Source organism: Limanda limanda, chromosome 23 (genome assembly GCF_963576545.1).
Source record: "Limanda limanda chromosome 23, fLimLim1.1, whole genome shotgun sequence".
Classification (NCBI taxonomy): Eukaryota; Metazoa; Chordata; class Actinopteri; order Pleuronectiformes; family Pleuronectidae; genus Limanda; species Limanda limanda.
In genome coordinates, this window is record NC_083658.1 from 5,772,237 (window position 1) to 5,913,134 (window position 140,898).

Sequence of the window (140,898 nt, forward strand, 5' to 3'; positions counted from 1 at the left end):
GGTCTGCAGCTCCAAAGAGAAGCAGAGAGGACATGGAAATACACATAACAGCAGTTTTTACGACTTTAATCCACTGATGTATCATCTTAGGGAACCAATACCTCAAATTAAATCCCAGAAAGGTGCAAAATATGGGGCCTTTAACTTAAACAGCTTTTCACAAACTTATTTATCTGGCATTGAGGAGCGTTGATTGATTTTTGATCAATTCTTTGCACCTGGATCTGCTCCATTTACCTTGTCTTCCTTTGATACATTTCTACAAGTTTAATTCATGTCAGAAAATCTTAAAATAAGACAGTTAAGAGTTAAAAGAGCGCACACACACACACACTCAATCTGCATTCCAATCCTTTTATTTGCTGCGAATGTGGTACAGTAGCATCAGTGTGGAAAAGAAAGTGTCTGCTCTCAGAGGACAGACGACGTGACGATTTGCTTGACCGTGCTTTTTTAATTGTTTGAGCCGTAAAACTGAAAAAAAAATAAAAAAAAATAAGGAAGAGCTCAAGCCTGGTGTACAGCTGGTTGCTCTACTACGCGTTATATTCTAATGTCATATAAATACTGTCACAACTTTTAAACATCCAAAAATAGCTGGTATTGTGTTTATTTTTCACCCAAAAGAAAGAACAAGGATTTTTTTTTTTTTTTATGCCACATGGGAAAAACAGGAAAATGGCACTTTACACGTTCAAAATTGTTAGTCACCCTACACCCCTACTGCCTTTATTTCAGTTTGAAATTTACTAATAAGCGTCCCAATTAAAAGACATATTTATTTATTCCTCATGATAATGCACATCAAATATTGATTAGGAAATAAATTGGAAATTTTACTTTACTTTTATAGAAAATGAAAAACGGCACAGTAGCGTTTTAATCCTTGCTGATTTAGCTTTTTTTTCTTCTCCTTTAACAATATGAGAATTTTTCACAGTTACAGATCGACTCTGCGGCAAAAGGTTCGCAGCTCGAAACTTCACACGTGCTGGCAAAACTGAAATAGTCTATCCGCTCACTATGGCAACCAATCAGCTATGAATAAACAAGATTCTTGGACAGCGTAACTCAAACGTAGTGAGTTAAGAGGTTCACTGCTTAATCGAAAACAAATATGTTCCACCCAGAGCATATTTTCATCCACGTGATTAAGCTCCCCCTGGAAAGATACAGGAAAGAAATAAAAACAAGACATAAATAGAAGAGAAAACACACCAAACCAAAAAGGCACCTCTGAAACTTCTCGCCCGTTTAACTCAAACACCAACATCTGATCCGAGAACACAGAGAAAACTTAAATCTTTACAGCTCCTCTCCTCCACACAGCAAAGTGCCTCCTCCATGTTCATGCCCACAATGACACTTGTGCAAACCATTAACTGTACATGACAAGAAACGGAGCTATATATTTATATATAAAAAAAATGCCATCAAGCAGTGTGATCAGCTCAAGATTAAGAAAAACAAAAACACAAACAGTTCACCAGAATCATCATATTATTTTTTCTTTATCATACAGAAAGTGCTACCAGCCACCAGCGAAGAGAACCAGTGATCAAAATGATTGAAGCTTGCTGTACCGAAAGCAGACCAACATCACGGCTCTTATTTCAGAAGAGTCTTCAAATGAGCCTTATGATTTTTTCATCTGCGAGCTTTGGCCGACGGCGACTGAAAGCAACCGCCTGCGAACGCCTGGATTCTCAGTTGTGTAAAATCGATTAGATCGGCACAGGCGAATGCTTCTGAGGCCGGGAGAGAATAATGTTTGACTGAAAAGACACGTTTAACAGCCAATTTAATGTTAAACTCAGATCGAGTCTCGTAAACTGCTAATTGTGACCATTTAGAGGCAAATTTCACTCGTGCAAAATATTTTGCACGCAAGCATCAAGGCTTGGTGACCTCGGGAAGCACGTTTCTCAACTTTAAACTTTTGGAAGACTTTTTTTAATTCCATGGTTGTATTCATGTCGGACAAAGCTTTATAGTCTCAGAAAGAAACATTTATTTAGGCAATTGTTGGATTTGGCAGAGCAATAACAAAGAGGTGTTCAGCTAGCAGAAGGTAACGGGCATTCATGTCAAAATCTTTAGCTCATAAAGCTTTTAGGGGTTAAAGAGAATGTGTTTCACTCTGGGGAATCCTGACCAGAAACGTTGACCCAGCTAGAAAGAAAATAAGAAAAGTAGAAAGTCTTCATTATCCTTCTGATTTGCAACTACTTCATTTGAACAGTAGGGAACGGAGCTCGGCTGCAGCGACAGGTGATTCAAAGAAAAGAAATAAACGGTCACGCCTGCTTGTTCGGAAGCCGCTCGAGCGTTCTGTCCAAAGCCTTATTTTTAAATCGCTGGTTCTCCCAACATGCGAATCAGCTGCCTCCGACACCACAAGCTGTGGCACTACATGCTACAGATGACAAAAAAAAAAAGATTTAAAGTAAAAATAAAAAATCAGTGATTGAGAACTACTCTTGCACACGTTTTTTAATGAACCAACAAAGAGAAAAAAGACAAATAACGTCTTGAAGATTTTTTTCTTTTTAAATAAAATAATGATTATTGTTAATGTGTTTTTTTTCTAAGTCTTCCTATGGATAAAAAGTCGGGGGGGGGTAATTCTCTAGGAGGCCGCCTTCTTCAGATCCCTGATCTGTTTGATTATGTACGTCTTCTCGTTGTTGAACAGCTCGTCGTCGGAGCGGTCCTTCTGGAAGTTGCTCAGGAAGTCGATGAGCTTGGTCTGGTTCTTGAGCAGGATGTCGATGATGGGCTGCGTCTTGTTGGGATTGGCTACGAAAACCTGAGGGAAAAAACAAACACGTTTCAAGAACTCCTGTCGTAAAGCTCACGCCTAAATTTATTATATTCATATGTGTATTTCGGTGCATTCAGGCCTGGACGCAGGGAGGAAAACTGGATTTGCCACCATGACATTTAAGACACATTTTCAGTCCAGCAGAATGTTGTTACTGTCAAATAGAAATGTGAGGTTCCTACCTTAAACACGTGGAAGGCCTCAAACTGGATGTTGGAACTCTTGTCTCTGAGCAGATTCATCATCAGCTTGAGATTCTCCGGTTTGCTGATGTAGCGCGTCATCACCGTGAAGTTTTTCCTGTCCAGCAACAGCTCGCCCAGAAGCTGCAGGAGAGATTATTTAGAAAAATGTGACCAGGAAAAATGGGATTGTTTCTTGGGTAAAAGTGTCATTTGGTTTGGATGGTGGTGCCAGGAGTTAAACTGAGGGGAAAACAGACAGTAACAGTGGTTGAGAGGAAAAAAGTTGGCTTAAGAGTCAAAGCTGGGAGATATATGAGTCCAAACCTTTAGTGACTGCCTCTTGGTGACGTAGTTCTCAGAGATCAGCAGCTTCTCATAATTTACAAACACCTGCAATCACAAAAAGAACACACCTTTTTAAACATGAACAACATGAAATCAGACACCTTTCAGCCTCTAGTTTAGAATTTCAAATCTCGCATCATAGAAAAAATGCTGTTTTTAAACTTGAATGCGGACGTTCAGAAAAAAAAAACACATTAAGTATAACGATGAGGAAATTCAGGGAAGTCTCCCTCTTCTTCCACTTCCTCAAAATACTCACAAAACAGACACCAGGCTTTTCTACTTTTTAAATTAAACTAAAACATACATTTTTTGTCAGAACTTTACCACTAATATTATTAGCTTGTTTTTATCTCTGAAGCTCTGACTAACTTGTGCAGCTCGACATGTACACGGGCAGAACATCAAAATCCAATAAGGAACCCATTTTGTCAATGGCTCGACTTTCCCGACCCCGGGCCACCGTCTCCTGACAGGCAGTGACATCTGTCAGCACACGACGTCCAGGTAGAAAAGGGCACTTCTGTGCAGGGTTACTTCAGGCCGAGTCCCCCACGGGGGCCCCTGCCTATGAAAGGGACCCCTCTACCTGGGGGAGGCTGACAACATAGAGCCGAGCTTTGTATCTGGAGGCGTGTGGACACCGACAGGGGCCGTGCAGGGAAGTTTGAAGTTGTCAGAACTTGTGTTCTGGAGTCCAAGACCACGACTCGTTCAATGACACAAACCTTTAATGGAGAGATGACTGGGCCATTGAGCACTGGAGGGACTGATGCCTGATCTGATCACATACAGGCTGTGTCCTGGTCAGGTGCTCATTTAAAGCCTTGTTCGTGTTTATGTGTCCTCTGTGGCTGATGTTGCGTGACCAAAGAGGGATGTGTGTGTGAGCGTGTTGCATGGATGTGGTTACTGATGTTGGGAAGGCGTGTGTGTGTTTGTGCGTGTGCGTGTGTGACTCACAGCATCGTAGTTCTGTTCGAGGAACTCGGCCACAAGCACTTTGTGTCTTGTCAGGAGATCCTGCAAATAAAGCAGGAAAAACATGTCAACATAAGAAACTTATTAGTGTTAAACTTTTAGACATCTGAAAGCAGCTTAAAACAGAAGCCCCAGTGTTACCTTGAAGGTGGCGAAGGCGTCGGAGGCGATGTCGAAGGGGGACATCTCCACGTAGGTGAAGAAACTGTGGAAATCCTCCGAGTGGAGGATGATCTTGGCGAGCGGCTCATGGCGGATGCACTCCCGCAGCATGATCCCACAGTTCAGCGCTACCTGGGATGTATCGTACCTTTGAGCAGACAGAGAGTGTTGACTCTTTGGGAAGCCAGAAGAGGACGTGAAGTGTGCGTGTGGGGAACGTTCTGTAAGTCTCACCCTCTCAGCAGTGTGAAGAGGACCTCTTGGTGGGAGCAGAGGTATTCGACTGTGGGGCTCCTCGTCCCGATCTGCCTCCTCAGGATGTTGTTGAAGATCTGACACACGTCCTTCTTCCTCTGGAAGCAGACGCATAAACCTCTCGAGTCAAATTGCGAAATCGAGAACGTTTATTTATATTTTCCCTGTTATGTTTCTATGGCAGTTTAATCACGAGAGCAGGAGCACTCGTGATGTGTGGCAGGCGGAGGCTTGTTGTGTTTAAGGAGCCGCGCACAAAGACCCTTCTCTCCTCACCTCAAAGTCGATGACCTGCAGGTTCTCCACCAGCGATATCAGCAGGCCACTGTTGTACAGCTCCTGGGCGAGCTGGGCCACGGTCTCAGTGTGAGGCTCCTTGTCGTTGATCCCGCACAGGATCTCCTTCATGGACACCAAGCACTTGTTCACCTCCTCCGACGCCTGCAGGACAGAGTGGGTTAGATAGAGTTAATATGGTTCTTTCATAGAAACGTAAGTGGAGCAACGCAAATGCAAATAACGACCAAAAACAAACATTACAGATTGAGAGTCATTTTTTTTATGGAGGAAGGTAAATGCTGCTACTGACTTCAGCACGAGTTTGGCTAATTTTATCTGTCTGTGTCAGTGTCTGTGCATCTGTCTGAGAGAGAGAGAGAGAGAGAGAGAGTAAATCGTCTTGACAGTGAAGTGTCAGGAGATGACAGGGCCAGACTGTTCTCTGCTCTCATTTCACAAACGGCTGTCACCCCTGGACCCCTGGACACCCAGGCATCTGTACACACTACACACACTCACTCTCCCTCTCATACACACACGCACTCACTGTCTCTCACGCACGCACACAGTTTTGGGTGTTTTCTTTCTAATATAGCAAAAGCTGTAAATCTTTTTTATTGATCCATCTCGTTTACACCCAGGGCATGTGTCGTCAAGCAGTAAACGGCTGTATGTCAATGGAGCAACACACACAAGCTTGTCCTTCTCTACCTTGTCTGTCTTTCCTTTCTGTTTGATCAGGGTGGCCAGGTTTTCCTTCAAGATCCTGACGATGTCCGCCGGACTCTTGTGGGATTTACCGAACAGCGGCATGACGCAATCAAACTCGCCTTAGGACCTGGGAAACACACACAAGCAAACACAGGGAAATACGAAAGAGCAGTTAATGACAAGCTGGATGCAATAAATTATGATCAGGATTAGTTTGATGTGAGAAGGATGAGAAACTGCTTCCTAAGAAATAATACTGAATATAGAATGGCAATATTTTAAAATGTCTAAAAATCAGCCAAATTGATTTTGCAAAGCATTTCAAAAACTTCAGGATGACTCGAAACAAACACGATGCGTCCTGAAAAAACATCTTACAGTTGAAAACGAAAAAAAATAAACGAGTTAATAAAATCTCAAAAATATCCGCCCATCCCAGACAACCCTCCCCACCCTTGAACGAGACTCGCAGTAATTGACTTATCGTGAAGAATTCCTGGAATGGATGGATTTTAAAACCTCTGCTCTCGTATGACGACTCAACAAAAAGGCAGCACAGAGGGAGAACGAGAGAAAAGAAGTACGAATATGACGCTTGTTTGCGCTTCAGGATTCCTCTTGCACCTTGGAGACACATTCCAAAGTCATCTCTCGTCTACGTGAGCGACAGCGGCCGCCCCTCGGCCACCGGGCCTCAGATAATCAAAGTCATGGTCAAGACATTAGATTGTTACATAACTAATGTAACTGAAATCTACTTAGGAATGGACTTGTTCTCTCGACAGCTTTTTAAATTCTACAAATTAAATATTACCAAATAGTCATATGGAGTCCATTAGTTGTGTTAATTGAGTTTTTGGTTTATTACATGATAAAGCTTGCTAAATACAACCAAGCTCTTTTGCCCGGGTGATGTGTAACGAATGCCATGGACTGTTTGGGCAACACAAATCAGGAAGGCGCCAGAAGACATCGGTTACTACAGGACTCTGTTGCAGTCACATTATGGTTTAACTGGCACATAACATCCGGACCATCCGAGTGCCAAACAGGACTGTCAGCATTGCAGCGGGAGTGTCACAAATCAGGAGGTCAGGTTTGCAGGAAAACTAGAATATATAAAGTAAAAGAAAACCTAACGCGTGCACGCCGTGCACATGGACGTGACCGAGTGTGAGCATTCGAAAGTGTTCTGGCCTCTGCAATCCAGGCAGAGAACTTGTGACTGCTAATCCTCATCTGGGAATGTAAAAAAAGAAAAGAAAAAGGGGCATTATACCTCCACTCCCCTCCCTTCCCTTTAACCCTACCTCCATCCACCTCTGCTCCCATCCCTCCCTCCATCCACTCTGCGCTATTGGTTGAAGCAGGGGAGGATCCAGTGTGAGTCCCCCTTGTTTTTCTGAGTGTGATACTAAATCACCGGACACACCAACCCGAAGGAGTGAATTCCCATCTGTTCTTCAAGCTGTTGCTCGTTTTCTGAAAAGTTTCTGACCTTGACTAAAACAACGCCCTCGGTTTGCCCGGCAGAGTTGTGGCACCTAAGAGCCGGCACAAGCTCTGATTTCCCCCAATGAGACTGTAACAAATTGTGTATCTCATCACTTTGGCACAAATATCATTAACTTCAGATTTCATGACGTTGTCGTGGAGGAGCCATCATAACAAGACACCTTGACATAAGGAAAATAATGAAGAAAACAAGTGTGTCATTGTTTTCCCCAGAAGGAAGAAATTGCAGTTTCCTAGAGCCTCTGGAAATACCTGGAAAATGTCTGAAAACAAAAGCAGGTGTGATTTTAATGGCAGAAAAACAGGGACCGGGTGAAACGGCTACGAGCTGCGTGCGTTTTGTGGATCGGGGTTAAGAATAAACACGTCACTTCCTGCGTCCATCACACGCCATCAGATGTAGAAAAAACAGTGACGATTTTATGTAAATCTAGGCTAATCTCAATTTGGCAGTAGCTGGTTCTGTCACTATCACTACAGACATTGATGTTCAGGTCAAAAACACTCTCCTTAGATCGTACAAATCTTTCACATTTGCAACACTTAAGACATCAAAGGAACCTGACACTGTTTCATTAAAGCACTGACTTTGACTGGCTGGAATACTTTGCTCTATAAATCCTTATAGTTAAGTGATCTTTTATATAAAGCCTGGAAAAGAGAAGACACGAACTGCAGAAGATGAAAGAAATGTTTCGTCATGTACGATGACTATCAGGAGCCCCAGGGAGGAAGTGGCGACAATGAAAAATGACAGACCATTGTTGACACCACTTGTTGTGCAGCGATTGACGGTGACACACAGAACATTTGACTTTAGGGAATCGCCCTATTTCATTCCCACTTGTTCAATAATGTGACTTAAATCTTCAGATCTCTATTCTGTCTTTTAGTACTCGGAGAAAAATGTTGAGGTGCGAGACGTTTAAAAAATCCTGTATTTCAACAACAAGGCTCCTTCTGTTTTCCCTTCATTATGACGTTGCAACCACGAAACCTGATCCCAGTCAATATTTGTCTAAGGATAAAAATGCAATGAGGAAGTCAAACCCTGCACTTGCACAACCTTTCCTGCTTTTTGCATCCCATCATATGTGCACAATTCAGTTTTAGGTTATAAGAAGCTACAGTTGTAATATTTGCACATCGACCGCATCGACCGGTTACTAAACTTTTCAGATTATTATTAGCAAATACTTTAACGGATTAAACGCATCTGTGATTGGTTATTTCTCTCCCAGTCAGCTCATCTAATCACTAACCACCAATCAGAGCGTCACTCCAGATGCTGACTGGGTTAAGGCTCCTATAGGCGGCTATGGTTTTTGCATAGTATTATTTTGGGTGAGGGGGGAATTCAATTGTTCACGACAAAGATCGACGCCTACGATCACAGTGACCTGAAGCAAAAACAATCTAAAACCTCCAAAAAACTGAAGTAAATCTTTTGTTTGCATGAAAAGCGATTGAAAGGCCGACCATCTAAAAACCCCACGACTCACATCACATCCTCAAAAGGTTATCATCCGCCTCGCTATCAGCACTTTCCCAGCAGATTGTCTGCAGAGCCTGGATGTCACAAAGTCTGAGGACCTATTTCAGCCGTGAGCCCGCTCCTCCTGGATCTTCTGTGACCTTTCACTGAGACATGTAAAAGCAGACACGTAAAAAGAGAATAGCCTTCACTTCCATCTGGAGCAGACCTGTGCTGAACAGGCGCCTTAAGGTCCCTCGACCAATCGTGAGTCAGTCTCAGCTGTCAATCATGACATTTGTATCGAATCTTTATTAACCCTGTCTGTCTGCCCACATTTATGAATGAGCATTAGAGGTATGTGCTACTTCATAATAACAATAAAAGCCATTGTTTATGTACAAACTGCGCAGTGGTGATCCATGACTGCAGCCGAAGAGTCAAACATAGCAAGATAGTGATGTGTCTCACCTACATGCCACCCAGCCTGCCAGTAGTACTGACTACAATCGAGGCATCTCATAGCTCGTGTTTACAGCAGGTGTCACCTTGGTCCCGCAGCTCCACTTGTCATGCACTTGACTCTGCATTAAAAATAAATGCACCTACGCAAACTCTGCAAACCGTGACTAAGACATATCCTGCATCAGGTAAAATGTCAAAAGGAGACAAAAAGATGGCTGCTTCTGATTTGAGAGCGCTTCTTCTCAGCCAGCTGGAATGCAGAGGTTCATTGTGCATGGTAACACATAGAACTGGAATTGAAGTATTTAAGGAGGAGCCAGGAGGATGTTTACCCCTCAAACACGTCCTCTGTGTCTCTGTGTAAATGATTACAGCACAACACAACATACCAGGGTTTAGAATTTCAAATCTCAGTAACCAAACTCAAAACAATCAAAGCTTTTCAAGTCCTGATCTCAGATTGGGCGTCGTGTTTCACGCTGCAGCGTCACCACCCAGTCAGAGAAACATGGAGTTTCTGAGCTGATGATTCAGCATCACAGCTCATCCCAAAACTTCACTGAGGCCCTTTCAAGGCAGACGTTCACACGCCAAGGAAATCTGAAGGGAACACTCCCTCACAAAAGGAGACTGTTGTGAAATTATTGTTGTGAAAAGTCAATTCTCCCTTCTGTGATTTTGTTTGCTGTATTCCCAGAAGCTTTATGCCCTCTGCTTAGTCTGACAGGTACGCCTTGCTTCCAGAATCCACTCCTTCTGTAAAGCACTGTGTCAGGAACAAACCCAAACCACAGCTTTTGACATAACCTTTTTGATTTGTATAACAAGTCCAGAGGACTAGATTTCTTGAAATGATCAAATGCTAAACATGAATACGGCAAAATGACACCCAGACGTCTACAAGGTAAATGTGTAAATCATTCCTACCTGTCATGTATTATAAGTGTTTGACTACTGCACGCCTCAGTAGTAAAGTCAACCGTCAGTATTTATATGTATATAATTATATATTGTCTACATGTCAAGGCATAGGAATGTACACAGAGTAACACAGGATGTACGTGGTGTGGAATTCAGAATAAAAGCAGAGCAGACTTAGGAGCTCTTCAACGCACTAGAAGCCTAAAAAAACTACAAATATAAAGCTGTAACCAACTAATACTCTAAATAATATGTTTAATGGCCTTTCTAAATTGCGGATGAAGTGAAGAAAATATAATTTCCCTTAAGAATTTCGAGGAAAACCTCTGATAAGGCTTGGACATTTAAGTTTCTAATCAAGTTGTTGAGTTTTACACCAACACATTTACAAGCAGTCATTAACGAAACATGCATGTTCAACCTATGCACTTGATATATGTTGTATATTCAATATTGATTAATTCTGTCGATTATTTATATGATAAACCAATTATTTGATGTAGAAAATGTAAGAAGATTCTGAAAGATGGCTGCTACATCTTCATAATGATGTCGACATTTAAATAGACGCCTGGCTAAAACCTAATTATTCTATTAATTGTTGATTTGCCTGGGAGTCAACTAATTACTTTTCATGCTAATTCTTATTAAAGCTGTGTTATTTGCACATTTAGGACCGGAAGTGGTGTTGTTTTCATCATGGGGGTCTGGCAGAGAAACGAGGGGAGAACAAAAACAAAAACACAACGCACACACACACTCACACACACTGTGTATGTGTGCAACTGAGGAGTTAAAGAGCCAAAATGAAGGATGGTGGTGGAGGAATGGAGGCTGGAGCTCAGACAGCGACATGAGGCCGCACACACAGCCCCAGACAGCGGGGTTTAACCCGGCTACACCCCTCTCTCGCCCCCGGGCTCAGCTCGCTGGTTGTCGGGCGGATTTCCGAAGCTAACCGCGGTTGTCTGCTTGGTTCCGGGGAGACAAACACAAACCCAAGGGGGGGAAGTTCCTGGAGGCTGTCAGGGGGCAGAGGGAGCAGTACTTACGGGGGGAGGCTGCTCGCTCGGGGGCACGTTCGTCAACCGTCTTCCACCCGCTTCCAGTCCGCAGAACAGCCGAGGCTCCCGGGGCAAACCTCGAAGGCTTCGTGTGTCAAGCCAGGGGCCGAGCAGGGAGAGGGTAAACCCGGCGTGAGTGGAGGGAAGCTGCCGCGGAGGAGCCGGGTGTTGTCGCGGAGGAAATAGTCCCAGTTCTGCCTCTAATTCCGGGCGATATTCGTCTTATTGACTCGAACGCTGTCACACGCTTGCTCCGCAGCGCACGTCGCGTCACTTCCGGCTGCGGCGCGGCACACCCACGCCAGCTTGACGCATCAGTATCTTTCCAGAGTCTCGTTCCCGTCCGCTCACAGTAAACCTTTGTCACCGCCTCTCCCCTCAGCTTTTACTCTTAAATACCATTAAAATAAGTGCAAATGTCATTAAGTGAAACAAATGTAAAACCCCTGTTCTCACAAATACATAATTCACCGTTTTTTACCAGTGAGAGGGAAAAATAAAAGGGAAAGGAGAGGTTAAAGGTAGCATAGTAAACGTATTGGAACGGAACCCAGGCTGAATCATGACGTATACAGTGGGAAAAGATCATTGGAGGTTAGATATCACGTGGATTCAACTGCACTTCCGGATCAGAACACATAAATAACATTACCAATGTAAACATGTGTTTAAGAGCCAATAAATAAGCTATTAAAACTTAATTTTTATGATCTTCTTTAACACTTTAGACTTTATTTATTTTTGACTTCTTTGTGAACCTTTTGCTAGTTTTATGTTATTATCCTAAGTCTTTGAGTTGCCTTTTATGTATAAAAGTTGCTGTACAAATAAAATGTATTATTCTTATTTTTATTAGGGCCCGAGCACTGACAGACAGTGAGGCCCCATTGAAATTGTAAGGATTATTATTATTCAGGCAAACGAATTGGCTTTTTGAGGGCGTTAACATTCTCAAATCCTTACCAAAATTTGCAGAAAATTTGAAAGTGGTATATTAACATTTAGGTTTGGTTTATCTGTTCATTCCCATGATAAACTAAGCAAATCATAATTATTGTGTGTGTCTGTGTGTTTGTGTCATTCTATGCTGCTTTTGATACACATTTCAGAGAAAGACATTGTATTTTCTATTTTAATACATATATTAGACAGCCTTACCTAAAAGTTACTTTCATATTTTTGGATTTTAGATACTGGATAATTTAACATGCTTTAAAAACCTATAACCCAGTAGTTTCCAACCTTGGCTTCTGAAGCCTTACAAAATCACAGTGTGGGACACAATTCTGAAAATTCATGCAAAACCTTGTAGTTTATATTTATTAATACAATTGGACCACTCACACTGGTGCAATTGAATGTGATACAATAAAAAGTAAAAATTATAGAGGAAACCATGTCAGACTTTATTAAAGCTGCTTTTCATTGTACATACAATTCAGACTTACATATTTACAAAATATACACAGATATGTCTCATTATAATATCTTTATATCGACACCATACTTAGTAGATATACAATAGGAAATAAGGACAGTGGTCGCTGCAATGTGCTGCATAAAAAGAAACAAAAAAATAGAATAACCCTTCGGATCTCCCCGCCCCGCTCTGCGCGAGAAGTGGGAATAATTCAATAAGATCTATTGCGTGATCACGATCAAACACTGACAAGTTTAGTGCCCGGCGTCAGCTTTCACGAGAGGGCAGAAAATAAACTCTCATCATGTACAACAGGGCCTGGTAAAAAATACTCTGATGCGAGAGGTTTGGAATTGAGGCGGATGAGGAGCATGCCACAAAAAGAGTCGACGATGACACGGAGAGACGAACGAGAAGAAACATGACCCTCTTCACGATATGCATGCTCTGGAGAGAAAAACGACATGAGGTATAGAGAGGACGACATCTGTACAAGTGTAACAACGAACCGACACATATAAAGCCACAGGTTAGCTTGCAGGTTTGCAGCACACGGTTCAAGGTCCGAGAGCTTTTCTGGAGAGGATCTTTTTTCCTTTCACAAGTCACCGACATGCATTTTCTCAAACAAAAGAAACAATATCAAGAGCTCGAAGCATTGCCAACAAAACCACAGTGGTGTTGAACTTGGCTTCGCAGAGCACAGCAGCTTAGTTCTGGGTGCGGCTGGTTTTAGTGCGACATCTTGGTGTTTTTATGTCAGACGTTCAACAGCGAGTGTGGAAAGAAGCATGTGTAGAAATCTGAGAGTATAAAACATGTTTGTGCGTTGACGGGTGTGTCACAGCAGCTGTTCGGCAGAGGTGTGCCATCAACCTGTTATCATCGCCACTACCAGGCCAAACTAACCAATCAAGCCTCGACCTTCTCACCCCCTCCCCTGCTATATAACTCACAATCAGTATTTGTTTTTGTGTTTTAATAACTCCACCAAGATAGTGACTAAGCTACATTGTGGTGTCAAGTAAACACTTATTGCTTGGTGGTGCAAACGTGTCCAGCCGGTCTGGGCCCCGGTCGGCCTGCTCGCTCGCTTGCGGAGCAGCGCCGGCTGTCACATGCCTCGGCGGGGCTGGGAGCAGAGGACGAGGACAAAGCTGCTTTTGTTGCTGCTGCAGCGCCAGAATAAAGGTTTCAATAAAGTTTGCAAACTAAATATGGACCCAGCGTTACAGCTATCAAGGAAAATCTGAAACACCTTCCTCCTGAACAGGTTGTTCAGCCTTTCTCGGGGGGGGTTGTGACACTTGCTGGATTTGCATCACACAACACACACATATGCAAGAATGCACACATACAAAGACATGTAGTCGACACACACAGGTATGCAGTCACACCTGCTTGCCCACATGACGTCTTCCTGAGAGGTAAATCCAGAGTAGCTCAGAGCTGGGTTAGATCATCCTTCTTCCACATAAAAACAAAGAATGAAGGGTAAGACATGTGACCGCCAGGTGGCGCTGTTGGTGACATTCACATGGTGATACATCAGACTGCGATGCATCGAAGTCAAAACAAAGGTTGAGGGAAGCTCTTGTTAACGTGGGTTGAATGCAGCATTCTGCAAAAACTGCTTCTACACCAGACACCACAGGGATGTAACCGCCCGTGTGCCGCCCACATACATATAAAAAGACTTACAGCTACATGTCCACAAGGTTCCACCGGCTCAGTGATGCTCCAACGTGCACCGAAAGCACTTTTCTCTCCTTCATGCTGCAGCCAGCTGACACTTTTCGAAGTATCTGATACTAAAGCCGTCGTATCGTGTGAAATTCCGCTCAGAATCTACCTGTCGAAGCTGATGCACAGGTTCATAAGCTGCTGACGCCTCGTGTTTAGTGCAGGTATTTGAATTTGTCTTTGATGCTACATAATCTTATTTTAAATAAATGTTTTAAAAAGCCACACAGAAGGTGATTGAGCTCTTGTATCTTTAACGTGAACATTTTTAAATGTCAAAGAAATAAGAAGAGTAATACTGCCGAGTGGAAATGAGCTATGGAGGTGGCTGTGAATCCTCAGAGAAACTGGGTGTAGTCAACATTCAGCATTGGAAACACGGCTAACATTCGCAGATACGATGATTGTTTTGGAGATGTTGTTTGTATCCGACAAACTGCAAGGTGTTTGTGAGCATTGAGATTCTGTCAGAGGCAGCTTCCGGTTTCTTGAAATTCCACCTGGCGATGACTTCAGGTGGAGTTCGGGGGGGAAAAGTGCAGTCGGTTCAGGGTTTGATGTCGGAGAAGCTGGTGTAGGTCTCGCTGCAGCTGGAAGAAGTGCTGATGTTGCCGGAGACGCTGCCGTCTGTTGGACAAACGCAGGTGGTGTTAGTGGGCAGGAGAGAAAGGAACAATGTTGAGGTGTGTGCACGCTGGGCATGTGGATACCTGAGCTGCTGAGCGACTGCGACGACTTGGACTCTGAGATGAGGCTGAGGAGGTTTGCCGCCGCCACCCAGCCCTCCTTGCTGCTGCGGAGGTTCCTCACAAACCTGCAGAGAGTCACACAAACCGGAATGTTACCTGGTGACATCAATATCCGTTATGTAGCAGCGAGACATGCGAGACAAAGAAGAAGACATTCACCACTGTCCGTCCTCTCCCTCTCGGATTAGCTGCACCACGTCTCCACTCTTGACAGACAGCTCCTGAGGTCCCGCCTTCTCGCAGTCTGCTACCACCGTGTACTTTCCTGTGGCCTGAAGGGGTTAAAGGTCACGGAGGTCAGCGGGGGGATTGAAAGGTGGCGAACGTCAACAACAGGCATCCCGATCATTTATCATATATATGTTTGTAAAGGTTTTGGGTTTCAGGCTCACCAGCTTCTTTCCTCCGTCATCCTCGGGGTCCGAGTTAATGGGGTCCTCGCCGCTGGAGTAGCCGTCGTTCTCTTCCGATGCGTCCACCGAGAGAGACGTCTTGCTCCAGCCTGAAGAAAAGGAGGGAGAGGGAGAGAAATGAGTCGGGTGGGGAGGAAGTACATGGCATCAGGTGAATCTGGATTTACACACAATCCCACTCTCTTTCCACGTGGCGTTAAAATGCTTCCTCACACGTTTTTCAGCAAAAATAGCTCTACAGGAAGTGGGTGCTTCTCAAGTGGATATTTTGGGATGTTTGTTGTTGCGAAATTAGTAAAACTTAATGGTATTATGCTCTTATTTAGGTTTACAATTTTTACCAGGAGCAAACAGAACACAACTTGGAAAGAGAGTCCCAGCCCCACATACACATCCATCTCCCCGTGTGGAGCACAAGTCAAACCAAAGGCACTTCAAAGCCGAAACCCTCCTCAATCACACAGGAGATCAACAGAGTGAGATCCTGGTGAATCACATCGATAAAAAAGTAAAATAATGTATGATCATAGGAAAAAGGTTTGATTAATATCTTCGCTGCCAGTCTGAAAAATAACTTGGTGAGCACCGTGCACGTTTTGCCTAAATCTCCTTATCCTCCACGCCACCATAACACCCAATGGTAGAAGAAGACTGAGTGATTGATTGGAGGTAGAGAAAACGTCATTGAGCTGGAGTTGAGATTTCAAATCTTTTGTTTGTGATTTTAAAGTTAGATTAGACAATAAACCTCAAAACAGCAGCCATTTAAATGACTGAGTGGACATTTCGCTGCACTTTACCTCTCCTTAAAAATCAATCACAACACCACAGCAAACCTCCACCGTGGCCCGGCCCCTCACAGCGGCTCTGTACCTTGCCGCTTGCTCTGTAACAGACTAGAGGTGCTCATCCATTTGACTCTGCTCAGAGTGACATGGGCGGCCGGCACTGGACGGAGGGGAAGAGACAGCCGGGATAAATCGGTGAGTAAGAGCAGGGAGTTGTACGGTAAAGACGTTTGTTTTTTAAAAAGCAGGAGAAAAACTACAGGTGAGATCAGACGCTAAGGATTCCTCTCTCTGACGGGGAGATAAGGTTAGTAAAACACAATCAGACCAGCTGGTCAGTTAGTACATCAACCACGAGGAAGATGATGATTGTGACCTGTGGATGAAGATGAAAATGTCATCATGCAAATGATAACTGCACAGTTCAGAGAGAAAATTTAAACGACAGAGGATTTGCATGTTTCATATAAACTTGCACAACAGGATTGTTGAATAATACAAATGTAATGGCCTGAAGGATATTTAAAAACCATTGAAAACAACTCTGTGCAACTTCTACTGAGCAACAGCGCCCTCTGCAGCCACAGGCCTCTTTTATTATTGTCCAATCATGCATGCATTAATGGAAATGCATCTTTCACTAGTGCATGGTAAACAAAATACTGCAAAACAGTACATAACAAGACAAATAACAAATAAAAACTATTCAGAATAAAATACTATATAGAAATTAAGTAAAAGTTGACCTGTGGCAATTAAAACTACAAACAATGTGTGCTGTGTGCCTGTTCAGCTCAATGAGTCCCCCTTTGTTTTTGATGGAGCTGCAAATTGTAGTGGGAATAAAACGTGCAGATGCTCTGTATGAACATTATTTTCTCTCCACACAAACAAGTGATGGTGAATTTAAGATGATCGATGGAGGAAAAGCTTGTATTGGTGTTGGACGCCATAGAATCCAGTGACATGTGAAATCTATATTATTATAGTGCTGAAGTCCATTCTCCCAACGTGGAGCAATGAGGGATGGGAGGATGAATGAACGATGGCCCTCTAGAATGGGACATCCTCTGCCGTGGGACAGAAATATACCTTTGAACCCAAACGGCGTGGGGTCGCTCTTGACCAGGTGGCGTTTGGTGCCGTGTTCGGGGCTCAGGGCCGAGCCTGGCCACACGGGAAGAAAGAAAGTGAAGGGGGGGAACAAGAGGAAGAGAAAAAGTGAGGAAGAAGAAGAAGGAGAAGATTTTGACAGAATTCTCTATAGATGTTTTCTCCTAATACTACATTGTTCCTTCACTAATATGACCCTAATAGTCGTAATAAATAACTTTGTGATCCTAATTTCAATTAAATCAGTTAAATTAAGTCTTGTGTCCCTGTTTCAAAGACCTCCAGTGCTGCCTCTGTTACCTTTTGGACTCTTGAGATTGCTGAAGCCCTGTAAAGTAAAACGCTTTTTAGCCGTAGAGGACCTGTCAGTTGTCGGACTGGTCACCGGTTCATCTGGAAGCGATGGTTTTGAAATGGGGGGAGAGAGGAGAGCGTGGCAATCAAGAAAAGATAAATAGTGGCCCCCAAGAGAGACAGAGAGGAAGACCGTGAAGATGATGGCGATGAAGAAAAGAGGAGTACAGGTTAGTGTAGCTAAGATAAAACTGTCTGAGAACTTCAGCCTTAGCTGACGCAGAGGTTTTTTTGTGTGTCTGTTCATGAGGATTAAGCATTGATTAAAACACTCACCTTTGTGTTTGGGTGAGGAAGAGAAGTTTGCATCGGAGGTCGGGCTCGGCTCGGCTTTCTTCTCATCCTGCTTCTTCTGGTTCTTCTGACCACTGCTACGGAACGGGCTGGAGAAGACAAGAACAAAATGTTATCCTGATCAATAAAGGAATGTGTTTGTGTGTGTGAAGTGACACCAACCTGAGTGAGATGGAGCTGCTGCTGCTGGTGGGACTCATAGAAACAGCGTCGAAGTTCTTCGGTTGTCTGGCGTCTGAAACATACAACAGTTTACTGCAGTTTCCAAAGGGCGTGCTGTGCATAGCAAAAGCAAACACAGCTGTATTTGCGGTTGTATGTGTGTGTGTGTGTGTGTGTGTGTGTGTGTGTGTGTGTGTGTGTGTGTGTGTGTGTATGTGTGTGTGTGTGTGTGTGGTTGTGTGTGAGTGTGTGTGTACCTCTGCATGCTTTGAGTTGCTGGGTCAGAACTTTACGGATCTCGTTCACCCACGAAGTTTTAATCTCTGGCGTTGCAGCCTGGATAAGACAAGGAATGAAAATGACAAGGTTTCCTCTTTACATCGGCCAAGGTCTTGTTTTCACCCCGTTTGTTTGTGTGAAGGATTACGCAAATCTACCCGATGGATTTCCAAGAAACATATACTGCAAGAAAGGATGTTTTTTGACATCTACAATGTCATTAATTTGGTAATATTTCATAATGGAAAGACAGTGTGCCATTTGGTCCAGATCCAAATAGAAGCGACCTCTCACCTGCACAATAAAAACCTCGTCTCTGGAGTTGCACCAAACTTCAAACTTCTTGTTATCTCCTTTAGCGCTCTCTGTTATTCCCACGGCACTCATCTGAGAGGGGAAAGGACGGAGAGACGTTTAGCAAAGAATATTTCACTGCAAATATTAACCCCTTCAAATCTGAGCAGAGCGAGCGTACGCTGAGCGAGTGTTTGAAGCTGTAGGACGGCGCCTTCTCGTAGCCCTCGCCGTTCTCCTCCCTCCGCTTGCAGAAGAGCAGGGCCTTCTCGTGCAGGAACAGGTGCCGCTGCATGGGCTTGAAGCGGGCCAGGTCCTTGACCTTGGCGTGACCTTTCTTGTGCTCTGTCCACACGCTGAAGGAGCCTTGCATGCTCAGGCGGCCTAGCTCCGAGAGGTTACCCTGAGAGAGGGAAAACACGGACAGGGATTTAGGTGGTGTTAATTCTCAAGCTGGAGTTTTCAACCAAAAAATCCAAATGAAGAAAAGAAGAGAAATCTCTCCAACCTCGTATCCTGTGATGGCGATGAGGTGCATGGAATCATTCACAGCTTTCAGGATCCCCAGAATAGAGGAGAGCGCCTCCTGTAGGTCATCACAGCCATCACAGCCTTTACTGTACTTCAACAACTCCTGCGATCACAAAGAGGAGAACAAAGCAAGTTATTTCCCTGCTTCACATTAACACAAATCCTCCACAGCACCTGATCAAGTCTCACCTTAAGTAGTAGCTGGTACTTGGTGATTCTCTGGACAGGTTTAAGGAGGTAGGAGTCCAAACCAAGTTTATGTTCCAGCTTCTTCTGGCACTCCTGATTCACAAAAAACACAAACCGATTATTTAGAGTTAATTGTTGTCATGGAGCCGCAGCAAAGATGAGAGGCAGGGGGGGGGGCCGACCTGGAAGAAGGCACAGTCGGAGCACTGTCTCCACAAGCTCTCGGAGCGAGGCTTGTTCTGGCAGTAGGCCTCATAGATCTGCAGGTCCTTCATCTGTGCACAGAGAGGAAAACAGCCATCAACAATAAGCTCTGTGCAAGGTCTGTTATCTGGGGATTTAAGAATGATATATAAGGATTTGTATTAATTGGTAGTTTATCTCACCCGTTCTAAAAAGCAGCGGCCCACCAGCTCGGGAAAGTCAGTGTACGCTTCCAGTTCCTTTAGAAAAGTCCTGGGGAAATTAAGAAATAGATATTACGTTAAGATCAAGACTTTTTAAGGCCATAATGAATAAAATTAAAGCCCTATGGCAAGATTAACAGTTACTTCTGCATAATTTAAGATATAATATTTGTCCTTGCTAACCTCTTGTGGAACTGGTAGATTTCAGACATGTTCCCAAACAGGACGTCCTTCTTGCTGAGCAGCGTCCCGGGGATGAGGGGAGCCATGGCGGGGTTGTCCATCTCTGCTGCGTAGCCCTGCAGTTTTAACATCACATACATGTGTCACGTCGGCAAATCCACAAAACCTTCAGTAGTAGTGTGCACAGGAACACGAGGGACTGACTGACCTCCAGGACACACAGCAGCTCCTCCACGTACGCTCTCTCCGTCTCCAGCAGCTCGTTCATCACGTGACTGGAACACACACGCAAAACCATCAGCATCAATGCAACTACATATTTTACACCTTTAAAGTTGTACTGCAAAAATGTAACAGCATCTCTGTCCTTTAACTGTTTCCTTACCGCCGAAGCACTGCCAGGTTTTCTTCTTCCTCTGAGAGAGAAGCGTGTCTGGTGCAATTAAGAAGAGGAGACTCCACCTGGAGTTATAGAGACAGATCACACACATTCAGGCATATAAACATCTTTTTATATTTTATAATCTTTTAAGATATATTCAGACAATATGAGCAAATGATTGATTGTTCTTCGTACCTTTTTGCAGATGGCATTATCTGCAGAGTATCTCCTCTCTTTTCTCTGTTGATCTGCAAGGAGAAAAAAGAAAGTGTTATTCATCCCCGTACATCCCTGATATTTGTTGCACTCTTTCTTTCAGTTTATCCATTCATCAATCCAGGCTTACTGGGCGAGGGGTGCGGCGACTTGACTTCGGGTCTCGGTGCCACTGGCTGGACTGGTCGGGGCTGTTTGGCGGCAAGTTTCTTCAAGCTGATGCGTCTCTTCTCGAACATCTCCTGCACAGAGCCCTGCTTCTGGAAAACTCTCTCTACCTGGTCCTGAAGGAGATCGAACACAAGCGGAGATGAACGTCAGGTGAACTTGAACCTCAGCAGGAAACACCATGATGGTTAAAGAAAGCCGCTTTCAACTGACCCTGAGCTGAGTGGTGAGCACCGGTTCATACTGGAGGCAGATGGCGCTGCGGTCGGCGAGGGTGTGCAGCGGCAACGTTTCCAGGTACCGCTCCAGTTCTTGCAGAGCCGCTTCGGCGCCGTCCTGAGACTGACAGCGGTCAACGGGCTGGTTGGCCAATAGGAAGATGCCCTCCTCACACCACTGTGACGCCTGATGGGAACAGCGTTGTTGGAAGTGGTGAATTTTAACCCTTGCATGGTGCTGAGGATAAACTCCTTGTTCCACACCCCTACCTTCTCCAGAGCGTGGTGCATCTCCATCGCCCTGAGCAGCAGGTTCTTCTTGCACCTCAGGGTGGCGCTGATCTCGTCACACACCCCCCTCAGCTCGCTGCACTTCGGCCTGATGGAGTCCTCGGCGTAGTGCGAGTTCTCTATCAGCCTGGCACCTTCGCAGGCCAGGGACAGGGCGCGGTCCAGGACGTCCTGATGAATCACACATTGGAGATGTCAGAGTATAATTCCAAACATACAGAATATTGGTTCAGCAGCAGTGGAGGCAACACCGCCCTCTTGTGGATTGTTTATGAGGTGATGCAGGATATAGTGGGACAAGGATGCAATAAAGATGAAAGTGTTGAGCATGTGTTTTCTCTTCCACGTGAGCTGCACCATTAATCAGGATTGTGTGTGTTTGTGTGTTTTTCTTACACAGGCCTTTTCCTCGTGCCCGCTGAGCTCTCGGAGGACGTGCTCGCCGTGGGCGGGGCTGACGCTGACCTCGGAGAAACCCGACAGCCTTTCTGAGGTCACATCAAGCTGAGCGCGCACCTAGAAACACACACACACACACATACTCCGTTAACCTTGTGAATGATCGGTTGTCGGTGCAGCAACAACATTTCCCATAAACTCACTTCACGGAAGTGCTGTTCAAAATGGCGCAGCTGCAAACACTGTTCCAGCTTCGTGCGGTGATGCTCCCAGAAATCGTCGAACGCCGTCTCCGTCTCGTCCAGCTGACCCAGGAGTCTGAGAGGGAGGAAGGAGGGATGAAGAGAGGGGAGGAAAGGAAGAGGGGAGGAGATTCATTAATTTGTTCAAGTTATTAATCCATTTTTGCTTCTTTTCATCCCTTCCTCTACCTCTGCACAGTCTCCAAATTCTCCAGCTCATCATGGGTCATGCTGTATTCGGGGTCTGTCTGTAGAGGCTCGTTGATGCAGTCCAACAGGCGTCCTCCTTGAGACAGCGCCACCTGCAGGTCCTCCTGGAATTTGAACAAAACATTTTTCTTTAATTGTGACAAGAATTAGAAAAACCTAGAGTTTAGGCTTAAAAAGACAGAAAAGCATCTCCGACCTTCATTGTGTCCTTCTTCAGTGTGTGTGTGTGCAGCAGGTTGGTTGTAGCCTCGGCGTCGTTTGGTAATTCTGTCTCCGCGAGCTCAGTGCCGAACGCCTGCAGAGTCTGAGCCGTGGTCTTCACCATGAGGGCGAACGCCTCGATTGCCTACGGAGGATTTGAAAATGTACACAGAGCTCTCGCTTGCAATTTGAGGGCCTAAAATGTGGGAATACATGTGAGTGCATGTGTGTGTGTGTTTTGTGAACGTACAGTGCGGTGAGAGATCCAGCTCTCGTGGTGGTACTCCTGCGTTCCTCCCAGCTCTGTGGTGAGTTGTCCTGGGTCGATATAAGCATGGAGCTCAGTCACCGAACTCAGCATCACCACCTGATAAATACATATACTCAATATATACACATTGAAAAAGTACACGTAAAATACAAAAAGATAAGAAAATCATACAAGTTCTTTACAGAAATGTGTTTCTAGTTTGTTGTCGTTCTGGGCTATTCAGGATCCTGCAGCTCCACAGGGAGCTACAGTGACCTAGATAATGCATCCAGTGAGTCACAGAAATACACTCATTATGTAGGATGAGATTTAGCTCGAGACACATGCAAATGTGAGGAAACGTGTGAAAAAGAAGGTTAGGGCCGGCACCTTCATTTTGAACTCGTCCCTGCTGAACTTGAACAGGAAGTCTGACAGAGTCCGCTGCAACAAAGTAGTGGGACGCAACACCAGAACCAAGTGTGAGTTCCCTGGAAATGAGCCCTGAGAGAGAAAAGAGCAGCTGTTAGATTTCAGGTTTGGAGGAAATAAAATGTAGAGGATGATGATCAGTGTCATCTGTATCAATTTGTATTTTGATATTTTACACCTCAGCTCATTTGCTACAGTGCATTTGCAGCCGTTTTTAATGAATTGAATGAAAATAAGATGTATAAACTGTATGTACAAAGCTGCACTGAGCTCATCTGTGCAGCCACCATCCCTCTGCAGCCACCCTGCATCGGCCATGACGGGATTCTTCCAGGATTTAATATCCACTAAATCTCCAACGTTCCATCAGACTCCCCCGTCACACCTTCCATCTCGTGATGTTATTAGTCCCGGGACTTTTGGAGCAGCCACAGCGTTTGCTCTTACACCACTAACAGGTTAAAGCGCGGAATTGCCTTTACACAGACAACAGCCACAGGAGGCCACTCAGCTGAAAGCCATACTGGTTATGGCTTTCCTCTAAAACCCTGGGTGAATTGCTCCACGCTATTAGGCATCATAAATCAATGGAGGGTGACACATACATGCGTTCATATGGGCCCTTGCACACACAGGGCCCGAGGCGAGCTCAGGAAAACGTCAGCAGTGCCGTAAATAAAGTCTGACTAGAGTTGTGAAAGGAAAACTGTGAAAATATTCAGGAAATATGAGGTTGGTAGAAAAATCTACACAGTGAGGTTTTATTTTGAATCCCGTTGCTTTGAGCATGTTGTTCAATCAATTATTCAAGCTGCTTTCTTATGTTCATATGCATTTTACCTGGATGTTCTGCAGAGTTGTGCTTACTGCTGCTGCCAGTGCAAACACCCAATCGACTGGCAGTGACACTAAAGTTATTCTGAGGAACATTTGAATGCATCTAGAAATTGAATCTGTGGGAGCAACGTTCAAACTGGGGTCTGCGATATCAAAATGGCGTCCACCCAGTGACGTCCTCCGTCATCTCAAAGTGGACGTTCATCACAACCGCAAATTACATCCCATAAAAATCAGACACGGCCAAGTGTGCCGTGATAAAGTGATGCGCGCGGCTCTAATTCAGTCTACAAAGAGACCTGCAAACACACATGCACACACTTACAAAAACACACACATTCATCATAGTCATGAAATGCTTGCTGGTGGTTGCCACGGAAACCATTTCTCCTTGGGAATCGCATGGAGAGAGATGGAGCGAGAGAGAGAGAGAGAGTGCATGATTGAATAGTGGGGAGAGGCAATGCGGAGAGAGACTGGTGTGTGTGTGTGTGAGAGAGAGAGAGAGAGAGAAAAAGAATGACAGTCGCTTATGTCTGTTTGTGTGGAGGAGTCTTGTAAAAAGCGTCAGTGGTGCCCCAGCTCCACTTTGCTCTTTCTGTTATGTATTTTTGTCACACACACACACACACACGCACGCACGCACGCACGCACGCACGCACACACGCACGCACGCACGCACACACGCACGCACGCACGCACACACGCACACATGCACACACAGCCTGCTGTGATGAAACCCTCATGGTTCCGCTCCAGTTTCCACCCAGTATTTTTTTAAATAACTCTATAGTACTTGCTTCTTTTATTGACTATACAAAACCCAGCATACAATATATGTGTAACTGGAATCAAATTTAATTCAATAAACCCTTTGAGGTCTCGGCTTAATTTGTAAATCTGCATTAACATGACAATGCACACGCACCGCTCAGTGCACCCCCCCAACAGATGATTACAGACATGCTACTGTGCTGGGAACTCACTTCTACCTCAAATTGATGCTCACGTGCACACACTCCCTCCCCGAAGATAAAAAAGCATGCATTAATACATGATAAGGATTTAGAATCTCATTTTCTGTTGACCAGGCTGATTTATGTGTGTTTGGCGAGGAGGCAGGGAGGGGAAGGCTCTCCACTCGTGTCCTCTAATGACATCCACCCCGGCCCCGTGGGAGTTGGGTACAGCCCCGGTGTTAAACCACCTCCCTCCGCATGTACAAACCCCCATTTCTATTGAAAGTATGGCAACGGCCCCAAATTATAACAAAGAGATTACTTTTGAATCTGTGCTGCACTGCAACAGCTTTTTATGGATGTTAAAACGTATTTGTCTCGTTTGCCCCGGCTGATAGAACCGTCTGCACCCCCCCCCCCTCTGCAGCAAACCCCCTGTATTATGCCTGAGTGACTGCATATTTATTACCCTCAGTCACACAAGATGAGCTGCTGCAGATATGGAGGCGTCCACATCATCATTTCACTGCAATGAATGTGGTTTATGCTAATTAATTTCTGGTATAGAGGTGGATCAACAGTAAGATTTTTAACTGTTGATTTAATTCTTCACATCACTGATAAAGGTCATCCATTACTACAATAGCCATTCATAGTAATTGTAATTTATAGTAAGTGTGGAAATGTTGTAAACAAATATATAGGGACCACCCACTTGAGGTCAAAGGTCAACATTGCCGTCATTTACCACCACTGTACAGGCGACCAAAACCTACAACCAACAGATTTACAAAACAATAACTGTCTGCCCATCTTTTATATTTTTATTATTTCTCCTATCGGGCCAGAGAACAAGCGAACGGCAGCGGTCGACCTTGAAATTGCCGCGGACATCTCACGGGAAAGACTGACGACCTTCACTTTCCAGCAAGACGGCGCGTCATTGGCTGGTGGACAAAGCAGCGCACAAAGACATGCAGGAGGACAGCCACAGGGGGATTGAAGTGAGGGGGACCGAGGAGGAGAAACGCTCCTCTCGCCATCTGCTCTCCATGCCTTCAGGTGAAGTTATAATTCACAAACGCCCACTTGGATTTAAGAGGCTTTCCTCACCTGAAGCTGCGGATTTAGATTTTTTTTTTATGTTGTCTGTCAGTAATATGTCTGCCTCTAACTGGTCAGCAGGTTGGTATCTAATGTGCTGATTTGCTTTACAGCCTGAAATAAGAAGCTGCAGACTTATTTTCGAACCCTATCAACAGTCAGGGACACAAAAGAAGAACAGATGAGTGAAGAGAGGGATGGAAGATGAAGAAGAAGAGTGGAGGTGGAGAGAGGTGATCAGCAGGAGATGTGCAGGGAGAAGATGAGATCCTGCAGATTGGCTTCTGCTACCACGCTGATAACCTCCCCTCTAACTGCCTCTATGAATCACGGGTATGATAGAGTGTGAGACTCTTTTAATCTTTTCTTCATCACCTTTTTTCATTCTTCTCTTTGCCTTTGTAACAACACGATGTGTCAGAGAAGCTTTATAGGTTTTCTATCAAACATGTATCACAGGGATAGACACAGACAAAAAACGAAGTTTCTGCAACTTTCCCTCGAAATAAATATGGGAGAACATCCGGACTTTGGTTTGGTGTATGTTGAGGTGTTTTGAATAAGTATTAGTTTGCCCTTTGGAACCCTTATTTTACTTTAATCTGTGCAAAATGTGTGTTTTCATATATCTTGGTTTGTGTTCAATTCAAACATTTGCTTTCACACTAATTAACGGCAGAGAGGCAACAACTGCTGGTCCCTGATTGGTCTGTGATGCCTGGTAGGGCCGTGTCTTGAGTGTGCAGATGTTGTGCAGGTGAAATTATTGTCACAGTGCCGAGTTTCTTAGAAAACACCACGGTAAAGCCATTAGGCTTCTTTGTAATCAGTGTCCAATTACCATATATTAGCATATATCTGCACACACGCTAAAACAGTGTAGTACATGAGGAGCGTCCTAACAACAGATGTGGCAAGGAGTCATCCACGTGTCGGCAGAGCTGGTTAATCATGAATCACAGCTGGAGCACGAGGAAGAAAATGTCATAATAAAGGGCTTCGTATGAGAGAAACACACATATCGACCACATATTGTGTATATTTGTGCCCTGTCTCTTGCCCATTGTCTGCTGGGATTGGCACCAGCTCACCACTGCAGCAACCAAGGATATATGGTATAGAATAGATGATGGATGAATGGTAGGATGCATGGATGGACAGAATGATGGATGAATGGATGGATAGAATGATGGATAGATGGAGGGATAGATCAAGCACAGAAGGTTTCTTAGCCTTCATGTTATTCCTTTTCTAATCTTTGGATGTTGTTAACAAGTTTGACTTGTAGAATTTAAAATACATCACGCAACTGTGACACAGCTGTCAAGACAGTGTTAGTTTCTGGAAACCTCCCCTAGACTTTTTCATATCATTATATATTATTTTATATCAAATGTAACACTTCTTCATTAAAATGCCTAAAAAGGACTAGACCTGTGTTATATGTTGTTGACTTGTGTGCTTACGTTATCCAAAAAAATGTTCAAATCCACAGAAATCTGCAATTTTATTAAAATAGTATTCAAGGTAAAGGGACGTTTCATTTTGGTCGCCTTTTATTTGCGTCACATCCGCTTTGACAAAGGAAAAACAAACTGCAAACCAGTTAACCAATCCAATGTTTTATCATTGGATTTTAGATAATGAGTATTCCTAATCTGTGAACATGATTTGTGTCTGAGTTGTCAACTCCCAAGATCCACGCTGCTTCACAACGTCATCAAAATAGGTCTTTTGCTATTGCTTGGATTGAGAAGGAACATATTGTACGTTTAAGGGCCTCAACTTCTCCGGTCTCCTTTTTTTTAGGCTGAGAATAAAAAAAGGAAAACACACAAAGCTTGGACTTTCTATTTCTGCATCTCACTGCACCCACCAGCCACTCCACTATAAGATGCTATTTATATAACCTCCATCCGGCGTCGTTCCAACACCCAGTAAGAAAACATACTTTTGCCTAATTGCCAGTACATGAAACACACACATAATGTTTAGTTTGTGCAAGCCAGCAAACACACACCAAAGACAACATCCATTACTCTAAGTGGTGACAAACCAAATTATACACACACACGTCCAGCTGACACCAGCAACTTCACCCGCACAACCACGGCCCAAACATACATTAACACATGTAAAGTAATGCACACTCGACACAACTGCTGTTTTTAGGCATCATGAGCAAATGATGCAGCATCCAGTGCTCGGCTATAAGGAGAGTTGCTCTGGGACAAACACACTTACAGCGATGCGGAGCAGGGTAGCCCTGACGGCGGCCCATCGGTCCAGTCGTCTGTCGATGACCAGGATGAAACCCACTCCCGATGCGGCAACGCTGCAGGAGAGACACACACACGCTGTTGTCAGAAGCAAAATCACTTTTTCTGGGTGTCTGAAAGTGTGTATTCAGGTTATGGAGCAGTAATTTCCCACTGCAGGGAACAGCTTGCATAACTGTCTGCAGGTTGGATCAATACACACATATATATAACACTATATGAAAAATATTAAATATTCCAGGATTACAAACTGATGCTGGGAAAGGTGAAAGCCTGTTTATCTCTAATCATCATTTGTCATCAGCGATGATGATGAGAGGCCCTTGAGATTACCATGGCAACCTTGCCACTGCAGTAATGTGTGTGTCGCTACATGTTCCACAGGCGGTGCAATGTGTAGCAACCTCATTAAGCTAATGTGTGCGTGTGTGTGTCAGTGCGTGCATGTGTGTGCATGTGAGGATGCAGCAATGCCAAAGAATTGACATGCACCCTGACAACACACACAGGCAGAAAGGGATGGAGGTTGAAGCACAACACACAAACACAAAAATCCCACACACACACACAAATACTGCTGACTTGGTCCATCTGGTTGTCCCTGTTTGCCAATTTTCATCATCACCCATACACATATAGAGCAAATGAACGCACTACGCTACCCAGTGAACGCTGCAACAGCAAATCCTCAGTCCATCTCTATACAGGGAAAAAAAATTCAAATCCCATGAATCAAGACGGTTGACTCCCTATTCCACCATGAAAAAAATATAAAAAATCCTCAATATTCCATTGTTATCATCCACCAATAATCCAATCCTCCTTAATGTGTCTGTGTTCCGCTGCTGTCAATGTTCAGTTCCTGTATCCATCCTCTGTGTGCAGCCTGCAGATGGAGAGCGGGGACCGTTCACATCCTTAAAGAGCATCTCCCTCCTCCTTGTCCTTCTCTCTCGGCTCCTCCGCCACCCTCCTCCACCACCCTCTTCCCCACCGTCGGCCAATTAAAGCCCAGCTCTGCATCTTGCTGTTCCCATCGCGGCCAATCAGAGCTCAGGGTGCAGCCGATTGGCAGCTCGGTGCACATAGCTCGTGGGGGAGAACGGGAGGGGGATTCAGGGAGAGGGGTATGAAAGGTGATGAGCCACAGAAAAATATATATAGAAAGAGAAGCCGCCATGACACACATATACAGGTACAAACCTGTATGTACATGTATAGATGAATCATCTCCATCCTTTCTCCTCCTTTTTTATAAACATGTATGTGCATGCAAGTGTGTGTGTGTGTGTGTGTGTGTCTGCACCATGGCAGTGCAGCATTCAGCAGTAAAGGTGCAGGAACGAGAGGAGGGGAGGGAGGTAAGAGGGAGGAGGGACAGATGGAGGGAGGCGAGAATAAAAGGCAGAGAGAGGAGGAGTAATAAAGACAAAAAGAAGAAAGGAGGTGGGATTATGATTTAATTTGAATCTGATTAGCAAAACAAACCGCACTACGTTTCACCCCAAGCCCAAACCAGCACCAGGGCTATTATGGTAGTTTATTTGGAAATATTGCTTAAAATAAATATGTAAAAGCAAATTTGATTCACTATTACATTAACATCTTCAATAAAAGAGCCTTAGGGGGATTGTGTCTCATTGTGTTAACCGTTTTATTCCCATTCTTCGTCTTTCATTCTGTAAAATGTATTATTTTATTATTTTCCTTGGCTCTTCCCTTTTGGAATTGTGCTGACATCTGCTGGCTGCATATGGTACTGCCACTCAAAGTTATTAGACCACACACATTCCATAGATGTTCTGCTGTCAAACCAAATGTTTGAGTGCGTGTGAGTGTGTGAGTGGTGCTGACCTGGGGACGCTGGTGAGGTAGCCGAGGACGCTTTGGAGCTCCTCCTCCTCCAGCTCGCTGAACTCTGGGAACTCTGGGAAGACCATGATAGGGCGGCCGTTTATCCCGCGGCCCCCTGGAGACACAGGAGGTCAGGGGGGAGAGGCAGAAAGGTCAGGGTGACATCCAGGCAGGGACGACCTCAGGTTTAAGACATGTTGGTGACTTCCTTTTGATTAATTTTACGTAATTATATGACTGCTGGATAGAAAACACAGACTAATCATATTTGTAGCTATAATTATTTAGCAGATTCGAATATTGGTTAAATTCAAATGCATCAGAAGTTCTCAAAAACGAAGGAATAAGACGAAAAGCTATGTAGACTCGTAAGAAATTATAAAACAGATTCCAAAATATGCCTGAAAAACTTATCACCTGATAAAAACAGCATTTTGAATACCACTTATTATATATGAAGAATAACTATGAAATATGGAAGTTAAAAACTTTTTCTAAACTCCATAATTTGAACAGAATTTTCATGAGGACTCCCTTTAATTTAATAATTCTCCACTAAAAGGCAAAACGATAAGAGTACGTAATTAAGGCAAACACAAAGACGGAGCAAAAACTTTATACAAAAGATGAAAATATAAAAAGGGCCTCTCACACACGCACACACACACACACAAGCTTGGCCTTCTCCCTCTCCCACTGCATGGGTCAAGTTGCAATGCAGATCGTCCCGGTGATAAATTATTCAAATGCCGTCACTGGGCAGCCGTTTTCGTCATGGTAACCCTACGCAGGTCCCCAAGTGTGAGTGTTCCTCTAAGCATACGTTTGTTGCTCTGTGTGTATTTCTATATGAGATGTGTGTGTGTGTACGTGTGTGTACATGCACCCTATCTGAGTCAACTCTTAACTTTAAAGAAAAACCTTTCGAGCTACAATCCTGAGGGAAGGGCCTTGAAATATCCCTCAATTTAAATACACAGATGACAACTTCGTGACTAATGTATTCCTCCCAAATCACATAGAAACGGTTCAGTGGTGCAGAAGAGTCTTTAAAGACGCCACTTTACAGTCTGCAGACCGAGCTGAAGTGGAGCTATTTCTGGAATCTGGGTGACAAACGTGCGTTTGCGTGAACCTGCTGTCAAAGATGCTCCTTTAATCTCACGCTTTGACAAAGGAGAAAAAACATGTGACGAGCACAGACTCCGTGAGTAGAGGGATGAAGCTGCACAAAAACAATGATTTAGCCGAGATTATCTTTAAAAATATCGACAGTGTAACAGAGATTTAGATAACAGCCTAATTCAGGGTCAAACAAAGTCACAAAAATGAACTTGGACCCTGGAGAGTTTATATTTTAGATTACCTTACTCAAATGTGTTTTTGTGTCGTCATCCCAATTCTCCGATCTAATCTGAACAATGAATGAGGTGACACAGTATAAGGAATGATTCCCACACCCCCCAGCGTGCATGTTGCTCAGGAGAGAACGACATCAAACCAACCTGGCAGGATGGCAAACTGTTTCTGGAGTTCAGATCCGATTTCTGCGGCACACAGAGGACCATCTTCCCCATGCATGATGTCATCTGGAAAGAAAGAGACAGAGAAAATTAGATATATATTTTTAAATATACTATCTTTTAATTTAATTATTCCCGAACTGTTTACTGCAAGGAAACAGCGCTAGCCACTGCACCACCGTGCCACCCATGCTAGAGAGGATGAAGGGGAGAAAGCAGAGCAGTTACAGTAACAGGGGATGAAGTAAACAGCATTTGGATTTCCTCTGGTCTCTGGTCAAGCTGGATTACAGTAATCTCATTTAGACATGTACACACACACAGGAAGACACAGATAGAGGAAGAAGCGCTCTCCTCCGTCCATGCGGTGACAATGTGGGACTCATACGTGCCACACTCGTGTAAATTGTGTACATATCATGTGTGAATCTGTGAAGGAAAACTGAGAATTCTTTAACGTCTCTGTCGAAAGCGTGTGTGCACACAGACAAAGGCTGGCACAGCGGCCGGTGTGAGCCAATACTGGCAAGGTTTCCCAGCAGTATGGTGGGACTGGCAGCGAGATGGCATTCATTACCAGTACAAACCAAACAAGCTGATTAGACTGTTTTTTAAAAGGCCTTCCACCCATATCTCTTTGGGACCAGAGCGCGCTGCACATGTCTGGCTGTGCTCCAGAGTTGTGAGCAGACTGACAGGTGGTCCACAACACACTGAAACACACACCCTGACATATGACAACACACTTGCTCTCTCACACACAGTCCCCAACGTAGATATCAAGTCAGAATGTGCACCGGGCAACTCCTCTCCTGCTCTTCCTCTGGTTTGTGGTGCAGCGGAGGCCCATTTTAGAAGACATGCTGTGTTTGGGCAAATTACAGGCTGCTTCACTTTGCTGGAAGTTTATTAAAGTGGACCCGCATTAGTGCCACGTTTAAATCTCCATAAACTGCATCCTGCTCTAAAAAGTCTACCTCCTCTCTTTTAATCCCTTCCTTTATTCTTTTCTTCTTCTTCTCAGTTTATTCCCGTGGAGACAGATAATTATGCATGTATGATATGTGGTGTTCCCTGGCACATAAGCGGAATGGTCCCTGAGTCACTGCTCGGACATCCTAATGAAATCCCCCTGATATCTGGAGCCATGCCCAGTGACTTACTGGCATTATTACTCCCCGTGCATGTGTGTGTGCCCGTGTTGTAACATCATAAACCTCCAGGATGACAGATTCCTGCCTGACCGCAGCTACACGCATGTCGTGCCACCTTTTTAAATCGCCCCCCTGCGTCCCAAACATCCTGTAACCAGCTGCCGGCGCTCTCGCTCGGGCTGCACCGCGCCGAGTGTGCACTGCACATGAGACGTGAGACGAGCAACGTGTGGTACATGAGTCACCGTCTAGCCAATGGTATGCTGACACACTGTATGTGGCATTACTGAGGTTCTAAGCTCTTAATCTGGCGGGGGTTTCTTCATCATGTGGAGCCGCTGCAGAAACATCAGGGTCCTCGCTGTCACCGATTTACAGAAATGTACAGGATTATATTTGTGATGGAGGATGATGGTTGATTGACCACCTGTAATTCAGGTCTTTGAAAGATGACCATGGGAATGACAAATGGTTCTTTAAAGGTTCCTTTTTTGAGACCTTTACATTTTCAAGGTCGTAAAAGGAAGGGCTGGGCGATGGAATAAATATCAATTATTACCGCAATATCATTTTAATGAATATCTATTCAACAAAAGTCTGTATATCATTATAGTGCTGCGTGCCCAGTGAGGAGGTATTACATAAAATCTGTAACTGATACAGGTGGCTGGCTGAAGTATAAGTCTTAATCCTTCCTAGTTCTTATCACATTAATGATCGTTCAAGTGTACATTTTTCTGTCAAGTTTGGTTTAAAGTGGTTAATAGATGGGATGAAAAGTCATGATTGACAGCTGGGACTGACTCAGGATTGGTCCAACGTATTTTTAACCATATCGTCCAGTCGTATATCGTAAGTTATACCCACATTTGTTTTAATTTGAGACAAGAAAAGAATATCCTGAAACTAAATGATGGGAATGTACATTTTCTCCTATTTTCCATATGTTTGACGGTGATTCTGTTTCAGATCAGTAGCGACTTTCACACCGGTTCTAAAGTGAGAAAATAACAACAATTTCAAACAACCTGCACAGTACACATGGCTCATGCACTTCAGTGAATGGTGCTGCAGACATATCAGACATTCAGGCGTCGGGCTGCTTTTCACTGCTGCTGGAACCCTTAAAACTCCCTGCTTTGTCCTGAGGGGAATGAATGAAATTTAACTAAGCTGCGAGCGAACCTCTTTACCCACCACACACACACACACACACACACACACTGGAAGTGGGGCAACGCAGCAACACACAAATAGTGATTATGGGGGGGCTCGAAAGAATGTCCACCCCGCCTCCTTGGACCCTTCCCCCCCAAAGCCCTGACATCCCTTCCCCAGTTCATTCATCTTTTTCTCAGGGGCTTAGCAGAGGGGCTAAATGATGCACAACTCAAAAATCGTCCCATTGAAATGAAATTTTAACAGTTAAAAAGGGTAAAGCTCAAATAAAACCATCAGGATTAATTAACTCGAGTTGATCCCATATATTCCCCTGATACAATGACTATGGCAGGGACATGTGTGACACCTCTACATGCATCACTTCAGCATTTAAACACAGCTGTGTTCCACAACACGGTTACACAGGGAACTAAACTGGACCCCTTTCACACTCCTGAGAGTCTGCAGCTGAGAGCCTGTTTGTGTGTGTGGCCCTGGAATTAGTGAAGTGAAAAGACGGTGAAGATGAGGTGAAGGAGGAGGAGGAGGGAACGCGGCGGTCAAAAAAAAAGAAACGAGCGCAGAGGTGCTCTTGTCTCAATAGGATAAAATGGAGGACAGGGTTTCTTTACACATGCCTACATATTTAATGTGTTGGCCTGGTGCGAGTTGATACTGCCGATGTGTTTTCTCCGTGGTGGGGGGGGGTCAAGAGCAGTACCACGCTCCACACAACTGTAAAATGCACACCGGCAGATTGACTTAAGCAAGATTGCAATCACCATGGCAGTTTGGGGATATGGCCATGCAAACTTATTAAATCAATCTTGCACAACAAGTTTTATTCTGTTGCTCCTTCGAATCTTGTCTACAGATATAAATCATGATAAATCTATAAACAGCTGATCAGGGCCTCGTACAAATACCAGCAAAACACAGTGTTGCTTCGGAACTTGAGGATAAGTTCATCTCATCTGCTTCGGCATCTAGCCTCTACACGGTTAACACAAATGATACTGTACAAACTGTGTATGTGTGTGTTGAGATTAGATTAGAGAAACACTCGCTGACAATGTAATTGGAAAAACTCAATTTGTCAAACAAGATGCGCTCTGGTAATGTCAGTAAGTCAGGGGTGAAAGAAAGGCAACGGCCCAGTTAAGTCCAATAAAGGTCCAGTCCATTACACATACTCAAAGCACAGACAAGGGATGGAGAGCCAGCGGACGCAGACGCACAAACACACACACACACGCGCCTCCGCCTTTGTTCTGCAGCTGTTTTACTACAGGTTTTCATCGCTAAACACACATTGTCAGTTCAAAGCCGACAGACAGCTGTTTTCTGCTGGGTAATGGCTGCCAGAGCTGGTGGCTGGTCAGTGTTCAAAGCCACAGGAAGCTGGAGAGATGTGCGACACTGCCACAACTCAGACAAACACACACACACACAGGAACCTGACCGGGAACTATGAAAACTAAAACAAGCACGCCATGCAGGGATGAGAGGTGCACCAACACACAGATAGACACGCTTTCACTAATGCACTGAAGTCCGGATGTTTTCCTGAAATCTTCCGGAGGGCCTGCACGAGAAAACTCAAATGTCTGAGTCAGTTCCCCCGGACATTTTCTGTAACTTTTCCTGCCACCCCCCGTGTCAGCTAGAGCCCATGTGAGAACACAGCAGGAAAATTCACAGCGAGCAAATGGACAGAAAACTAAAAGAATACAAACATCTCAGGAGCCATACACTTCGCCAAAGACGAGGAGATTGGAGAGCTTACCTATAAAAGGCCAATATTGGTGGATAATAATAATGAAATGGAATCAATAGAAAAAAGATAAAACATAAAACGGAGCTTCATGTCGACCCGGCACTAAAGCGTCAGTGAGACCTTCAGCTGTGGAACGAGGCAACTGGAGAGAGGACGGACTTGGAATGTAGACTTGAAGGCACTTGGATGGAGGCGTGTGTGTGAGGTGTTAAGGGGGTGATGGAGGGTTAAAAGTTGCTGCACTGGTATCGAATACCAGCAGAGAGATGGCATTTGATGTGTTTGCATGTAGAAGGGCAAGGATTTGTCTGTGTGTATGTGTGTGTACACTTGTGTGAGGGAATCTGAGCCCTATTATCTGGCTTTATAGGCAGGGTTTACTAAAGTCCCATCTGTTACTGCTGTGGGACAGCTAGCACACACACACACACACAATACAACTGGGTCACACGGCCAACAGTGGCCCGTAATGCGCGTATGATTGTGTTTGTGTTTGTGTTTGTGTGTGTGGTGTGTGTGTGTGTGTGTGTGTGCGCCCATCCCCAGTCACAGAGCAGTGGGTCAGGAGAAACAGAAACATTAAAACGTTTCTGTTGACTGATGTTGCATGAATTCAAGCTCGACTGTTCTGGTTCAGAAGCTCTGTGTGCAGTCAGAAAACACCCAGGGGTCACCTCAGATATCCCAGAGGTCACTAATACTTACATTCAATTTGATAGAAATGGTTCCAGTTCTAAAATGCATAAAGCTGACTGTTCCACTATAGGACAGGACTTCTAACGTATACAATCGTGAGGTGTCTGTGGTTGATGATCTGTGGATTTCTGGATTCCTAAGTCCCATTATTTAAGTTGCAATAAACTCCCATCCCGCATGTTTAAAAGACCAAGATGCAGCTGGAACAGTGACGCGCTCCGCCTGCGAACAATGGCCTCAGCCTCGGATCCGTCACTGGCAGCGAGCCCCGATCTACTGAATAGATGTTCACATCATCATCTCAGCAAAACAACACACTTACTGTCCCCCCCCCACCCCCCCACCCCCCTGCAGTCTGAGCTGCCGTCACAACACGCACAGACACGCAACCACGAGCGAAGCCCATGACAAGAAGTTGAGTTTCTGAGCGAGCAAATGGATTAAATACACAATTTACAGTAATAAGCAACAAAAGTGTAATGCTTTTCTGGACTGTTCAGGCTGAAGCATCTTTATTTATACAATAAAAATTTTTTTTGCTATTAAACGCATATATTTCTCACCTTCAAATTAGCTACTGGTCACAATATAATGTATTAATCGATTAAGTCTGTGTCCCAAAGTAGGGGTCAGTTAAATGTCAATTAAAATTACCAAAAGAAATGTTAAAATAACAAGTGGTGTGGTTTTAGGTGGGGTTACGAGACACTGAAATACAATCCTTAATGCACACATGGATGATCTGACCGTGCTGTGAGCATGACAGCTATTGTCTTTGAAGTGTGCTCTACTCGCAATCTTGTGGGTTTAAAATCCAGCTCCTTCCTCCCTTCCGACAATTAGTGAGGAAGAAAATCACCAGCGGTAAAAGCTCGGCTGCGAGAAGAAGCAGCACATGTAAGTGCAGCCTTTATTTAGCTGCCTCGGGCCAAAGCTACCATTCAACTACACAGAACAAAGAACATGAAAACCGAGAAGGACAGAGGGGAGAGGAAAAAAGGAAAATGACAGACATGGCTAGTAAGTCAAGAATCCAGGAGGACTGTGTTTTTACTTGCCCTTAAAAAGAAACTCGCTGCTGTAGGAAAAAACAGACATCATTCACTGGAGGCATAACTCATCTCTTGTAGTTCCTCATATTATTGTCCTTTAGTGTTAGAATAATCATGTGCATGTGGTGAATAATAGGTTTTATTGTTCATGCAGCACAAAGGTCAAGACAAAAGCACTTCCTCGTTGAAGAAAGTTGTTCAGATGCCACAACTTCTCCCAGAACTGTGATCTTGACACAGATATAATATCGCTTGGTAACCGTTGTGTTTGTTGTGAGCTGAGAAGGTCACAAACGAAAGGTCAGAAATCCTCAGCGGAAAGTGATCCCTGTTTTTCAAAAGCTAACACGCTGAAATAAAAGGGGCTGAATTACAGAACAGTTCCCCAGGGTTGTAAATAAATAAATAAAGCTCTCAATAAATGATTTAACTTGATTTCATGTAAGTAACACAAGGATTTGTTGACATATGGTGCATTAATGCATCAATTCTAAGATTGTTAAATGAGCATTGCACCGATTTTATGATTCGACTTTATTATATAGAAATTAGCTTTTGCAAGGCAGTGGGTCAGATGTAACAAAATGCATTATCGGAAGGCTAGGATCCAGTCTTCCAAGTCCACTAACGATTAATAATTTGGTTGGTCCCGCAACAGTTATCGTGTCGGACCAGCGAAGATTTCGATTTACGTTCTGACCCTGACCAATGGTCACAAGCTTCGGGTAGTGACCAAAAGAACGGGATCACAAACACGAGCAGCCAAATTGAGTTAGATCCAGAACTCGCTGGAGGGCCTTCAAATCCCATCAGGCCTGAAAACGCCTCAGGATCCCCCAGGAAGAGCTGAAGAAGGAGGCCGGGGAGAGGGACTGTCTCGAACGCCCTGCCTCTGTGACCCAATCTCGGATGAGTGGAAGAAAATGGATGGAAGGATTTTAGGTTACACCTACCAAGCTGTAAAACACAATAAGAAGTGCCTATAAAGTAGTTGTGTATTAACATAAATGTGGCTTCTTACTCATCAATATCTTTGATTTGTTTTGTTTTGTTCTTGTGTTAACTCGATCCCTCCTCAGGGATCATTAAAGATTCATCCCACCCATTTAATGTAATTTAGCCGTGTATTGACTTTGGTTGACATTGATTATGTTCTGCTGCTTACAGTGTCTCACTGTGTTGATAGAGTGTAGCAGTTATTTGTCGTGAATGACCCTAGAGGGTCAAATAAATTGACTGAAAGCTGTACCGAATATAAACAAGTAATTCTTCCTCTTCTCCTGAGAGACACTACCACACACCCATGTCCCAGATTGCCATCTGAGAGCTGAGACTTGTCAACTTGTAATCTTACTTTGGCAAAAGGAAAAACTCTGAGAGGCTGATACCTGGGTACGCAGCAACACAAAACAAAAGACACCTGAAAAAATGCAAACGGCAGCATCTCTAGGGATTATTATCAACACCAGTGCAACCCTCCCAATAAATAATGAGTCTTAATGAGAGAATCAACCAATGAACACACAGAAACAACAAGCGCGAGTGGAAATAAGGGGGAGGAGATGTTGACATTCAAACACTCAAAAGGGTTTTGTCCCAACTCTGCTCCCAACTGACAAGAGGAAACGCACTGGGTTAATGGGACAAACGTGATTAACATGCCGTCAGGGTACTGTACTGAATAGGGACGGAAGAGCGTTACAAACACACAACACACACACACACACACACATCTCACTTCAACACACAGTCAGGACCTCCGCAGAAGTAACTGATGGATGGTGATGCCTGAAGCAGGAAAAGCATCTTTGTGCAACGGAGACAAAATCAATGTGGATAACAGAGTCAGGTCATGTTTTTAGATCATTCATAAAGTGGTTATAAACTGCTCTGATTCAATTAAGTTGTTCGCTTTCAACAGGGGAGATTAGTTACCCACTGATGATGACTTCCAATACGTTTGTCCAATCTTTTCTATCGATGTTCAGGATCTCCAGAGGATGTTACATTGTTAAACAAGACCTGCACCCTGATCTTTGGAGTCTGTTTCCTTATAATCACATTTTTATCAACCAATGCAGCATTTCTAGAAGTTTAGTAAATGTTAAACTAAAAGTACCAAGGATGCTGAAGGACCACTCTTCCATTTCCTTGCTTTCAATCTATCTGTGACACGTGATCAAAGTTACCTAACACGCAGGGCAAAGCTTGCACCAAGCGAAACGCAGGTGTACTTGATAGTTCAGGACAAACACGGCTGTCAGTTTCCCCTCCAGCGCCCATGTAGTTTGAATAACAAATGAACTTCATCAGAACACCCATGGGTGTGTTGCTTTGTTGTCTCATTGCCATCTTGGGTCAGTGGAAAACCCGATTCACCATCATGATTAAGGTGTCTAATTAACGTTTTGCATATTCTGTGAATCAAGGATGAGAAACACCTTCAGTTTGTAGTAGTCTGATCTTTCCTCAGAGGAAAACAACTTTAGCAAAGTGTAGATTTAATGTATTATGTATATTCATAAAAGGTACTAAATACGTATGTTGTCTATTCTGATCTCCAGGTTTGTACTGCAGGATGTGATGAACACTGCAGCTTCTACATGAACAAATATACGACACCTACCACCTGGTCTACCTGTGATGGACAAGTCTGCGCGCACACACACACACGCACACACACACACACACAGACACACACACAGGATAGCATCTGCAGCTTTATCATCGTCCTATCTCTCTCTATATAAAAACCTAAGCACACACACTCATAATATTAAATCAACAGAGCTTGGACTCTCTCTCACTATCTCTCTCTCACACACACAAACACTAACACACACAGACACACACACTGTACCTGTCATCATCTTCAGCTGCAGCCACAGCCTGGTGATATCGTGGCAGAGTTGAGACACTCGGTTTAGAGCCATTGTGTTGTGGGGACATGTATGCCCTCTCTTGTACACACACACAGACACACAAATAAAAACGCACGCACTAAGTTACAACATGTTCACGCACAGTTACAACACACACTCACACACACACAGGCACGTATTCTGTCAGAGGACATCACGGTGGAAGTTCAGGCAGCCCATTCCGACACAGCTGAAGCCTGCAGCCGCTTACTGAGCTGTCACAGTGCGATGCAGCCCACACACACTCACATACACACACACACACACACACACTCACACACACACGCACACCCCTCCTCCTTCATTTGTGCCAGCCAGCAAGGCGGAGTTTCAGATGTTCCTCCCCCAGTTTCACATTTCACACGGTTTTTACAGATGGAGAAACACTACATGTGACACACACACGCGCACACACACACACTTCACATAAGCCCTCCCAAGATTGAGCTCATCATCGTTGTAACTGCAATTAAAAAATACTTTGCATATTAATCAAACATCATTAAATTACTGTAAGAAAAGGTATATTGTGAGCATCAGAACAAATATATTTTACACAGTCATTATACACATGTCCAATTTCCATCTACCTCATGTAAATTATTATCATAAGTCTGTAATGTTGTTCCACAGCCATTAATTGATCAGTTAAATTACTTAATTATGAATGTAATTATGAATTAGTGGGATTCGATCTAATTGAAATATGGTCAGTAGCAGCTGGCAGGTTCCGCTGTGTTCACTCTCCCGAAATTAACAAGAGCAGCAACACAGATATATTTTACCAGTCTGCCCAGCGGTTAGCTGGTTTTTCCTTTTTTTTTTAATTTTATTCAGTTGCGCTTCAGGTTGTGTGTTCAGTTGGGTTTCGCCAACACCCATATATAGGCAACACCTTGCTGAGAACACGCAGGTGTTGCCAACAAAAGTATCTGTTTCGGTCCGACATCCTGGTGCTAGTGCGACATCTAGTGGCGGCGACCGTGACGATAAAGTGAATCATAGCGATAAACCAAAAATTACAAGATGATGTCAGGTCATTGTTTATTCTCTGGGTTTGGCGACTGATTACTTGAATGCTAAGCAACGCTTAACTCAACCATGTGAACACATCTAGACAGGATAGTCAAATAGAAATTAAACTCTGAATTAGACTGATGTAAAGCAAACTCATGCTAGTGCCGGAGGGAACAGAGTTGTTTTCCTCGGCTTTTCTCACACTCTCTTAAACACACACACACACACACACACACACACACACACACACACACACACACACACACACACACACACACACACACACACACACACACACACACACACACACACACACACACACACACACACACACACACACACACACACACACACACACACACACACACACACACACACACACACACACACACACACACACACACACACAAAATGCCAGTAAAGACAGCAGGGGGACCCAGAGTCAGTGTCCCACACACAGAGGCAGGGAGAAGTTGGACTGGTGAAAATGTGAATAAACCCTCAGGAGGTTGAATCGACGCCCTGCTGAGCAAAATAAATATTTTAAACTGTCAGTCTGTTTGTCCACCACCATGTTCACGCTCTTCCACACCAACAAAGACCACAGTGACTCCTCACGTCCCTCCGGCTGACCAACAACTCATACAGATGACAGCACACGTAAGCTGCTTTCAGACAGTGTCTGTATGCGAGAACGCAAATGTCCAAGTCAGTTGCTCCGGACATTTTCTGGAACCTTATAGAGGAGTCATGAGATGTCAGCTCTGAAAGACCACAAGATCCTGGATAATCTCCTGATGTGTTCTTCATATGTGAAAGACAAACTCCGGAAAATGTTGAAAACCGTGCATTTTATGAAAATATAATAATACAAGATTACTGAAGTAGCCCTTCAATAGTGCAGTACTCACAAACCAGGTTTATTTTTGTTGCCTCTCACTTCCTCTTTACTTCCTGTCAGAACCTAGTGCACATGTGATCTGAGGCCAGGCAGCAACGCTTCATCTAGTGTCACATACACTAAAGGAGAACTAGATTCATCCACAGACCTCCTCTATGATTTCCTCCTGATGAGCACAAAGGAGATAATCCATGCTGCTCACATGCAAGAACACACAAACACACACATGCATGGAAACCCCTTCACTTAGTCTTCCTTAGTGGTCTCCACATAAAGTACACAACAGTCAGTTAATTAACTTGCACAATAGCTTTAATAGTGAAGATCTGTATCTTCCACCCCTCGAAAATTAGGTGCTCATGCATTGATGTGTCAATTCATCCAGACGTCGGTTTTAAATATAAGTCTGATTCTTTCAGTGTCTGGGGTCAAACTTTTGTTGGAGGAAATTATAGAGATTAGGCAAGAGGGGATAAACTATGGATGTGTGAGATTAAAACGTATATTAAAGCTAAACTAAAGATGAATCTCTCAGACTAGTCTGGAATCAGATTATCATGGGGGGACACAAGGGCGTTTGAGCCAATGGGATTTAAAAACATCTGAATGCAACAATGAAAGGTCCTTTTGCAATTACTTCACATGCAGATCTGATTAAAAATGCAGCTGCTACATGTGTGTGTTTGTTTATCTAATGTCAGATTTAGATGATAGAGCACTTTGGCCAAGGGACAGGAAAAGGCAGGGGGTTTACAATGGTTCATTTCCTGTCTCTGGTGATTTATGCTGATCTAAAGTTCTACCCCCGAATGCTCACATTTTTGGAAGTCAGGTTGCACCAACGTGGTCACGAATTAAATCAGCAGTGGTTCTAATTCTTTTTCAAACACTTTCACAAGGGTCCTTATGGTTTATTACAACCTGTGTCTAAAGAGCATCCCTTTGTAGTTTATTTGCGTGATTAAAATCTGTCTGATCACTGCTTGTGTTTCTTGCTCTGCCTGCCATTGTGTTCCCAAATATTATGGATAGAGATGGATAATAAACTACAAAAATATGACCCAAGCTATAATTAGTTAATTTTATATGTAACAATAATTCAACCACTGTTATTTTCCCTTTACTTTCAAAATTAAACTTTCTTCTGCGATTCTGAAAAATAATCAGTATAGTTATTTAATTAAAGAAGTTTGTACTCATGACTCCAGCCCTCCGATGACGTTTATTATGAACCGAGCTTTGAGCTTTTTACATGAGAGTCATCATGATGCAGCGGCTCTAATTAAATTTACTTCAGGCAACTTTCAGGATTGAACTCAAACTTCAGAAACTGCTGAAAAAAAATACACTTTTAAAGCATCTTTGATCAGCGCCAAGTTAAAAATATTTCATGATGTGTGCACAAGCATTTGTTTAAATGGAAGCAGAGCAGACTTCAGTGTGTGTGTGTGTGTGTGTGAGATAGGGATGTAAAGGAGACCTGCTTGTGCCTGGATGTGGGGCAGACTGCAGCTAGAACAACAGATAAATCTTTTATTTGAGACATCAACCCCCTGCCACCACCACGTCTGTGTCGGCAAAGACGAAACACTACTGACTGCTTCCGCATCAGGATCAAAAGCTATTGGCCAGCTGGAGCCTAAACAGGAAGTCACCGAATGAGAAGTCACTAACAGGAAGAGACAAGAAGAGGAAGATATAAAAAAAAGGTGTGAACAAGTGGCCAATTGGAACCAGATCTGTCAGCACTGAATTCAATTATTTCACAGAACAAGCAGGCCCTCTGAAAACAAATTAAAAAGAGAACTGTACATGCAGGAAGACAACAAGCATGAACAAATAAATTCACAAAGTATGAGCTGTCTTCTTCCAATTTGCCTCATTTAATTTTCTTTTGGGCAAAAGAAAAAACACTAAAATTGGACTCGGTCACACTCAAAATCACCGTTTATAGATGAGGAGCTACAGTAGGTTTCTATAACCGTCGTTACACATGTGACATGTTGACATTTAGTGTAACTTTGTTAAAGTCAGACTCCTGTCTCCTGTCAATCAAAACATCCATACATGTCTGGAGCAGAGACTGTATGGACAGAGCATTCAACTTCCTCCCACAATCCAGAAATGAAGCCTAAATAACCTGCACATGAACGTCGTCATCTTGCACATTTGGAGTCACCTGCCAACATACAAGTTTGACCATTCATGAGTCTGTGTCAGCTGTCAATCATGATGTTTCACCCCCTTTCCAAGCTGAGTGCTGAAGTACAGACAAGTGCATCAAATTCTGTGTCGACCACATATTATGATGACCCTTGCGGAAGCCACAGGATACCCCACGAGTGTCAAGGAGAAGTGGTCACCATGTTGTCCGAGAAGTTACAGAAAGCAAAAGTGTGACAGGGCGAGGAAATCAGGAGGAGATCATGAGATTGACCGCGAAAGAGAGAAGTTTGGCGACAGAGGGGAAAGACCGTCAGGGCTGGATCCTCGTCAGTCAGGAAAGCACAGAGGGAAGTTAGAACCGCTGACCATGAGAAAAACCATGACATTTTTGTGGTGCGGCAAAACCACTCACATATGGAAATTAATAACTGTTACAGCAATTTCTTAATCTACAGAACTTTTCTATCACACACAGCATTTACACACTGAGAGAACAGAATATTCACAAGCATTCATGAGCAGGGAATCGAACCAAACACCTCCTGGCTAGTAGACGACCCGCTCTATCTCCTCAGCCACAGCCACCCAATTTCATATAAATCCATCAAAAATTAGTTGTAATTAACAAGACATATGAAAATGTATGTATGGCCTCGAAAGAGGTGCTTTATGATTATATTTATTAAGATCTACAAACTCAAACTGCCCCACGTCACATCTTAGAATCATTATTTAAAAAGAAGGTGGTGGAAATATGAGTGGAAATTGCAAATGTGAGGCGAGAGAGGAGATCAAGCGCAGCTCTTACTAAAAATACACACATCGTCTCTAAATACGGAACAAAGCCGACAGGAAACAGACCAGAATAGACGTGAACCATCACTTGACAGGCACAAGGTGTATATTAGAAATCATCGAGCAAACACTGCACAGTTCCAACATGCGTGTGGACACCAAGCTCAACAAATAGTCAGGCACCTTTTGTTAGGACAGACACACACCTCGCCTCCTTTTCCTGACACACACACACACACACACACACACACACACACACACACACACACACACTCGCACACAAAGTCACTCTTGGGTAATTATTCCACCTTTTATTGAACCACCTTGAGTAAATAAGGATGTAGCAGTAAACTGTATCACTCATTTCCTGTATTGGCCTCTTGTGATGATTTATTAAAGGCGGAAATAATGTCATTGCGTTTCCTGTGCAGCTTCATATCGTCCACGACAGCTAAATTAATAGGTGTGCATGACTGATTGCCCCCCCGCACACCTCAAGCTCCAAGGAAAAGCTATTTAGCGTTCAAATTTTCAATGCAATTTAGCGATAATGAGATTTTGAACAGGGCAGTTATCTGACTGAATTTGCAAGCACATGAATTAGGGCAATTTATATTATTTTAACTTTGACTGTTGACTGCAAAACTATTTTATGTAACAGAGGCTTGAAAAATACAAAAATGCATGTGAGCATCATGTAACAAGCAACCACAAAAGCAGCTTTTGCAGAAAAGCGGAAATATTTGTATATTTTGTATTAAATAATAAAAATGATTCTACATTTCATGCACTGACACACCTCTCTCTCTCTCTCACAGACACACACACTCATCCCTCTGAAAACTCACTATGTAGCTGCTGACAGCTCAGGGCGTATTTGTAGTAGCTCTCCATCTCATCCAGCGAGATGCTGACAAGCCTCTCTCCTCCAAATCCCCGTTTTCCACCCTTCCTCTCGTCCCTCCGCCTGCTCTCCTCTTCCTCCCTCGCCGTCTTCATATCCTCCGTTAAAGACAAAAATCGCATCCGTCTCATCCCGCTCTCGTCCTCATTTGTGTTCCCAAACGCTCTCTCAATCTCTCCCATGCATACAAAACACACAAATACACGCCTGTCAAAGTTTGTTGAGTGGTTATACCACACCTCTTTCTTCTGCCCCTCCCGCCTTCTGTGGAAATCTGCCACACTCATGCACGTACCTCCCAAATGTACCAATAATACCATATAACACCACAGCTGGTATGCATAGGCAAAAGCAGGTGACGGCTTTTATGTGACATGATGCCATGATGTCTGCAGATAGAAAATCCTTTCAACAGCCTTCATGTGAATGTAATCAGATAGCGCAGGCTTTACTGCTTCACTAACAACTATCAAAATCTGATGCAACATCTACTCTGTATTAACGAATCATATACAGTATAATAAATATACACAAGAGCCTGAAAAGATTCTGTGTGAGAAACTTGCTCATGTGCATAAGTATTGATTAGTCTGGGCCACGTGACAGAATGTACAGAACTCAATGCCCCCTCTTTCTGAACCCTCTAAACTTGACTTAACCTGCAATGACCCCTGAAACACGAGCGTGTGCATGTTCCACGTCCTAAAGTCAAATCAGAAATCCACACGTTAAGACTACACTCACCTCCTCTGTTAGTTTGGGTGTGTTTGTGGTTCTGTTTCCTTTTTGTGGCTTGACGGCCACAGCAAATACAGGCAGACCTGACACACAGTCGACCAGCGTGCTCGTCTTTCTAAGTTTCTCTGACTTTCGAGCTTGTCTGTCTGACCCTGGAGAACAGACATGTCTGCTGCCGCTGCATTGAGACATTAGTCTAGTTACCAATTAGCCATTTACAAAAGCTATTTCATGTAATCAGTTACAAAGGTCAAACGGCGAAGAGTCCTGCGTTCAAAGAACTGTAGCGCAGAGACTCTGCCTTAAAGTCACAGCTAGTGCTGATGCCACACATCATGAATACACAACTACACTTGCTATTAGAAAACGTCTATGAGGAGATCCTCTTCTGGGGAGATTTCAGAGCCTTTTACTTGTTAATGTTACCTGAAGGACACCGTACTTTCTCCTACACATTGGGAAGAAGTTGTGAGGCCAGAGAATTCTAGGGCATCTCAATTTGCACTAGAATGGCTCATTCCTCCACCAGGGCCCAGCAGTTCCCCTATGACACCATATTTCATAAATTGTTCTCGGAGAAACTAAGGAAAATGTTACCAAACTTCCTATTTTGCAATGTTGAAGAAAATCCCCTGATCTGGATCCGCACCAAAATGTTTTGGGTTCCTCCTGACATTAGCTGACATCCTTCTACCAAGTTTCGTGATGATCCCTCGAGTGTATTTTGCGCAATCCTGCTAACTAACTAACAAATGGACAAAAACATAACCTACTGAACAATAACCTCATAGACTCACACATTTCATTTTCCTTTCCCTCAAACTCCAAGTCATCCACACAAACTTTACTGAAGCCTCAGCAGGAAACCAAAGAGAGAGAGAGAGTTTCTATTCTGTTTGATGGTGAGGGGGGAAAACACAGCGAGGGGAATCTCCCCCTGCTGATTGGAAAATCCTGTCCTGTCATCCTGTCACACGAATTTAAGCGGCACACACTAGAGAACCAGGCGCACTTTACTGTACTCGCACACACTCAGACTACACTGACCTGTTCTCCAGATCGCTCCATGGCTGCTGCCGTGGTGGGAGTGTCGGGTCAACACGCTGACAGACGCGGACAGATTGTGGACAAGTCGACCAAGAGTGTCTTGGCCCTCTTGAACAGACATGGTCCCAGAGAGTGCTTCATGCCGTCATGTCTGTGTACGATCATGGACGCTATTCGGGCCGCCCTGCCTCTCTCCTCTCTCCCTCTCCTCCCAGTCTGCTGTGTTTCCTCTCGTGAATGTGTGATGGTTTATCTCCCTTAACGTCTGATGTGTGTTTATCACAGGAAGAGAGGGGGGGAGGGCGGGTTATGACACAAGCCCCTGTTCAGTTAATTACACTAACTCATGTGTTTGTGTCTGGTCCTGAGCACAAACAACTAATTAAATGATGTAATAGAAAAAAAATAGTTTTTCAGGTTCATGTGACTAAAAATGTCTATAATCGTACAGAGATTGCACCAGTATGTGTTGTTGATGTTTGAAGATGCTTGCTGTCATTTTGGGCCAAATTCAACACAGTAGAAGCGAAGACTATTTCAAAAAGGAATAACTGCTGCTACTAATTTCTAAATTTCTCTCAAGAACGCTAGTGTATTGTTTAACTGATATATGTATATGTCATTTGTTGGAGCTCATTTAAAAGAAGCTTGTGGCATCAGCGAGGTTTGGATCTCTTTTGAGCATTAGGAAGAAGAGTTGAATTACACCGGTGCCATCACATTATCTTCACTTCACCCAAACTTATCTTCACACAATCGCACAAACCCTCCCGATTTAAACTTCACAAACAGCAAGCAAAGGCAGGTCATGCACTTTTCATTAAGTGGCATCTCCTCACTATTAGATTTAGATCAAAAACTGGTGCCCTCCTTCTCTTCAGTGGCTTCAAAACCAGTCACACTGGCGACAAATTGAGTTACTCTGTTCTTTTCTAGATAAAGCCCATTCTCTGAGAAGAGCTGGACTGTCAATCAAAATGTAGTTATATATTTTAATACTATTATTATCTGATTGTTTGATTTAAATCTCATAAGACAATGCAAATGCATTTCAGTTTTTTCAGGGAGCTGAAGGACCTGAGAGAAAGAGCAAAGGCAAACATGCAACAGGTTGCAGGTTTGAACTGAACCAAGACGCAGTGCAACCGGTGACTCAATGCTGATGGTTAATGTCTATATTTAATACAAACCCTGGTATTTATATTCATAACGCAGCCGCTCTGTGCAAATTATATCAATGCATGATGGACACATAACTCAAATTCGACTCCTGTCTGCTTTCATGTGTGCACATTTCCCCCTTAAATAACTGCTCACAGGCAGATGATGACAGTAAATTGTATAATCATTCCTGCAGATTGTCTCACTGGGTCAAATTACTCAATGGTTTGCTGGAACTCCTTTAAGGACACCTGGAGTAAAATCCCATTTTCAAAATCATGGCCCCATTAGAACTAATTTGCCACATGAAAGCTGCGACTTGATTTCAACATCTTTTCTCTCGTATTTAATGTGACACATTCAACTAACTCAGATTAAATTTGCGGCTCCTCGAGAGAGACACTTGCGATCTGCATGTGAGCAGAACCAAGCCCTGGTGGACTGAGTCAAACACCTGCAGCTAAGACATGTTAGGATCAACCACATTCAACTGGGACAATAAAATATACCATAAGCTCATATAAGCTTTACCTGGCAAAATCCAAATATTAAACTACCAGTTCTCAGACACAATGAAAATCATGTAAAGGTGGCATATCTGGATCACAGTTAAAAGCACAGACACTGCAGGGATCCCTACCGCTGGTCGTGGACAGCACCTCCAGCGATCGCTCCGGGTCGTCTGGCACCGACTGCTGCTCTCCCATCCTCGCTCCAGGACACAGATCTCAGCAGACGCTCCTCTTTGACATGAACTTCACAGATCCCTGAAACCACCACAGACCCTAAATATTACCACAAAAAAACCAGGGATTAGAGTGAATCTATGAGTAAGAGCAGCACTGAGCCGTGGACTCAGGTGAAAGGACAGACAGAGGCTGAAACTGTCCATTTAATTTGGTCAGCAGCGCGCAGAGAGGGAGGGGAGGAAGGAAGACACACACACACACACAAACACACACAGCAGAGCACTGAAGGTACTTTTGCAATTGCATAACACATGATGCCTTTGTGTACCACACACACACTGTCCTCAGTGGTGTTAACAACGTTGCTGTCGCTATATTTATCTCTCCATTAAATTGAGCTGTGCAGCACTAGTTTTTGGACGAGCTCGGTCAGCTTAGGTCCAAACCACCAATATAAAAATATAAGAACAGAGGAATAGAATAACATAAATAATATAATAGAAAATATGGAACCACCCCTGTAGATCTAATGGCTTCAAAATGTGTTCAAGGCCCAACTTGTTTATTTTAAACAAATCAGCTGTAGGTAAATTCACATTGTGCAAGAAGCTATTGTCAGGTCAGTGTTTTCTGGCTCATGAGTATGAGCATCAATATCCACAATGATCTTAGACACACTCCCACACACCTGATGATTTAAAAGTAAATTTGTCCAACTCCCCCCATCCAGTTTCCAGTTCCTACACCACAGTGGCTTCTTTCACTGCTTTGACAATAGCTGCGACGTGCCCCGGGGTCATATGGACAGAGATCTTGTGATGTGGAGATATGCCAGGCTAAATAAAGACCAAGGCAAGTTCCACATGCAACACAATGTGACAACTTCACAGACATGGCCCAGGGGGATGTCTAGAGCACTGCTACATTGAAAAGTGCACACAGGTTTTCCACAGGTGTTTTCCAAGGGAGGGCCACAAACCAATTTTTAGTTTCTGAAAAAACAAATATTGAGTCTCCCGATGAAAAAAAGGCGACCAGGCACTCCTTCACACCTCATTATTAATGTGTATTAATTAAAGGAGATGCGTGTAGTTATAGTTTGTCGATTCGTTATCTTTAAACAGCCAAATTGTAAACGAGGTTCGTCGTGCTATCGCCTCCATGGTTCTGTGACCGACAGAGCAGCGCTGCCTCCATGCGTCCTGTTAGGATATTACATTAATACAACTTTGACCCAGTCGAAAGTTGATGGTTCACTTTTATTTCGTAAAATCTAATCGTGACGTAATGATCGCCAGCTAATGTGAGGCCTTACCTGCACGTCCTCCAAAACCAAAGCAGCGTTCACCTCCGCGCAACAAAGTAGACCCAGATAGGTCCTGCTGCTTTCTCCTCCTCCTCCTCCTCCTCATCCTCCTCTTCTTCATCCTGTTGGAGGTCAGAAAGAAATCACGTTATTGTTGGAAGTTGTTCTGTATGAGTTGAAATATCTTGCCCATGACAGCATTTCCTCATCAATTATGGGCTGGATTGAAAGTTTGCGTCAATTCACATCTTAGTGGCTCCTGTGGGAAACCAGCAGAAGAGCCACAGCGACCCCTAGTGGGGAGATTAGTTAGTGCAAGCAGAAATGACCAAACTCAGAATGAGAAGCAGAGCTATTTATTCCAAATAATTATGTTGAAGTTAGGAATATAAAGACAAGGCCTGTGAGGTTGGACATTTTGTGATTAACTGAAATAAATGCATGTGGATCTCTGTGTGTGCGGTTTGTGGATTTTGTGAATGGCTTGTTTGAAAGGTGCAGTATAAATAAAGTTTTGAGTGATTGATATATGGAACATCTTCACCATCGGCTGCGTCGGAAACAAGCAAACATTAAACCAAACAATATTTAGATAAATAATAATGGAGATTTCCGATGCATGGTCTTCAGCATTAAAAAGAATAGCAGCTAAAATAATCTACTGTCAATTTTCATATATGTACACGTTTTTATGAGAATGCTTTTGCTTTTGTGTATTATTATATTTGTACTTTTCCCCATTATAGCAATACTTTTAATATTACTATGTTTGTGTTGTGACTTGTGATATTGGTGGAGTTCAAATGAGCGACAATTTTCCAAGTACTTCCGGGAGGCCTTTACTATTAAAGCCAACACCGGAAGTGGCGTCGTGTCATTTCGGCGCGCTTCACAGTGGCACCCCAAATCGCCTTATGGTTGATCGGGACTCGAACGATTCGCTCGCAGCTCCAAAAACACGGAAACACGGGATCGTCCACAGGTTGTCTTCATCGTGTGGACGTTTCGGACTCATCCGAGAACAGCCAGGCTTCCACATCCATTCCAAGAACCAGTCAGTCTCCCCCCGGTGAGTTGCCTCTCCCTAAAAACACACACACACACACACACACAGCTTCTCAACTTTGATGCAATAGCGGAAATCCTCGTGTTCGATCCCCTTCTTCTCATCTCCTGGCGACACGGCCCACCCGCTGGAGCCTCGGGACACGTCTCATTTTGCAGGTCTCTTCCCTTTTTCTTCTTCGGGGTAAAAATTGCGTTTGAATTAGCTCAACGTGTGTGGGGGGGGGGGATGTGGGTTAAAACTTCACACGTCCTAGCAGCTGTAGCTAGCTCGTCCCGTTACATAGACTACACCCACTATCTCTAAATCAGCCCTTTTCTGTGGGCCACTGTTCACTTTGGGTGGGGATGGTCGTGTAGGTGGAGGAATTCATTTTTCACACGTTTATTTTTAATTATTTAATTATTTGTTTTTTTACGACAGTGACACGTATTTGCCACCGCTTTCATTTAAATAGTTGTCAAATCGTAACGGAAGTGAACTCTCGGCGGGTAAGTGGGCGAAGCTAATTGCTGGAAGCTACAAGTGTCTCCAGCTGGTTTACCGTAATTTCTTCTTTAAAGCCTCTATAATGACTATGTTATACAATATATTCACTTAGTTTTACTCTGTGATGATTCATGGTCACTGTCTCACCTCCAGCTGCCTCTTCTGATTTTTAACAATATTTAGGTTCTCTCCAAACCAAACAACATTGGATTGCCCTTCAAAATAAAGACCTGTTCCTGTTGATGTATGCAATTTTGCAAAACTCAGGAAATATCGTATGCAGCATTAAAATTTGAAGCTTTAAATTTGTATATCATGGAAGAGCGACAGAGGCAGGCTCAAGAAAAAGGATATTTGGACCAGGTCACTAAAACGATAATAATAATTATTGAAATACAATATTCATCAATAGCTGTGTCACACAAGTAAAATATATATTGATTAATTTGCTATGAGATTGACAGTTGATCGTTTCAAACTCGTATTACTGTTCAACACAGGTCATCACCTAACTATTTCAGACTTGTGTGAATGTTTAGGAATCTCTAACTCGTAGTTTTCATTAGAATTAGGAACAGGATTAATTTGATTTTTGCTGTTAAGTTTACTTGACTTCCTCTTTTCGTCCTATATCCTATGTCCTCTCTCCTGAAACTATAGTTATTTTCAACTCTATGCATTGTATAGCCAGGGTTTAACTGATGGATCCTTTCTTAAAACTTTTCAGAAAGGAATAAACAGGAATTACTAGTAGATAATATTGTTTCACCAACGTATACTGTGTTCCTAGTGGGAAAAAATATGTCTGTTTCTCTTTCAGGCCGTGAGATACAAGTGTTCCTGTCGTCCAGTGCCAGATTCTTCCTCTCAGTCAACGGGTGTAAGGGGGCGAGGAAATAAAGATGCCGAAACCGGTAAGAAACTGAAAGCTAGATGAGAACTGGTGCTTTTATCATGCTGTGTTTTTAAAGAGAGACAGACAGGCACATGAGCTGCTCAGGGCAAGAAGTCGGGGATAAAACACCTTAGTTAGACACTTTCCAGTATAATTGATTCAGATTGTTTAGTGTAAAAAGTCTTATCAATCTTCAAGCTCCGGATGTCTGATATGAATCAGAAACATGAAAGTTGCTAGTTTGTTCCTGCTCAGTCTGCTTGTACAATCTGACTCCTCAGAACTGCTCTCTTGTCGTAACGGTGGGCGTGCACTGCCGCCCCAAGGCTACATTTGAGCGCTGGGTGAAGTGGCAGTTTCATACCCATGGCTGCTCCCACTCCTCATACTCCTCTTCCAAGTAAACAACAGCCAGAGTGTGAAGTGTACTGCCTGGCCCACAGGCCGTGCAACTGCAACACTGCTGCCATTGTTGCTTAAAGGGTGGAGAGAATGCCAGAGAGAGAGTCCTGGGATGTGAACAACGCCAATACAAGACCGATTTTAAGCAGTTGCTTCATGGTTGTCCGATTCCCACTGTTGTCATGCTGCTTTTTTCATCATGGGTCTGGGAATACTGTTTGATTCACGGTTAGTTTTCTCTTTTCAAAGTGTGGAGTTGTCCAGCGCATGTGTTACTCTGCACAAACTAAATATGATACAGCTCCTCTTCGCATTTGGCATTCTTAGTTTACCAGCTCAGGGTCAAATTGCGAAAGCTTACATCAGGACATTTCAGAGGAACTGGGAACAACAGGCTTCAGGCTTCTCCACAAATGGAGCGCATCGCCTGTCTAGTTCTATAGGTGCTGGGTGGAAGGCAATGATGTCCTCCACTTCCCCCTTTTGTCTCTTGAGTCATCAGGGGACCGTCGCGAAAAGACAGCTTGTACAGCAGAGTGCTGGCCTCTCTGCTGAGAGGGACATGTCTGTCACAGACAATAACTGATAGAGAAAGTACAGCCTGTGGCAGGGAGGCACTGACATAATAAACAGAGGAAGGACAGCAGGGCTGATCAGACGTGACCTTCTCTGGGATCAGGGCCAGACCTCAAAAACTTTTGGAATAGTCTTCTAATGCCTCAGTTGGCACAGGAAACCGTCGTGAGTTTGAGTAACAAAAGTGTTTGTTGATGTAGCAGGGAGATTACTGAATTATCAGAAACACTCACAACTGTATTGATAATGCATAGATAATTTAAAACATGCCATGTTCTTTTCTAACAATGTTCTGTAACTGAGGATAAGATGATTAGACTGACACTCATATAACACACTCTTCCATAGATAAACCGTTTCATTCAGCAGCTTAGTTCTACAGCAACTTGTAAAGAAAATGTTCCCGACACATACCATAGGGTTATTTTGTGTGGAGCCTTTCATAGTGAGAGCGGCCACTTAAAACCAATTGAACCAGTGCCCTGGAGGCGGCTTTGTTGCTGTCGCACACTGCTGACTGTGACCTTGTTGGCTTAAAGAGTCTTTGTATACGTCGGTGGGTTTATGCAACTTAAATTCAGTTATGATAACGTTTTGTTCTGACAGAAAATGGGCATAAAATACAGTTTTTCATACCAAAGCTGCAGCTGTGCCTCTCCCTGACTGACACATGACTCCTTGGATGCCATTAGTGGTTAATCCAATGGGTTAATATATCAATGGATTTTTAATCAGTGGTGATTAATTGATGATGATTTAGATATCGGTGTCCCTATTTCAGGGCGTCAACGTCAGTGTGCATAAAACGTAAACCTTCAAACAGTCGCAGCGACTGTTTATATGAACATATTTTATATTTGGAGTATTATGGAAAAATATGCTGTTTCTGTGTCTTTTGACATCATATCCCCACACCCACCTGACCCCCAACCCCTTTGTTTGGTGCAGTGTGTGGGCTGTGGAATTATGAGGTGACAGCACCCCACAGGAAGAGGGCCCACACGGGTTTCCTAGCCCGTGGCTGTTTTCCTGTTTGCAGGAGAGGAGGCCCACTGTGTGTATCGGGGCCCAGTCTGTGTCAACATCCTGCCTCTATGCAAGCACAGAAACAAGGTGAAGAGACAGGATTATCACCAGACGACCCAAGGCCTGGAAGGGAAAGGAGATGTCGGGGAAGATGAGCGTAGGGATCAGGGAAAATGGGAAGTTGACAAAGAGAAGAAAGGAAACTAGGGATTTGTTGTAGGGCTGAGGAGACACCCAGTGGTTTAGGAGGTATGAAAATAGGGACATTTAGAGGAAGGTAGGAGCAGCCGAGTTGGTGCAGAGCAACATTAAACTCTTGTTTGCCTCTTGTGTTTGACCCATCACCTCATTTACAATACAAACGCTAGGTCCATAGTCAAGTAGGGTATGTGAGACCCTCCTTTCCCCCTTTTTATTGCCCCTCGAGTGTATCTTGTAAAATCCCTGCAAGTGTTTCAAATGCTGTTTTTACAACAGTCTTCAAAACTTTACAGTTTCCTAAAAGATGAGTTTGTGTCCGTAGCTTGTGGTGATTCCTCGTCTCCTCTCACTCCCCCTTTCATCCCCCCTCCCTCAGAGGCCTGCCTCACCCTGCGGGGGGGTTAATCGGAGAGACAGACAGCTGCTCGGAGCCCAGCAGGACAGATTAGTAGCTCTACTGATTGAAGTGTGTGTGTGTGTGTCTCTCTCTTAAGGCCTCGCTCTGCAAAGCTCCTCTAAACAGCTTACAGGAACTAAACAGCTGCACATTTAACAAGGGGCCTGTCTGAGTGAGAACTCCTCTTCCCAACTGAAATGGAGAGGGGGATTTAGAAACGTGGCAAAATGACACTAAGAACGCAAAATACAGGCAATTTGAATTATCCAGCCACTGATTTTGACCCAATTTGGAGTCTCTGTCATATACATGCAAAAAGATAGTCAAAGTCAGGATAAAATGATTCAGAATTAAAAAAAATGAATGGTTACTTCTACGCTTTAATATTTGTATCCTCTTGCAATGATGTATCTGCTTCCTGATTCCCAATAAGCACTTCCTTGACACTTTTTCTGTCTTGCAACCCGTTAGACTAGTGACTGGATGAGCGCTCGGTGTTGTGCCTGCAGGAGCTCCGTTCCCAAAATAAAATGCTGCCATTCGGTTGTATTATGTGGATATCGGCAAGTTAAAGGGTGGATAAGACAGTCGATCTGAATACAAGATGATATCATACTAGTTTTATGGTTTCCTTCTTGTTTTGAGGAACTGTTGAGACACGTCATTTGAAATCATGAGTCAAACTCCTTTTGTATGGCAGAGCCGCATTAAACAGACCTAAGTTTGTGGGTAAAATGCATGCTTTGACCTGCTTAAGCAAACAAGAAACTTGTGAAATGTGTCTGCTTGTTTAACCTAATGATTTCAAAAGAGATCCTCTTAGGAGCTGTCTTGTTGCCCAGTCAGTGTGTCTCTTGTCGCCAGAGGGACTAATGTCACATAAGGACAGGCTTGCAAAAGTTGCTCCTTTGAGACTTCTCAGTTGTCAGTGTGTGATTAGCTGTCAGCGCCCCGGCATGTTGTTGTCGCTCTTCTCCTCCCCGTCTCTCTGCAGGAGAGAGGATTAACTAACCGTCTGGTCCACACAGGATTCCACCTCTCTCTGCGCTCTGGCTACGTTTTGCCAGAGACGCGTACCCGCATGCAGCACAAAGGGCCGCTTCTTTCACAGCTGATGGCCGATGGCAGGCGGGCCCCACACAAACACAGGGCAAGAGCCATTCAAGGCCGGTCACTTAGGAACCCCAGCTCCACACTCCACTCTCCATAACTGCTCCTGTCGCAGGAAGTCAGTGAGGCAGCTTCTTTTTGAAACAAACACAAAATACTAATTCATCTTCCAGTGAACCGTGGAAAGGTTATTTTGCCGATGTGGCTTTTAAGTGTAGCTAGTTGGAGATGCTCATGCAGGCTGTCTATAGTGTGGAGAAAGTGCTGCAACTTTTCATGGCTAATTAATGAGAGTTAGACAGAGGCAGATATATTGTGGTGGGAGCTGTGTGGTGCGGGAGTCCAGCTATGTGCTGTATAGACACAAGTTCCATGGATTATTCATTGCCTGGGAAACGGAGAGATGAAGGCTGGAGAGCCGGTGAAAAAAATAAGAGGCAGTGAGAGAAATGCAAAGTAAGCGTTCCTGAGGTTTTGTGTAGAACTGAAAAGGAAAGGCTCTGTCTGTGTCCCTTTTCCTTTCCCTTGATTTTTGCACAGTTGGCTCATCTACAGCAACCTCGCTGTAACTTAATCTCAAAAGGAATACACCCGAGATCCTCTCTTGCTTCCTGTTGTGCGCGCTTTTTGTTTCACTCTTGCTTTACTTTATTATTTTTGCTCTCTGCCTCTCATTTTCTCACCTTCATCTGTACCATGCACGTTTCCCTCCGTCTCTACTCGAGTTGTTCACCAGCAGCGAGGCAACATACGGCCTCTGTGTGTAGGTAGTCGTGGGAGGAAGGATGTGAGATGCTTCATAGGTCAGCACCGCTCTGCTCCGTGCCATGAGCCGCTGCAGGCGCGCCGCCAGTGCTGCTAAACAGGGCACAGCCAATGCCTGAGTTTTATCTCCCGCTCCGCCCCAGCAGAGGCCCTGCAGTTGTGGGCTGCCTTGAGAGGTGGGGTTAGTTCTCCCTGGCAGTGTTGGGTGGAAAATGAAAGGGAGAGACCAGAGTTTACAGTGGCTTCACTAAATTTGTGTTATGGTTGACACAAATTGAGAAATTGCGCAACAAGCTGTCATTAATCTCTGTAGGAATTCTGTAATTTTATGGCAGATTGTTGCTCGACCGAAAAACAGTTCATCCCATAACAGACAATCTCAGAAAGTACTCACTGTTTCTCAGTTGTAAATATAGGGTGTCTTTGTCTAGTGGTTTTTGTTTGAGAAAATACACAGAAATTTGTGACAAGTATAATTCTTTTTATATTTATGGAAAAACAAGATTTTCCGCCAAAACATGCAGTTTACCAACAGTTGTTTGGTTAGCAAATTCTATTGGGACTTTAGAAATGAGAAGATTCGCTGCTCTAATATTTTAAAATAAAATCCTTGTATTAATAATGCAAAAGGTTTAACTTCTTGCTGTGTTTATTTTCTAGATCAATGTCCGGGTCACCACCATGGATGCAGAGCTGGAGTTTGCCATCCAGCCCAACACCACAGGGAAGCAGCTCTTCGACCAGGTGTGCACGAGTAACACAACTGACTTCCTCTTTGATATCTGCAGAATTTAATCCTCTGCACATCTCACTTTACCCTCATCCTACATCCATTAACTGATATACAGTGAATCAGAAGATTTACCCAAACAGTTTACCTGATGGGCATCTAATTTTCAGCCAGTTTTAGAAACTTTCACAGCAGTAATAACTGATAAGCTGCACTGTATTGATAAGATAAATATAGTATTATATGACAACACCCTATTGAGAGAACCCCACCTCTTGGGCATGTTACCATCTTTCTATTCATCCATTTCCTGTCTGTCTACACTGAACAGCTTTACAATTATCCTTAAACAAGCTATAGCAATGACTTTCCTTTTGTTTTGATCTCAGGTGGTGAAGACCGTGGGTCTGCGGGAGGTCTGGTTCTTCGGTCTACAGTATGTGGACAGTAAAGGCTACAGCACCTGGCTCAAACTCAATAAGAAGGCGAGTGTCACATCACATTAAAATAAACAGTTTGTAGCTGTTCTCTCTTCCTTCTTCCATCTCTCTGCCTCCTTCTGTTTTCAATTCTTCGCCAGGATTCAATCTTGATCTGTTTGTCAGTGTCTGTTTGGGATTTGTCTGGAAGTTGTGCTGTGGTTTGGAGCCTCGGATGTTCTCTTTCAACAGCCCTCCTCTCTCATTCAGGCCAACATACCCTCCGGCCTAAACATCTGCTATTACAGTGTCTGTGTGTCTCCGAGTATGCGTGGCAGCAAATTCCCCTCAAACTGTTTTCGGTGTCTCTGTCTGTCTGCTTGTGTACCACTAACATATGTCAGACAATGCACATTACAGAAGTGTGTTGTGGTGAATGTGCTTGTTAATGTTACTGAATGTACTCTTGTGATGGATTTAAATCAAACAATACTATGTTTTTGAGGCAGATGCATTTCTTAAACACAAAAGATAAACATATTTAAAGCAACCGGAAAAGAGGTTATTAAACAATCTCAGCAGATACGTCATTCCAGAAGTTTGGTACCTATACTGCAAAAGCATGATAGTCTAGTCCCCAATTGGGCTCTAAAATGATTATTTACAAGCTGATGTGTTAATTCCACCTCGACATTAAGATGTGGCTGTGACACAAACATGATGTGACTGAGCGATGGATGAATAATAACACTACTGTTTGTTTTTTTAGGTGACCCAGCAGGATGTGAAGAAGGAGAACCCCCTGCAGTTTAAGTTCAGGGCCAAGTTCTTCCCTGAGGATGTGTCAGAGGAGCTCATCCAGGAGATCACACAGAGACTCTTCTTTCTTCAGGTAACAAACCACTGATCAAGTTTTCATCTAGATGTAGTGGATTTTCTAGAAAATGCGAACATGGGTCTACATCTACTACTGTTTCGTGAAGATAAACAAGTGGTGGTGCTATTTGAAAACTATTAACTATTTTACGTCCTCGCCGTTCTGACAGGTGAAGGAGGCCATCCTGAATGATGAGAACTATTGTCCCCCAGAGACGGCTGTGTTACTGGCTTCATACGCCGTCCAGACCAAGTATGGAGACTACAACAAAGATGCCCACAAGCCTGGCTACCTTACCCATGACAGACTGCTGCCTCAGAGGTGATAACATCCCACAAACCGCTCTGAACATGAGTGACCAAACTGCCACCTACTGTGGGAGGCGTACACTCAGTTCCCACAGACACACAGACACACACTACATCACACAAACCCTGGAATGCGTCTCATTCCCTGGTAGGGTCTTGTATGATTTCCTCTGGAGGAAACAATTCTGTGCCGATTGACATTCCTTCAGGCGAAAGTCATTTCATTGTGGCTCTGTGTGTGTTTGTGTGCAGAGTCCTGGAGCAACACAAGCTGACCAAGGAGCAGTGGGAGGACCGGATACAGACTTGGCATGAAGAACACAGAGGAATGCTCAGGTGTGTGTTAAATTAAGGTGGAAAAAAACGAAATCTCTGTGTGTGTACGTGTTCTAAACTTGTGTTGTCATGTTAGGACGAGTGTGTGTCGACATACCTCAGGATCTGATTGTATTTTTAAAATTTTAATTAATTTCTATTTCTATTGAAATGAAAATATTTATAAAAGCGAAACTCATCGCCTCTGTGTTTCCTCTTCATTAGGGAGGACTCGATGATGGAGTATCTTAAAATCGCCCAGGACCTGGAGATGTACGGCGTCAACTACTTTGAGATTAAAAACAAGAAGGGCACACAGCTGTGGTTGGGCGTGGATGCTCTGGGCCTCAACATCTATGAGCATGAAGACAAGTAAGGCACAAAAACACACAGATCTGTCAGGTGTTCTCACAAAATAACTGCACTATCATTCTGGAGAAAGTCTTTGTTTGATATTAACATAAACATTGGACGAGGACTTACAATTGTACAAAAGTCTAAAGGACGACATTTTTAGAAGTGAAAAATGAGGCTGAGGTGGAGAAAGGAACTGAAGAGTCTTTCCTGGTGAGATTTTGTTCCGCTTTCATAGAGGAAAGTATAGATATAATCAGAACTCTTGTAGCGTTTCCTCTCACTGTCTCTCTGCCTTGGCCTTCCTGTCTGTTATCTGGGGTCATCACAGCTGCCATCCCTTTCCCCTCGCCCAGGTGACAACAGAGAGACAAAATATAGTTTTGGTTTCCGCTCTGTCATTAGAAGCCTGCTCCTTTCTGATCAGAGAACTACAGGTATCCTGTCAAATTTTGGCAGGGGAGGATATTTAGAGTTTCCTCCACCTTCTGTTTCCTGTCATTCTTTCCAACTTCACTGATGCAGCCTGAAGAGCCAGCCTGATAATTTCATGCGAGTCAGTTTGTCCATGCTGGGCACCATCTGCTGGCCAAGTTTTATAAAGCATTTTTTGTTTGTTTTAAGGTTGACACCAAAGATCGGCTTCCCCTGGAGCGAGATTCGAAACATCTCTTTCAACGACAAGAAGTTCGTCATCAAACCTATCGACAAGAAAGCGCCTGTGAGTGTGAAATTCATCAAAACTATCCTCAGAACATTTCCTGCTTTACAGTTAAGTATATATATATCTTCTGCTTCTCTCTTTTCTTACCCATGTAGGACTTTGTGTTTTACGCCCCACGACTGCGCATCAACAAGCGAATCTTGGCGTTGTGCATGGGGAACCACGAGTTGTACATGAGGAGGAGAAAGCCCGACACCATCGAGGTGCAACAGATGAAGGCTCAGGCCCGGGAGGAGAAGCACCACAAACAAACAGAGAGGTACTGAAAACACCATTAACATATAGTAGTCTTCTTAACTATTGTAAATTAAATTGATTGAAAATCCATCAGACCAAGGTTTTAAGTGATGTACCAACTGTTTACTCCAAGTATGCTGCTTGTAAATATCAGTTATAATGCTTCTTAACCAGAGGGCTGCCTTCCTCTTTTACACGCCTGCTCTGAGTATGTGGTCATTTTATGGCATTATAAAAAGTGCTTGCTTTTACATTCATTAATAAACGTGTTGTTTTTTTTCCAGGGCCCAGCTGGAGAATGAGAAAAAGAAGCGAGAGCATGCGGAGAAAGAAAAGGAAAAGATAGAGCGTGAGAAAGATGAGCTCATGGAGCGTCTGAGACAGATTGAGGAGCAGACGATGAGAGCTCAGAAAGGTATTTGTTTTTCTTACTAATCGATCTGTTCACTTATCAATGCTGCCTCCCCCTCACCTCCCTCTGCCTATCAAATCACAGCCTATCCCTTGGTCTGCAAGATCAGTTGTGTCTGTTGAACTGAAATTCGGTTAAAGCCGTCCGTCTTTGTCTGAACTGTTTTTGTGTTTGTTCCCACAGAGCTCGAGGAGCAGACTCGCCGGGCCCTGGAGCTGGAGCACGAGAGAAGGAGAGCGAGGGAGGAGGCGGAGAGGCTGGAGAGAGAGAGGACCATGGCCGAGGAGGCGAAGGGGGAGCTGGCCAAACAGACTGCAGACCAGCTGAAGAACCAGGAGCAACTGGTGCGTGTTTGTTTGACTGATGCTGCGAGCAATTTCAGGCTGTACACATTTTTGCGCACACAAGCCTCTTTAATAGACAGTGAAGTCCATTCTTCTGCAGGCACTGACCGTTTGATGTATGTTTGATCCCAGGCTGCTGAACTGGCAGAATTCACAGCCAAGATCGCTCTCCTGGAAGACGCCAAGAGGAAGAAAGAAGATGAGGCCTCAGAATGGCAACACAAGGTAACGCACTCTTCTCCTCTCAATCCTGCAAGAGCAAACTTTGGCCTCATTGTTTAATCTTTCATCAAAATTGTAATTAACCTTTTAACCACTTGGAAATCTTCCAGTCTTATAATCTGTTTCAGTATATTTAAAGCATAACCAAACTAATGGAGTCAGGGCTGACCTCCTCCTCAGCTATTAAACCATGTAGTCCTCCTTCTCCATGCTCCCTCTTGCAGGCTCTCTCAGCCCAGGACGACTTGGAGAAGACCAAGGAGGAGCTAAAGACGGCGATGACAATTATGCCGGCACCTCCATGCAGCAATGCTGAGAGCGAGCACGACGAGCAGGACGAGAACCACGCAGAGGCCAGCGCCGAGCTGTCCAACGATGGCGTCAGCGAGATCGACCTCCGCAGCGAAGAGGCGCGCGTCACCGAGGCCCAGAAGAACGAGAGGGTGAAGCAGCAGCTGCAGGTGAGCCTGAAAATACCAGTACAAGCAGTTTTGTAGCAAAGAAGAAACACCAGTCAGGCAAAGTCGATTCATTCATTGTTTTTAATCTGTCTTCTCTTTTACCCTCCTCTTCCTCGTTAACCTTTTTATGTTCTCTCTTCTCTCCCGTCACTCAGACATTGAGTTCAGAGTTGGCCGAGGCCAGAGACGAAACCAAGAAGACACAGAACGACGTGCTACACGCCGAGAATGTGAAAGCCGGCCGAGACAAATACAAAACGCTGCGCCAGATCCGATCGGGCAACACGAAGCAGCGCATCGACGAGTTCGAGTCCATGTGAGGACGGCGCCTCCCCCCCCCCCCCCCCCGCCCGCTTTTTCCCCTCAGGGGCACCTGTTCCCGAACTTTCCCCCCCGGCGGCTGCTTGATTTTTCATGGACAACAGATGCTGCCGTCCCCTCGACGCCCTCAAGCAATATTGAGAAATGATCTTGTCAAACTTTGCCAAAGTCCTGTCCCACGTGTCCACTCTGAAAGTCTGTAAATCTCGGTAATCGTCGAGGTGCAGAGGTGTGTATCTGTAATCCTTAAGCACAGGGGAAAGGAGAAACTGCAAAACCAAAACGGAAGCGATTGGAAGTTTTCTTTTTATTTTGAGTAAACAGGGCCATAGAAAGCTCCTTTATTTTGCCTCACGACTTGTATGCAAAGCTTTAGTATGAATCCATATCTTCAGTTGTTTTTAAGTTCATGTCCTCTGCTTTTTGTTTGACTCGTTTTATCGATGGCGCCCTTTGTTTTAGTTTGTCTGTCCAACACCATGAGGAGTTTGGGAATAAATGAGGTCATTCATGTTACATCAGGTCACGTTTCACATGCTAAATATGCTAATTCACTTTTTCTCATCAGTAGGTTTCTCTGCAAAGACACTGCAGTATTTTAATAGTTTCATTTGAGGCTGAATAACTTGAAGAGTGATATTTTCCAATTTGGATCGTAAATCCTTTTCGTTAATGAAATTGAAGTGAGCGTAGCCTCACGGGGAGAATTGACGCCCGACTGGTCACATGACAGGTTCTGATGAACGAATGTAGCAAAGGTAACAAAGGGAAAGTGTTTTTTCACATGCACAGGTGATAGGACCTCATGTACCGAGCTTGTGCCACTGAGCTGTCGCCCTCAAGCTTAAAAGTGTTACGGAGATAAGCTAATTGGTAGTTGTGTAGCCGTGTGTCTGTTTGTGTGTGTGTGTGTGTGTGTGTGTGTTCCCTGTTGCATCCCAGTGTTTCATTCCCAGTCACCACAGATGGTTTTCTCTGCCTACCAGCACACAGAGGATCCCAGGGAGTTTAACAGACAGACAGAACAGACAAGACAAGTGTCGCGTCTGTGCTGCTCGTGTCTGTCCGACTGTATGATTGTTATGTGTGTGTGTCTGTGTGTATGTCTATATATGAATGTGTACAGGTGTGGAAGCTGAAGCCTGGCACTTCTCTGGCTGGGGAGCTCATGAAAACATCAGTCCTCGATCCTGGACAAATCTCTACCTCAGTAATGTTAGTAGTGGTGACTGACAGTCAAACACTGTGAATGTGTGTCTGTGTACTGTGCGGTTGTGTGTCCAACCCCCCCCCCTCTTTCCAAAACATAAGGTCATGATTTATTTCGGTTGCTGTTACATGCTTGGGCTAGTTTTGACAAAGTGTTATTTCTTACATATGAAGCTATATTTACTCGGTGGTCTCTCCCTGCTCCCTCAGATGTTTTTTATTCCTTCTCATTTTCGCCTGAGAGGAAATCCCCCAAAACAATGAGGAAGGCGAATGTAATAATGTTGCAAGCATCAGATCGGTGACGGACTGTAAACAGATTTTTCAGAGGTTATTTCACTGTCCCCTGACTGGGCCCTGTGAAGTGTGACTGGACCTGAGACCTCGAAAAGAAGGCTTTCATGTAAATTAATTAAAATGGCCTTAAGTGTCAGTTGGAACCTTTTCTCCTCTTTAACAATTCCCACTTTTAAGACCTGAAATGAATTTATTGGAGCTGAAGAGGCCTGTGTTAGTTCCTCTTAATGTGAAGGGATTTCTGCAAATCTCTCCAGAATGAAAAGGGAGAATTTGGCCAATTTCTACCCCTGAAATCTTAAAAATTCCCATCTAACCACATCGTTAGTGCTCAGGCGTTAAACTGACTTTTTGTGGGCTGGCTAATACGTCCCAGGGTGCATTTGTTTTCCATTTATTTTTATTAACAATATGAGAAATGTTTATTTGTTGCGCGATCACCTGACAGCTGGTGTAGTAGTTTGACGTTTGTTTGTTTTTAAAATGAGTTTTAAAGCACTTGTATGAAACGGGACACTGAAACCTGCCTTTTGTGTTTAACTCCAGTGTTTCGTTGTTAGCGTTGTGTTTGCCATAGCAGGTTGGGAAAAGAAACAGACAAGGTCCTGCGCTTCCAGCTTATATTTTTGTATTCCCCTAAATCTGCAGCACGCATTGCTTCATTGGAGGGGAAAACTCCTGTTGACAAGCCCACACCCCCGAACCTCCACAGTGGAGCTGCAAGGCCTCAGTTGTTGTCATCCTGCCTGTCCCCTCCAATGAAGCCAGCGTCTGATGATGCCTATTCTGCCACCAGCTGTCATGTTATGCCCCCCCACCCCCCCCTTGCTCATGTTAGTGCTCTTTAAGATAGAAGGCAAAGATGGATTGCAGTTCATTCCATTGGTTCACAAATAAAAGTTTTAAATTTTGAACATTTGACTCATTTGGATTATTTCATATCACCGATGCAATAAAGTGTGTTTTGGGTTCTTTATTCCACAAATCTGCTGTTTACTTCTAAAGTGTTTTGAGGTATATATTATAATATTTAAAAAAAAAAACTTTTAACAGCTCCTAAAAAGCATAGTTAAGTCTTATGACATTGAGAAAAAAAATAAGAAGCCTTCAAGACAGAAGATGGTTCTTAATTATTGTTTCTGATGATGGTAAGAAGTTTTGTATTTGTGATATTAAAGTACATAAGCACTAAACGACATGGATTCATACATTATATTTCCTCTGTTTTCCTGTGATAACAAGTTAATTTTATTTATCTCGTCATTATCTCGAGATAAAGACCCTTTGTTTTCCAGGGATAATGGGATAAATAACTCGTCATCGCGAGATAAGTCATTCAAAGTCTGTCATCACAGGAACTGTTTCATTCGTGGAACAGTGTCAGATGAGTAGAGTGGTCTTTGATGCCATCTTGTGGCTAGAATAAGTAAATGCAGCCAACCCATCATCTGGTGACTACTACTTCAAATATCAACACATTTATCAGATCTTCTGTGTGTTTGACTTGTCGCTGCAGATTTTTCATTGTTTAAATGTAAAAGTGGGTTTGTGCAATGCATAACAATCATATTTATATATTAGACCTAATTATTGTTATTGTTTTATTACCCAGTTCTAATTTAACCTTTATTCAATCAGTTCATTTTACTGTTTGAGCTCCCTGCTCCATCGTAACTATATATCATTTATAAGATTATATATAGTCTATAAGAAACTATGATATTATTTGGTAACAATCTAATCTTCATCTAATCTTTAATCTTTTTATTGTATCAGATTTTTATTTTGCTCAGGCACAAGTTATACTCTTTAATTCCCCCAAAAATGAACTTGTAATTTTGACAATGAATGTCTCACATATATTTTGGACAGCAGTGTCCAAAATATGTGATATTCTGACTCTTCGCATTACATTATAACATGTTAGCATACAATTGTAAGCATGAAAAATCTGTTCATTTGTTTGTAAGTTCTTTAACTTTTCACTTCAAACTCCCAGCACATAAAGATCAAACCTGCATCCTCAAGGTTTTCATGAACAAGACTTGAACTCACATCTACAGAATGAACAGACTGCTGTCGTCTGACTGAGCTCCTTGACCCAACACATACACAGATCCTCTCATGAAGCTTTCAACTGTCTCATCAGACTTAGAACATTCACTGGCTCCCACAAGAATTGAACCCACAACCTCAGATGTGCAAGACCATCCTCTGACAGACTGAGCAACTTGACCAGAGACACTTCATCCTCTGTCTCTGGGTTGTTGGCTCTTTAATGTGAAAGTGGAGGACACACACACACACACACACAGACACACATAACATACAGATAGCCTTCACATATTGAACAGGTCAACGAGCACACACACAACAACACAGACAAATTACAAGTAGAAATACTGGTTCATGTTGAAGTGAAGCTGCTCGGCGGCAGCTCATAATAAAATCAAACACTTAACTCGAGCTGGGCTTCATGACGTCTCTCTTTAGGGCTCCATGACGTCACTCTTTAGGGCTTCATGACGTCTCTCTTTAGGGCTCCATGACGTCACTCTTTAGGGCTTCATGACGTCTCTCTTTAGGGCTCCATGACGTCTCTCTTTAGGGCTTCATGACGTCTCTCTTTAGGGCTTCATGACGTCACTCTTTAGGGCTTCATGACGTCTCTCTTTAGGGCTCCATGACGTCTCTCTTTAGGGCTTCATGACGTCTCTCTCTAGGGCTTTATGACGTCTCTCTTCAGGGCTCCATGACGTCACTCTTTAGGGCTTCATGACGTCTCTCTTTAGGGCTTTATGACGTCTCTCTTCAGGGCTCCATGACGTCACTCTTTAGGGCGCAATGACGTCTCTCTTTAGGGCTCCATGACGTCTCTCTTTAGGGCTTCATGACGTCTCTCTTTAGGGCTTCATGACGTCTCTCTTTAGGTCTTCATGACGTCTCTCTTTAGGGCTTCATGACGTCTCTCTTTAGGGCTCCATGACGTCTCTCTTTAGGGCTTCATGACGTCTCCCTCTAGGGCTTCATGACGTCTCTCTTTAGGTCTTCATGACGTCTCTCTCTAGGGCTTCATGACGTCTCTCTTTAGGGCTCCTGACGTCACTCTTTAGGGCGCCATGACGTCTCTCGTCAGGGCTTCATGACGTCTCTCAAAATGTCTGCGTGAACACTCATCAAGGACAGGTGCGTGAGTGGACAGGTTGACCGTTACCATGGTTTCCAGCTGGAGGAGCTCTTCCGTAAACAGCACACGACTTCCCATATACCATGATGCATTGCATTGTTTACATATGATAATTATTCGTTTTTTAATTATTTCTAAAAAAAAAAAATTCCCAGGTAAGAATATCTTTGTAAGTAAATAAAAGCAGAACAATTCGTTTTTAAGTTTAAAAAGTATTATCTTTATACATCTGTTTATGGGATGTCTGCCTTGCTGCAGCACCGGTGTCCAGGGAAGTAACTCAGTTTGATAGAGGATAAGATAAGATGATCAGCAAGTAATAAGTAACATGCAATACTTTAAATATAAGTATTTAAAAAAACTAGGAATGAACATGTAAATCTCTTTAGTCCAACATCCTGATGAAACAGTGTAAAACTTCACGAGAGGAACTTCAGATGTGTTTGGTCAAGCAGCTGCAGTTCTGTAGATGTGATTAATGTACATAATGTATTCTCACGTGTGATCATTGAAACCAAAGGCCCTTGGTAGCAGTACTCTCTTTAATGAACAACCACAGGTACAGTTGAGAATCTTACAAACAGTTATGCTGTATTTCTACTGGCAAAATGTAGATCCAGTTTGAAACAAGGGACTCTGTATAGATCTTTAACATCTAGAGCAAACAAGTCAATTGATAATTTATTATTACTATCTATGGCAGAGTGCACTTAACAAAACAATGTCGGACAAAGCTTCCTGATCCTACAGAAAACAAGATAGCATTATGCCCTGACTTGAATATTCTGTTAAAGACGGGTGCTTCACTGAACACTAACACTTGATGAAATGAAACATTAACAAAGAAAACATTAACAACCACATTTGTGTACAAGTGAACCTAGAAGCATCTCAACAGCGAGTCTGAAGTACCACAGATGGCTCGTAAATGCAAATACACAGCTTTGTACACAAATTAAATACATGCAGAAAATCAAAACAAATCAAAACATGCTTAACAGTTAGCTGAACATAGTTCAGAGTATTGGATGTGTCATAAGCACAATGCCATGAAGAGGCATTACTTTGGGCCCACGCTCAGGTGCCACGCTGACACACGGTGTCAGGAGGCCAGAGAGGAGGCGCTTCTTCAATACACACAAAGGTTCCCTCATATCAACAGCACGTGTTGTTGTACACTCAGTCGACAGTTGTACAATGTGACACGTCGGACAGGAAAGAAACCAGAGGGCTTTACGTAGCTGGCTTGTGATGAACCGCACGACGAGCTCAGTGTCGACGTCAGTTCAGTCAGGCGGCGACTTTGGGCTCAACTCAGTGTTGCAGTGTTGCAGACACACAAAACAGCCGCCGTTAAAGATTGACTCAAATGTAAAAATTGAACTCATTACACATGTTGGGGGAATTGTCCCCTAAATTAATGAATTATAGAAATACTTTGCTACTGGGAATAAATCAGTTTGATAATGTGACTTATCCACATCGAGGCTAAAAAGAAACTTGAAATAATTCACCTTCATTCTCAAATGGGCCGTTTCGTCCCGTCAGCCAGTGAAACTAAACAAAACAAGACGTCTCGCTGGTTGAACTGGAGCTCCTGTAAAATAAAAGCCAGCTTCAAACCCAAAAAGCACAGAGAGAAGAAGAAGTCGAGACGCCCTAAACATAGTAGGCACACAACTCCTCCCGCTTCATAACATATTTGAAGTAATTGTCTCAAAGCTCAGATTAAAAGATGTTTGCAACGCACTTCATCATCACGCGATACACAGAGAGAGGTCGATAAATAGTCCGTGTACTGTGTGGAGCATCAGCGACTTAGTTCATGATACAATTTGTATCAAACAAGGTTTTTCTCTGTCTAGCACGGGTTCAGCTGGGATCTGCTACAGACAGCGGTGGGAGGTTCGCCGATAGCACAGCAGGGGGGAGGGAGGGGTTCGGTTAAATATATGTACAGTACGTGCACGTTCCGTTGACTGGTGTCGAGGTTGATCCCTGTCTGTGGCAGAAACCAGAGCGGACCCGGAATAAAAGGGGCCAGGGAGAGAGAGAGAGAGAAAGAGATAGAGATAGAGAAAGAGAAAGAGAGAGATGTCCCTTACTAAAACTAAGGTACACACGACAGGGTCACCCATCTCTACAGCTCTGACCGAAACACTGCCACCGCCTCGGACAAGACGAGTGTCTTCACCGACGTGGAAAAAAAACACACAACAGCTGCACAACACACAGGAAGAGGTTAATATAATACACAGACCTCGGTCTCAATAGTCGTTTGAAACAGATGGGATTTTGCAAAGTGAAGTTTGAATATTTACGGCTGTGAATAGAAAATCTGGTGCTACACACGTGCGAGAAAAACATTTTTCCAAACACTGCTTGACTCGGGTCTGGGAGGAAGTTTACAGTGCACATCGTGGGTCATTAATGAAATGACCCTTCATGTCAGTCGCTTTGGATGTGAAACAAACACCTTAGGATCGGGGCTGTAAAATAAAAAAAGTGCCTTAAAGCCCGGATGCAGTCCTTCATGGGGAGCTACGGAAGATAAATAAAAGAAACTGAAATGACAATCGAGCTCGCGTAGAACAATCTTCTCAAGTTGCACTTTTTGTAAAAGTCACAGATTTCCACACGAGTGGATTCAGTTGCCGCTGCACAGTGACTCCAGCTGGGGTTTGGATTATCTTCAGCAACTTCGTAAGACGAGAACATGCTCTCCTTGCATTCCAGGGTTCCACCATGCTTCCAAGAGTTTTAAAGGCAAATTCATGTTTGTCTGCTGATGCAAACCAGGTTTTTTTTATTGTCTTAGTCTCCTTCATTCCTCAGTAGCCCGTCTGAGCCTTCTCCGACAGGATGGCGGCCGCCAGCTGCTGGGGGTCCGTGACGTGGGGGCTCCGGGCCATCACCCGGCTCACCAGCTCCGAGGGAAAGATGTTGCACAGGTTGATGAACACCTTCTCCCTCACGTCCCCGTAGCAGCTGTGCGCCGGGGACTCCGAGGGGTGTGGCATGTAGGAGGGAGGGGCGTGGGAGGGCAGCGCCAGGTGAGCGCCGTGCGGAGCGTAGGGGGGGAGAGGGGTGCTGGAGGGGTGAGGCGGGTGAGGGGAGTGGGCGGGAGGTGGCGGGTGGTTGTGGTAATGTGTCGGGGACGGGTGGAGCGCCGGGTGAGAGGAGTGGTGCTGGGCGTACCCGTCCTGCGCCCAGGGAGGCGTGTGCCAGGCCGACTGGCGTGTGTCCGGGAGGCTCTGATAGGCCGACGGCTCGTACCTGGACGGCGGCAGCGGCTGCCTGTAGTACGTGTCCCAGCCGGGCAGAGCTTTGGGTCGGTGGTGGTGGTGCTCGTACAGATGCGAGTCCGACACGCTCTCTGCTCGAGTGGGGGCCAGGCAGCGGCCCAGAGGAGAGCCGGGGGGGTGGGGGTTGGGCTGCGGCAGGGAGTGGTAGTCGCCCGGGCAGCTGGAGCGTGCGGTCAGCGGCTGGTGCTGGAGATGGGGGGGTAAGGGGTAGAGAGGACGCTTCGGCAGAGCCTCTGACGGAGGTTGATCGTGAGAGCAGCTCTGGCCGCGGGTCAGGCCCAGGTGGTAACTGTGGAGGCTGGTGCTGCTCGCGTGGCCGTGTGGGAGGTTTGTGTAATCGGCCGGGTGGAGACCACAGAGTTCATGGCTGGTTGCAGCGTGGTGGGGATACAGGCGGCTGTGGGGGTTCGCGAAATGCATGTTGTCTTCCAGTAAGGTGTCGGGGGGGCAGACGGGGCACGGCCTCTCGCTGTACGAGTCGCAGCTGCTGCCGCAACTGGTGCTGCTCTCGCTGCCGCACTCGGAGCCGGCGGAGCCCGCGGAGCCGAAGGAGCCGAGCCGCAGGTCGGTGTCGTTAGGGAAGCGACAGTCCGGGCTGCGTCTGGAGGACAGGCTCAGGCCGGAGTAGGCACGGGTCACGGAGTAGTAGCTGAGGTCGGGGGACTCACAGTGAGGGTAGAGGTCGTGGCCGGGGGCTGGGAGGTGACTGTGAGGAGGGACTGCTCTGGACTGGTGGTCCTGGGGGAGGTTAAGGCTGGATGGAGGCCCCCCCGGGGCCGGGGACATGGTGACGCAGCTGCCGCTGCCACTGGAACTGCTACTGCTGCCGCCACACAAGCTGCTCTTCTGGCTCTCCAGCCTCCCTTTGGCCAGCAGCTTCTCCTCAGCGTCGCTGTAGGACAGCGCTCGGATGCTGGGGTCCGACTGCCTCTTCGTGGCCCCTTTCTTTGCCTCGATGCTGCCAGCTGGCACGCTGTGGCTCTTCACCAGCCCGGCGTCGCCCTGGTTCTTCACGGTGACGCAGGTCTTGGCGCTGGCTCGCAGCTCGTCGGCCACGGCGCGCTGGGGCTGCGCACCTCGCTCCGGGTGGTAGTACTTACACTTGTGGCCATAAGTGCACTTTTTTCCTGAAACACAGAACCAGAAAGTCTCATTTTAATAAGCATTACAGCAAACATTGCGTAACACGAGTCAATATGTGACCTGGGGAATTGTTCAAGCTCTTTGACTCATTTCCTTGTGCACTTTTAGATGCACAACATGTGTGTGTGTGTGTGTGTGTGTGTGTGTGTGTGTGTGTGTGTGTGTGTGTGTGTGTGTGTGTGTGTGTGTGTGTGTGTGTGTTTGTGTGTGTGCTCCCACCATATGGACAAGGCTGTTTCTTCTGCTCAGGCATGATGGGTCTCTTCCTCAGGAAGTTGTCTAACGAGGGGCCATGACGGCCGAGAGGGTCGTCCGGGGGCATGAACCTGAGAGACGGTACCAGAGAGGGATTTAGCATTAGGGCTCCTGTGGTAGCCTGTGGCACCGGTGTGACACGGTGCACCGGCACATACGGATCATATAACTTGCCTTCTCATGTATCAGTGGAAATGATAATGATGATATGGATAATGTTGTTTCGGTTGCTATAATTCCTTCAGTAAATAGTTTGAGGGAACAGGAAAGGAAAGAGCTGTAGACAGAATCAAATAAGATGTAATTCTGCATCTAAAACCAAGTGAGAATTGGGAATTGTTGTGGCTTTTGTTAAATCCAATCTTAGTCGCATATAAATCGCTCATATTTCATTCAGTTCCAACTCTTCCACCGAGGTCTATTATCACTTGGACAAAAGCTGTCCCTCGCTAACCCCTCCCATCCTACTTGTCGTTGACGAAGGAGTACATGAGCAGCCGCTCGTCGATGAACTTCTTCCACTCGGGCCTCTCGTTAGCCAGGTCCCGGTAGTTGTCGTTGGAGACGATGATGCCGTCTGACTCATACGCCAGCTTGACAATGAAGCGGTCGTCATAGCAGACGACGCGCCGGCCTTGGACGCGCCGCGAGGGAGTGAAGACCAGAATCTTTTCTTTCTCCAGGCGACGCAAGATATCCTGATCTGTGGAGGTGTGGGGAGGGGGGGCGTTACAGTGAGGTTACAACAATCTGCACAGACTGTGTGTGTCTGTGTGTGTGTGTGTGTGTGTGTGTGTCTGTGTGTGTGTTATTTTGCGTCACACAGCGTCTCACTCACCTGTTATGGGGGCATCGGGCCGGGACTGCTCCTTCCTCCACGCCGGCACAAACACTGTGATGTCATGATGGCCTCGCTCCAGGAACCAGTCCACCGCCAGCTGGATGCCCTGGCACGAAAACACTTCCTTGTTGCCATGACTACAAGGTGGAAAAAGGCGGAGGGTATTAGCAAATGTATGAATGTTTCGGGGGTTTTAGCTGGTGTCATTTTACAGTGACTGAACCGAACCACACGAATAAGATTGAGTCGTTATAAGTTGTTATAAAGTGAAAGTCGGTGCCTGGCGCCCGCTGACCTCATGGCGACGTTGCTCCCGTCCAGCACGACCGGCCGCAGGTTGTCCTGGTCGCACACGGAGTCCGAGAGGCAGGGCGAGTCCGACCTCTGGCTGTCCAGCAAATCGGAGCAGCCGCAGGACGACGAGGAGGATGAAGAGGACGAGGCGGAGGCCAGCGACCCGGCCGGCTGCTCGCTGTCCGACTTGGTTCCCAGTTTGACCAGCTCGCCCAGTATGTCGTTGATGAGGGTGTCCGGGCCCAGCTTGGACAGCACCAGTCGCACCGTCTCCTCAGAGTAACCCAGCTTCAGGGCAAACTCCAGCTTAGCCTGGTACTCCTTCCCGCCGGCCTCGGACGCCGGCCTGGATTCGGAGGTACCGGGCCGAGGCTCGGGGGTGTTCTTACACGGGGAGCCGGGTGGGGTCTGCGCCGACGGAGCATCAGGTTCACGCTCTGGTGAGAGTTCCGCTGGGGGCTCGGGGGGCTCGGGCGGCCCCTCGGTGCCTAAGTCCACACACTGCGTGCGACAGAGTGGCTGGTGGGCGTTCTTAGAGTGAGCGGATGCTCCCTCTCCTCCGTCCGGGTCGGCAGCGAGGGCGGAGCAGGACGAGGACGCCGGCTCGCACTCGGCGTCGGGCCCGGCACTTCCCTCCGCTGCGGCCGGCGGGGGGGACTCGGCGGTGCTGCTGCTGCTACTGGAGCCCTCCCCCTGCTCCTCCATAGCAGGCGCTCCGTCGGCGCCGCCAGCCTGCCGCTCGGCCCCGGCTACGTGGAGGTACTCCAGATCCGGCTCGGGGTCGAGCATGTGGCCTGGCCCCGCCTCCACATGGTCCTTCTGACCCATGGATCTGTCACAGACATCCAGCACACCGGAGGATGGATGCCCTCTCACGAAGCTGGAGTCATTGGCGTCTGAAGAGAGAGAGGAACGTGAGAGTGAAGTGAGGAGCGTGTTCTCTCGTCTCCTGTGACCACACGGATCTCACTTCCCGGCTCTGTATGCAAATACGCACGGACGTCATTTCTGTTTGCAAAGACCCAACGATGTTGATTCAAGCAGGTCAGGGTTAACAGACCGTGTCACTGAGAATACACAGATCTGCTGCAGAGAGAGATCTAACCCATTTGGAGAAAAAACAGAAACTCAGTATGTGGAGACCAGAAATAAATAAAAGAGCAAAAAAACTGTGGGCGGATGAATCCCAGAGATGGACAGTGACTTCAACGAGAGGATATTAGAAGTAATACTGCAACTTTTTAAGTAACGGCTAAAAAAAGGTATTTCATTGGAAGGGATAAACCTAAGTTTACTTCGGGTGCCAGGCTATTACTGATATTTACCTATATTATTGTTAACATTATTATTTATGTAAAGTGCTCTATAAATAAAGTCATATATTTGACAATTTCAATAATCGTTCGTACTGGTTCTAAAATGCAAATCTGGTAATATGAGACGGCAAATATTTGCGGTGACGACATTAAGTTTGATACAAAAGCCACCGGTCATGAAAAAACTTGTTTGCGATGTCTGAATTTGCATTCCGCTCACAGGATCACGTAAAGTCAACAGTCGGTGTCATTTTAGGGAAATCGAACTCTTCACTTTAATTTCCCTTGGTAATACCCCCCCCCCTCCCAAAAGCCATCATGGAACTCTGAGTCGTCTTTTTCACGCGGGCTCTGTCTGGGACTGAGGCAGACACAAAGAGTCTGGGGAGGGGGGCCCCCTCACCATAATTAATGGACTCCCCGCTTTTTTGTGGGGGGGGGGGGGAGTCTGGCCACAGAGGGTTGTAACTGGGGGGTGTGGGGGGGGGGGCACGCCACAGCACATTAATCTAAACGGAAACAGAGGAAGGACTGTTGACAAAAAAAAGAAGACAGCAAGCCGTTAGCGATGAGCGCGACCATCCCTCCCCCCCACCACCCCCCCGCCCCCCACCTGGTAATTAGGCATCCATATGCTTCTTCCCACCGGGGTGGCGCTCACGGCTGCGGGAGCCAATCACGGCGCTGCGTTCAGGAACTGAAGACACGGGCTAATGTGATTGGAGCCAAAGGTTCGGCTGGAGCGTGATTACAGAGCCGCTGGATTCTATTATGTTATTATTATAGATGCTGTTTAAAGTCACAGTATCTGAGGTTGTGTTCTACTGGGCTGAACTCCTCTTTGTACGTCATCACACATCCTGGTTGTGGTGGGGGGGGGGGTGGGGGTGGGGTTGGAACGAGTGTGCATTTTACGAAAAAGCCGCTTCCTAGCAACAAGGCCGGGGCCGCTGTTGCTAGGCTACAGCTGCTGAAAGCATTCTCCACTTGCGAATGCCAAGACAGAGGCGTTCAGACGGCGAGTGGTGGGGAGGAGGGAGGGAGGGTCCCCTTACTGGAGCCCCCACCCCCCCGCCCAAGACAATAGAGGTGGAATTGGACTGGGAGTGTGCACTGTGGGCGTTAATGGTGCTCGTGCACACAGGAAAACACACACACACACACACACACACACACACACACACACACACACACACACACACACACACACACACACACACACACACACACACACACACACACACACACACACACACACACACACACACACACACACACACACACACACACACACACACACACACACACACACACACACACACTCACAGTGGCTCATACTGCTGTGGAGGGACTAATTCCACCTTCTCTATTAAAACCAACACATCCAAAGTGCATTTCTATTCATATTTCTTACACGATATTACACCAATGACCAATCAATCGATATTAGTAATGAAAACTTCAGATATCTGGTCACATCTATTCTAAATATAGTCAACGAATCTTATTATGTCCTTGCACAGATTCTTCTTTCTGCACAAAACCATGTTAAACTCTTCGTCGTATGGTTTTGAAAATAAAATATTAAACTTCAAAAACTACAAATCATCACCATCATCGCAAAACTCCACAGCTTTGTCTCGCCCTGTGAGAGAAAGTGAAAAAAAAAGATAATCCCAGATCAGTTTATGGTTTCATCCTTGGGCCAAACACCCCCCCATCGTAAACTTTCATGGTAATCACCTCAGTATTTTTTAAATAATCCTTCTTACACACAGACAAAAGCCAATAAAAACATATCCTCTTGGCGGAGGTAAAATAAAAATAAGGATACAGCAAATAACTAGTGCATGATGGGAAAGATTCAGGACAGGAACAATAAAGTTTCTTCAGGGTTTCAGGTCGAACCTCGTGCACAGAGAACCCGATGCATCTCATTTAGGGCTGAATCTTAAAATGCACTGTCAATTTTAACGTTTCTGTTGTTATTTTCTTGCTTTAAATGTTCTTAACTCGTTTTGTATTTGCACGGTGGTTCAGAGAAAGAAAGTTCCCTGTGTGAACCCCCCCCCTCGCCCTCCTGGTGACCCTAAGTGTGAGAGATAATGGATGGATTTGCTCGAATTTCTCTATTGTTTATAAAGTGTTAGAAAACTATAAACAAAAGCCAGAGGCAAAGGTGACGTATTGAAAAGTCTCAGAAGATATTAACGACTAAAACTGACTAAATATTAACATACAACACAATCGATGGGACAGAATATCAATATTTAGTCATTTGGCAAGTGTTTTTTTTTCAATTTCACATTGATCTCAGTCCATTTGGTCACATTCTTTGCACATCTAATCATAATCCTGTTAAATGTGACTCTTTTCATGGTTTGAATTTGAAAAGGAGACATCGTCTGGTGTGGTCCCGGCTGCGTCTCAACGGACCAACGGCAGAGCAGTGACCTCCTCACTCCAGCTCCAGACCTGAGGGGTGAGTGGGTGCATCTTTCAAACATCAGCTGAGTGGCTCCCACACACACATACACACACATGCAGACACACACACACACACAGACACACACACACCACTGCAGGCTTTGATGGAGGCAGTAATGAATATGTAACACAGTCCTTACAGAGCTTTGTATGTGGGAGCTTTGTGTAAGTGTGTAAAACTGAAGAGAGAGAGAGAGAGAGAGTGAGAGGAGGGAGTGAGGGGTTATAGGATTGAAGGGGGGGGGGGGGTTGGGGTTGTCTGGCGGTACATCACTGCACCCCCGACACTGTGCAAAAGTTTATGTTAAAAAAAAAATAGGGGGAAGGGGGGGGCTGTCCCAGGCTGAATAATCAGCTGGGGAGGAGGGAATATTATCTGTGTGTGTCTGTGTGTGTGTGTCTGTGTGTGTGTGTGTGTGTGTGTGTGTGTGTGTGTGGCTTTCCCCGCCAGCCGCAGGCCAACAGATGTCTGCTGAGCTGTACTCGCAACTGGTGTTTCCCCCCCCCCGCACACACACACACACAAACACAACACACTGCACCCCTGCCTCCAGACGGCCAATGGAGCAGCAAGAAAGACGCAGCGGGACACAGACACACACACAGAGAGACCAACACACACACACAGAGACCAACACACACACACAGAGACCAACACACACACACACACACACACACACACACACACACACACACACACACACACACACACACACACACACACACACACACACACACACACACACACACACACACACACACACACACACACACACACACACACACACACTCAGATGTGCACAGAGAAAACTGCAAGCACACACTTTCTTCCTGAGCCAAACAACCTCTTGCATCCTTCACCCTAATTCGGCCCAGATTGAAAAGCATTTTTGTTACCCCCCGCCCCCGCCCCCTTCCCAACAACACAACACAACACAACCCCACCCCCGACCCCCTATCATCACAGATAACACTGTTTGAAATTCAAACTACCCCTGGGGCAGTGGAACAGCTGCAGGCAGGTGCAACACGACAAACTCTCCAGGTCACGTTGTGGTGAAACTGACAGTTCAGGTCTCGGCCTCAGTGTCTCACTCACTGCATCTTCTCCTCCTTGTTTTAAGTTGTATATTCAAGAGGAGTCGAGTCATTTGAGTTGCGTCAGGGATTCATGAAGCTGCAGACCCTGCCGGTTTGGAAGCAGCAACCTGTCATGCAAGTAACACTGCTGCAGCACAGACAAGGAATTTAAAGAAAATCACTCAAATGCCACAAAAAAAAAAAGGGAATTTCAGTGTCAAATTTGATTAGAAGCAAACGATCGGGACTCACCAGGTTTTAACAGATCAACAAAGAACCAAGAGAGGGATGTAAAGTCATATTTAGATCCTTAAAGCAAACGAAAAACAGTGAGAAATAAAGATAAGAAGTTGCAAACGTCCACAGCATCTAGATCCAAAGGATGATGGAGCTGCGGGTGGAGCTCAGAGCGACTCCAGCCTCCGTCCTCTAGTGGCAGTCAGAGCTCAATCCTCTCTTTCCTGGCGGAGCAGGAAAAGTTGGACAATGAGCCGCAGAACAGATGGAGCAACAATGTCTCCCATTCCCTGGTTTGGAGTGGCTGCCCCTCCGACCAATCAGAGCGCGGCGGCGGCCTCACAATGAGGCGGGTGGAGGCGGCGAGGGGGAGGAGGAGGCGGGGAGTGGCTGCTGGGGGCGAATGCCTTGCAACACCCAGTTTCCCCAAGGCACGCGTACTCAATGGGCACCACAACACACACACACACACACACAGGCTGCTCGGTCTCAAAGGGCTTCCCCTGTGTGGCCGATGAATCAACGAGGGGCGGGCGGCCGCACAATGGAGCCACACAATGGGGGGGGGCCGGGGAGGGCAGCTGCAGTGTGAGGGCTGCTGCCATTACGGCCCCGGGGGCAGCAATAGAGAACACCTGGCTGCAGAGCTCCACAGTCAGACTCCTCTCTTTGTCCCGGGCTGGGGGGGGGGGGGGTGGGGGGTGGCAGGGGGTTAACGCGGAAAAGAAAGGGCCCGGGGTCCGCCTGAAAGAGCAGAGGGGCCTTTAAGAGAGTGCAGGGGGGGGGAGAGAGGAGAGTGTGGCCCCGGCTGAAAGGGGGAGAAAAGGAGCACGGACATCAAAAAGTTTTACGTCCAGATGAGGATGAGGAGGGGAGCTGCTCCTCTTTGTTCTGGCACACTTAGGGCAGAGGAGGAGGAAGCACAGATCTGTGGCTTTCTGTCCTTTAAGGGCCCATGTGCAAATATAGAGGATTTAAATAATAATAAATCCACATCAATGTGAAATCCAATAGAGTAATGTTTGAGCTTTTGCACCGAATATGATGGAAATACACATTTGAGATTAAATATAAAAGACAGAGAACTGGCTGCAATAAGGGAATCAAGCCAATGAAGAAAAAAGGGATAGCTGTAATAATGTATACATTCTAATTTATACATATATATAGCACCTTTTAAAACACAGTTACAAAGCACTTTACTCGTCAAAATTCTGAAGATTTTATTTGATATATTCTCTTTCTTTTCTGTATATCGTTGCATTTTTTTTTTTTCTGTTTTTCTTCTTCTGTTGTTACCTTGTGTTTTGGTTTTTTTCCTGAAGTTATATTGCCCAATTCATGTCTGTCTGGACACATTGGTGTTGATACTCATGTTTACCTCCTGTCTCTGTAATGTCCATTCAGCATTGCACTTATATATATATATTGAAAATCCTTCAATAAACAGATTTTGATTTGAAAATTCTGAGCCAAAATGGGTTAAAAAGTTTGAAAAAGATGAAGGTGATTTCAGACCTAATGTCCAGAGGAAGCACAGTTTTTAAAAATGTGTCTTAAAAGCCGCTTTGAACTCCATAACATTTGGGTTTGGACATTCTACCGGAGTTTGTCTTTCACGTCTGCAGAAGGAGATTCTCCAGGTCGGACGTGTAAACTCTGCTGTGGAAACCGAACCTCCTCCATTCAACTCCAGAGGATTTGCCAGATTCTGCACAAGCATGCGATGAAGAGCTGTGTGTTTCAGTTCAGCAGGAAAACCAACGGCCTGATTCAATAAGGATGTGTCGTGAGTCAGATCAGGGCATCGAACCGCACACACACAGACACACACACACAGAGGAGCCATCTGTCGCACTAACAGGTGTGAGCAGCAGCAGCAGCAGCAGCAGCAGGATGATGATCCTCTGTCTCTCTGGACGCTGAGGACACCGAGTTCCACGGAGCTGAGAGACGAGTTCAGCTCTGCCAGACGAGCAGTGAGGATTTGTCGGGGATTCCAGCGAGAGTGAAAATAAAGCTCGGCATGTGTTGTGATTAAAGCGCCGACTTCAGCACGCAAACCGACATCTGGGAGTCAAACATTTCAATATAACGATAAATCAGCTGATCTGCACATTTGATAAAACGGCCAGGCTTCATATTTCACAGTGTAACTTTAATCTAAATGAACATTTACAATTAAATATGTAAAACAAGGAAAAAGTCCCAATTCAACCTGCGATCAGATTCAAGATAAAGTCTAGAAACGCATCCCTGCCATCTGAAGTAGTTTTCCTCGTGGTCCAGAAGAGGGCGCCGACTATAGGCTTGATGTGTTGCGTAGTTTTTATTGCTACACAATGTTAAATATATATCTAATACTATAAAAACAGACGCTAGCAAGCCAAAAAGAACATATCAGAGAGATTTCAGAAGTGTTCTACATCGCCGACGACAAAGTTACGAAGAAAGCTAAGGCAGTTCGACGTCCAATTCCAGTTCAAACTTGATAACGCACAATATTCTGTAAATAACACAAGGAAAACTTAACAAATGTTGTTGAAAGGTTCATATATCGGTTGATTTCTATCGGTCAGGCTTGAAAAATTTTCGTTTTTCTGGATCGGATTCATCAAGGAGGTTGAAACAAACGTGGAGGAAAGATTTACACGTGTTGTAACCGACCCGGGTCTGTGGGCAACAGAAGGAGACCTCCTGCCCTCGTGACCTCTGACCTCTCACTCTCTCTGACCCCTGGAGGATGAAGTGGGGACCTCATGGCAGCAATCACCAGCTCAGTCAAACCAGGAAGACTGAGGAGATGCAGAGGCTGAGGGTCTCAGGAGGGTCTACAGCGATATTTTAAAAAAAAAGGAGTAATTTGATTTATATTAACCTAAGACAACTGCAGTTTTTGCACAACCATACTCATCAGTGAAACCCAAGCGGAGTGAAAGGAGAGGACGGGATTAAGAGCCTCCTGGGCCGGGGGCAGACAGCTGCTGGGACCCCCACCTCCACCAGGAGCTGCTCCTGATCTGCTCCACAGCTGCGGGGACAGACAGAGGAGGACCCGGGGACACTGAGTCCCTCCGTGGGTCCAGCAGGGAGCAGAGGGAGCCTGTGAACGACTCAGGCCTCCTGGATGAAACCTCCTTCAAATCCTCCTCTTCCCGTGAAACAACACATGCAAATCCACGGTCGTGATGTGAGAAAACACACTAACTGTATCGGGGGGGGGGGGGGGCGCAGGGGCGTGGAAGAGCCAGCCCCGTCACGACCTCCTGCAGCTGCAGCCCGACACCAACCTGCGGCTGCTCCGGGGGAACGAGTCCGCTCCGAGGGGCTCGATGTGCGGCCACTCACCTGCTGAAGAGCCGCTGCCTGGAGCCTCCTGCACCGACAGGAGGAAGAAGAAAGGAGGAGAAGATGTGGAGGAGAAGATGAGGAGGAGAAGAACGGTCGCGTCACATCGTGGCGGCGCAAAACATCCGGCGGGATGTGCGGCGTGACCCGGCCGAGCTGCGGCAAGCTGGCGGGAGTGAGCACTTCCGTTGCGGCTCTTCACAATAAGAGCAGACGCTGTGAAGGCTACTTATTTAGATATGGACACAGAAATAAATGTGTGAAATACACATATGAACAAAAACTACAGACATGAAGGAATAACTGAATAATGTGTAAATTAATTGCTAAATGTAGAAATGCATAAATAAACAAATGAATAAATCAGTGTATAGATACAGAGATATACAAATGAATAAATGTAGAAATAGATAACTACTGGGTTATTCTCAAACAATAGGTTTTTAAAGCATGTTAAGTCATCCAGTATCTAAAATCCAAAAAATATAAAAGTAACTTTTAAGTAAGGCTGTCAAAATAAATGTAGTAAAGTAGAAAAACATCTTGTCCATCTTCTTCCTGTGCTTAGTTTCTCATGGCAATGAACAGGTAATCCAATCCTTATCGTTAATATAGGATTAGCGTAGTGGGTAGAGTGGTCATTCTCCAACAAGAAGGTTGCCGGATCAATCCCCTCTCTTCTCCATCTGCATGCTGTAGTGTCCCTGGCAAGATACTGAACCCCTAAAATTGGCAGGACTCCAACCACCTAATAATTTCATAATATCTTACATAAATTTATGTAAGATAAATTTAAAAACTAAAATAATAAATAGGTGGTTGTAGTTCTGCCAAACTTAGGAGTTCAGTATCTTGCCAAGGACACTTCGGCATGCAGTATATTAACGTTATGGATTGGATTACCTGTTCATTCCCATGAGAGTGTGTCTGTGTCATTCTATGCTGCTTTTGATTCACATTTCAGAGAAAACCTTTGTATTTTCTACTTTACTACATATATTTGACAGACTTACTTAAGGGTTACTTTTATATTTTGGATTTTAGATACTGGATGATTTAACATGCTTTAAATACCTTGTTAGAGAATAACACAGTAGTTTGCAGCCTTGGCTTCTGACGCCTTAAAAGAATCAGTGTGAGACACATTTAATTTAATATAATTCTGAAAATTCATGCAAACCTTCTAGTTTATATTCGGTGATCAAATGAATTACATATTATTCCCATCAACTAGTTATTATGTAATAAAGTGTCAGTGGTCATAGATAAAAGAAAACGTTGTCTTGTTTATATATATGGGTTTGTAAGTTTTTATATACTTTTAAATGTAGTTTTTGTACAGGGCTTCAAATGGGAGTATTTTTGCAGTTTTGATGCCTTAACCTTAAAATTTGAGATATAAATTTCCCAATTTTGGCATCGCTAGCAGTACTAAATTAGCCAACACAGTAAAGTTATGGTTCCAACATTACATTTTTTTTACGAGAACAGTTTTACAAAGCGTGACACCACACTGTAAATTACTTCTCATTTTATTCAATGGAAAAAAAGACCTTCAGGAAAATACAGTAATTCCCATAGTACACACAGAGAGGACATAAATTAGAGAGGCGTGGCAGAGAGACGTTTGAGGGGAAACATGTCACCTGGCAGGTGGAAAACATTTTCCGTCCACGCTGCCACACAGCCAGGGGCACACTGCACTAAGCAGGATGTAGAGGAATCAGTAAAATCACACTCTGGACTTGCGTAACGTGAGCAAAAGTCAATTATTCCTGTACACACACACAAAAGAAAAGGTCTAAATGATGGTACAAAAAGGGAATAATGCAAAATACAAAAACAGGGTAAAACTCCGCCCTCGAAATAAACCATAAATATTCATATCGATGCACATTGGTTTGACAAAACAATTGCTTCTGTAAACATTTCCAACATAATTGCATTAAAATTTAAAAACCACTGCAGTCGCATAATTATCTGAAGGGTTACATAATAAAAATCGCAAGAAACAAGATTAAAAACTAAGTCCAAGTTAGAAAATATGCTGCTTGGTTCTTGTTGTCTGAAGTGGTTTCGTAACACTGCTATAAGAACGTGTGATTTGTCTTCCCTTCCTCGCTTTTACAAGTGAGAGCATCTTGTTCCCGTGTTCCGCGTGAAGGCGCCCCCCCCCCCGGCCTCGGAGCAGGAGCCCAGAGTCGAGTCGACCTGAAGGAGGTGAAATTCATCCCATTTGTTTGTGTCCTACCGACGCAGGAGCCACGGGATGATGATCTGACAAATCTAACGGTGAAATGAAAGCGTCGGGTTCCAGAGGATGAGTGAGGGAGAGAAATAAAATGAAGAAGTAAAATACATTTCATGGATGGAGTGACGCTCCGGTGTAATTGGTATTTTTCCATCCAGACTGACTGAAAATGTCAAAAAACAAGAGGTCCAATAGTGAATCACATGGCTGGTTCAGACTTCCGGCACTAAAATCTACACGTCTTCGCTGTTCACGGAGGATGTTTGCGGTCTATAAATCGGCTTGAGACCGTTTCCGAGGCAACGCTCAGCTGCACTTTAATACAGAGTTGGGGAGATCGTGGACCTGGTCGCTCCTCGATGTGGAGTGTGATGTTCAAAGCTTCTTCTCAGCCCGCTTCAGTGGCACCTATGCACGCTGCCTCCGTTCCCTTAGCGCCACTGCTGCCCGCTGGCGTCCATGCTACGTTAACGGCCACCTGCTAATCCTGCATGTCTAATTCACAGTTTATCCTAGCCCTACTAATGTCATGGTGTTAAAGGAAAAATAAATCCACCCGACGACGTCACATTTCTGGGTCTGGAAAGCCCTGAAAAATACCACAGAGGACGATGAACAAGGTGGATTCTTCCTTTAAAACTCATCTACAGGTGTGTTCTTATGCTTCATGTATGTGCAGCGAGTCACATAGAAAATATACAGTGTATTAAAAACAGGGGCTAATTTAGTTAATAACACCAAAGCAACATGCCATCAGAAACAGGGCTACTTCCGTCCCGACATAACCTACAGTACGTTTGAGGCAATGTGGTAAAAGTTGAGAGTGTGTTGGTTAAACCCGGGGGAGGTCGATGTCGTTAGTATGTACACGCTGATAATCCAGTACCCTGTGTTGAATGGATACGTCGAGAAGGTCCCTTAAAAAATCTTCACTTTAAGGAGGAGAAGGCAAAAAAGTGAAGACGCAGGCAGATTTACAAGTCAAGCATCTTTTTACGGGAGTAAAATCGGTGACTGTGAACGAGTGTGTTGTCGTGACATGCTTGACGTGGAAATCTATCATGGAGGGAATAGGAGTTTGTTTATAACCCGAACGGGACCTTGGACTAAGCGCAGCCACGAGCGGCGTCGAGATCTAGGGCGTGGCTTCAAAACTACGCCGGCGGTCGCGTTTAGCCTCTTGAACGGGTCCCTTCAGACAAACACACACATTGTCAGTCATTCACATGCTCAGTGTTGCCTCCGTTCACACACACACACGATGCAAAGTTCTACTATGACACATAACAGGTTTCATCAATCGCCATCGACAGGCGACAGAGCCGACGTCCCGCAGAGGAAGAGGAGGAGTGGGTGGAGGTGGGGTGAGGAGGAGAAGCTGGAGGCCGGTGTGGGGGGTGGGGGGTTCTGTCAGCGTAATACAGTTTACGGACACTAGGACAGAGACAGAACGATCCTCCACACACACACACACACACACACACACACAAACACACACCCCATCCCTCGCTTCTTTTCATGATTACAGTCCAATCCGTTGTTTGTTTGCCCCGAGCAGACGAGAGCGAAACCTTCTCCCCCTTCGCAGAGATGCTTCTCCGGCTCAGGCTCGAGGCTGCTCTCTTCTCCATCGGTCATAGTCACAATCGTCGTCTGTTGGTCGCTGCTTGGTAACGGTAACTGGCGCTGTGTTGGGGGGGGGGCGACGGCTACCAGCTCATGAGGGAGGTGCGTCCCAGGGTCATGAAGTACACCTGGCTGGCACCTCCTTGGCGCACAGAGGCGAAGAAGACCTGACAGAAAAATGAGTTAGTTGCAAACATTTAAAGGTTTTCAATGAGGCAAAAGAACACGTCACTAACACTTAAAGGGACTCTTACCTTTGTTGCATTTTTACACTTTTTGTGGATAAGGTTAAATTGGTATTAATAAGGTAATGACACTCTAAAATGCAAGACAGACCCACCAGGAGTAAAAACAAACAATTATTTCACTCTCATAATATTAAGTGAAAACTTCAACCAATAAAATTCTTCGGACCGAAGGACCTTATTGGCCGACAGACCTGTCTGTTTGCTGCATGGACATGCAGGTTTTCCGTCTGCTTCTTGTGGCGCATTGGGGCCCGCGTCATCAAGGCATGTGAATGTAAATGTATACAACTTACCGAATCCATTGCTTTGGTAAACAAAAACTCACGTGCGTGCGCGGAGGCAGTAGCTTGTAAGTCTGCTTGTAAATAAAGTTTCTTCAAAAAAACACCGCGGATGGGAACGAGGGGGTGGGGCATTGGAGGAAGGCGGGATGATTTGAATGTGCTGTAATTCTCAAATGCAACAAAGGTAAGAGTCCCTTTAATGTTATGTATATTAAGTTGGAAGTAAAGACTTTAGAAAGGCAGAGAGAGAGAAAGCTTCCTCACCTTGTCGTTCCGTTCACAGAGGAACTTGAGTCTCTGAGCTCTCTTGTGCATGAAGACCCCGTCCAGGTGGCCCGTCTCCACAGAGCGGATCTCTATGGCCTTCTCGCCCCAGCCCATGATCTGGTTTGACCTAATGTAGGCTGAGAAAAAACACAGAGGAGCAGTTTTAAAGAGGTGGCACAGTTTCCCTAGCTCGCACTGATGGTGCACAGAGCTGAGAGGCACAACTTGAATCAAACTGAGTCCACTGACCCACTGAAGTTGGCATCTCTCCCCACTGCAGCACCACGTCCTTGGTGATGCGCCCGTACGTGTTGACGTAGACGCCCTCGTCCTCGTAACACACCAGCAGCTCGATGCCGTCAGTGTTTGGCAAGATGATGATGGCGTGGCACTGGATGCTGGTCTGGATCTGAGGGGAAAGGGGGGGTGGGGGGGGAGAAAGACGCGTTTGAGAAGGAGAGCGAAGGGCGTGAAAAAACAAGGTACGATGGGCGACTCGGCTGAGCGCTTACATGTGTGGGCAGGTAGATGTCGTAGACGGCACCGGAGTCCACATCCACAGCATGGAAGCCTGAGCAGGAGCCGTAGATGACCTTTAACCTCTGACCCTCCTCCACCGTCAGGTCGACCAGCAGGGGCCGGTGCACCAGGTCCCCAAAAGACTGAAAAAATGGGTTAGTTAGTTAGTTAGAAAAAAAAAATTACAATCATTCTTCCAGACCTGGATCCATCCCAGAACTACACTTACTTTGAAGGCCATGAATTTGTGGTAGGGCTTGGGCGCCCAGGCGTACACCTCCACCGCATTCTTCAAGGCCAGCACCAAGAATTTAATCCTCTCATACTTCACTGGAATGAAAAGGAGTCAAGAGAAAATCTTGAGCGAAAAGAACTTCCACCTAGATCGAGACAAATCTTTAGGAGAGTTTTTCATTCCAGGTTTCAGAGTGTTGACTGATGAGGGAACGTACCGACTTTGTAGTGGACGCAGCCTTCCAGGTCGCCCACGTTGACCCAACCCTGCTTCTTCTCCACCTCGGGGTCGTTGTGCAAGATCTTGTTCCGGAGCCACGACAGGTAATACACTCGCAGCTTGTTCTTTTTACCTGCAGGAGGAGGGAGGCGAAATTCAGATTGAGAACAACCTCAGATATATTTGGGCCTCTCTTAATAATCAGAACACCTAGACATCCAAACCTCCATCACTACTTCTACATAACATAGGAAGGGTTTGGGTTAGGCACAGGTAACACATGTACCTGATATGGTGACCAGGACATTGAGTCCCTCCAGCACATCCATCTGTTGGATGCGTCGTCTGTTGATCAGAGGATAAACCTTCCCCTGGCCGCTGCGGTCCAGCAGCATCAGACCGCTCTCCGTCCCCACCAGCAGGTTCACCCCTGCAACGAACACAATCATCAGTTCCCGGTGGTTTCAATCAGCACTCGGCCGTATCACAAGCTTCCTTTCGACCTACGCTTACCCCAGAGAGCAGCACACAGGATCTCAGAGTTAAACCTCTTCTTGTACTTGCGAATCTCCGGCGTGTCGCTGGGCGGGCGCGTGTTGACCGGGTTGACGTTGACCACCGAGCCCTTACGGGACGGGTCGGCCTTCAGCGGGTCCACCAGGCGTCCGTCCAGACCAAACGCAGCTGAAGGGGGGAAACAGAGAGGGGACGTGTCAGATAGCATATCACTACACCCTGTACTTAAATCATTTGTGAAAAAACTATGCTGTAGACATTTCCTTGCATAACACTGTGAACGTCACCTGAGCTCAAATGTTTCAACATCAATTCTTTTTCAAGGCTGCAGAGAAAATTCCCTCCTCCTGATAAAAACACCCTCAAAGAAAAGAAAAACATCCTTCCTGGCTTCATCCCGTCATCAGGGAACTGAAGTGGCTTCACAGTTTTTAATTACCCATGTTGTTGAGGGAGCTGCCGCTGGATGGAGAGATCTGGAGGAGGCGCGGGTCGATGAAGGGATGGAAGGAGGAGGAAGACTTGTGTTTGGACATGGAGTTGCTCTCTGACTGGGACTGGGAGAGATTTCAAGCATTTAGAAAACTATTCATGTATCTTGGAGACAACACAACTAACAGATATGAAACAGGTTATTTCTTCGGCCTTCGGTTCAAACCAGGAAATAAGAATTTGCTACATTTATTTGCAACATGTAAAACTGACTCCGACTGTTGATTTAAACTACGAGAGCAACAGGCCTCCTCTGTTTTGAGCACATGAGTTATGGTTCTGCCTCTGGGGGCTCATAAACAAAACTGCATCTCGCAAAACTGTTTTCAATCAAACTGCATTTTTTTGATGAGACAAAACAACTGGGAACACAAAGCTGGCAGTGAGATCTGGGGTTAGACAGAATCCAGTGAACATGCAGTTGTGTTAGTCATTCTGAAGCCAGCGAGGACAGACTTGTTATCGGAAAAAAAACAACCAAGTGAGACAAGAAGAAATGTGTTGAGGGGAAATGAGTGATGATTCAAAAATGAGCTGCTGTGAAGTGTTAAGAGGAAGTAAAAGAATATGCTCCTAATAAAGCACGGAGAGAAGAGAAGGGTTAGTCCACCACCCAAGACGCCTGCTGTTTGCTTCACACCACGAAAGAAGCTGTTGTCTTGATTAATCCTGAAAGATAAATGTAATTTCTACTCTGCAAGTATAAATCTGCAGAATTCCAGTCCAAAAACATTGACTTGCCACCACCACCATGCCAACACCGCTACTACTCCAAACAAACACGGCTCAGAAACACTTTCTTGCGGTTCGCCCCAAAAAGCCCCAGTTTTAGTTTTCTTCCGTGCCCTGACCGTGTTCTACCACCAGGAGGCACCAGTGTTAGCAGTGCAATGCAGTGAAGAGCAGGCGGAGGGAAGGAGGCTGCAGCCAGGAGACTCCCACCAGGTGACAGGCAAGACCAGAAGGGGGCAGAGGAGAGCTGGAGTGAAGCAGGAGGGGACAGAGGGGGGGAGTGCAGGAGAGAGACTCAGACCAACAATTAGGGAGTGGACGGCAGGTGTGAACAGAACTGAACAAGAATAACTATTTAACTAGTTATAACTATAACTATATAATTTGAGGAAATTGCACTTGCAAGTTATTTATTTTATCTAGCTTGAGGCCTGTAAAATTGATCGTAAGTTCCTCATGATCTTTGACTCAAGCTTGATAAAAACAAATGTTTGCAACTGTCTGAATCTGCAGCTTCCTCCACGTCTGAGCCTGTTCAGCTGCTGCCGTCCAGTCCTTAATAGTTTGTCTCAGTGATGTGGGGGGGGGCGACATACCTCTATGGCAGTGAACTGGTCCAGGGGGTTCTGTGGGGACATGGCAGGACTGGGATGGCCAGATGATGAGGGGGTAGAGGGGAAGGAGGGGAAGGAAGGGAAGGAGGAGGAGGAAGGGATGGTTGTGGAGGAGGAAGAGGGGTGATGGCTCTGCTGGATAAGATCTGGCAGGTGGTGAATGCGGCCGGCAAAGCCGTTTTTCTCTGGCGGCCCGTGGATGGGGGTCTGGCCGTGGCCGTGACCAGAGCCAGCCGAGGAAGAGGAGGAAGAGGAGGATGAGAGATTGACCAACCGCTTTATGTCAGTCGTGCTCTGGAAGCAAGAACAGGCACACTGTGGGCTCGAGCAAGCAGGTGAAGAGAAGGTGGTGGTGTGTGCTTCGTTCTATCCTTTACTCAACTAATCCAGACATTACACATTCTATCAACTCATCTCTGCAGACCACCACTGCTGTGCACGCTGCATCAACAACATTTAGAACAAAATGCAAAATGACAAACAGAAAATGATGGAGAATGAGATGACAATGACACAAAAGAGAAAGGAAAATGACATTTCTAAAAATATGCAAGTAGAATAACTTGCCGTCTGAGTAAGTCAGGTTTGGGTCTCTTCCTCTTACCTGCCTGATGACCAGCGTGCCGTCCTTGGAGGGCGTATTTGCCTGGTCGCTCTCGGAGTCTTCAAGCAGCATGGTCTTAGTGGACTCCGTCTCCCCGTTGCTCAGTCTCCTGCGGAAGCCATGGGAATATCTGACGTCCGTAACCAGACCAGAGTTAACAGCCATGCAGAGAAGCCATGCAGCACTTTGCATAGTAAACATGAACGCAGCAGATAACAGAGGCAAATAAATAACATCATAATCATCGCACTACTGCCTACCCTGCTTTGGAGTCCTCGGTCCCGGAGGTGGACTCCTCTCCAGCCTCCTGGTCCACCTCCTCGTCGTCGTCCTCATCAGTGGTGCCTGAATCCTCGCTTGAGGAGGAGTAGTCGGTGACCTTGTGGGGGGGCCGCACGTCGTCTACCGCACGGAGCTCCTTGGCCAGAGCAGTCAGGTCCTGAAAGGAACAGTAATGAAGTCTTAGAAAAACAGGCAATTTTATATTTTGTTAAAACTACATAAAAGGAGCCTTGAAGTCATCCTTTATTACTTCATAGATGTTCCTATAATCTCAGATTTCTAGGTATGTAGGTAGGTATTTAGTCCAAGTTGAATAATACGGTGGTTTTAGTGGCATTAATGAGGGTTAATCCGAAGAAATATTATGTGTCACTCATTGCTGGGATACCCATGCTGCCCTCTGCTTGTTTTCACTTGCACACTCTGACTAATGCAGACTTTTACGGTCAGTGACGAGCAACCTAGGCGGGGAGGGATTCGTCCCTGCCTTGTTGGACAAAGCAAATGGTCCACAGTTTATCCAGCAACAAAGCCAGGTGAGATTAGGAGTCATTCTGACAAGTACAAGGAAACAGGAGGGGTGCATTTGCATTCAAATGTACTCGCATTCACATCCAAGCTCAGGAAGCAGCTGTGGAGAGTTGAACTGTTCTAGGGCCGTTGTGCGTTTTGTCGATGACAGGCAATGAACTGTGCAGGCGTGAGGGACGACGCCAGCAGAAGGCAATGACATCACAGGCAGAGGGGACGTAACCAGCGACAGAATTATTGTATTAATCCTCCTCACAAAGGAGAAACGGCCCTATTTAAAATAAAACTTTTGTATATAATGCAATGAGTGGGGCAATGGTGCAAGCACAGCGTCGGTGGGATTATGTTATCTCTTTTAACAGGCTTACCACGTCAGCCTAAGAGGTTCCCCAACAATCGCGAAACATTGGATTCATGTGATGTTGCACACATCAGGTGGTTGTATAATTAGAGTAATAGAAAATAGAGATAAAACACAAGTGGGGAGGAGGGATAAAAAACTGTTTTCACATTCAGCATCATATGATCGTTCCCAGCACTCTGGTACCGGGGGACTTACAGCTGGTCGAGTGGGTCTGGCGAGGTTCTTCTCATCTTGTTTCTTGGGAACGTTGTCAGGTCGCTGGAGAGGAGACCCTTCAGATTTGGAGGAAGCTTTGAGAGGAGAAGGAAGTGGAGTTAGCGCGGGGACACATAAGAGCTGGCTCCGAAACAACCTTCAATTGCCTGTATTGGAACCACCACAAAACTGTCGTTACAGTAATAGTCATAATTAAGTAATGAGCAGTGAATAGAGGTAGTGAAATGTAGCTGTGTACAGTACCGGGGGACTCACAGCGTGGCCTGAAGCGGTCCCCGGAGCTGGCCTGAGAGCTGGAGTTGGAGGAGCCAGAGGAGCTGCCGCTGCCCGGCCGGGGCTGCAGCTTCTCCACCCGGTCCCACAGGGGGCGCTGCTCCACGCTACTGTCCCAGGGAACAAAGGCTCATTAACAAGAGCAAGAAATAAACAGTAAAATCATTCAGAGTGGGATTTGCTACAGTGGCTTTCAAGGGAGTTAACATATAAAAGTTACTGGAGGCGGAGTGGTAATGTTCCACAAACATCCTAATTTCAAACGTTTGCAGCCGCCTTAAAAAGTGTCTTCACTCACCTGCCAGCGTTCCTCTGTCCGCCCTGGTTGCCAGGCTGCGAGGGCAAAGGAGACTCTCTGCGTGACAGCACTGGAGACCTGGATGTTGTCCTCACTGGTACCTGGAGGAGACAGATTCAGACGTCTTCACACACAGTGGCAGCTACAGACTTGAGCATAACCACTGAATTATAGACTATCTGAAATTCAAACTGTACGACAAGAAGTTAAAGCTGCATCACATCACATAACCAGATAAGCCTGATATCTCCCCTAGGAGGTATCACTGATAGCAGAACCTCTCCAGCATGAGAACCATCCACAGAAAAAATGTAGGTGCAGGACTGTGCTGTGTAACATAGCTTTTGAATTTTACTTTTATAGCTAATTTGTGGGCCTAGAATTAAAAGTTTTTCCATTATAATACGACCTCTATTAGTTGTGTTCGATGTTGATGTTCAACAAATGAGACTGAGCACAAAAACACAGGTGGTGGTGAAGTGACTGAAATGAGAGGAGGTGAGGGAGGGAGGGAAGAGTCAAGGTCAGGTCGGGAGCGGGGGAGGCCATTATCGACTCCTTACCTTGGGAGGCACCTCCTCGCCGCCGGCCTGGTGCTCTGCCCTAGTCTGGCCCTGGGGGAGTTGGAGGGGAGGTTGGGGGTCAGTGCGTGCGTGCGATGGTGGGTGGTGGTGATGGTGGGGGTCCTGGGAGCGCAGGTGGAGTTGTGCAAAGCTAGAGTTCACGCCGCCGGGCTCGCTGAAGGACTGGGAGCGAATGACCACGGGCGGAGGAGGAGGAGGAGGAGAGGGGGCGGCGCTGTTGCTACTTTTTAGAGCAGCCAGGTGGGACCACTGCACCTTTTAGGGAGTGAAGGAGGGAGGGGAGGACAAGAGGGGGAGGAGTAGGAGGAGGAGGAGGAGGAGGAGGGGAGGTGGAACAAGCAGACAACACAGTGAGACATGAGGGAAGATGTGTGTGGCTTTTCACATACAGGTGCTTAGATAAACTGGGTTCACATGCAAACAGACAAAACACCAAACGACACAATGAAGTGTTTCACTCAGATTCTCTGATTAATGTAAAAACTATTTATTAGTTTATTCTTTTTATTGGTTAAAGAAATAATTAAACATAGTTGGAAATTGATGTAATTATCAAGCTAAAAACATTTTTTTACCCTTTGGATTTTGTTATGGATCACAAACAACATGGATCTACCATTGGATGTATGTTTAGATACAATGTTGAAGAGTTAGTAATGTAAAAGTTTTTTAGGTTACAATTTTGTTTAATGCTATGGTAGGAAGTTAGTGGCATTAAAGAGGAAACTAGATCATCAATGGGTTAGTTCATCTCTATAAACAGATTCTGTATATTTACATACAGAATCTGTCGGTGAGGGGCAAGATTTTAGTGATGGAAACCTTCTGTTTCCTTGTCTAGTTTGACCAATCATGGTTGAGCTGGAACAGGGGGGAGGAACTGGATGAAAAGAGGAAGAGGAGAAATAGGAAAAGCGAGGAGGAAGGATTTACCTGGGGCTCCATGGGCCGGTGCATGGCAGAGGCCTCGGCGGAGGAGCCGCCATTGGAGAACGGTTCAGAGGAGCGGGGAGGCAGGGGGGGCTGCTTGGGAGGGGGGGCGGTCTGAGGTGAGCCCTGAATGTTCTTACGGTACCGCTCGTCAGCCTGGGATGGGGGGGGAATCGAACAGGACAAACATGGGATGAGGATCAGGGCAAATATATCAGCGACCAAATTAAGAAGAGAGAAAATCAAAGAGAAGAAACCACTTTAAAAGATTAAAGTTTTAAGCTCGAGTTGAAAGTTCTCTTTTTCAGAATGAAATGGTTCCAATCTCCTTGTATTTTCTAGTACTAAGGTTGCTTAAGAAATCTTTTGTTGGAAACAGAAACCTTCATATCTAATAATCAATAAAGACATTTGGTGACAACGTTATTACACATGCTTGAAGCTGTACAGACACAGGTACGTGTGGACAGACAAGAGGTGGAGACGGGACACTTTAATACAAAATACACCTTTGAATTTGAATAATGAATGGGAAGGAAAGATCATTGTTAATGACACGGAACAGCTGATGACAGGAGATGCTGCCCGGGCCGTCCTGCATGTTAGTGTTCGGGCCTCAGCCATCCTCATGCAATGGCCCCGATCCACACAGACACATTCACAGTGTAAACACTAAAGAAGTTCACAGGTCTGCGTCCAAGATCAAGAGAAATTCCTAACACTACTTTGGTTCTGTGTTGCTTTGAGGAGGAGTTCTGGGGGAAAGAAAATAATTAAAATCCAATGGAATCATCTTTATTTTAATGGAGGGGAAATGATTTGCAAATTACAAATTTCTCTTTCTCTTGCTTCGCCTGCTCAAAGTGAAAATTAAGACGAAAACATTTCAGGCATCGTCGTGGTTTTTTAGTAGTCAAGGAGTTGAGCAACAGTGCAAGTGAGGGCGAGTGCCGAGAGAAGAGTGGAGCAGATCAGCTCCGGTTGATTCAGGACATAAAGACGCTGGTTGCTGGTGGTTGCGAGTCTGTGGTTTCCCCCCCGTTCTCCACCACACCCCCCACTTGTTTCATTCAAAACAGACTGGCTCAGATTGTCAGTGTTGTAACAAATCAGATATTGCTTTGGGAATAACGTTAAATTACATGTGACAGTTTGGGATAAGGAAAACCATTATTTGTTGCTCGCACCACCTCCATCATCGCGGTCAGGGAGTGAAGACAAGCAAGAGGAAGCTGGAAAGAGCAGGCGGCGGGGGGAGGCAGAGCCGAGGAGGAGGTTCACCTCTCTGATTGGCTGAGGAGGATGACTGACGGGCTTGGCGGGCCCATCGGGCTCCGAACTCTCTGCCTCGGGAGGTTGGGAGTCAGTTGGGGGTTCGCTCTGAGAGAGGCTGGGGCTTGGGGGGTTTGGGGAGTTCTGGAGCGGGTCGGGACACGTCTCAGCTTTGTCAGTCCTTTCTGGCGCTGCTGCCTGGGGCTGAGCGCTGTCTGGGCGGACGGTGTGAGGGTCTCTGGGGGACTCGGGAGCGCCTCTCGCTACAGGAACTGCTCTGTCGTGGACCTGAGCTTGTGTAGTTGTCGTGAGGACTCTGTCGGGGGGCAGGGCGGAGGAGATCTGTGGGGGTTTGCTGTGGTCTGAGGAGACTTTGGTCTTGTCGCCAGGCTGCGGTTTGGACTCGTGCTGGAGCGACAGCAGGTAGGCTTGCTCCTGCTGCAGGCGCTTATGGAGTCGCTCGGCCTTGCGCTGCTCCTCCAGCTCTCGCCACTTGAACTCCTATTGCAGCGTGTGTTCGATGTGGTGAGGAGAGATGGCACGAGGCTTAATGAATGTAGGCTGAGAGTGCCGCCTCTTAAACCGTTCTGTTTACAGACAGCCCCACTTGTCACCACATTCACCCAGTTTACTCCTCAGTGGCACTCTTACTTCTTAAGTGTGATTTGCTTATAGATGCTATGTAAAGTCATTACATCATTCTACTAATAACCACAATAGAAACCAAAATGTTTCCAATCAAGAAGGCAATTATTGCTTCGACTCACTTCACAAAAACAAAGCAAAATGCGATTAAAAACAGAAGATGCACTTTGCATTTAAAACATTGAAACAATGGAAGAATATAACATTTTCTCTCACACAAGTTTGTATAACTGATTGAATTTAACATCGACAAGATGCCTGAAAAAAGCAGAAATCACTTTGTGGTTTTCAGCACTGCTGCACTTTAAAAGGGTTTCACTCGTAAACATGTGTCAATCAAAATACATAAAGGTTCATCCTCAGTGATAATCCTGTAAGAGACTTGTTTTAGCACAACTGACAAAAGGGCGAGTGCAGTGTGAGTTTGGTGGAAATGAAAAGAGGTGTGTATGTGTGACTGACCAGCAGCATGGCCTGTTCACGCAGCAGCTGCTCCTGCAGCATCTCCAGGTGCCTCTGCTCCTCCTCCAGCTGGCGCCGGATGTACTCCTGTCAGAAGCAAAGCAGCCAGTGGTAAGTTCTCACAGGTAAACAGTGAGTGTACAACTTTTTGTTTATAGACTATAGATTTAACACATACCTATAATTTCCTTTTTTGATATTCTAAGTAAAAATATGTAAAAAACTGACCTGTTCACGATCGTTCCTTATCTTCTCGCTGTCGGACCGCCGGCGCTCCTCCTCTTCTTTGCGTCTACGATCCATCTCCTCCACACGCCTCTTGTCCTCCTGCTCGCGGCGCCGCTGCTCACGCTCCTGTTGCCTCCTCATCTCCCGTTCGCGTCGTTGTTGCTGTGGGGAACACAAGATTTTTTTTGAGTTTTTAAGTTTTCAGTGTGGTGTTTTTTGTTTGTCAGGATCAGTCTCATCCATCTGTGACCAACCTCCTCCAGCCGCCTCCTCTGCTCCTTCTGTTGCTCAATGCGTTTCTGCCTCTCGGCCAATAGCTGGCGCTTGTACTCCTCTTGCTCGCGGAGCTGCTGCTCCTGGAGGTGCTGCTGGCGGCGGAGCGCCTCGGACCGCTCTTTGTTCTCCTGCTGCAGGCGGATGAAGTCGCGGCGCAGAGTGGACTCCCCTGGCTGATTGACAATGGAGCTGGATGACAGGAAGTGGGACAGAAGGTTTTGATTAGAACAAATTCCATTGAAAATGTCCCCCCGGAAAAATGGTTATACCCGTTTTTAAGAAGTGCTTTGACAACTTGATCATACCTGGGTTCTCCCTCCTGCTCTGGGGGGTCCTCTTCCTCCTCCTCACTGCCACTGTACTCATACTCAGTCTCATCTGTAGTCGGTAAAAAGAAGAAGTCACTCAGAGAAATTCACCACAGTTGTAAACTCAGCAGAAACTTGAGGAGAAATGATAAGTAACAAAGAGCCAGACGCACCTTTCTCTCCTCTCTTCTTCTTGGTCCGGTCGATGTGGTCTTTGAGTTGTATGCGGACCTGCCTCTCGTTGGGCTGGTCTCGGATGAAGGGATGCTTGAGCAGCTGCTCCGTCGGCGGGCGCTGGGTGTAGTTCTTCACAAGGCAGCCCTCGATGAAACTGAAAAACTTCTTGGACCTGTAGGGATGGTAGAGGATTGTTTACCCCTGAAACTCCAGCACTGGTTTTGTGGAGTCAAACACTTCACCCTCCCTCAATCGGCATAGGGGTGAGTATATAATGAGTGAATAATCATGTTTTGGTGAACTATTCCTTTAAGTAAAAATACAGCCTCAGTAATATGATCGAACTCAAAGCTCTCAAGCTCTGAAGAGTTGAATTTGTTCCCCACTGCAGTGCATCCATCCAGAGCTGCACTGCAGTGTGTGTGCCAGGAGAGGCTCATTCTGCCAGAGCAAGTGTATCACAGATGTTCAGCTCAGCAGCAAAGCACAGAGGAAAGGCCGAGCTCAGGATCTGTAGCCTCTGTAGCTGCTTGATCTCAGATCAGAGATAAAATCAAAATATGCCAGAACTAACTTGATTTGTACGAATTTATTATGGCAAAAAGAAGAATATAAAGGATGGAAATACTCGTGCACACAAAGCGTCCTTCCTCAGTGGTGCTCACCATTTTTTAGATTTGAGCCTGGGAGGAGGGTTTCTTGGAATAAGGAAGAGCGCACGCATGGGATGCATGTCGCAAAGTGCTGAAAGACGAAGAACAGATGCAACGGTGAGAATTTAAGAGACTGAACTAGACTTAAACTCTGACGGTAGTAAAAACTGATACTCACGTGGTGCTCCTTCAGCCATTTCAATAGCTGTGATACCACAAGACCACAGATCGCTCTGCAAGAGAAGACGACACAGATACTCAGACAAATCCAGACATTCACAGGTACAGTACGCCTGCGTCACACAAATACACAATGTCAGGATTCAACAGCTGCTGTGGAGGCTCTTACTCTGTAATCGTATGTAGCGTCTGGGTTTTCGTCACAAGCGATGACCTCAGGGGCCATCCAATAAGGAGTCCCGATGAAGGTGTTCCTCCGGCCCACGGTCCGATCCAGCTGAGCACTCACACCGAAGTCCACTGGAGAGAGACACGAGGGTCACCACAGTCAGCATTGTACTGTAAGTTCATGTTCTAACAGAGATCTGAACCGCTCTCACCTAGTTTGACTTCTGCGTTCTCGGTGAGCAGGACGTTCTGGCCCTTGATGTCGCGATGGATGACGTGGTGGGCGTGTAAGTGGGCCAGACCCTGAAGAGGAGAGAGACACATAGGACATGAATGAGAGGAGAGGAGGACGAGAAGACAGGAGAGGAGGATGAGAGAAGCAGAACTCACTCTGAGGATCTCTCTGGAGATGTAACCGATCCAGTCTTCCTTCAGCTGGTTCCCCTTGGTGTTCTTCACCAGGTCTGTAATGGAACCAGCTCCACAGAACTCCATCACCAGCTACACAACAGATAGAAAACAAAATTAGAAAACACTGGAATAATAGGGAGAAGAGACAAATAGGAAACGTCACAGAACGTAACCATGGCTGCTACATGTTTTTTTCCTTGCATACTTCTTACTTTACTGTAATTTCTTGTCTGGATTTGAGGACTTACCCATAGCTGGTCGTCGTGTCCTGGGGGGCTCTTCTTAATGAAAGCGCCATAATAGGTTGCTATGTTTCTGTGGTGGGAATACTTCTTCAGCATATTGATCTCCAGTTTAATTTCCTCCTCTTCATCCTAGCAACAAACAAAAATTTCCCCCAAAGTTAGAATAAAAAAAGGATGATTGTCCTCTGCTATGGAAATTTTGTATCATACAACACAATAACGACTGTGTGGGATCATTTGGCTTCTCATTAATCATCATTTCACCTCCAGTGACATTTCATTCCACATCCAAATCAATACACTTCCATTGTTCGGGTCAAAGCAAGTGAAAAGCTGTGTGACAACGCCCTGGTGCTGCTCAGTCCGGCCTGGTCAGAGCTTATTCAGGTCTCGGCCTGTGTAACAATGCAGTATGAGTCCTTCATTTACTGGCAAATGATTCCTTTGTTTAGGGATTAATGATGCATGAGTGAGTTTCATAGTGAGTTGATGTGTGCAGAAGCCAGAAGCCATTATTGTTAATCCCTGGGAAGACTAAATATACATTAGATCGATAGCAAATCCCCCTACAGATACACTCTTGTGTGAGGCTGCTAAGAAAGCAAAGAATTCTGCCTGGACACTTAGAAAAGAATAACAAATACCATGAATATGAGGGGAAGGATCAAGTTAAAGAAGATAGACCAGAGAGTAAATAGATATCTTTCATAATCAAATTAAAAACAGAGATTATAATCAAACAAAAGACCCTATAGATAAAAAAAATCCTACAGGGAAATTAGTGGGTTTTATGGGTAAAAAAAGAAAGGTTGATCAGATGCCAAATGGAACTTTCATGCTGCGTTCAGTCTCTGTTGGAAATGTAACAGGAGCAAACGTGTCCAGTTTTCACAAAAGGTCACAACTGGCTTCAGCTCCCTGCTCGCACCCGATAGCAACTTGACAATGATTAACCGTGACACGCTAATTGAACACATGCAGGGATCAACCCGCGAGTGGTTCGCTTTACATGACCTCTCCTATAGAAGGTACAGTGAGAGGAGGGGGGGGCGTACAGTATTCTCACTGCAGAGATACAATGTGGAGGTTTGCCTCTTTATATTATTAGGGATTTTATTTAATTAAGTATTTAATCACCAGGCTGGACATCACCTAGATAAAGAGTCATGAAAAGATAAGGTGTGTTTTTCATTCCCACATTGTGTAGCGTGATTTGCATCACCTACAGCAAAATGGCAGTTGGTCGTCTGTGCAGGCGGCCACACTGCTGCTGCACGACTGGTTGGAGTTGACGTAAGCCTTTCTGTTGTGCGTGCACCCCCCACTCCAGTCCCTCCCTCCCTCCCTCCCCCCCGCTCCCCCACCCACCCCCTCTCTGCTGTGCAGCTGTTGGATTATCACACTGCCGACTGTGAAAGCCTCGCTGCCACAAGTCACATGGTGAGGGAGAGAGAGAGAGAGAGAGAGAGAGAGACACAATCATATGGTGATGTGTGTCAGAGAGAGAGAGAGAGACTAAGAGGAGTGGAGCTTTGCTCATTTAGCGCCGGAGAGGATATGAGTAAAAAACAATATGTCGACCACACACACAATTATCTGTTTTACTAGATCAGATGAATGTTAATGCATGATTTGAGAAAATAAAAAATAAGTTTGGGGGGATTTTCAGGATCTAGTTTTTGAAAAGTTGGCTTGTTTTTGCATTTTTACCAAAATAATCACCAAAACTAATTAAAATAAATCTAAAACAGACTATGAACAGATTAGCAATTTAAAATGAAGCCCCCGAACAACCAAGGCCTTCACCAGTTTGTAGTGTAGTGGTGTGCAGCAGATACACAGGCCACTATCTGCCCAAATCACCCAGTCGACTCTAAACCAGAGGATTAGAATAATATTTGAATATATACCAACATGGAGCCTCAAAGTGGAAAGGCATTTTTAGCTCCGGGCCGGTATGGCGGCGGAGACGAGGAGAGGATGAGTGTTTGGATTTGAGAATGTGGGTCAGAGTCGCACTGGACAAGCCTGCATGCCTGTGGATGAGCTCTACACCCCCGACAGGGAAGAGAGGGCAACTTCAGCCTCACTGAAAATACAGTGATCATCAGGCAACAGTTATAAGATGTCAATGAAAATGTGTTAATTGATTTATTGTTTCAGCTCCAAATGACAGTTTACACATACACCCATACAAGGAAACTACAAATGGAATCGTAGTCATGCTGACTGTGTGAGGTGTGCTGTGTCACTTCATTGGTGGAGACAATACATGATGAATCAGTGAAACACCTGCAGCTAATAAAAGTCTGGCTTAGTTTCAGGATGACGTGTTATGATCACTGTCTGGGAAGTTTGGTAACACGAGTTAATCTTTAGAAGGCCCACGCCCAGTGATACACAATTATGCAGTAATTAGTACTGCAGCCTGGCTGATAAGGATTTTTACAGGCCATTGAGGGTACAGATATTAGGAGGTAAAAATAAATTGTAATTTATCCCTAAAAGATCATTATCAAACCCTTATGACACCCTAATTGAGTCTGGATATTTTACAGTTGAACCATTTTGTGTCAGAACCTGACCCCAGCCTCCATGTTTCCCATAATAACAGACACGTGCAGCAGGGTAAGAGAAAGTAGACTGCCTAGCAAACTTGGCCAAACCCAACGTGAACCTGATCACCTTTTAAAAATATGTTTGCCTGCACCCAGCCCAACTCGCACGGGACTCCACACTCTCATATTTCGGTCGGGCGAAGCTCCTTCCTCAGGTGTGCTGCTTAAACACACATGGTAGCCTGTTTAAGGAACAGCAGCCTGGAGGGTGCACTCAGGGTTTTGAAGGGACCTCGAACCACAATGACCTCCTGTAACTGACAGCACTGTCTAACAACAAACAAAAACAGGTTTCTCCTGACCATAAGAGCACAAGAACCTGCCTTGTGTAACACTTTCCATTGTTCAATATTGCCGAGAACAGTAACTACATGTCTGGCACCCGACCGACACGCCTAGTCCAAGTCACACAACGTGAAACAGTTGGGCAATATTCCCTTTTCTCGTTAAACACGAGAACTGTATAACTCTGACTCATCATGACATGGGCTTATGTGAGGAGTGACAGCAGACAAGTCGGGGCACACAGGCCGTCTGCTGCTGCGTCATTCACCTGCGTCAGGCCCGTGAGACGTCACCGTGTCGGGGGTGCACTGGGGAAAATGTGTCCCAATAACCTCGGTGGTGCACCCAGCTGACGGCTTAAGATTTCCCTCCCGGCCCTAAGTGGAGAGTGTGCACCAGGCAGCAGAATTCAGGCCTGTCATTGTGCATGTACAGAATGATCACGCCCGTATTCCTCCATCATTATCATGGCCGTGTGGGTGGCTGGCCCTGCTGGCCTTCCCTGCTCCTCTGAATCCCTCAGCTTTGTGTCTCTGCCTATGTGGATGTGTGGTTGTGTGCCTTCTCCCATCTGCAGACAGGACCTCCCACGGCTGAGGGCAGCCTGCTGGCCACTAAATGACGCACTTCACTCAATAGCATCCTGTTGCCTCTGCCCTTCCCATGCTGTTTATTATGGGGTAGGGGGCTCATTAAGGGGCGAAGCATTTTTCTTCTCTGCCAGCGCAAACGCATTAAGACGTCACATCTGATGGAATGTTCATGGAGATTGACATATTAAACAGATAAGAGAAGAATAAATGACTCAATTATATCCAAGAATAATTTTTCCATGAACATTTCAATTCAATTTCAATGCAAATACCAGTATTTATTATTGAGTCCGGCTGATATAGATTTTAGGGGGGCTGATGACAACTGATAAAGCGATCGGGCACTATTTATAACATTATAGGTGAACAAAAACAAATATCTATCCTATGAATTGTCAATTTAACCTGATACAGTTATTGATTATTGGCCATAAAGCTAAACAAAAATCATCAGAAATAACTTATCTAAAAGTCTCCCAACGCAACTGGAACCTGGAAATGAAATGTGACTAAAAAGGGGAATAAAAATGAATTTTCTGAGATCAGTTTTTTCATTTTCTGTGAAACAATATGTTTTATGGTGAATGAGTAATCCTCCTGTCTCTGGGGAGTGCCAGCTGGACACGCTCACACCGTGATGATGTCGGAGGTGAAACAATACGTGGTTCGGCCCTTACCTCGGTGACGTCCATGACCTTGATGGCAGCCAGCTGTCCAGTCTTGACGTGTCGTCCCTGTGAAGACACAGAACAGAGGTGAGCGTTCACACTTCGCGTGTCAGACCCATTGTTCTGTTATCAACTGGCCGATGATTAATGAACTGGGAAACTTGTGCACATGTTACTGACAGAAAAAGAGACTCTAAATGCATTCCAGTGTATTGCCGATGGTAAATTAAATAAAACTTCAATTTACAAGTTTGTATCTTTACACACACTACCATTAATGATTCTCACATGACCTATTAAGCTGAAAACATCTGTTGATTGATGATGACTTGAATGACAGAAAATGAATCCTCAGCTCTACTGACTAATTAAGGCAGTAAAATCTTTCCCATTGTCAAAGATTACAATCTCAAGTCTCATGTATCCCACATTAATTTACTAAATATAGAATAATACATGCTTCAGATGGACAAGTTATTCCCAAGCTATATAGACGGACCATTCCCAGACTCTTATGCTCCCCAACACCCCGCTGCCACTCCTTACATAAACATAGGACTAAAATAGAGGCCCCTCTTCGACCTCCCTCCCACCAGCAGCTCTCTGAGAGGAGATAAAATATGGAACATTTTTGGGAGCTGGCCCACATGGGTATGGGACGGGTATTCCCCTTCTCCCCCCCCCACTGCAGTGATACTGTGTCTCTCTGCCGGTCACTGCAGCAGCTGTATCAGACACACACAGACACACACACACACACACACACACACACACACACACACATCAATACACTGCCCAGACCCTGGAACAGTTTCAGAAGGAGGACGACACACACACACAAAAAGCACATTCTTGTCAAATCAGTCGCAAACATGACCACCCCCACCGACATCATATTAGCCAGTGCATTCCATAGTCAATTGAAACAGTATGGATTATGACAATAAAAGCAATGCTGGCTTATGTCGGGGGGGCTCTCTTTTGACTGAGGGATAAGAGGAATCCTTAACAATGCCTTTAATCCTCTTCACTTTGGTCCCAGGGGTCACCAAAAGCAACGCGGAAGCTGACATTTCCAAGAGGAACTCGGTGGTCCACCTCCATACTTGTCAACAAGTAACCACAATTTCTTTAGTGACTTAATATTTTTGATCTGGACAATAATTATTTTGCGATTGAGTGTTAACCTACAGCAGCCTATTGAAAATGTGTGTTTACATTGGGGTTATCCATGATTTAAAGACTTGTTTGGAATATGTACCGGGAGGTGATGATAGGAAAGTGCAAGGTGATTCTTTCTCCTGGAGCCTGACGGATTTATAAGGTCATATAAACCCAAATGTCTCCGAGCTTCTGGGGGGAGATAAGGTTATCTAGGCCACAAAAGTCCTTTTGCATTTTGATCGCACAAAACACCTAAGGTTACACAACATTGGGATTTAAGTGATGAGCCGAGTTCCCTGACCATCCCTTGTTCTTAGGAAAGAAAACTAAAAAAAACAGTTGACACTTCACCGAGTCATTGAAGGTGTATTTAGAGGAAGGCTGCTGCCAAGTTAAATACAATGCAAAATACACCATGCATATCTTGTATTTACAACATTGATCTAGGATGAATAGGCAAAACAATCAGAAAAATTGTGACACTTGTTTTAAAGCTTTTATTGCACCTTAGTCAACCTGTCTCTTCTCTGCTCTTTGTGGGGGAGGTGAGAAGCCACACACGTATATTCAAGGTGGAATTCTCAAACTGATACACAAAGATATTAAAGAACCCGGACAATATATCAGTTGTGATAGATAAAACCCTTTCATAATGGACTTATTAGGATTTTGTTCAAGTCATTCTCAGGGTTTTTATGATCAAACGGTAAATTAAAGCATCTGATATTTGGTTCTATGAAGAGAATCGACGTAAATAAAGATACTTTTGCCTGAATCAGGTCTCATCTTAATAGATAAGAAGAACTGATCTTGCTCATGTAGAAATTAATGTGTTTCCTAATGTCTACAGTGCTCTGTGTTCATTTACCACATGCCATCCCATCAGAACTGATACACCACAATGCCTAGTCAGTCCCATACGTGGCTGCAACTAAATTCATGCTCATTATTGATTAATTTGTTGGTTGGAAAAGATAATATAAGCTACTTAAATAATCAATTAACTATTCAAATGCTGATAGCTACATTTTCTGATGTTTAACCAACAATCGACTGACTGTTTCAGCTGGAGCTCTGTGGACGGCCCCTGTGACTCAGACCCTTGAAAGGGTAAAGGTCAGTGAGCTGCACTCGGGCCCTGAAGGGCCCCTTGCAGCAGCCAGCTAGGCGTGGCTGGGGAGAGGTTATCTGAGGAGCTGAGCTATCACTCAGCTCTCTCCGGCCTCTATCTCCACTCCTACATCCCAGCTCCTTTTAACCATGGCCAGATGTGCTGCTGGCATCTGCCCAGCTCAGCACTAAACCACTGACTGACTTACTGCCTACGGAGCCACAGACAGTCCATTCAAATCTACCCTAACACAAAATACATTGCTCGAAGGGCCCTCGATTCATGTCCCTCAACACTAGACACTCATGAAGTGATGCTGCTCTATTGAGTGCTGACATAAGAGGAAGAAATAGACCTTTTCTCATTAAGTGGGCTTTATTTCACAAGCATGTGTAAACTAGAACCTGTGCTACTGCCAGTGCCAGTCAAAGAAAACACACTTCAGGCGGTGCCAAATTTGCAATATATATAAATAAAAAACTGTTGGGAAAGCATATTAATGTTTTATCGTGGATTTTCACTTAACAGAAGTGAGCTGTAGTGCTCAGCAGTATCGTTAGTGGTCTGTGGGCAAAGAGGGGAGTTGTGTTTCCAATACACTTTTCTACCAGGCTCACTTCCACTGCATCCACTGCATCCCAGAGCACAGAGAACCTCTCCCTCCCTACATCTTTCACATTAATGCACGATCAATCACACTTAGCAACGATTTCAAAAAAAGCCGGCTGGCCTTCTAACCAGGTCAGCCTCCAGTGCCATTGCACAACCGAGTGCTACAATTGAGCGACATGCTTTCTAACTAGCCACGTAGGTGCAAAACAAACTCGGCTTCATATCATTAGTTCACACAGCGAGGGAGGGAGAGGACCGCTGGGTGCCGTGGGTTGGTCCTTCGAAAGGTCACTGGTGGAAAGTGTGTGTGCGGTGCAGCGTTTATGTGAAGATCTGAGGTGACATTTGAACTGGCAGAGTGAGTAGGTAGCTGTGCAGAAGGTGATAAACAGGCAGGTCGCAACCTCTTTCTAACTCCAGAGGCTCCTGGACCGATGCAGCAACCAGACACATATCAACACAATTCTTTCCCTTAACTTCTCCTGGCCACCCGCTAGTAAAATGAGTGCGGCCACTTGAGATTACAGCGGGAAAAGGGCCAGAAAATTCACGTGGGCATGTTGATGATAAGAATACGAATATCTTGGGATGAGAAAGAGGAGACATGCACCTAGAAGACGCAGATGAAGACGTCAAAGTGTAAAGACAACAAGATTTAAGAGCTGGTGGTGATTTAGGGCCGACGCTGGTGTCGATGTGCTGTGAGCAAAAAGAAAAGGGATCTTATATATCATGTCCTGACTCCTGCTTGCTCTACACAGGCGCCACCACTCGTCTGAATGTCCCAGACCTGTCCTGTCGTAGCCTGAAAATATACCTAATTTTCTGGACATTTTCCGAAGTGCATGTCTGAAAACGCCTTTACTGACACCCACTTCTGCAACGTATATCAGCTGAATGTCAGGGAGAAAGAAATGATCAATCAGCAGTAAGCAGCAGCACATGACATCCAGGGCTGAGCCTTGCCCCTGCCTCCCTGGGCTCTACTGCTTTATAACGCTGCTGCATACCAGCATACTGACCCAATTCTCTCTCTCTCACTCACTCACTCACACTTGGCCCGGGCCGTGCTGCCTCCACATCAGCTCTACCCAGAGATGGAAGGATGGAAGACAAAGATGAGGAGCGGTGGAGGCCGAAAGAGAAATGGTGATGCGAGTGGAAGGAGGATAGAGGACAGGCAGTGAGTCTGTCTATCTTGGGGACGAACACAGGGAGAGCTGAATCTGAGTCTGAGGCGGGGGGGCTGGTTTGATGTGACTGGGCATCTATTGATCAGAGTGCAGCAGTTGCTATGGGATCAAAGATACACGCTGGAGACCCTCCTCGTCACAAAACAACATTTTAACAACTCTTGAAGGCTGGGACGTGGAGCCTCTCGGAGAAAAGATCCTCAGTCCTGGTATGATGTCACTGGAATAACAAAAAGCCTGGGGAGCTGTCTGGTTTCGGAAACACTTTCATGTGGTGTAAATTGAAGGAGGCTGCGTGGGGAGTTTACTCTGGAGGAAAATCCCATCCCTGATGTGGACTGAGTGAGGTGTGTCTGTTTTACGAGAGGATCTGTTCGCACATTAACACGTTAAGTTTTCTTAAGGAAATGTGCGGAGACCGAAGAGAAAAGAGCTGTCAACTCAGTGGAAGCCGCCGAGGGAGAGACAAGCAAGACACTGTCCCGTCTGCCGGCACTTTTGTGTCTCATCCCAACACCACTCGGGTAATGAGGTGGCTCAATGAGCTCCTCACAGACACACACACGCACGAGAGAGAGAGCGACAAACACAGAGAGTTTTGTTCGGACGGCACGGCCAGTCAGGGGACGCTGCGGGTCTTGTGACACCCACTAGGGAGAGGGTCAGTGTGGAGGAGAGGCGGTGGTGGGGGGGGGGACAAAAGAGACACACACTCTGCCAGCTCGAGAAGTGGAGGAGTGTGTGTGTCTGAGTTGAGTTTGAAATGTTTCACACGTCAGGGCGATTGAAAAGGAGCACGGGCGAATGTACTTGAAAGGCTGCGTCCCAACACAGTGTGTGGACGACAATATGTGAACCTGGCCCCTGCTGCAGCGGGGGGGGGGGGGGGTGACACATTCAACACCCCCGAAGGGTCTGACCTAAAAGCTGAGCAGCCAATCAGCACACAGACCCCAAGGACCTTGACAGATGAGGGTGAAGATAAGAAGGCAAACCCTCCGCTGCTCCAAGGTGCAGTAACGGCATCTAATCCTCTCCTCTGCATGTAGAGCAGCATTTATTCACGTTCCCATGCATTCAATTGTAATAAATATAATTGTAATAGATCCTATAATCAATATTCCATGTGCAAAGTCTATTTGTCTTGCTTTGGGGAGCCAAACTTCTGCTTTTCCCCCATTTCCATCCACGTTATGGCAATTTTCAATAAGGGCCATCTATATTTATTACGCATTTTTCAGCACAGATATATAACACTGACAGATGCCTTAATAATCCAGTATCAGATATTATGATACAGACTCTGAAACAAGCTGCAGTGGCTCTTTTAGAGGACAACATGTGCGGATACAAGCAGCAGCTCAGGGGTCGATGAGGATCCACCTACAGAGCATCTTTCACTTTGCAGGCTCCAGCACCAGCATCCCTTATTAAATCTACTAGCTTCCTTTATTTTTTTGCACACACATTGCAATGCACCTTGTTGCTTTCATCACAGACGACCACTACTGCCCTGAAACCAGCACCAGTCTCGCCCAGTGCCATATGGCTGTGGTAGACACTCCCTCTCTAGCAGCAGCTCCCACCCCGGTGCCCGTCAGGCGGAGCCGGCCCCATGAGGACGGAGCTCCTTGTCCTGAGGGCAGGGGCGAGGCTGCACCTAAGGTTCAGGGGATGGGGGGCAAAAATAACAAAGGATGGAGAAGGAGATGAAGGACAGTGTTGGGATAGGAGGAGCTTGAGCTTCACTCGAGGAAAATGTGTCTCCTACTGGTGGGCACTGCTTTGGCACGGCCCCTGGATGCATGGCAGCAGGTCAGCAGGGGCTTCAGGGGCCGACAAGCCTGACTATATATGGCAATTCTGTAGAGCGGGGGGGGGAGAATCTTCCCAGCATACCACGCACAATTTTTAGGAATTATGTCTTTTGCTGTGTTATCATTACTCTCTCGTCTCCTAATCCCTCCATCCAAAGAGAAGCACCTGAGATGGTTTAGTGAGCCAGCTGGTCCAGGGCCAGCTGATAAGAGGAGGAGGGAGAGACGCTCTTTGTGCAGAGCTTCCACAGAGGCGTTACTTTAAAATGACTCAAGACTTGAGTGCGTGGGGCAGACTGAAAGGATAGAACTCTACTGGTGAATAGCTGTTTACTGTGACCGGGGAATTGCATTTGCTTTGTTCACCATTAACATGGTTCACCCACTGTTTTATAGCACAGCAGTTAAAGCTGCAGCGAGTGGGGACGCCAAACAAATTGTTTTAGGTCTCATCCCGAGGACGTGAACGTTTTGGGATGGAGACTCTCCCTCCACGCTTCATGCACCCGTGTGACAGATGACCCCCACATGTACTACTGCGGTTTATTGTTTCGGTATTTCAGACTTCCTTATTTCTAGGTTGCTACGCCGTGTGAGCGGTTGTTGCCAAAGCTGGAGCAGCGACCTTTTCCTGCAGGATTCAGAGCAGGCTTTCCACCGCAGGGACCTGCAGCCGATTAGTCAAACAGCCAATGGGAGTCACGGGCGAGATTTCTAGAGAGAGTGCAATAGTCTCTCAGATCCCTTTGTGCTGAAAGGTTATTATGGATGTGTTGCTCAATGACGCCAAAAATATGTTACCATCCCCAGCTTTCATAAATTTCCCTTAAGATGCAATAAGAGGAGTAATGCTATTGCAGCTTCAAAATTCTAAATGGCTCACTGCAATAACATTTTACAAGTTAGACTCAAAACGATATGATAATGTTGCGATAAAGTCTCTTTATGGTTTGGTTATGGTGAGTATATGACTGCAGCACGGATTAATCACTCTGGAGACTCAATCTGCATATTGATCCATGACTCCCACTCCTGTCATCCAGCTGGCTGGAGCTAAAAGGAGCCTTTTTAAGCTATAACATAATTTTCATTATGGCCGTCAGTCAAATTCTGCTGTGCTGTGTTTATTAGAAGTTGATCTGGCTGCTCTCCAGGGCCGACGGCTGCCCTCCTGGCATGGAGCATGAAGCTGGAGCGCCAGCAGCACAGCGTGGTCACAGGGATCCGGACTCTGGGTTTCAAGTCTTAGAGAGCAGCTCCTTTCTTTTAATTTTCTGGGATAGAGTTTAAAAAGGTACAAGAAACCCAGCGGAGAGTCACAGAGAGGTTTCTGTGGGATCTCCTGCACGGTCAGAATTAACGGTCTTCATCTCAGAAGGTATTATTTGAAGTTTTTCCATGCTTTGCCGACAAATTTAATAGCAGAGTTTCAGGACCAATAACAATACTCAAATGTTTAATCCAAGGACTGTGTATAAAGATGGATGACATTACTGCTTCTCAACTGCTCCCTGGTGACTGTCTAAGCTAAAAGCCCTTCCTCCTCCATGGTCGACGATGGGACCAGGACAGAACGTCAGATTTTCTCAAATAACGTTTTTGTCATTGTGGGTAGTTTCTAATAACCCTAATGAATGTCCAAATTGACATTTCCTGAAGTCTATGTTTTAAAACACATGCAGCCGTGCAATAACACTAAAATCTAAAATTGAGTATAAATCAAACTATGAAATCAAAGTATAAATTAATGAGGCTATAAATCTGAAAGGATATTTGACACCAGCTTTCTGTGGTTAACAGGGAGGCCAATATATCAATATATCAATATATCATCACTTCTAAGCCAAACTAATTCCCTTCGCCAATTCTGAATATCAACAAATATTCAATATAGTAGTAGGAGTATTATGACTGAGTTATAACGCCTTTGGAGGTGACAGATGATTGATTTATGATCATCTTATTGTACGGCTGTCAAAAGCAAGATATAAATGCATAAAACTGCACTTCTCCACGTGATTATTAATGTTAAATCTAACAACCAAACATTCAGCTTCCGCATGAACACAACACAATTTGAAAAGGGAATCAAAAGTCGCCACAAATCCAAAAGAGCAAAGAAGCGTGGTCACATTGTGTTATCTTGACAGGCCCCTTGCAAACTGTGACCAAGTGCTTGACAAAGCAGGAAGGGGGGGAGAAGAGGAACTCCACCCCGTTTTCAGTTGGGGTGGGGGGGGGCCTGTTGTGATTATTCAGGCGGTTGACGTTTGAAACCCGGCGAAACAAACGCCTCCTTTCTGTGGCTCCAACTGACTTACTGACCGACCGGGGGAAAAGCCCGACGAGAGCGAAGGAGACAAACTCAGCTTTGTGAGAGTGCAGGTTCTGTCTGGAGCCGGACAGCTGCTCTCACACCACTTGCACCCCCCCCACACCACCACCACCACCACCACCACGCTCCCAGTCCCAAACTGCACGTGTACACAGGCCACATGCTCCTTAAACTGGTTAACATGACGCTGATGGACACCTGATTGACAGGATGCTGCAGCAGCAGGCTTCAGCGTGGCGAAGACTTCCCTGTGGACGCTTCGGCTCATCTCATTGGGCCGTGTCTTTGTGTCTAATCTGACAGCCCTCTCTCGTACCAGCTCCATTCCCTCACTCGCAAATAGAATTAACACTGGACAGTGAATGGAGGGAGAGATTAAAAGGGGGGCGCAGAAAAAAGAGAGAGAGAGGGAGGGAGAAGCAGTAATTCTCTGTCCCACACGCCCGGCTCAAAACCATGTGGTGGGAAGATAGCGAGCGGGCGTCTCACTTCCTGATGACAATCATCCGAGCTGGAATCAGGTGTGGTTACAGTGGGAGCACATGCATGCAGATTCCGCTGCGTAGGGGGGGGGGGGTCCTGGGAGTTGGGGGCACCGGGGGGATTGAATGCAGGTCACTGGAGCACTGAGGGCTGTTAGAATTAAACACTCAGCTTAGCTCGCTGCTTAGTGTGCGAGCAAATTGATGGTTTTTTTGGCGAGCCTATTAACGGCGCTTAACAAATCTTAACACATCATATGTGGCAGCAGGCGACAAAATGGAGCCCCCCTCCCACCCCCTAGCCCAGCTGCAGAAATGACAACAAAACAAGGCCCTGTTGTAGCGTTAGCTCAGGAGCGATGGACTCTCCAATCCAAGGCCACATCTCCAACTTCAACACAACTCGCCGTGTCTTCCTCGGCATCGCTCGACAGCCGCAACGTTCCTCCTCGGAAGAGAAATGTGACACCGGGAGCAGATGGCCCCCGGAGAGACTGGGATTCCCGTGCAGTGAACTGGGAAAAGTCCTGATTTTTTTTTTAATAAAGCAGGATATGATTTCTGGGAAGTGGGGGAGATTTTGTGAGAAGAAAGAAGAAAAGCAATCGACCCCCAGATAAGAAAAAAACAAGAGACGTGAGCTCAGCAGCATCTGGATTGTGGCCGATACTGTTCCTCCATCCTCGACAGGTGATGCAAGATCGGTGATGCATCCGACTGTAGACTGTCTGATTCACTCTCTAAACACACACACACACACAGAAACACACACACACACACAGACACACAAACTCCCAGCTGAACAGTCCAAAGCCCCTGCTCTCACACACACACCAAAACAAACCAGAATCTGTAATATCACACCTTTCCCCCAGCTTCCACCGTGTGTGTAACGTGTTGTGTTGTGTTGTGTTGGCCCCAGCTACACGTCCTATGTGTGTTACCCTGTCACTCCCTTTGTTCCCCGGCTGGATGGGCCACAGAAAAAAACAACAGTGTCTGTGCAGAGAAGCCAGGACGGGCCATTGCACTGCGCCTGCAACCAACCTTGTATACTTGTCCATAGGTGCCATTTCCAACCACCTCCACCAACTCGAATATCCCAGCTGGATCCTGGAAACAGAGAAACACAGAAATGGGGGGTTTTCAGCGGGGGGGGTGAGGCTTGATGGGGGGTGTTAGGTGGGTTAGGGTGAGGGTAGGGACCGGTCCAGTCCGGGGGGGGGCAGCTGTTGAGCCCCTGCTCGCCCCTTACATGCCAAACGCATCCCGAACAAAGGAACGAGCAGACACTGGCAACACCTCGCTACGGCTCAGCGGTCATTTCCCAGCCGAGAGCCGCCGGGGGGAGCAGGCTGGAGCTAGCGAACATTAGCTCCACCCGGGGGACGTGGAGGGTTTTAATAACCAAGGATGTGGAAAACAGGATTTTGAGGTAAAGAAACCCCGGCTCGGAGGCTCCACTCACCCGCAGGGAAGCCAAGTCGATGTCAACTAGACTTTTAGCCGGGGAGTCGTTCGCCATCTTTTCAAATAAAAGCCCGAGCTTCCCGTCGCGTTTGCAGAGAAATGTCCGCCGCTGGAGCTCCGGCGGGGCTGGTCCGGGCGAGGTGGGGAACTCAGCCGAGGCCGCGTCGCTCTCCGCTCCGTGGGGTCCGCTTGTCGGGCAGCAGCCGCTGGAGCTCAGGCTACTCCATGTTGAGGTGGCAGCAGCGGGCTCCCTGTCCGCTCTCTGCCGCTTCTGGCCGCTGGGTGTCGGGCGAGCTAGCTGGGTTAGCCTAGCCTTCCGCTGCGGACCTTCAGAGTAAAAGCCTGGCTCTGAAAGAATGCTCTCTAGTGTCTGACAGATGTGACTCCTTCCATTTAAGTTAATCATTTCATTATAATTATTAGAAGAAGAAGTAGCAGTATAATTATTATGAGTATTATTATTATTATTGTTGTTATTATCATTATCGTCTTTAGCATTATTAATAGTAGTAGTTGATGTACAGTAGTAGTAGTAGTGTTATTAGTAGTAGTGGCAGTATTAGTAGTATAATTGTTATTTTGCTTTTGTTACCTGTCCTGAGCTGTTCTGTACTAAGTTCTAAAATTCACATTGTTATCCTCACTTGCTTAACCATACAGTTAAAGACAAATTAATAAACATAAGTGTATATATATGTAAGTGTTTGTGGTGTGATGTTGAAATAATTGGAACGCTTTATGAATTAGCAGATTAAATAATGTGATGCTCTAATACAAATTTATATTAAAACAGTGTCATGACACTTCCTGTCCTGCTGACATGTCAAAATGTGATTTCAAAGTGATATATGTGGTTGCAGGTTTTGCATTTAGTACATAGTAGTCATATAAGTAATAGTACACAGTGTGGGTGGAGGTCTGCTAAAATAACTGAGCTGTGAGCAAAATATGTAAACAGGTGCTGCATATACAAGTAACATTCCTGTCAGACATTTTATTATGAGGTAACCAAGCTGTTCTATTACTCTAGGCCTCCAAGTTCCTTTTATGTTGAAGGCAGAATCAGATCCTTTCCGTTTGCAGCCCGGCTGCTTCCGTCCAGCTTGACGCAGCTCTGATGGAGAACCGCACACAGATTAGAAGCCGGTCGGCCTCGCTCAGGAAGAAAAGGGCTGGGCCTCGTTTCCCCGAGCAGGGACACCGAGGTTATTTAATGCATCGCTCATAACTGACTCTATACCCTCACATCAGCCTGTATATAAGCATCTGTACATTTTATACATGCAGCTAGGGCGGCGGAGGCCCAGCATCCTTGTGCACATGCAACTTCCCTGTCAATATTGTAATCATGGGTGTGGCATGTGAGCAACCTCAGGAGGGATGTTGTGCATGAATATAATTAATTCACATCAGCATTAATAATAGAGCCAAATGTACAATAATGACTTTAAGAATTAGACTTTTCAATTGAGGAAAGTGAATTACAGCTAAATTAATATATTAACAGACAGATTTTATCCCGACATGAGGGTTTTGTCAGGGATGATTCAGTTTGCTGCATAGAATAATCTTGTTAAGCATGCAAGAGTGTGTGTGTGTGTGTGTTTGCAGCCTCAGCTTCCCATCAAAGCAAATCAATGTGCACGATAGTGAGCTCTTAAAAGGCCTTGTAGCACTGCACTTACAGTAATATCAAATAAGTACTATCATATACTGGTGCTCGTTGTGTTGCGTTTTTGCGATCCACAGTATTTTGCAACTAAAACACAAAAAAATAGCAAGAGGCAGTGTTTGTTATTTCTCATAACTCGGCTCTAACACACACATTTGATCTGTTGGTCAAACAAACCTCAAGTCAACACTGACAGGACATGACAGGACAAACCCGTCAGGCAGGGTGACACACACACACACACACACACACACACACACACACACACACACACACACACACACACACACACACACACACACACACACACACACACACACACACACACACACACACACACACACACACACACACACACACACACACAGAGTCAGGATCACACGAGCACAAAGGCTCAACTCTTAAAAGGTTACACTTAAGACACTTAACTAACGCTTAAGCTCTGTAAATCAACTTAAATCCATCTGCCAAGAGGTAAATCTTGTAGCAGTGACACCGACAAAGTAAATCCCTCTTCTCCTCCCACTGGCCGGGACTGTTTTCTGCTGACACATGACGATGAAGTCACTGTTTTGCCTTGATTCCCATGGTTCTAGTGTGTGTGGTGACATTTAGTCTGTGCACTGAGCAGTTTGTGGTAACTGAGGACAGTTTAAAAATGGCGTACACTGCCACCTCGTGGAGATGGGATATTATTGCAGCAACAAAATACACACACAAAGAAACATTAAAATCTGACTCTTCCACATGGAGCTTTATTACTAACTCGTCGTCCAAAACGTAGTCACAGCGTCTTACAACCGAGACGCTTCTTTGTGCCACTAGTCAGCCAGTTAATGTTATAAATAGCAACATGTAATACAAATGTTGAGTTGCAGGTCATGTTAAGAACATTTACACAGTACCTTTCTGTTATAGAAAAAAGAACAAGCCTTTAAAAATCCAGTGCCAACTTTTCCTTCAACATCCCAGAGCCGATAAATGGAGTGAACGAGGCGGAGCGACCAGAACAGCAGCTAAAGGTTTAAATCAGGGAGGGACCAAGGTCTTCTGGTCTGTTCGTTACCATTCTGATGCAATTTACTGACATTTTAAGAATAATTTACTGTTATAGAAGACGTTAGTATGCCTCAAGTAAATAAAAAGTCAATGACAAGATATAAAAGTGGAAAAATGGTCGTTTAGATCATTAATCAGTCGTTAAATTCTTGCTCTACTCCCTGATGAACACATCGTAGCGTTTGTCTAGCGCAAGAGGTTCAGAAAAGACTAATTTGAAGAAACACGTCGTAGCACTGTTCACAGCTTTCATTGACAGGATGAGTCATTGTAACAGGTGATCCCTACAGTGCAATATGAAAGCTACATTACAGGGTCTCGGGCCTGTATCCCTGGCATTATAAGAGTCTCTGACATATAACTGTCATAAATATAAAAAGGTAGCAAAGGTTTTTCTCTATTTGTCCTGGATTTGATCTTTAAATTGACCCTTTGTCAGTTCCACTCCAAGTCTCTGTAACAGCACTTTTAAATATTCGAATATGAGGCAGGACTTTTCCAGTGACTGCAAATATAGGCAGCTTCACCACAGCCGGTCAGTTATTAACACGGTTACAGTGCGCCATCTCCTGCATACGAGGCCTTTTCAGCCGCTCAGCTACGATACACCTCGGTCTCAGTGAACCAAAAATGTTGAGACAATTCATATGAAAACATTTTAGTCACTATTAATCATTTTTAGTCCAGTAGAAAGTCTGGGCTCGGATAACCAAACAGGTGGAAGTCCCCCTGGTAGCGTGCGAAGAGACGGCGGATGTCTCGCTTGCCGATGGTGGAGAAGTAGTGCTCCACCTTGGACTGGTTGTAGCGGGTGATGCCAGGAGGGATGGACGGGTAGGTCACCAGCTTGTCAATGCCGGCCGCCTTGAGGATGTGGGGGGCGTCCTGCTCCAATGTCTCGTGGTGGCCGACCACGCTGTAGTGTATTTCGCACGGCGCACACAGCTCCGCGTAAGTCACCCAGTGAATTATGTGCTCGCCAAACTGCCGGTCCAAGCGGCGGCGGCCCTCCACGTCGCCCAGGTAACGGACAAAGTCGTCAAAGTGCAGGCCCGACGCGGAGAGGCTGCTGTCGCGGTGGCTCTTGCGGTATTTGCGGATGATGGCGGGAGCGATGTCATGTTTATACCAAGGCTCAAAGCGAGGGTTCTTCACAAACTTGTCCTTGAAGGCAGAGATGAGCCGCTCGAAGGGATCCCTCACAATGAAGAACTTAAAGTAGGTGTTTAATCTGTTGAAGAACGATCAGGGGGAAACAGTCAGAGAAGACCAATGAGTATTTCTTCATTTTTATTGACCATCAGAAAATCTTTAAATAAATGTTCCCCTTTCAATTAAACCCAAATGTAAGCCAATCAAAAGTTTGTTTTCAGTCATCATCTATCACCAAAGCTCCAAACGAACCTGTGAGTGATTTCCTGTGGTTTGAGTGATGACAGGCGGGGGAGGCCGTTCTTCTCGTGGTCGTGAACGAGGTTTTCTGGGATCTCATTCACATCAGAGAATCCTCCTGCAGACAACAACATAAATCATTGATTTAACCAGCGAAACAAAACAAACGCACCTTTCACCTTTGAAATATTTAGAGCATTGCTTTAATATTTTACCATTTGTGTGCAGCCAACCCATAAAATCATAACTGATTTTCATCAGTCAACCCTTTATTATATTAATATTTTCTTTGTTCAGGAATTAAACGGAAATTCTAAAGATTCATATTTTTACTCATCATCCTGAGCTAAAAATTAGGTCTGTACACTGTCTTTCAAACACTGAGTCTCTGGAAATTAAGATAACGTCAATTTTTTAATAAAAAATAGACACACGAAGATGCAACTTCAATTCACTACAATCATTTGGCTGTTGCTGAATCAGACAATGAGGTTACAATCATAAATCTGTATCCGTTTGATCTAAGTTTTCATTCTGTGCTGCCAGCAGCACTTTGTCCCCATCAGGCTACAACTGAATAAACATATTCTACAATATTAATCTAACAAATAGGATTTCAGCACTTTAGCATCCATTAAGGAAATTCCACTCTGCTAAATAATGTTGTCTCGCATACAATGGTGTATAAATCAAACTGTTCACTTATTGACTATTTCCTTCAACTCAGCCCCTTTCAACCTGGATTTTTAAGATAAATATCCATTAATGCCAAACATTAATCTTTTGCCCCAGCTCTGTATTTTCCTGTTTCCATTTTTCCTTCGCCATGCACTTGAGTCACAACATCCTTAGAGCAGATCAAACTAACTCAGATGAGCTGTTCTGATTGGCTGAGAGGTTCTGGACCCAAGAACTTGAATCCCTGATTGTTCCTCCCTCTGTCCAGTCCACACTTACCATTGAGCACAATGAGGACCTTCTTCCACTGCGTGTTTCCCACTTTGGGCGTCTGGCAGAACAAGATCTTCTGTTTGTCGCAGACAAAGATGCGATCGAGGACGAACTTGCTGATGGAGACATGAGTCAAATTCCTGAGGCTGCTGTTCTTACACATGGACGAGAGCAGCTCATTCCGCTTATCGGTGACTGCCTGCCAATCTGTCAGTGTGGGTGCTTCAGAAGGCTGAAACACACAAACACAACACTAATGTGAGTGATAGAGTTTTTAACATGATTGTGCTTAGTTTAGTTGGAACGGTTATACAAGTAGTCACCTGATCTGAAGGTTGGGAGGCTGTTTTTTCTTGGCTGGAATCTGGTATGGGTTGATTCAGCTTGGCGCCTGGTAGAGTCCAACTCTGACCAGCCAGCCTCTCTCCATAATCTGTAAACAACAAGTCAGAGCTGGTTGAACATCGTATCTACAACCATTTGCGGTCTACCACAGGACCAAGCAGCTCACCGTCCACGGCTCTGTCGCTGATGAACTTGCTGACGAACATGAGGATGAGCAGCACCCAGCCGCAGGCCCCGAGGAGCAGCCAGTGGTGCCGCATCGCTCCGCACGTCAGCCGAGGGCCATGGAAACACCGAGCTCCCACCTGCACACACATGGAGGCTTTACTGGCTTTACTAGCCCCATGCACAGACTTTACCACTACATATTCTTATATATTTATATATGTATATATTTTTGTTGTTTTATATATATATATTTTAGTGTACTTTCCACTCCAGCAGCACAAGAACACTATCCTACTGGACACTGACACAATCACATCATTGCATCCCATTCCTGTATCTGTATATTCTCAGTATGTGATTTATGTATGCATGTCAGTGAGGTGTTTAAGTGTTAACTGTATAAGCTACTGGATGATCTGAATTTCCTCTTTCCTATTCTTGCCCAGCTGCTAATGTGATAGTTTATGACCAAGAGCTAACATTCCTGCATTTAGTTTGTTTGTTATTGTTAGCCACCAAATGCTAACACAAACTTATTCACACAAACACACAGCAGACCCTGTTAACTGCATTTAATAAAGCTAACTGTTAGTTAATAGAGTTAGCCTTCCATTAGCTACACCTGTCACCTTGCCTTAAGGTTTGCTAGCACGTCACCACGTTATATCCCTGTTAAGTTATGGAGTTAGCTTAGCTAAGTGTGCATCCTTGCTTAGCTGCTAATTCCGTAGCCTATGATTTATTATGATAACATTACTGCGTTTAGACTGTGTGTTGTTGGTAGCCACCATATGCTAACTCATTAGCACACAGTAGCCCCTGTTAACTGTATTTAATGAAGCTAACTTGTAGTTAGCTCACCAGCTAGCCACACCTATCCCTCCCAGACAACTTGTACTACGCTGGTTTGTCTCGCTTCGCATGTGAAAGTCAACACAGACACGTCCTCTCCTTCTTCTTACCTTCTTATTGGAGTTACATCTATTTCAAAGCTGCACATTAAACTCTAGGAGAGAAGCTGGACCTGCTGCTGCTGCGCCCTGTTTGTTCTTCTTTAACCCAGTTTCCATGACGCCACGCCTACTTCCGTGTTAAGGAAGGACCCGGTGTAGTCCCGAGTTCCGCCTGTAACTATACCGAATTTATATGATCTCCTTTGTTGGTTTTTATTTATGATCCGATGCATATTGTTGGTGAATGTTTAGAGTCATACATTATTTATTAGACCCAGTTAAAGAAGCATTTTCTTGCGATTAGACTGATGTTTGTTGAAATGGGGAAAAATACCAAACTCCATGAAATTATGCCTGAGCTAAAACACGTTTTCCCATCACACTTTGATGTAAGTGTTAAAAGAGCTGTTGATGTAATTCATGAGCAGATATTTTAGTATAAAAATATAAAGCTATTTGGTTTATAGATCTTAAGAAATAAAGTTGTGAATGTATTATTTGTCACTTATATATTTGATTAATTGCTGAGATTCGCATTCCCTTCTTTTTTAAGACTAGAAAGTGTATTAATATTCGAAATGTAAAGTCAAACAGCCCAAATTATCAGCTGGGAAAAGTGTTGGACCCTAAAGTTTCAGAAGAGAACTAGGAGGATGCCTTATTCAGCAAAGCAGTAAATCTGCAATTTTTGAACAACCTGTGCATATCTTACCTGCTGATTGTGATCTGTGAATTAAACTGTCCATAACTGCTCAAAACATCTGGATGACCTCAACTGTCTCATTTGTATTTTCAGTGTATACGGATTCAAAAATACTAATGATAAACTAAATGCAAAATAGCAGGCTTCCTGTTGTGTTTTTCCAATTGCACCTTAAGACTTTTTTGTTTGACTAGTCATGATACACCTGTATATCGATTTTTGTGAAGACCGGTCAATGTGAACACCTTCCGGGGGTCTCGGGGGGCACTGTTGAGCCATTTTGCAACGCCCACTGAAAATTCCTTCAGAATACGTAAATTTTCACCACTTTCTAACTTTCCACAAATTTTGGTAAGAAGTTGAGCATGGTAAAGCCCTCAAAAAGCCAATTCATTTGCCTGAATAATAATCCTTACAATTTTAATAGGGTCTCACCTGACACCTTTGATGTCAGTGCTCGGGCCCTAATAAAACAAAGCATCACTTTGAAGGCAGACATACCAAACCTGAGTCAGTCTGACTTGGATTACGTCACAAATAACCATGTAACTATTTACTGTTAACAGGTTACTGTTGGACCCCTCAGTAATGGGATATAGATAATACAAACATAAATATAAGACAACTCAAATCAAACATTCAGTCGAGTGCAGAATCAGAAATAAAGACACAAAACAAGAGCTCTTTTTGTTTTATTTATTCAACTCGCAGAGGGAACAAATTTAGTTTTCATCAACATTGACTGTCTGCAGACCTGTTGAGGAAAGGGAGAGTGAGGTGTCAGTGAAAGATACTTTTTGCTTCATTATTTGAATGGAGAAGTCCATGAACAGTGTGTTTACCTTTGCACGTGGTGACAGGAACGTACGTGACCAGGGTGTAAAGTTTGTTGGGAGAGTCCTCGTCCTCATTACGCTTCCTGGACAGACGTACGCGTAGCCTGTATGGCACATTCCTGAAAAACAGCGCAATAGATACAAATGTAAGCTATTTGATATGTTGCTGCAAACTTCACAGGCCGGGAGATGTGCCACGACTCCAAGTAAGTCTCAAAACATTGTCAAACTGAGTGACCTAATAAAAATTCACATTGTGCACTGAACCCACACTCAGATGTTAAAAAACTTCAGTGAACAAATGAAAATGTTGTCTTTTCTTCAGCCCTTAAGATACAGTGATCAAAGCAAAGATAGTTACAACTTCTTACATGTCTGAGCTGATGGTCGGGCTGAGTGATAGCAGCATTTACATACCACTTGTTTAATAATTGAACTTAAAGCTGTTGTAAGCTGTTGATTCTTCAGATGTGAGCATTAACTGTATCCTCTCACCTGACACCTTTGCTCCACACTGCCTTGTTGAGACGAGTGTCGATGCGCACATCGGGAGTTCCCATCTCCTTCACCGCGAACTTGCGGATCTCCTTGATGGCACGGGGGGCCCTCTTCTTGAAACCCCTGCAAGACATCACCAGCATTTAACGAGAGATGCTGACACTGGTCAAACAATCACACTTAAGTCCTCAGTTCACTGGATCTTTACACTATTATTAATAAAAGACACTGAAATGTTTGTTGTGTGTCAACTCTAATGAGTAGATATTGGTTGTGACACCAACCACAACTAATGTATACCTACACTTTTCAGTGACACACATGTTTCTATCCCTTTCTGCAAACTCACTTTAAAACAAATCTCAATAGAAAGACCTGAACATCATTCAAAACTGACCTCATGTGCATCAACACTAACTTAAGAGCATTTAAGTCCACATGGCCCCAGCCTCCCAGTGTCCTCCTCCCAGTACTCACACTCCATGGATGCGCTTGTGCACGTTGATGGTGTACTCGCGGGTCACCACCTCGTTGATGGCTGATCGCCCCTTCTTCTTCTCTCCTTTCTTAGTTGGGGCCATCTGCAGAGCAACAAGCTAGCATTAGTATACGAGAGCACGTTAGCATGTCAACAAGCTAGCTAACACCGGTGTATTTGACGGGAAACAAGTGCTAACGCTAACTTTAGCTAAGCTAGCTCGGGGTTTACGATATTTCGCACGAAAGCGTTAAAACCGACGCATGAATGAAGAGTTACACCAATTCACACTGGCACTATTTATTAAACTATTTGCCAATAAGACACGTTTGTCGAATGAGCCACAATGGCAGCTGGAAGCCACCGGGACTCAGCGGACCCGAGCTGGACCATCAGTCCTCTTTAATCACATTTATCGACTTTCATCCGCCTCAAAACTCTCAGATATAACACGACAGAGCGATGATATGTGTAGTTATACGTGATGTTTGGTGAATTACAGCTTCAATGTGGCAGGATGGCGTCAGATTGGAGGGAATTGAAATCCCGGAGAAAATACTCACATCGACTCTAGGTTGAGACGGAAGCCGGAAGGACGGAATTACGGCCGAGGATTGTGGGTAAAGGAAAAAGGTCCGTTTCTCGTCCACAACAATAACGCACGCACAAAGGTTCCTAGGGTTGATATACTGTCCAACACTTCTTTATATGATTATCTAAAAAGATAATGAAATAAACTTAGGTATTATATATACACTTTTTGTTTATTGAATCATACACATGAACACAATGATTAACAATTCAACCAACAACTACAATAGAGGAACCAAGTAACAAGCAGTAAAAAAACAAGGTTTAAAATAAACAGTATCATATTTGTAGAAAATAGTTGAACCAGTCAGTCTTAAGCACATGTTCTTTATTTAACCAAAATAACATTCTGTAGCCATTAAGACCATTTACACAACGTACAGAAACATGTTATACAAATAAACTTTAACTTGATAGTATTTGCGCTGAGTCTTTAATTCGGCCTTTGACAATTATGTGATAGGCAGAATTAATTTAAAAAAAAAATCATTCATGTTTCTATACACACAAGGTTTTGAATCCGTTAGACAGAATTTAATCTTTAACCCCATTCACATATAATAAATATATATTTTTGTGATGAGGTGTAACCAGATGTGTGGGCTCCCCTGAAACACTTGTATCAAATAACAGTGCTTTGTTCATATAAATGATAGAACACGTGAGATAACTTTTAGAGTATTGAAGTATAGACCCTGGATGTAGAACTTCCTCTCTAGACTGTAGGAGTGAAGATTCTTTATCACTCATTCATAAAGGTAACACAAGCTTTATGTGGCTGCAATCATACACTGTAGTACTTACCTAAAAAATGCAAAAGTCGGCATCTGGTAATTATCTTCATTGCTCCTCTTAAAAGCTATTTAATCTGGATTTTAAACTAGCACCTGGTTTGAACTTGGCAAATGTCATACATTTATTGTACAGTAAAATAAAAATACAGTGAACCCCGATATCGTTACTTGCACATGTTGCCATGAGAAAGAAACACTCTGGGAAAGTGTCTGCAGACATGGTAGAGATCTCAGGCTTCATCAGAGCCCAGCGTCTCTGCGTCTGTAATGTCACTGAGGTGTCAGGTCACAGGCTGACGGCCAAGAGGGGGAGGAGTCACGTTAAATCCAGGTTTTTCTACGATAACAGCATTTCCCCCATTTGTAATTCTGTTCATGATTTGTCCTCTGAATTCTCACAGCATGTTTAATCCAACGGACTTTTTTAAAACTGTGACTCTGGATGAAGAAGCACTATGACACAGCAGTGAGGTGTCAAGTTCAAATTAATTATCTTCAGTCATTTGTTTTTCTACTTAAGCACTCTAGTGTCTTTTCCTACTGGGAGCACTGGGGCTCCTTTTTGGACGGCGTGGGCTGTTTGCAGCGAGTCCTCCCACATGGCAGTGTTGGCGATCTGGCACTCCGCAGTGTTCTGTCTTTTCAGGACGACATTGCCGAAACTATTCAACAACACATACATGAAGCAAAAAAAAAAAAAAGGAACAGTTTCCACAAACTCAAAAGTTGTAACAACTTACAGTGGAGGAATAGTTTGGCAGTGCTTGTTCATGAGAAAAACATTCATTCAATTCCCGGCAGGATGTTTCACTTTCAGTGTTGCTGATCAGTAACGTTTCTGGAGATTTGTGCTGCAGAGATTTTGTGATATGACGGAAACAAACCCCCCCCCCCCCCCCCCCCAAAAAAAAATAAAATAAAACAGTCATCACAACTTCAAGTGTCACATTATTTGAAGGCTGCACAGTCACGTCATACAAAGCAAAAGACCCGTTACAGAAATCAACATCTAACCATTTTAATGCACAGTTGTAAACCAATGCACAATATATGAAAACAAGTCATTTGAACTTGGTTAGGCAGGTGAAATGGACAATTAAAAAGATGCTCTAAAATACTGTAATGCACACGCACAAAAAATTCATGACATCATTTCACATGTTGTACGTTTTCTCGTACGCGGTACATGACACGTCTCCATAGGCTATAAAGTCCAATAGTCTATGGCACAGCACTTGCAGGTCGTCAAAAACATGTTAAGCATAACGGAAATCCACAAATTTGCGGTTTTTCTTTATTTTCTCTCGTATCTAAAAAGGCTGTGTATGTAATGCATTGGGGAAGAGAGATTCAGAGTTTAAGAGGGGTGACGGCGAAGAAGTCTTTTACTCGCTAAGCTCATTTCTTTCAGGACACACACACCTCAGGCTGAGCTGTGCTGAGCTTACTACTACTACCACCACTACCGGCTGCAGAGACCTCGGCCGCCGGCGCCGACCGGCTGTCGGGCCTCTCCGCGGCCGAAGCCTGGGCAGCCACGGTCCTTCTGAAGAGACGCATGCTCATCTGCAGCAGCTCGTTGTCTACTACGGGCGTCGTGGGGTACTGCTTGGTTAGGCCCTGAGGGAGAAAACAAGACCAAGAGATTTAAGGGGGGGTTATTAGGGAAAACGGAGACTATCAACACAGAAAAGGGTAAATATGAATTCATTTATCTACCTTGTCGTTTTTTAGCAGCTGCCGACGGATGGCGAAGTCTCTGCGGGCACACAGGGCCTTGCAGCAGGGCCCGAGGTTGGTCAGTAGACCCGCCCGCTCCACGCGCCTGTTCAGGGCCGCCATGTTCAAGGCCCCAAGCTCGTGCTCAAACAGCTTGTCGGCCTCTGGAAAGATGGAGGTGAACACAAGTTTTAGACAAATGGATCACACAAAAGTAACCAACATTATCCCAGTTATAAACTGAAGTAAAAATGCAGAGTTTTGCTGAAATGCAATGTAATTATGATGTGAATTTACAGTGTCCAAACTCTCACCTTTAGGGTCGACCATCTCAGACCTGCACACCTCTTTGACCTGCTCCAGGAGCTTGGGCCCGGCGAGGCGCTTGGAGATGCCCGTCCTAAGGAGCACGGCCCCTGGGGTGAACCGGAGCAGAGCTGCCCCTGCTGCCCGGGGCTCCTGCTTGTGTTTGGGCATCAGGCTGGACCAGTCCACATCGATCACATCCAGAGGACCTGTCCGGTTGGAGAAATGGGGATTTCAATTTCCATGGTAGATCTTTATGGTTTTATTGTCTTGTTATTATTTACATAGTAGTCCAATTTAGATATTTTCCACAGTGAAGGTATTTCCTGTTACCTGTCATTTTTTCATCGTCCTGCTGATCCTCTTTCTTCTGACTATCAGCCAGAATTTCATCCAGCTCGTCATCACTGATTGGCTCATACTCCTCGCCAACAGATGGCACTGATTGGCCATCGTCTTCTTTACCGTCGTGGTCTCCTGAGAACACAGCACACACAGATTCCTTTAAACCCACGCTGGAAATTGGAAAAAGAGGTGACACCGGAATGCAGACATGCTCGAATCATCTTACCGTCAATGCTCTCCGTCTTCTCCAGCTCCCGTTCCCGTGGCTCTCCCATGAGATGGTGACTGTTGCTGGCTTTCTCGGGCTCAGATGAGCTAAAGGCTTCTCTCGGCAGCAGAGGCTCATATTCGTTCCTCTCCGGCCGCATCATGTCTCCTCTCATGTCTCCTCCTCGAATGTCTCCTCTCATGTCTCCTCCTCGAATGTCTCCTCTCATGTCCCCTCGTCCTACAGGCCTGAGGTCCCCGTGGGGCGGCAGGTCCATCATCATCATCCTCTCTCGATCGCCGCCGCCGCCCCTCTCGCCTCTACTGTCTCTCTCCCGCTCTCTTTCCCGCTCCCTTTCCCTCTCATGCTGCTGGATGAGTCCTTCAGGGAGCAAGCGTTCCCTGTCCCTGATGTCCCGCTCCCTCAGGAGAGGCTCACGGCCGGGACGCATGAGCAGGGGCTCTCGTCCCCTGCTGGGCCAGTCCCTTGGTTCTGGCTCCCAGTCTCGTGGTTGTTGGAGGGGCGGTTGGAGAAGCAGTGGCGGCTGCTGCAGCGGCTGTTGGGGAGGAGGAGGCCGGAGGTCCTTACGGTCTCGTTCCCGCTCGAACGGCTCCCGTTCTCTCTCCCGCTCTCTGCTGTCGTAGGAGCCGGCGCGGGACCTGGATCTGGTCTGTCTCTCGGAGTCAGGAGAGCTGCGTCTGGAGCTGTGGCTGTGAGAATCCTGCCGGTCTGTGAGACAACAGAGAACATTAGGGTTTGAAATGAGTAACATACTGTTGTGTTTTACTGTTGTACTTGTCTGTACTGTTTCTCGATGCATTTGGCACGAAGGAACTATGATTCCATGATGCGTTTGTTAGTGTGTGAGTTTACCTGATGAGGTGCTGCGGCTGGGCTCTCCTCTCCTCAACTGGTCAATTCGAGATTTCCTCTCAGCCACAGGAGGCTCATTGACAACCGGCCTCTCTCTCTCCCTCTCTCGTTCTCGGTCGCGGGAGTTGGCGCCCGGCTGCCTTCCCCGGCGGGATCGTGGACCCTGGGGGTCCTCGCGGTTTGCGGACTCGTTAGAGGGGGATCTCAGGCGTCGAGATGATGTGCGGCTCTGGTTGCTTCCCAAGCTGCTGCTGCGCGTCTGCTCTGGAGGAGGCTTGCGGAGCAGGGGCTGGGACATGAGAGGCTGTGGAGTCAAAGTCTGGAGAAGCATTGGCGGATCCTGGGGGAGTAGGGGGGCAATGGCAGGGGGGATACACCTCTCCCTGTCCCTGCCCAGCCGAGGACCAGCACTTCTCCTAAGAGGCTCAGCAGGAGCCGGGGGAGCTGTGACCTCCTCATCGGACCAGTCACTGAAGTTGTCCATTTTTGGTACTGGAGCCGGCTCTGCGATGACTACAGGAGCACGGTTATCAGGCCTCATTGAGGGTGGTGGGGTCCGGGGACCCCTCTTCTTCTTGTTATGTGGCTGATGCGCTGCAGCATCCTCCTCAGACACATCGGACTCTGGTCCTCGCGAGCGTTTCCTCTTTCTTTCAAGCGCCTTCTTCTTGGGAACTTTCCGGGTTGATTGCAAGGCTGGAGGAGCATCTGCAGGAGCAGCAGCTGGGGGCTCGATGTTTGAACGGTCCCCTACTGGAGCTAAAATGGTGCCAGTGCTTATCTCTTCATCTTTGCGACCCTTCTTCAGCCCTTTCCTCAGTGACTTTGTCTTCTTCTTGCCTTCCTCATGGGGCTGGGTTCCAGGTGTGTTTTCACTGCTGGTGGCGAGGACTGGAGGAGGAGGAGGAGGTGGAGCAGGAGGTGGCGTGGATTCTCGCTGGTCTCTGCCTCTGACACGGGAGTCTGGCGCGTCCGGAAGGTGGTCTGCCCGCCTGTCGCCTCCTCTGGTGCGGTCCCCACGAGGCTCTGCGTCTTCGTGTCGACTGCGTGCCTCCCGTTTGTCCGCGGCTCCTCGGCGCTCCTCCTCCTTCCAGTGACTGGGCTTGTCATCAGTAGGAGCCGGCCTCGGTGGAGAACGCAGCAGGGGCTCCTGGGGTCGCACCACCTGGCTCAGCAGACGATGCTTGTCGCCACCTGCACACAGAACAGTCACATGACTTAATCACTTAGACCTTCAAGGGTTAATTTTATGCCAGATGAAGACAAATTCTTGACTTATTCTTAAAATTCAACAATGGTTCTGTAAGACAAAGTACAAGGCAAACTAAACTTTAAATAGTCCTAAGTGAATTCCAGTGTGTGCATTATACGAGAAGCGCATTCCCCATCAAACAGGAGGCGTGTCCCTTCAAATAAGAATTTGCCTACTGTCAGTTGGAGGCGGACACACTGGGCTGGGGAGGAGGGGCTGTGGGTGGAGCTTGGCCTGCCCTCGGCCAATCGGGCGTTCACTTTTGTCTTCTCCACTGTTGTAGCCGTCGCTGTCTGCCGGACTGAGGTCCCTGGCGGCTCGCTTGGGGCTGGTCCGGGGGCTCGGGCTGCTCTCCGGCCTGGGCCTCTTACGACTAAAGGAGGAAATAGAAGATTTTACAGTTAGATCATTACACCTGTGAAGTTTGATAGTGTGGTAATGTACACAAGAGAAATAGAAGTGGATACTGGCCTCGTCTTGCGATCGTCCCGGGTGTCTCGAACAGGCCGCTCCTCCCTGGTGTCATCTCTCCTCTCCCGCCTATCCTCCCTTCCCCTCTCTCTTTCCCTCTCCTCCCATTCGCGCTGCCTCTCTCGCTCTCGCTCCCTCTCCCGCTGCTCCCTCTCCCGCTCTCGCTCCTTCCGCTCTCTCTCTCTCTCCCTCTCCTCGCGCTCACGCTCCCTCTCTCGTTCCCGCTCGCGCTCCCTCTCCCTGGCCCGCTCCCTCTCGGCGGCCTCCCTCTCCTTCTCGCGCTCCTTTTCCCTCTCCCTTTCCCTCTCTCGCTCTCTGTCCTTCTCTTTCTCCTTCTCCCGCTCCCGTTCCCTTTCCCGCTCTCTCTCTCGATCGCGGGTCCGGTCGTCTCGTCTCTCCTCCACTCTATCTGTCCTGCGATCGTCTCTCCTATCCTCCCTCTCAGGCTCCTCCGATCGCCCCTGGTGTCTGTTTGGAGAAGCTGCTCTTTGATCTGGGAAAACAGAAAGTTTACATTTTAAGCCGATAAAAAAAATATTATATTGTAAAAAAAACAATACACAAGCTTAAAATAAAGCAAACCCCCACCTCTCTCCCGGTTGTCTCTGCGATCCCGCTCTCCGTGCCCTCCTCTCCTGTCATAGGAGGAGTCCCGGGCCGGCTCCCTTCTGTCACCATCATAGCGATCTCGGTCTGAGCCCCTCTCCGAGCTTCTCTCGGTGGCGCTGCGATCTGTGCTCCTCTCCACACTCCTCTCACGCGCCACGCTGCTTCGGGACTCCCAGTTGTCGTGGGTACTTTCCAGTTGGGAACCTCTGGAGTTTCTGTTTGAGCCTGACAGATGATAAAATACAGTAAGAAAAAAACGGAACACGGTGTAGGAGTTTGTCAGTGGCTGCAAAATATATAGAAGCTCAATGCAATGTTAGGTTTTACCTTTATCAGATGTTTCATTTGTACGCCCTCTCCCTCTTCCGTTCCTCTCAGCTCTGTCTGTCCTGTTCTCAGTCCTCCCTTCGGCTCTCCCTCCATCTTCACGGCCATGTCCTCTCCCATAACTCCTGTCGTCCTGAGCGGGTTCCTCTTTCCTGTAAGTATCAGTCCTCTCCCTCTCTCGCTCCTTCTCTCGATCTCTGTCCTTATCCCGGTCCCTCTCTCGTTCCCGCTCGCGATCCCGCCGCTCCAGGGACTCTCGACTGGACCGGGTGTCTGTCCTGCTCTCTTTGGAGTCCTTCACGTCCCTGCTGTCTCGATGGTCGCGGACGGTTTCCCGTCCTCTATCGCGAGTGTCCCGTCGCTCACGAGCCTCCCTGGTCTCCCTGTCGTCACGCGATGAGACCTGCTCCGAGTCATAGTCCCGGTCGTCACGGACACTGTCTTTCTCTCGCTTGCTGCGGCTGTCTGTTCGGAAAAGACAGAGTTTTTACCCAGTGATTGGATTTGTTTTTACAGCCTCATGGCAAAATGTGGAAAAGAAATATACAACAGAGAGATACAAGACCAAAACAGTAAAACAACACGATTATACCGATACCATCTCTGTGCTCATGCCTGCGCTCCTGGGCGGGCGGACTCCTCTCCCGGTCACCACGACTCCTCTCGCGGCCCCGGGAGTGCTGCCGGCCAGGGCTTGATCTGTCAGAGCGGCGTCGGGGCGACGAGGCGTCGTGGGAGGCCGGCGGCGACCTGGAGCGCCTGGAGCTCTGTGGGGAGGAGCCTGCTGCAGCACTGCTCCGGTGGTAGGTGGGAGAGGAGGAGCGACGCCGGCGAGGCGACGGCGAGTGGCGCTGGGCGGAGGAGCCGGAGTGGGACGAAGGGGAGCGGTGGCGGGGAGGAGTCGGGGTCCGCTGGTGGCGTGGAAGAGAGGGAGACCTGCAGCGAGAAAATAAACGAGTGTTACCGAGCCCATAATTTACTGATTTAAGTGAATAATGGAAGACATTTAAGACTATATGTTATTTCACATGTGCTTACCTGCGAGGAGGCGAGACCAGCACTGAGGTTTTATGGGACGAAGCTTTAGGAGAGGTGGATTTCTTCCGCACTGTGGGCGAAGGACATCTGGTGGGAGAAGGCTCCTCTGATGTCACCGACCGCTTGGCTTTGTGGGAACTGTCTGATCGGTCTCTGTAAAAAGATTCAGATTCAAAAGAATGAGGATTACGAGTTGAGCTGGATAACTGAAGGGACTTGTTTGCAGTAGGTCCACAACATACCTGCGTTTCTCCTTCTTCTCCTTGTGTTTCTCTGTATCTCGTCCCCGATCTTTCCCTTCCTTCGGCTTTTCCTCAGACTTCTCCTTGTTTTTGTGCTTGCATTTGTGTTTCTTCCCAACCACAGGGAGGTCCAGAGGGACTGGTGGAGGAGGACTGGGGGTACGAGGTCCTTTCTTTTTACTATGGCTCCCTTTTGTAGACCTGGTTGGAAAAAAGATAGAAACAACTTAAATTGTTGACATCTAAATGGACAACATTTTCATTAGATGGCGCTTACTAGACCAAAAGAATTGAAACTGAACACAAAAAACACACCTGGTAGATTCTGAAACAGGCGAGGATATGGACGCCTTCTTCTCTTTCTTCCCAGAGCCTGGCCCTTTGGTTCCACTTTTGTGTTTCGGGGAGCCAGCAGACTTCCTTGGTGACGGTGAATCTTTGGAGCTCAACGGCTCTGGGGAGACCTGAGGGGAGGGAAACAATCTGATCATGAGTCCCACGTACAGACCATACATCAATGCACTGAATCCCCCCGGAGGTATTTTTGATAAAAGGGAGAAACTCATGACTGCACACCTTCGGCAAGGCGGTGGTTCTGGTTTTGGTGGTGGTCTCTTCTTTCTTGATGACAATCTCCTCCCTCTTTTCCAGGTTCTCCTGCTCCAGTTTCATCAACTCACGTTGAATCTTCTGGCGCTTCATTTCTAGGGATAACTCGTAGTCGTAGTCACCGATATCTGAGTCTGTAAGTCAAGTCAGAGACCATGTTAATAATATAAATGTTACATTAAACCATAAAAGCCTTTAAGACGCTGACAATTCATCAGGTCACTTGTCCAATAAATATTTAACAAATCAAGGTACTGAACCTTCTCGATTGGTTTCCCACTCTGTGGGCTCTTCTTCACTGGCTGGAGTGCGTTCCTTTGTGATCTTTATGTCCTCCTTCTCCCTGTGTCGGCCTCTAGAGGAGTCTCTCTGCTGCACATAGGGACAAACACACTGATGTTGGAATGACTCCGAGGTGTTGCATCAAATCCTTTGCTTCCTCTTGTTTACATAGACTAAATGCTCCACACCCAATGTAAGTCCACCACAGCCATTTCTTCATTTAAAATAAGAGTCTATACCTACACATTCACCGACAGATGACTACTTTCAAATGTCAGAGAACTCACTCTTGCTGTCGGGGATGCGGGCTCGTCTGCGTCACGCTTCAGGTTTTCTGAGTCAGCATCCTGTCTCTTATTCTTCATCCTCTCCCGCAGATCACCTGTGGGCCGCTCGGTTGACCTGAGACATTACATAAACAAAGGAAAGAAAACACACAGACAGGTTGTGAAGCAACTGTACAGATCATACATCCAAGTGGATATGGACAACTTAAAAAAAACAATCCACATGGCAAAGGAGGGGTGTGTGCGAGCAGTCTCACCGGCTGAAGCTAAATCCTTTGGCCCGTGGTTGAGTTCCATGTGTGTAGCGACAAGTGTTGCCGTAACTGCAATTTCCGGTCTTCAACCAATTTCTGCAGTGACTCTGAAACGGACAAACACACACATTAATGAGACAACATCCACGATGTCACAACACAAGCATTATAACAACTCTGGAAACCCCAGCTGGCATTCATGTGTGTGCAGTCTAAGTCATACATACATCTGCAGCATTACTCCCAGTGCTGGGACCGAGCCTTTCGAACACGCTGGGCCGGCGGGACGGGGCGGCGGGGTTGCTGCTGCTGCTGGTCGTGGTGCTGCTGCTGTCAGATATGGTCTTTGAATTCTCCACTGTTACTTTCCGCCTGATCTTGGACATTCTGCAGGACTGAGTGAGAAAAAAACACAGCTTCGTGACACGTCTGCGTGGGGTCACCTGCAACAGCACAAGTCCACTCTCAGTAGGAATGTGGTAAATACAAGTGAATGGACTAAAGGCTTTAAAAGAAACACCACGTACAACTGTACAACGCTGGCGGATGCACGTCCATTCCTCACTTCATTCATTCTGAGTGCAAAGACACACATGTTAGCATTTGAAGCTACGACTGGGACGCAAACATTTCAGTTAGTTCTCTACATTTCTTACTGCAACAGGTTTCCAATCGGTTTCAAAACACACAAGTAGACGCTGTGTTGTTGTGTTGCTGCTGCTCACTTCTATCAAGCTAATGCTAGCTAGCTTCACGTTAGCTTACGTTCGAGGCTCAGCGCACGACTTTACGGTAATTGTTTATGTCTCTCCTCCACTCGGGGTTTATTTAAAACACCGCAAGTTTGGAGGCTAACGGTTTTGAACTTAACGTGACTCACACCGGTGAACACAAGCGAGTGGGTGCTAATGCTAACGCTAGCTGGCCGAGGGGGCTAATGGTGTTGTATGGCAGCGCGGGGGCCTCGCAGCCGCCTGCTAGCCGCCTCTCTGCCGGGCAGCGTGGAGGGAACAGCCGCCTCACCCAGGATCTTGAGTCGGTGTCGCATCTACTTTGGTCCGGCGAGGGGATTCAGCTCGGGTAGAAATAACAAGACTTTACTCTTTGGAACCAGAGGCAGAAACTGCCCGGAGCTCGTTCATGGTGGCGGAGGGAGCGCAGCTTACTGCAGCGTCTTCTTCTCTGGTTTACTAGGAAGAGGCTTGGACTCCAGGGTGCTGCGTCACCGCCATCTACTGGTAATCCAAACGCACTACACCTCGATGTAACCATTGACTTTATATGAAGAATTAATATTTGTACACCAGGCGATTCATTTTTATTAGAGCCCGATCACTGACAGGCACTGACAGACCCTATTGAAATTGTAAGGATTATTATTTTAAATATATATTCGACAGCCTTACTTAAAAGTTACTTTTATTTATAATGGTTGTATCGCAACGTATACGACTATTTAATTAGGACCCGAGCACTGACAGGCACTGACAGGTGAGGCCCTATTGAAATTGTAAGGTATTATTATTCAGGCAAATGAATGGGCTTTTTGAGGGCTTTACCATGCTCAAATTCTTACCAAAATTTGCAGAAAGTTAAAAAGTGGTGAAAATATACGTATTCTGGAGGAATTTTCAATAGTCGTCACAAAATGGCTCAACGGTGCCCCCCGAGACCCCCGGAACGTGTTCTCATTGACCGATCTTCACAAAAATCGATACACAGGTGTATCTAGACCAGACAAACAAAGAAGTCTGGAGGTGCAATTGGAAAAACACAACAGGAAGCCTGCTATTTTGAATATAGTGGCCATTTTGGCCATAGTCCACATTTTTACTTTGAGGTACTTGTCCCAGGGCTTACATCAGATCAACTATAAATTGAGATGAGTGTCATCACAACAAGACGGAGATTAAACGTTATTCACTGATTGATTTTTGGTCACACGGTGTGACTGTGGTGTGGCGTCAAAGTTTGATTACATGCCAATAAAACACAATGTTCTCTAACGCGGACATACATGGACCATGAATCCTTTGATGCTGAGCCGTAAACAAGCAAACTCCACTCCTGCAGTGACAGTGTCAAAGATCAAAGAATCTTTATGTCTTGCAAAGGTTACATCTCTCTCTCTCTCAGAATTGGAACATTTCCTCAAACCGTGCAAACATTGAGGTACGGCAAAGGTTCATCCTTCGCCAAAGGAGACGATGTTGTCATAACTCCACTGTGCATTGTCCCATCACCACCAACTTTCTCTCTCATGATCAGAGTCCAAGCCTGAACAGCTTTATGTGTCAATATTTCCTCAGTCATTTTTTTTTTTTTTCAGGCAAAAAGCATGTGGTCGGGCCCACCTAGGCCCTAGAAATTTTAGAAATTGTATTTTATAGTTGGTACTTTGCAGAGTTGAGCAATTCTGGTTATTATTATTATTATTTCCCTTTGGGTGGCTTTTTCAGGGTCTAGTTTAACTTGTTTTCTCAAGCGAAAATGCACTAAAACGTCCATTAATGGCATTCCATCCTCCTCCTGTAGCGTAGAGGAAAGGCTACAGGTCTCAATAGCAGAATGTTCTTGGTTCAAAACCTGCTAGAGTTAGCTTTAAGATCTCTTGTGAAAATTGTACTCTACATATACAACGTTCGTTAAAAGCGTTCCATTGTCCTTCTGTAGCGTATAGGAAAGTCTACAGGTCTCAATAGCAGAATGTTTTTGGTTCAAAACCCGCTGATGTTTCCTTTTGAGTTCTCTTGTGAGAATGTCCTCAACATATACAACGTCCGTTAAAAGTATTCTATTGTCCTTCTGTAGCGTAGAGGAAAGGCTACAGGTCTCGATAGCAGAATGTTCTTGGTTCAAAACCTGCTAGAGTTATCTTTAAGATCTCTTGTGAAAATTGTACTCTACATATACAACGTTCGTTAAAAGCATTCCATTGTCCTTCTGTAGTGTAGAGGAAAGGTTCAGGTGTTAATAGCAGAATGTTCTTGGTTCAAAGCTCGCTGAGGTTAGTTTTAAGTTCTCTTGTGAAAATTGTACTCTACATATACAACGTTCGTTAAAAGTATTCCGTTGTCCTTCTGTAGCGTAGAGGAAAGGTTACAGGTCTCGATAGCAGAATGTTCTTGGTTCAAAACCTGCTGAGGTTAGTTTTAAGTTCTCTTGTGAAAATGCACTATAGATGTAGAACATCTGTTAAAAGTAATCCATTGTTCTTCTGTAGTGTGGAGGAAATGCTACAGGTCTTTGGACCAGAGGGATCTTGGTTCAAATCTGACCAGAGACAATTTACATTCTCCCCTCCAAATCCATTGTGGGGCATTTTGTATTAGTAACTGTTACAAATGAGCAAGACAAATAGATCATCTGTTAAAGTCGCAAAGGAGACCTCCGCTAGCCTGGAGGAGATGCTGTGGGACTTGGCTCCTGGAGGCTCCTGGAGCCCTCCTGGAGCCCTCCTGGAGCCCTCCTGGAGGCTCCTGGAGGCTCCTGGGTCAAATCTGACCAGAGCCCAACTGGCTTTGGCTTTGTCCTTGCAGCAGTGTGTCAGCAAGCAGGTGGATGATGATCGAGCAGGTGGATGATGAGCGAGCAGGTGAATGAGTGATGATCAGTCTCCGTGCTTCGCACGGAGACTGATAAGACAGATGAAAGAAGGTTACAGGTCTGCTATCAAGACCTGTAATCTTTCCTCTACGCTACAGAAGGACAACGTATGACAGACTTTCATCTGTCATAAGACAGATGAAAGAGTCCAGAAATGTGTGTCCAGAAATGTGTGTCTGGCCGGAACTGGGTTCTCCAGAATAGTTGCCTTCTCCCATGCTTCGCACGGAGACTGATAAGACAGATGAAAGAAGGTTACAGGTCTGCTATCAAGACCTGTAACCTTTCCTCTACACTACAGAAGGACAACGTATGACAGACTTTCATCTGTCATAAGACAGATGAAAGAGTCCAGAAATGTGTGTCTGGCCGGAACTGGGTTCTCCAGAATAGTTGCCTTCTCCCATGCGAAGCTGAATATACATTTTAGTATTATAAGTATTTTAAGTGCGGAGTGCAATAAAACAGTCTCTTTTAACTAAGTGTTTTTTTAAATTTTTAATTTAGTTAAGCCTTTTTTTAAATTGCATGGCATATGTGAGATGGAAAACTGTCTAATGTCAGATTTGATCCCAGAACCTTTTGGTCTACAGACCTGTAGCATTACCTCCACACTACAGAAGGACAATGGAATATCTTTAACGGATGTTCTATATGTAGAGTACAATTTTCACAAGAGAACTTAAAGCTAACCTTAGCAGGTTTTGAACCAAGAACCTTCTGATATCAAGAGCTGTATACCACCTCCTCCCACTCTGACCCACTATCTCCTCCAACCCCATGTAGTGCACCAGATACTCGGGCAGGATTCAAACCAGCCTGGACTCGCCTGTTGGCTCCATAGTACACACACAAAGCCCTCACGCCACAGAGCACCCCTCCTGGCAATTTTAACTTTACACTTGGTATCTTAATCCTGATAAATATACTGCAGCACATAAATATTGAACCCACATTCTCCAATTTGTATCAGTTCATCCTTTAAATGGGAGACTTGAACCCGGGTCCAAGAGTATATGAGGCAGGCTTCTAACCATTTTAGCCATGCAACTGGACAATCGTCTATGCTTTCTTTCAACTTTTGACTATTTGACTTGGGTTTGGGCATTGAAAATTGCCTCGCTGATGCAAGAATTGAACCCATGGGCCACAAACTACATGTCAACCATCTTACCGTCTGAGCCACTGCATCAGACACCTACTTGAAGCTTGTGAACCCACATTCTCAGATGTATCAGGACATCCTCTAACTGAGAGACTTGAGCCCAGGGAAGCAATGATTTCATATTTCATATTCTTATATGCAGTCTATTTACTTTATTTTGTTAGTTTATTCCTTTTTAAACTGTTACAAGAAATACAATGTACTGAATACATAGATCTTTAGAGAGTCTTTAATTTTGTTTGTGTAGTGAGGGCGGCTGTGGCTGAGGGGTAGAGTGGTCGTCCTCCAACCTGAAGGTCGGTGGTTCGATCCCCAGTCTGAACCATCTGCATGCCGAAGTGTCCTTGGGCAAGATGCTGAACCCTGAATGGCCCCCCATAGAATAACTAAGTGCTGCAAATAGATGCACTGTATGAATGTGTGTATGAATGGGTGAATGTGAAACTGTACTGTAAAGCGCTTTGAGTGGTCTTCATCAGACTAGAAAAGCGCTATATAAATACAAATCCATTTACCATTTAGTTTATTGCTATTTCAAAATTTCAGAAAATCATTTAGACTGTACTGTATGGACAGACTGTGTATAAAGATTTGTTATTTTGTAAATTTTGTAAAAGTTTATTTATATCTGTTTAGTTTATTGATGAACTAAACATTCAAGCAACAACGTTTATAATTGTATTCATACTGTCTACTTATGCAAGACCAAGCAACACCATGGGCACTGTTAGTTATAATAAACAGAAGACAGCTAGTGCATAACTTTCAGTTTATTGAACCATTTACATGTATATGTGTTTATGGTATATGCAAACATTCAAAAAAATCTCAAAAAAATAGATTCCCATAATATATATAGTAGGAATGCTACAAAAAAATCATGATCTTTAAGCGATAGTACAAAAACTGTCGGGTTTCATTCACAAACGTGGCTCAACGTTGAACTTCCACCCTTCAACGTCTCAGGCAGCTCGAGGAGAACCTGTGGGATCTTGTGTTTTCTCAATAACCTTCAGAGCGATGGTCTTCACAGCGATCAGAGCTTCATTGCAGGCCCTGGCAATCTGAGAGGGTGGCAGGAGGAAGCCGTAACTCCCGCGGTCCTGCAGCTCAAACGTGAAGGAGTATTTGATGCCGAGGTTGTACGCCCAGTCATCAGAACCCCCAGGCGCCAGGTCTGGGGATACAGACAACTCCACTTGAGTACATGAGAGTCACTGCATCACACAAGCTTAGAAAGAAAGCTCCATACTTACATATTGTCTTTGCTCCAGCACCATATTTATAGATGTTCCTGTAATGTCTTTGGATTTTCTGGGCAGCTTCTCGGGCCATCTCAAGCTGTAACAAACACAAACACACACAGAAAGAACCAGGAAACATATAAGCTGTGACAGTAAAGCTCTTTCTACTTTTTAATTGATTGTTTTATTAATTGGCCCGAACCCACTCACCAGGTCCCTGTGGTTCTCCGCTTCCTCCAAGGTGCAGGAGTACGGGAAGAGCAGCATCTGAGAGTAGGAGTGGATGGAGAGGTAGAACTGGACCGAATCTTTGTGGTTGCGCAGGAAGTTGGCCACGGCCTCAGACTCGGGCTCCGACTCTGGATAGGCGCCGCAGTAGATCTCGGAGCAGGGGTCAGGAGACGCCCCCTGAGCTGGGAAGAGCAGCAACACTTGTTCTATATTCACTAGTCATGAGTGTCAGTATTCAATGTGTGTCAGGATATTTCTACATTAAATTATCACTGCGGAATTCATATATGATTTTTAAGAAAGGAATTATGGCAAATAAAGTGAACATAATGAAATAGAACAAGATAATAAAGATAAAGGAACGTAAGGATTTGGCTTTAAGACTTTGCTGCCAAAAGATTGTTAAAGGAATCTCGGGAAATTACTGACTGCACCAGTTGGCGTCAAAGTTCCTGTTGAGGTCCACTCCGATGCAGTTGCTGTTTCTGCTGACGGAGCGGTTCTTCCTCCACATCCTGTTCTGAAAATAAATAAATAAATAAACAACTCACGACTGCAGTTAAAGTAGCTTTTCCAAACATGACTTGTGTTGGCATGCTCACTGTCGTCCACGTGAACTCGTATCCATCAGGGTTCATGACGGGCAGCACGTAGACGTCCATGTTGTCCAGTATTCTGGTAATGTCCTGGTTTGTATTATAATATGACAAAGACTGTGGGGGGGAGGAGGACGATGATCATAAGTGAAGCAGATCTGATCTGACTCTTGGTGACATTTCCAAACTGCTGCAGGTTTAATATACTCACATATTGCACAAACCATAAGCAGAAAGCAGGAGCGATCCACTCTCTGGCGTGGATTCCACAGTCGATCCACATTGCTTTCTTGTTTGGTTTGTTATTTAGAGTTAACTGCAAAGGAGAGAAAGGTCAAACATTTAATTCCTCTCACGTTTCTAAGCACTTTGCACCTGAAAATACTAAGAATCCACCTTAAGTTCAGCTCGAGCATCTTTAGAGTCATTAGAGTTTATTCCTTGTTGGTTGATTTTACCTTTAGAGCATACAGTGGTCGCTTTTCAGTTGAGGAGCCAATGAGAATAGCCTTGACCGAGCTGGGGTTGTCCTGTGT

General features: G+C 45.4%; 9 protein-coding genes across 13 annotated transcripts in view; 1 reads left to right on the top strand and 8 right to left on the bottom strand.

Annotated features, from left to right (window-relative positions):
• Positions 1–340: 340 nt before the first annotated feature.
• cab39l (calcium binding protein 39-like) lies at positions 341–11,448 on the bottom strand. Its single transcript, XM_061066959.1, has 9 exons — positions 11,170–11,448; positions 5,743–5,869; positions 5,029–5,193; positions 4,732–4,850; positions 4,477–4,645; positions 4,318–4,377; positions 3,334–3,399; positions 3,007–3,150; positions 341–2,809 (listed from the first exon to the last, which is right to left on the bottom strand). The coding sequence occupies exons 2-9, from the start codon at positions 5,842–5,844 to the stop codon at positions 2,630–2,632; spliced, it is 1,005 nt and encodes a 334-aa protein (XP_060922942.1). The 5' UTR covers positions 5,845–5,869; positions 11,170–11,448; the 3' UTR covers positions 341–2,629.
• A 1,132-nt stretch (positions 11,449–12,580) lies between these two features.
• Positions 12,581–46,667, bottom strand: LOC132996648 (guanine nucleotide exchange factor DBS-like). 2 transcript variants are annotated; one of them, XM_061066975.1, is made up of 33 exons: positions 46,154–46,667; positions 31,648–31,731; positions 30,143–30,257; positions 28,254–28,344; positions 23,068–23,181; positions 22,678–22,794; positions 22,423–22,572; positions 22,206–22,330; positions 21,978–22,092; positions 21,772–21,891; positions 21,355–21,546; positions 21,080–21,271; positions 20,829–20,982; positions 20,678–20,730; positions 20,486–20,562; positions 20,309–20,375; positions 20,101–20,216; positions 19,897–19,966; positions 19,693–19,785; positions 19,511–19,603; positions 19,299–19,424; positions 18,972–19,193; positions 18,791–18,883; positions 18,475–18,553; positions 18,218–18,290; positions 18,038–18,144; positions 17,708–17,800; positions 17,387–17,461; positions 16,380–16,454; positions 15,486–15,595; positions 15,253–15,365; positions 15,055–15,158; positions 12,581–14,971 (listed from the first exon to the last, which is right to left on the bottom strand). In XM_061066975.1, exons 1-33 carry the CDS (start codon positions 46,527–46,529, stop codon positions 14,892–14,894), a joined length of 3,864 nt encoding a protein of 1,287 aa, XP_060922958.1. In that variant the 5' UTR covers positions 46,530–46,667; the 3' UTR covers positions 12,581–14,891. The 2 variants fall into 2 exon arrangements, with proteins under 2 accessions (XP_060922958.1, XP_060922957.1); XM_061066974.1 differs by lacking the exons at positions 16,380–16,454; positions 17,387–17,461; positions 17,708–17,800.
• A 5,379-nt stretch (positions 46,668–52,046) lies between these two features.
• On the top strand, positions 52,047–63,820 carry LOC132996469 (radixin-like). Of its 2 annotated transcripts, none has more exons than XM_061066752.1 (15): positions 52,047–52,219; positions 53,526–53,619; positions 58,738–58,821; positions 59,197–59,292; positions 59,996–60,118; positions 60,273–60,424; positions 60,664–60,747; positions 60,952–61,098; positions 61,705–61,801; positions 61,900–62,063; positions 62,326–62,456; positions 62,637–62,797; positions 62,930–63,022; positions 63,244–63,480; positions 63,636–63,820. In XM_061066752.1, the coding sequence occupies exons 2-15, from the start codon at positions 53,608–53,610 to the stop codon at positions 63,798–63,800; spliced, it is 1,746 nt and encodes a 581-aa protein (XP_060922735.1). In that variant the 5' UTR covers positions 52,047–52,219; positions 53,526–53,607; the 3' UTR covers positions 63,801–63,820. The 2 variants fall into 2 exon arrangements, with proteins under 2 accessions (XP_060922735.1, XP_060922736.1); XM_061066753.1 differs by lacking the exon at positions 52,047–52,219 and adding an exon at positions 52,302–52,374.
• A 5,198-nt stretch (positions 63,821–69,018) lies between these two features.
• LOC132996468 (probable ribonuclease ZC3H12C) lies at positions 69,019–82,823 on the bottom strand. The gene is made up of 6 exons (XM_061066751.1): positions 82,801–82,823; positions 74,334–75,228; positions 74,036–74,175; positions 73,666–73,900; positions 73,162–73,268; positions 69,019–72,926 (listed from the first exon to the last, which is right to left on the bottom strand). The coding sequence occupies exons 2-6, from the start codon at positions 75,158–75,160 to the stop codon at positions 71,326–71,328; spliced, it is 2,910 nt and encodes a 969-aa protein (XP_060922734.1). The 5' UTR covers positions 75,161–75,228; positions 82,801–82,823; the 3' UTR covers positions 69,019–71,325.
• Positions 82,824–84,314: 1,491 nt separating this feature from the next.
• On the bottom strand, positions 84,315–114,517 carry LOC132996527 (mitogen-activated protein kinase kinase kinase kinase 4-like). Of its 2 annotated transcripts, XM_061066820.1 has the most exons (31): positions 114,257–114,517; positions 113,836–113,901; positions 104,084–104,140; positions 99,914–100,039; positions 99,645–99,755; positions 99,467–99,557; positions 99,256–99,386; positions 99,085–99,139; positions 98,919–98,997; positions 98,250–98,425; positions 98,074–98,146; positions 97,747–97,957; positions 97,493–97,654; positions 97,265–97,351; positions 94,889–95,041; positions 93,935–94,210; positions 93,372–93,472; positions 93,044–93,183; positions 92,780–92,874; positions 91,668–91,846; positions 91,408–91,537; positions 90,786–91,097; positions 89,405–89,522; positions 88,963–89,133; positions 88,736–88,879; positions 88,448–88,582; positions 88,225–88,325; positions 87,989–88,138; positions 87,726–87,885; positions 87,474–87,613; positions 84,315–86,844 (listed from the first exon to the last, which is right to left on the bottom strand). In XM_061066820.1, the coding sequence occupies exons 1-31, from the start codon at positions 114,311–114,313 to the stop codon at positions 86,761–86,763; spliced, it is 4,071 nt and encodes a 1,356-aa protein (XP_060922803.1). In that variant the 5' UTR covers positions 114,314–114,517; the 3' UTR covers positions 84,315–86,760. The 2 variants fall into 2 exon arrangements, with proteins under 2 accessions (XP_060922803.1, XP_060922804.1); XM_061066821.1 differs by lacking the exon at positions 90,786–91,097.
• A 2,140-nt stretch (positions 114,518–116,657) lies between these two features.
• On the bottom strand, positions 116,658–120,908 carry chst10 (carbohydrate sulfotransferase 10). The gene is made up of 6 exons (XM_061067068.1): positions 120,808–120,908; positions 119,844–119,982; positions 119,656–119,765; positions 119,339–119,564; positions 118,394–118,499; positions 116,658–118,220 (listed from the first exon to the last, which is right to left on the bottom strand). Exons 2-6 carry the CDS (start codon positions 119,935–119,937, stop codon positions 117,668–117,670), a joined length of 1,089 nt encoding a protein of 362 aa, XP_060923051.1. The 5' UTR covers positions 119,938–119,982; positions 120,808–120,908; the 3' UTR covers positions 116,658–117,667.
• A 1,275-nt stretch (positions 120,909–122,183) lies between these two features.
• Positions 122,184–123,920, bottom strand: rpl31 (ribosomal protein L31). The gene is made up of 5 exons (XM_061066927.1): positions 123,877–123,920; positions 123,313–123,416; positions 122,833–122,958; positions 122,344–122,456; positions 122,184–122,255 (listed from the first exon to the last, which is right to left on the bottom strand). The coding sequence occupies exons 2-5, from the start codon at positions 123,414–123,416 to the stop codon at positions 122,224–122,226; spliced, it is 375 nt and encodes a 124-aa protein (XP_060922910.1). The 5' UTR covers positions 123,877–123,920; the 3' UTR covers positions 122,184–122,223.
• Positions 123,921–125,700: 1,780 nt separating this feature from the next.
• zc3h13 (zinc finger CCCH-type containing 13) lies at positions 125,701–134,686 on the bottom strand. Of its 2 annotated transcripts, XM_061067110.1 has the most exons (21): positions 134,544–134,686; positions 134,048–134,095; positions 133,748–133,915; positions 133,524–133,627; positions 133,267–133,381; positions 132,958–133,069; positions 132,665–132,831; positions 132,404–132,552; positions 132,089–132,289; positions 131,847–131,999; positions 131,407–131,744; positions 130,809–131,273; positions 130,461–130,706; positions 129,873–130,365; positions 129,578–129,774; positions 128,150–129,343; positions 127,295–128,005; positions 127,057–127,200; positions 126,732–126,932; positions 126,418–126,581; positions 125,701–126,318 (listed from the first exon to the last, which is right to left on the bottom strand). In XM_061067110.1, the coding sequence occupies exons 3-21, from the start codon at positions 133,904–133,906 to the stop codon at positions 126,106–126,108; spliced, it is 5,526 nt and encodes a 1,841-aa protein (XP_060923093.1). In that variant the 5' UTR covers positions 133,907–133,915; positions 134,048–134,095; positions 134,544–134,686; the 3' UTR covers positions 125,701–126,105. The 2 variants fall into 2 exon arrangements, with proteins under 2 accessions (XP_060923093.1, XP_060923092.1); XM_061067109.1 differs by lacking the exon at positions 134,048–134,095.
• Positions 134,687–139,043: 4,357 nt separating this feature from the next.
• Positions 139,044–140,898, bottom strand: part of cpb2 (carboxypeptidase B2 (plasma)) — a 2,819-nt gene continuing 964 nt past the window's right edge. The window contains exons 5-11 of the mRNA XM_061066774.1: positions 140,821–140,898; positions 140,574–140,678; positions 140,369–140,479; positions 140,196–140,286; positions 139,746–139,948; positions 139,548–139,632; positions 139,044–139,468 (exon numbers count right to left, since the gene is read on the bottom strand). The exon at positions 140,821–140,898 is cut by the window's right edge and continues 24 nt beyond it. Coding sequence (XP_060922757.1) covers positions 139,254–139,468; positions 139,548–139,632; positions 139,746–139,948; positions 140,196–140,286; positions 140,369–140,479; positions 140,574–140,678; positions 140,821–140,898 — 888 coding nt within the window. The 3' untranslated portion in view covers positions 139,044–139,253. The remainder of the gene's footprint in view (positions 139,469–139,547; positions 139,633–139,745; positions 139,949–140,195; positions 140,287–140,368; positions 140,480–140,573; positions 140,679–140,820) is intronic.

Bases quoted from the DNA above. Each gene is read 5' to 3' on its own strand.
- cab39l (XM_061066959.1), bottom strand. From the start codon at position 5,844: ATGCCGCTGTTCGGTAAATCCCACAAGAGTCCGGCGGACATCGTCAGG. The intron at 4,851-5,028 runs GTGAGGAGAGAA...GTCTGCTTCCAG, and splicing joins TGCAGGTCATCGACTTTGAG to AGGAAGAAGGACGTGTGTCA. The intron at 4,378-4,476 runs GTAACACTGGGG...CTTTATTTGCAG, and splicing joins ACGCCTTCGCCACCTTCAAG to GATCTCCTGACAAGACACAA.
- LOC132996648 (XM_061066975.1), bottom strand. From the start codon at position 46,529: ATGGTATTATTGGTACATTTGGGAGGTACGTGCATGAGTGTGGCAGAT. The intron at 20,983-21,079 runs GTCAGTTGAAAG...GATCTCCTTCAG, and splicing joins TGCTCACCACTCAGCTCAGG to GACCAGGTAGAGAGAGTTTT. The intron at 19,425-19,510 runs GTGAGACTTGAT...TTGTGATCGCAG, and splicing joins AGTACCAGCTACTACTTAAG to GAGTTGTTGAAGTACAGTAA.
- LOC132996469 (XM_061066752.1), top strand. The intron at 60,119-60,272 runs GTAACAAACCAC...CCGTTCTGACAG, and splicing joins AGAGACTCTTCTTTCTTCAG to GTGAAGGAGGCCATCCTGAA. The intron at 61,802-61,899 runs GTGAGTGTGAAA...TTACCCATGTAG, and splicing joins CTATCGACAAGAAAGCGCCT to GACTTTGTGTTTTACGCCCC.
- LOC132996468 (XM_061066751.1), bottom strand. From the start codon at position 75,160: ATGGGTCAGAAGGACCATGTGGAGGCGGGGCCAGGCCACATGCTCGAC. The intron at 73,901-74,035 runs GTGAGTGAGACG...ACACCTCCACAG, and splicing joins GCCCGATGCCCCCATAACAG to ATCAGGATATCTTGCGTCGC. The intron at 73,269-73,665 runs GTAGGATGGGAG...ACCGTCTCTCAG, and splicing joins TACTCCTTCGTCAACGACAA to GTTCATGCCCCCGGACGACC.
- LOC132996527 (XM_061066820.1), bottom strand. From the start codon at position 114,313: ATGGCGAACGACTCCCCGGCTAAAAGTCTAGTTGACATCGACTTGGCT. The intron at 88,880-88,962 runs GTAAGCGTAGGT...TGTTCGTTGCAG, and splicing joins CCTGTGTGCTGCTCTCTGGG to GGGTGAACCTGCTGGTGGGG. The intron at 88,583-88,735 runs GTACATGTGTTA...CTCCTCCTGCAG, and splicing joins TGTCCTGGTCACCATATCAG to GTAAAAAGAACAAGCTGCGA.
- chst10 (XM_061067068.1), bottom strand. From the start codon at position 119,937: ATGCGGCACCACTGGCTGCTCCTCGGGGCCTGCGGCTGGGTGCTGCTC. The intron at 119,766-119,843 runs GTGAGCTGCTTG...TGTTGTTTACAG, and splicing joins CAGCGACAGAGCCGTGGACG to ATTATGGAGAGAGGCTGGCT. The intron at 118,221-118,393 runs GTTCGTTTGGAG...GTTCTTCAACAG, and splicing joins CCACAGGAAATCACTCACAG to ATTAAACACCTACTTTAAGT.
- rpl31 (XM_061066927.1), bottom strand. From the start codon at position 123,416: ATGGCCCCAACTAAGAAAGGAGAGAAGAAGAAGGGGCGATCAGCCATC. The intron at 122,457-122,832 runs GTGAGAGGATAC...GCTGTTTTTCAG, and splicing joins GTGTGGAGCAAAGGTGTCAG to GAATGTGCCATACAGGCTAC. The intron at 122,256-122,343 runs GTAAACACACTG...TTTCCTCAACAG, and splicing joins TCCTGTCACCACGTGCAAAG to GTCTGCAGACAGTCAATGTT.
- zc3h13 (XM_061067109.1), bottom strand. From the start codon at position 133,906: ATGTCCAAGATCAGGCGGAAAGTAACAGTGGAGAATTCAAAGACCATA. The intron at 130,707-130,808 runs GTAAAACCTAAC...ATCATCTGTCAG, and splicing joins AAATGAAACATCTGATAAAG to GCTCAAACAGAAACTCCAGA. The intron at 126,933-127,056 runs GTAACAGGAAAT...CCAACCGGACAG, and splicing joins GGACGATGAAAAAATGACAG to GTCCTCTGGATGTGATCGAT.